Here is a 112,707-nt window from a genome sequence, read left to right on the forward strand (position 1 = left end):
GACCATATTCTACATCATAATTATTTCCTGTTTGAGGAGGATTATTATTTACAGTTAAAGGGCACCGCCATGGGGACCAGGTTCGCCCCCAGCTATGCCAATCTATTTTTGGCACAGTGGGAACATGACACCATAGGTCCCAGGCTGGGGGAGGACCTGGTCCTATGGCGGCGCTACATCGATGATGTTATTTTCATCTGGTGAAAAGATGAGAATAGCCTGCAACAATTCATGGAAGAACTAAATAGCAACATATATAATTTACGTTTTACATCAGGAACAAATACAGATAAGGTGGACTTTTTAAACATCCAAATCACTAAGAAAGAAAATAAATACATATGCAATACTTATCATAAGCCTACAGCTAAAAACGGATTTATTCTCTTTTCGAGTTGCCATTTACCCAATTGGCTCACTAATATTCCTTTCGGACAGTTTCGACGCATCAGGAGAAACTGCACGGAAGATGACAAATTTGAAGAAGAAGAATCCATAATGAAAATGCAATTTAAAGAAAAATCATACCCAGATAAACTATTGGGGGAAGCTCTCGAAAAAGTGAGAAGATTAGATAGAAAATCGATCGCTTTTTCAGATGTGGAAGCTGTATGGGTTGTATCATATGAATGAAAGTCTCAATGTTTTTCATGCAAGCAATAAAATTGTCAAAATCATAACAAAATTGAGATTAGCTAATATTAATGAGGTTAAATACATCAAGTATGTGATTTTCTTATAGAAGTGATATATCGAATAAACTTTCTATGGAATATGTGTAATATAAGAAACTGCAATCTATACTAAAAAAACGCACCATTAAGATAAAAATGCATAATGGACTTCCGGTTCCGGCGCGCGCATGAGAGGCTGAGGGAGAATAGAGCTCCGGCGCCTGAAGACGCAAACCGAGCCAGACACCCCTCAAACGGTGATTTTTTTCCACATTGATCCCCCGCGCAGAGGTTAGAGGAAGTGGATGGTGAAATTCCTGAGGAAGGAAGGCACAGCGAGCACGCCAGCGCGACTTTTGCAAATCGACGACAAACAGCCGCGAAACAAGATGGCAGCCGCAGAGAAAACCCAGCGATTTACCCGGTCAGCGGCGCAGCCACTAGCCAAGCAAGCAGAGACGGGGACTGAAGATGTGGAGGTCAGTTTAACCCCTGATCAAGACATTACCATCTCCTGCAGTAATATGGCGATAGAAGTGGCGAAATTACTTGCACCAGACATTAAATCCACGCTGGAAGCCACAGTCTCGGCAGCGCTCCTCCAGATCCAAAAGGAAGTCTCCCAGCACGCCTCCCAGATAGCAGAGCTGGAGCAGAGAATGTCTATGATGGAAGAGGAAATGGAGAAAACGCAGGTGCAGGTCCGTGAAGTGTTGTCTAATAATCGGGCACTTAAAGATAAGATGGAGGACCTGGAGAATCGGTCGAGGAGAAGTAATCTCTGGGTGGTGGGGCTGCCGGAAGATATCCTGCCATCACAACTGCCGCAGAAATTTGCGACGGAACTCCCCCAAGCTCTGGGACTACAGGGCAAATACATCGTGGAGAGGGCCCATAGACTGAGTCTGGCCCGACCCGCTGAGGCGGAAGGAGGTCATTCTAGGCCGAGACCGGCCATAGCGAAATATTTAAATTATGCCGCCAAAGAGGCGATCCTGAAGAAATACAAGGGAGCTTAACACCCACTCATGTTGAGGGGTGCAAAAGTGTTCCTCTTCAGCGATTATTCCATGGAAGTTACAAAACGGCGGAGAGCTTTTTCGCAAATCTGCTCTACCTTAGTCAAGAGAAAAATAAAGTTTGCACTGCTGTTCCCTGCCACGCTGAGGGTATTTCACCAAAATGGCTGTATTGATACATACCTTACTCCCAAGAAAGCGTGGGAAGTGATGGACATCGACATGGATGGGGAACCGAGTCAAGTAAGAAGCAGGAAGCCGTCGGGACCTGTACACAGCCGCAGGTGGGAGAAACTATCGGACTTTCCGTGCTGGCAGGGTTCGTTGAAAATCAAGGAAGCTAAGGAGGATACACAGGATTGAGAAGAAGGAGGCTTGGAAGACATGTATTTGCTAGGACTGCTGAGAAGGCGGCCATTAGATGAATCAGTATACGTTCTACGAAATGGAGGGTAACTGTGCTGGGATTCATCTGATTAATGTAAAGGGGAAAAGGGGAAGAAGAGATAGAATGTATACTTGAAATAAGGGGGAAATATAGCTTAAAGGTGAATCAAAAGGGGGGGAAAGAGGGGTAAAAAAAAGGGGAGAAAAATAAATAAATAAATAAATAAATAAAAATAAAATATATATATAAATCAACCATAAATATGGCATGTTAACTTTGAGGAAAGGGGAAATATTGGGTTCACGTTGGTGAGCCTATACCGAAAAGTTGCTTAGGGCTTTGGGTGAGGGAGATTCTTATAGAGTTTGGCGCAAAAAAAGAGAAGTCAATGCTATTAATTTGATGTCGTTGTTGAAAGTAATATATGTTCATGGTTGGGAGGGGAAGGGAGGGAGGGGGGAGTTCTAAATGGGGAACCGTCGCTTTTGTTGCTGCTCATCGCTGATTTGTACTTTAACTCATGGGTCATGGATGGAGGGTCTGTTCCTCCTCTAGATGCGTCTCCGATAATAACTCTAAATTGAATACCTTTATGAGAATAGTCACGTGGAATGTCAAAGGTCTGCGTTCCCAGACTAAGTGTAGCATGGTACTAAGACATCTCAAAAAACTAAAGGCAGATGTTGCCCTGTTGCAGGAGACGCATCTGGAGGAGCTCGACTTCTGGAGAATGCGCAAGCAGTGGGTTGGCCAGATATTGGGATCTCCATCAGTGGGTAGGAAGGCAGGCACAATGATGCTATTCCACAAAAACTTACAGTACACCGTGAACAAATGTGAAACAGATGAGGAGGGTAGAATGATGAGAGTGGAGTTAGGTCTGAAGGGGAGCAATCTGATCCTATATAACATATATTCCCCAAATATGGCCCAATCAAGTTTTTACCAAGCACTGGAGACCGTAATCCTGCAAAATAAGGGCCCCCAAATGATAGTGGGAGGTGATTTTAATAGAGTGCGTAATAGTGTAGAAGACAGAAAACAGGAGAGACGTTTTCAGCTCTTGCAGAACCTGGAAGGAACCCATACATTAACCCCGTTGCTGGAGGCGACCGGCCTAGTTGATATCTGGAGACATCATCACCCGATGGATAGGGAGTATTCTCACTACTCTCACTCCCAGCGGTCTTGGTCTAGAATAGACTACCTGTTAATGTCTCCGGACATACTAAAATATAACTTTTAATTTAACTTTTAATTCCCTTTGGTGAGGGATTGTGGAATTTTTTAACGTTAAATTGAAAGTTATATTTTAGGTAGTTGGTTGAGGTTACTGAGTCTCTTCCTAGAGGGTCGGATCATGTCTGGAGAATGCCTAGTCACCTACTGTCGGATGAGGATTTTACTGATAGATTAAAGGGATGGTGGTGGGAGTACTCCCAAGATAACGAATCTCACAGGCAAAATCCAGAGCTTTTTTGGGAAACTGCTAAGGCAGTGTTAAGTGTCTTTTACAATAGGGCAGAAATGAGATATACAGAAAAAATATGAGCAAGCGATTCAACTGGTTCGACTAGCATATACAAAATATCTGGATGACCCGTCAGACATCAATAGAACACAGTGGGTCACAGCAAAACATAACTATGACTATTTGCAAGAAGGCAAGGTCAAATAGTTTGCAGACTGTAAACAAGCCACCCTGTACAGGCATGGTAACAAAGCAGGTAAACTATTGGCAAATCTTACGCGCCCATATACTCGACGTGTACAAGTTTATCCTCTTAGAGATGAAGAGGGGGTTTTGCACACCCACCCTAGAAATATGGTAGAAATTGTGAAAAATTATTTCACAGCTATGTATTCTCAAGATTCTTATGACAAACGGTTGGCCCGGGAGCTTCTAGAAAAGGTACGAAACCCGTTATTGTCAGACGAGGCGTTAGCTAGTCTTAATGCGAAAATCACGGAGGCTGAAATAACACAGACAATCAAATCCCTACAGAACGGGAAAAATCGCCAGGCCCTGACGGGTTTCCAGCGGAATTTTACAAAACTTTGGGGCCAGAGATTGTATCAGTGCTGGCTGCATTATTCAATGGGGTGATTCAGGGGGGTAGAATACCGCCCTCCGGTAACACGGCATACATTAAACTTATTCCTAAAAAAGGAAAGGATTTAACAAACCCGGAATCATTCAGACTAATTTCCTTGATTAATCAGGATCTAAAGATAGCTTCTAAAATCTTGGCCAACAGACTGGCATTACTTATGCCAGATATAATCGGGGACATCAGGTGGGTTTCATTAAAGGCCGATCGGCTGTAACAAATATTAGGAAGGTACTGGCAGTGCAAGATAGTTTAAAGGGGAAGATGCCGAATAGCTCGCATGCCCTCCTGGCAGTTGATGCCACTAAGGCATTTGACAATGTCAGCTGGCAATGGCTTGATGATGTTCTTGACACAATAGCCTTGAAAGGTAATTTTCGGAATTATGTCACAGCGCTATATGCAGCCCCGCTAGGGAGGGTGCACGTCCCAGGTTTTCTGTCAGAAGTGATACGACTTAATAAGGGAACGAGACAGGGATGCCCATTATCGCCCTTATTATTTGATCTAGCTCTGGAGCCATTGGCTTTATATCTCATACGATCTAATATACACTCACCTAAAGAATTATTAGGAACACCTGTTCTATTTCTCATTAATGCAATTATCTAGTCAACCAATCACATGGCAGTTGCTTCAATGCATTTAGGGGTGTGGTCCTGGTCAAGACAATCTCCTGAACTCCAAACTGAATGTCAGAATGGGAAAGAAAGGTGATTTAAGCAATTTTGAGCGTGGCATGGTTGTTGGTGCCAGACGGGCCGGTCTGAGTATTTCACAATCTGCTCAGTTACTGGGATTTTCACGCACAACCATTTCTAGGGTTTAGAAAGAATGGTGTGAAAAGGGAAAAACATCCAGTATGCGGCAGTCCTGTGGGCGAAAATGCCTTGTGGATGCTAGAGGTCAGAGGAGAATGGGACGACTGATTCAAGCTGATAGAAGAGCAACGTTGACTGAAATAACCACTCGTTACAACCGAGGTATGCAGCAAAGCATTTGTGAAGCCACAACACGCACAACCTTGAGGCGGATGGGCTACAACAGCAGAAGACCCCACCGGATACCACTCATCTCCACTACAAATAGGAAAAAGAGGCTACAATTTGCACGAGCTCACCAAAATTGGACTGTTGAAGACTGGAAAAATGTTGCCTGGTCTGATGAGTCTCGATTTCTGTTGAGACATTCAAATGGTAGAGTCCAAATTTGGCGTAAACAGAATGAGAACATGTATCCATCATGCCTTGTTACCACTGTGCAGGCTGGTGGTGTAATGGTGTGGGGGATGTTTTCTGGGCACACTTTAGGCCCCTTAGTGCCAATTGGGCATCGTTTAAATGCCACGGGCTACCTGAGCATTGTTTCTGACCATGTCCATCCCTTCATGACCACCATGTACCCATCCTCTGATGGCTACTTCCAGCAGGATAATGCACCATGTCACAAAGCTTGAATCATTTCAAATTGGTTTCTTGAACATGACAATGAGTTCACTGTACTAAAATGGCCCCCACAGTCACCAGATCTCAACCCAATAGAGCATCTTTGGGATGTGGTGGAACGGGAGCTTCGTGCCCTGGATGTGCATCCCTCAAATCTCCATCAACTGCAAGATGCTATCCTATCAATATGGGCCAACATTTCTAAAGAATGCTATCAGCACCTTGTGGAATCAATGCCACGTAGAATTAAGGCAGTTCTGAAGGCAAAAGGGGGTCCAACACCGTATTAGTATGGTGTTCCTAATAATTCTTTAGGTGAGTGTATATGATGGTATTAAAGTGGGAAAAGAAGTGCTGAAACTTACATGCTTTGCTGATGACCTTTTAATTTATATGGGAGCTTCAGACCTACATTTACAGTCAATACTTGAGACATTCCAAAAATATAGTGGTGTAACGGGGTACAAAATAAATGTGTCCAAGAGTCAACTTTTGCTTTTGGGGGACCAAAACAAATTAAATATGTCCCAACTTGGAGTAGAGGTGAGGAAGGAGTATCTCACGTACCTGGGGATCAAAATAGGTAGAACCGCTTCTTCAATTTATACTTTAAATTACCCACCATTAATTAATAAGATTATCAAGGAGCTTGATAACTGGAAGGAATTACCATTGTCACTGACAGGGAGAGCGTGCCTAATAAAAATTATTAGTTTCCCCAAGATGTTATACCCGCTGCAGATGATCCCAATGCTACTGAAGCATGTAGATATAAAGAAACTGCAATCGGCTTTTGTGACATTCCTCTGGGGAAAAAAAAGGCCTCGACATAGCGTACAAAAAATTATGTTTATTAAAGTGGGAAGGGGGGTTGAAAATGCCAGATATGAGATTATATAATCTGGCAGCTCTATTTCGGCATGTGAGAGATTGGGTGTGGAATACTGACTACTTTTCGGCAGGTAAGATAGAATGAGAATTGGAGCAACCATGGGACTTAGCGGCCCTGATACATACCAGACTTAAGGATCTCCCAACAAATATTAAGCATTCCATATTACTCAGAGACACCATTATGACATGGAAAGCAATTAGGAAAATGTATAAGTTGCCGATATATGTGTCACCCCAGATGCCCCTGTGGTCCCTCCCGGCCTTCCCACAGGGAAGAGACAATGGGATGTTCAAAAGTTGGAGGGAGAAAGGCATCCGTACTCTCAGTGATATAATGGGGATGTCAGATAATATGTTGATGACTTGGGAACAAGTGGTAGGCAAATACCAACTATTTGAATCACACTCATTGCCATATCTTCAGCTTTCAGCGTATTGTAAAGCCCAGTCGAAATCATTGGGAGACTCCGACAGATTGACCTGGTTTGCAGCTCTCCTAGGGGGAAAAGATGGTTCGACCTCACTATCAGAGCTGTACAGACGTATTCATAGTACGAGTTACGTGGGCTTGGCGAAAAATGTATTTGCACATTGGGAGAGAGACATAAAAGTCGCAGACCTCTCCCTTAAAATGAGAGAGGGTTTGGAATACATCAGTCCAGAGCGAGCAATGGCGAGAGTCGCAGCTGAGAATCCTACATAAAGCCACATATGCCTTCAATCTCTCATACGGTAACGCTCCAGTACATTACCTGAGAGATTGTCCGAAATGTTCGCAACCAAAAGCAGATCTCTTGCATGGGTTGTGGGATTGTGGGCAGATCAAGCCACTGTGGGAAGAGTTGATTTCCTTCATTAAAGAGGTGTGGGACATAGAGGTGAAAGCAGAGCCCCAGCAATGTATATTCCAATACATCCCAGTGGGACAAGATGAATCCCAAGGGAGAGGTATAGCAGAACCGGGAGTGCATATAGTACTTATGGCGGTCAAAAAATGCCTGCTACGCCATTGGCTGTTAAATACATTCCCTACCAAAGATGAAGTTATAGGTTTGGTGAAGAAGATATTATATATGGAAAGACTGGAAGCAGGTAGATGTAAAGAGAAGGCGGTGGCAAAGTTCATTAAAAAGTGGAGGAGATTAGTTGAACATGCTTTAACAGGGGAGGAAATAGAGGAACTGATGACTCCCTTTATACAAACAAAATGGTACCTAGAGGCAAAGGTTAAGGGTACGCTGGGTAAACTGGAGATATAGATGTGATGGTACACAGTGGATGAGTAGTAAAACTGAAGTTTTTATTACTAGTACTCTCAGTATTATAACATGAGTGACAGGTGTTGGGGGGGGGAGTTACGAAGATTATCATCTGTTATAAAAAAAAACTGGAATGAAAAGGAGAATAATAATTGTCTATGTATGCAAATGTAATACATGAACTGCAAACATTGTTATTTAAAAGGCTGTTCTTGATGTGATAGATATATGGCATGCTTGCCAACAATGTTTATTACCTAAGATTTGCATCCGAATAAAGAAAGTTATAAAAAACAAAACAAAAAAAAAAAATGCATAATAACTGCAATAAAACCGCAAGTGGGTAAATCGAGTGCAAAATTGAGGGAATATTATTGCATGTACATGTATATAAAACTCAATAAAAATATGGAGATAAGAATCCACATAGTGGACAAACATAGGTCTGAACTCATAGGGTTTACTATTACATCATATGAATGAAAGTTTTAATGCTTTTAATGTTTTTATGCTAGCAGCACAACTGCTCGAATCAAATCGATATAAGCCGATATCAATGAGGTTAAATATATTAGATATGTTATTTTCTCATAGAAGTGATATACCAAATAAATTTTTCATGGAATATGTGCAATACAAGAAACTGCAACCTATATCAAAAAAACGCACCATTAAGATAAAAACGCACATGAACTACAACAAAACCGCAGGTGAAAAAATCGTGTGCAAAATCAAACAAATGGAAATTATAAACAGCAAAAATGATATACAGACTCCCCATTAACCCCTTAAGGACTCAGCCCTATTTCACCTTAAGGACTTTTTTGCAAATTTTTGGCAAATCTGACCAGTGTCACTTTATGTGGTGATAACTTTAAAACGCTTTTACTTATCCAGGCCATTCTGAGATTGTTTTTTTTGTCACATATTGTACTTCATAACACTGGTAAAATGGAGTAAAAAAAAAATCATTTTTATTTATAAAAAAAATACCAAATTTGCAAAAATTTGGGAAAAATTAGCAAATTTCCAAGTTTCAATTTCTCTACTTCTATAATACATAGTAATACCTCCAAAAATAGCTATTAGTTTACATTCCCCATATGTCTACTTCATGTTTGGATCATTTTGGGAATGCCATTTTATTTTTTGGGGACGATACAAGGCTTAGAAGTTTAGATGCAAATCTTGAAAATTTTCAGAAATTTTAAAAAACCCACTTTTTAGGGACCAGTTCAAGTCTGAAGTCACTTTGTGAGACTTACATAATAGAAACCACCCAAAAGTGACCCCATTCTATAAACTACACCCCTCAAGGTATTCAAAACTGATTTTACAAACACTATTAACCCATTAGATGGCAAATGGAGATGAACTTTCAGAATTTCAATTTTTTGCCAAATTATCCATTTTAATCAATTTTTTCCACTAACAAAGCAAGGGCTAACAGCCAAACAAAACTCTACATTTATTTCCCTGACTCTGTGGTTTACAGAAACACCCGATATATGGTCGTACACCACTCTACGGCCCCACGCCAGGGCGTAGAGGGAAAGGAACGCCGTGTGGTTTTTGAAAGGCAGATTTCGCTGGACTGGTTTATTTACACCATGTCCCATTTGAAGCCCCCTGATGCACCCCTAGAGTAGAAACTCCAAAAACGTGACCCCATTTTGGAAACTACGGGATAAGGTGGCAGTTTTTTTGGTACTATTTTAGGGTACATATGATTTTTGGTTGCTCTATATTACACTTTTTGTGAAGCAAAGTAACAAAAAATAGAAATTCTGAAATTTAATCTCCATTTGCCATTGACTCTTGTGGAACACTTAAAGGGTTAACAAAGTTTGTAAAATCAGTTTTGAATACCTTGAGGGGTATAGTTTCTTAAATGGGGTGACTTTTTGGAGTTTCTACTCTAGGGGTGCATCAGGGGGGCTTCAAATGGGACATGGTGTCAAAAAACAAGTCCAGCAAAAAACTGCCTTCCAAAATCCATATGGCATTCCTTTCCTTCTGCGCCCTGCTGTGTGCCCGTATAGAGGTTTACGACCACATATGGGGTGTTTCTGCAAACTAAAGAATCAGGGCAATAAATATTGATTTTTGTTTGGCTGTTAACCCTTGCTTTGGATGCTTTTGGAAAAAATGGATTAAAATTGAAAATTTGCCCAAAAATACCTGTTTTGGCACCGTTTATATTTTTCATAATTTGCAACGTTCATCTGACAGATTAGATCATGTACTATTTTTATAGAGCCGGTTGTTACGGATGCAGGGATGCCTAATATGTTTACTTTTTTAAAATTATTTAAGTTTTACACAATAATATCATTTTTGAAACAAAAGAAATCATTTTAGTGTCTCCATAGTCTGAGAGACATATTTATTTTTATTTTTTGGGCGATTGTCTTAGTTAGGGTCTCATTTTTTGCAGGATGAGATGACTGTTTTAATGGTATGATTTTGGGGTACATACGACTTTTTTGATCACTTTTATTACCTTTTTTTGGAAGTAAGGTGACAAAATTATGGCTTTTTTTACACAATTTTTATTTTTTATTTTTACGTTGTTCACGTTGTTAGATCATGTAATATTTTTATAGAGCAGGTTCTTACGGACACGGCAATACCTAATATGTGTACCTTTTTTTTTATTTATTAAGGTTTTACACAATATCATTTTTTAAACCAAAAAAACTTGTTTTAGTGTCTCCATAGTCTGAGAGCCATAGTTTTTTTTTTATTTTTTGGGCCATTGTCTCATGTAGGGGCTCATTTTTTGCGGGATGAGACAACGGTTTGAATGGTACTATTTTGGCGTACATACGACTTTTTTGATCACTTTTATTACCTTTTTTTGGAAGTAAGGTAAGCAAAATTTCAATTTCATCATAGTTTTTATTTTATATTTTTTATGGCGTTCACCGTGCAGGGAATGTAACATGATCGTTTTATAGATCGGGTCGTTACGGACGCGGTGATATATAACATGTGTAGGGAATTGGATTTTTTTTAATTTTTAATCAGGGATAAATGTGTTTTTTTTTATTTTTACTTTTTTTCACTTTTTTTACCCAGACCCACTTGGTTCTTGAAGAACCTGTGGGTCTGATGTCTGTATAATACAGTACAGTACACTATATAGTGTACTGAACTGTATTTCACTCACACTTTGAACAGATCTCTGCCTTTAGCACAGATCTGTTCAGCACCATGGACAGCAGGATGCCTGAGAAGGCGTCCTGTTGCCATGGGAACCTTCCCCATCTGCCACAACTGAGCAGACGGGGAAGGGGAGGGAGGAGGGCTCCCTCTGTCACCCCATCCTGTCCGGGGGCTGCAAAGGCACAGCAGCCCCCTGATGGGAGAGGGAGGAAGCTCCCTCCCTCTTCACCTCTTCCATAAAGCGGTCCCTACGGACCGCGGCATGGAAGAGGTTAAAACGGCAGACATCTGCACACTGCAATGTGCTGACACACTGATTCAACCGCTTGGCCATCCTGAAAATAAACGGGGGGCGGGCGGAAGATCGCGCACCCACCCCCCACACTGCCGCCCGCCTCCCGCAACGCCCGCAATCCTCCCCCAATCCTGCCCCCCGCTGTGCCCGCAGGCACAAAAGCACAGAGGGCTGCAGGGGGGTTAACTTTCAAAAATATGGGCACTTTGAAGTTTCTGATCCCTGCGGTCACGGACCGCAGGGATCAGAAACTTGCATAAGCGCTAAAAACCGCAGGTCTGAATTGACCTGCGGTTTGTAGCGATGGGCAATGTGGGGGGGGGGTCACAGGAACCCCCTAGGCATTGTCACAGGATGCCTGCTGAATTATTTCAACAGGCACCCTGTTCCAATCACTGCCGGCCGTGCGGCAGTGATCAAAACTACACAGGACGTACCGGTACTGGGTCCTTAAGGGGTTAAACACCAAGCAAAAATAACTATGGAAAATCCGTAAAAATGGCACCAAAAATAATCCATATCCGTTTTTGGAGATAACCAACCAGGGTATAAAAACCCACAATGCATATAGAAGGGTCATCACCACTGAAGAAGGGGAGAGTCGTCCCCGAAACGCGTTTGACAAAACATCGAGATATGACCCTTTTCCTAAAAGAATGGACTTTATCGTGAGGACTAACAGTGCACTGTAAGCTTGTATGCGATCATTGCTTTGACATCATCGAGCATTGGATCGAGGATCCGGACAAAAAAAATCGAAAGTCCTAGCCCTGTCTGCTAGCTACGTCATTTCCGGAAGTACTAACCATCTTCTGAATACACGTGGGACGCCGACTGAGAAACAGCCGGGATGCCGGTGCCTAGCGGGTCCCGAAAAACACTACGACACTACGGAGAAGCCAGGACAAGGAAAGGTAAGCCCACAAAAGTGGGTTATCACTACCGGTTCTAAGGTTCAGAGGACCAGTGAACCGTACTCCATAAAAGGACACAATCACATTTAAAGCAATATTAACCAACTGTCCTTCTGGTAATATCACTGACCTCACTGCAGTGGTGAGACAACAATTTCCCTGCATTTCTGTTATCAAAGGACACAATCAATGAGGTTATATCAATTCTACAAAATAATTGTGGACTTATTTGAGGATGTTAAGCTTTAACAGGAGCTAGTTACTGGTTATATGGCATTTATGGTGTATTACATTCTATGACTCAAATTTTAGTGAGCTAGCTGTCGGATACCACACATGGAGTACTGTGTACAGTTCTGGGCTCCAGTGAACAAGGCAGACATAGCAGAGATGGAGAGGGTCCAGAGGAGGGCAACTAAAGTAATAACTGGAATGGGGCAACTACAGTACCCTGAAAGATTATCAAAATTAGGGTTATTCACGTTAGAAAAAAGACGACTGAGGGGAGATCTAATTACTATGTATAAATATATCAAGGGTCAGTACAGAGATCTATCCCATCATCTATTTATCCCCAGGACTGTGACTGTGATGAGGGGACATCCTCTGCATTTGGAGGAAAGAAGGTTTGTACACAAACATAGAAAAGGATTCTTTACGGTAAGAGCAGTGAGACTATGGAACTCTCTGCCTGTGGAGGTGGTGATGGTGAGTACAATAAAGGAATTCAAGAGGGGCCTGGATGTATTTCTGGAGTGTAATAATATTACAGGATATAGCTACTAGAGAGGGGTCGTTGATCCAGGGAGATATTCTGATTGCCTGATTGGAGTCGGGAAGGATTTTTTTATTCCCCTAAAGTGGGGAAAATTGGCTTCTATCTCACAGGGTTTTTTTGCCTTCCTCTGGATCAACTTGCAGGATGACAGGCCTTATGTACTATGTTACACCCCTGTTCCCAGTTAAGAAGAAACCAGTAAAGGGACAACCAGTAACATACAGGATGGTTCATTATCTTAGGGAGGTAAATAAGGTCACGGTGATGCAGACTCCCATTGTACGAAACCCACACACTTTGTTATCACAGGTACTACCAACTGCTACACACTTCACTGTGATAGACCTGACAAATGCATTTTTCAGTGTCCCCCTACATGTTGATAGGCAATATCGGTTTGCATTCACATTTAAAGGTAATCAATATGCATGGACAGTTTTACCCCAATGAGCACAGAGTTCACCTACAATGTACACACTTGCCCTCCAGTCAGTTTTATCTGGTTGGTCAATCCTCGATGATGTTGTGTTACTTCAATATGTTGATGATCTACTCCTATGTGCAGAAAACCGGAAAAACTGTAGGGAAGCCACACTGTCATTGTTGATATTTCGTGCAGAAGGTGGTTGCAAAGCTTCCCGAGAAAAACTGCAATACTGACAGTCAAGAGTTACATTTCTGGGACAATCTCTCTCAGAGGGTGCAAGGCACATTAGGCGTGAGGCGTGTAAAAGGGCTAAAGACAAGAAGGCGAACATCTACACGGATTCCAGGTATGCTTTTGGTATTGCACATGATTATGGACCAATTTTTGCAGGCCAGAGACTTTTTGACATCGGCAGGCCAGCCCATTAACCCCTTAAGGACTCAGCCCTATTTCACCTTAAGGACTTTGACTTATCCAGGCCATTCTGAGATAGTTTTTTCGTCACATATTGTACTTCATGACACTGGTAAAATGAAGTCAAAAAAAATTATTTTTTTGCATAAAAAAATACCTAATTTACCAAAAATTTGGAAAAATTTGCAAATTTCAAAGTTTCAGTTTCTCTACTTCTGTAATACATAGTAATACCCCCAAAATTGTGATGACTTTACATTCCCCATATGTCTACTTCATGTTTGAATTGTTTTGGGAATGATATTATATTTTTTGGGGATGTTACAAGGCTTAGAAGTTTAGAAACCCAATTTTTAGGGACCACTACAGCTCTGAAGTCACTTTGCGAGGCTTACATAATAAAAACCACCCAAAAATGACCCCATTCTATAAACTACACCCCTCAGGGTATTCAAAACTGATTTTACAAACTTCGTTAACCCTTTAGGTGTTTCACAAGAGTTATTGGCAAAAGGGGATGAAATTTGAGAATTTCATTTTTTGCCTACTTTTCCATTTTAACCCATTTTTTCCACTAACAAAGCAAGGGTTAACAGCCAAACAAGACTGTATCTTTATTGCCCTGACTCTGCCGTTTACAGAAACACCCCATATGTGGCCGCAAACTACTGTACGGCCACACAGCGGGGTGCAGAGTGAAAGGTGCGCCGTTTGGTTTTTGGAAGGCAGATTTTGCTGGACTGGTTTATTTACACCATGTCCCATTTGAAGCCCCCCTGATGCACCCCTAGAGTAGAAACTCCATGAAAGTGACCCCATCTAAGAAACTACACCCCTCAAGGTATTTAAAACTGATTTTACAAACTTTGTTAACCCTTTAGGTGTTGCACAAGATTTAATGAAAAATAGAGATACAATTTCAAAATTTCACTTTTTTGGCCGATTTTCCATTTTAATATTTTTTTTGAAGTAACAAAGCAAGGGTTAACAGCCAAACAAAATGCTATATTTATTGCCCGGATTCTGTAGTTTACAGAAACACCCCATATGTGGTCGTACACTGCTGTACGGGCACACGGCAGGGCGCAGAAGGAAAGGAATGCCATATGGTTTTTGGAGGGCAGATTTTGCTGGACTGTTTTTTTTTTTACACCATTTTTGCGGGATGAGATGACGGTTTGATTGTTAAAATTTTGGCGTACATGCGACTTTTTTGATCACTTTTATTACCTTTTTTGGGAAGTAAGGTGGGCAAAATTTAAATTTCATCATAGTTTTTAATTTTTTATTTTTATGGCGTTCACCGTTCGGGTAAAGTAACATGACCGGTTTATAAATCAGGTCGTTACGGACGCGGCGATACCAAACATGTGTAGGGAATTTTCTTTTTTTCATTTTTAATCAGTGATAAATGTGTTTTTTGATTTTTACTTTTTTTTCCACTTTTTTTCACTTTTTTTTTGACCCAGACCCACTTGGTTCTTGAAGATCCAGTGGGTCTGATGTCTGCATAATACAGTACAGTACAGTACAATATATATTGTACTGTACTGTATTTTACTTACACTTTGTCTGAACAGATCTCTGCCTTTAGCACAGATCTGTTCAGCACCATGGACAGCAGGATGCCTGAGACGGCGTCCTGTTGCCATGGGAACCTTCCCCGTCTGCTCTGTACTGGTCAGAACTTGCAGACGGGGAAGGGTAAGGACGGGGCTGTCGGGGGGCTGTCTCCCTCTCCATCGGGGGGCTGCAAAGGCACAGCAGCCCCCCGATGAGAGAGGGAGGGAGCTCCCTCTTACTGTTAACTTTTTCCATACAGCGGTCCGTACGGACCGCTGTATGGAAAGGTTTAAACGGCTGACATCGCATCACCGATGTCAGCCGTTTATACCAGGGTGCCAGCAATGTGCTGGCACCCTGGTATACCACTGTACACCAACGATTATTCAATGGGAGGCGGGCGGGGGATCGCGATAAAGCAGATAAAGAAGAAAAATCTTGGACTAAGAGAGGCGCTACCCTAAATGAGCAGGGACTATGGGAAGTTCAAGGTAAGATCTGCCTACCCAGAGTCGTGTATCCGATGATGGCCCAAGAAGCCCATGGGGTGACGCACCAGGCAAAAGGTCCTATGATCAACACTGTGGCCAAAAGGTGGATCGCTCCAGGGTTCTCCACCATGGCAAGCAGCTTTGTACAAAGTTGCATGATTTGTGCTTTGAATAATCCAGGTCAAGTGGTAAAGACTCCAAGCAAGCACATTCCGAGGCCATGTTACCCGTTCCAGAGACTGCAGATAGACTATATACAACTGCCTAAGGTAGGAGTATATGAGTTTGTTCTCGTGTGTGTTGATCTCTTTTCAGGGTGGCCAGAAACTTATCCCGTGTCTAAGGCAAATGCAAAGAACACTGCAAATGCCTGATATGCAGGTATGGTGTTCCTGAAGTTATTGAGTCAGATAGATGCTCCTACTTTACAGGTGAAGTGATGAGAGAGGTTATGCAAGCTTTAGGGGTGACCCAAGCCTTCCATACAGCGTACCACCCACAAAGCAACAGCCGTGTCGAACGGTTGAATGGGACAATAAAACTGATAATTCAGAAAGCCATGCAGGAAACAGGTAGACCATGGACAGAGTGTTTGCCTCTAGCCTTGTACTCAATAAGAACCACACCAAACAAGAAGACAGGGTTGCCCCCTTTGAGGTATTGTTTGGTAGTGCCCCAAGGCTAGGATTGTTTTTCCCTCAACAGTTGCAGGCTGACAGTATGGTCAGTTACATGAAGGCCCTCATTGAAAGGTTAGATCACACTCATAAACAATTGTTTGCTTCCATTCCAGATCCCGACTCAGTAGAAGGTACACACAGTCTTGAGTCTGGAGATTGGGTGGTGATAAAGAGGCACGTGAGGAAAACCTTTGAGCCCAGATTTGATGGTCCCTTCCAAGCTCTGTTGAAAACTGCAACCTCCATAAAGGTGGAAGGAAAGCCTAAATGGATTCACACCTCACATTGCAAAAAAGTGCCAAACCCTGAGGATGAAGATCCTTGCACTGCTACTCCTGGCTCTGAGCATCCAAGCTCTACATGTGAACCTAAAAAGTGACTGGGACAATGCCCTTATTAGGCATCATTAGGTCATGTTAAAGAATATGACAGATGCGGACAATTATAAAAACTGTTGGATCTGTACTCCCAGTCCTGTGAGTTAAAAGACTATACCTTATTTAGCGATCCCAGTGCCGTGGTTAGAGCTTGCTAACATAAACTGTAGAGACTTTTTATTGATTCAAAGATCAGAGAATGAAAATCTTACGTTTAACTCTACTGCAGTGCCCCTTTCTATTGCTGGATAGGTAGAGCAGGCCAATGTTACTGCAAAAAAGGACAACACTGTCAGAGTATGGGATTTTGATGGACAGAAGTGGGCCAGAATAAAAGTCTGAAAGCTTCATCTAGGAGATTTTGATTTTCCAATATCAGTCTCTTTTACACTGGCCCAGGGATACGATCAGACTGAAGGAGTCACTATAGTGGCGATACAAAGAACTCTACATAACGTGTCATGGGAGCATAACAATAAGTTTGAAGGGTCCATAAAGGATAGTGATGATTTTAAAGACAACCCTGGGGCTGTATTGACTCCTAAAACTAATGACAGTTATTCCTGCGGGTTTGGGGGGAAAATAGGCAGTGATAATGATGGTGGCCAAAAATGGTGTTTATATAATCAAAGTGTAACCATTACTGCAGTTGCTTATATACTCCTTTATCATGTAACCTATAATTATACTCTTCCTGGTGATCTTTATTTTGCTTGTGGAGTGGCAGCATATAAGTGGATTCCACCTGGAGCTTACATAACCTGTACTCTTGTCCGACTGACTCCAGCCACATTTATACTGTCACTTGATAAGCTTAATATAAATGGTGTGCCTAAACATACATTATATAAAAGAGCTGCAGACAACAAACCCAGACCAAATAGAAAGCCTCATGTAGTAGAGATGAGTATTGCAATTAAGTTCTTTAGTACTGTGTGTATTTATCCAATGATTATGCAGATGTGGGATAAGCTAGTAGTGGCAACAGATTATCTAGATGACCAAATATGGGATGTGTTCGGCCTTGTAAATCAAACTAACGATGTACAATCTCAGTTAATCATAGTCACTAACCAGCATACTTTAGTTCTGGATTATCTCACTGCCAGGGAAGGAGGAATGTGTCAAGTGATAGAACCACCCTGCTGTTATTATATAGATCCAAATTAGGGCAGGTATTGAAAAGATGAAGGAAATGAGAGATGAGTGGTTGGATAAACATAGTGTGAATAAAGATTCTTGGTGGTCAGACACTTTCTCTTTCTTGAACCCAGCAAATTGGTTCAAAAATATTGGTGGATGACTTGTGGGCATAGTGCAGGGGATAATGCAGATTTTGTTGATTATTGCACTTATTTACATTGTGATTAAGCTAGCATTAATGTGCTTGAGTAAAGTGTGTGACAAAACCAGTAGTAGGAGGGATTATTAAAATGTATTGACTATTGAGATTATCCCTCATGCAGGTACGGATATGCACAATCTTGGAAACCAGCAGCAATGCGGAATGTCCGGCTGAAGTATGTGTACCTGTTGCCTGCAATGAGTGAATATCTCAAAATGGGGGAATTGTGAGGGATTGCACCTTCATTTTGTATCCTGGATTCAATTTTACTTTGCTTTATTGGAGGTCAGAATGGAGAATTGCTGAACCGTGTGTACTTGAGACACAGTTAATTACTTGTTAGTTCTCAGAACTATGTGTGTCTGATGTTCTGGGAGTACAACTGGTTCTAGATACTTCTCAAGGATGAACAACTCAAGGATAAACTAAGGTTTTTTGTAATTAAATGTGCTTGATTTGCAAACATCAAAAAAGAGATATTATCACACGATGCTTACGTAAGTGACGATATCTGTGTTGGCTTGAGTTCTAGAAAATGGGTATACATAGCTGTATCCTCCCAATAAATTCAAGAGATCATTCTGATACAACCTTGAGCCTGTGTCATTTATCTCTTCCGAGTACTCGTACCTTTACCTGATTAGGACCCCAGCAGGTCATAGAAGTAGGGGTTTTGCCCTAACACATCCATGGTGGTCTAGGAGAGTAAAGGGGTTCATGACATCTGTGGTGAAGAGGGGTTTAGGCATACAGATAATTATATATGCCATCAGTCTAGTTTGATAGATAGATTACAGAATTACTCGACTTTGCAGGAGTATATTTTTTGTTGTTTGTGTGTGTGGTTAAAAAATATCCACAGTGCCCCCCATTACAGTGTCATACACAGACTCCTCATAATAGTGACATGCACAGTGCCCCCATAACAGTGATATTTCATTTGTTTGTGTGTGTGGTTACAAGACATCCACGGGGTTCTCATAACAGTGAAAGCAACAACGTCCTCATAACACTGACATCAACAAAGCCTCCAAAACAGTGACATCCACAGCGTTCCCATAACAGTGACATCCACAGCATTCCCATAACAGTGACATCCACAGCGTTCCCATAACAGTGACATCCACGGCGTTCCCATAACAGTGACATCCACGGCGTTCCCATAACAGTGACATCCACGGTGTCCCATAACAGTGACATCCACAGGGCCCACATAACAGTGAAATCAACAGTGCACCCATAAAAGTGACATCCACAGTGGCACTGTAACAGTGAAGAAGAATGGCTGGTGGAAACCTGGTGTAAAACTGTGTGTATGTCAGTGAGACTCAGAATGAAGGACCTGTGAGCCACTATTGGCCAGTAGGGATCATGTGACTGTGTGTATGTCAGTAAAGCCAAAACCGAAGGACCTGTGTGCTTCTATTGGCTAATACAGGTCATGTGATGGTGCCATATTTTCTTTTGTGTTAGGAATTTTGTTGTGAATATCAAAAGAACGGTTGGTCCTAAAGTGATATGTAGTGTACGGGAACTGTAATACCCGTCACTACCAAAGTGTCACTTGGTGTGCTGTCGTCCCTCCTAATTATGGGGAAGTTGTTATATGTCAGTTTTATAAAATGTCATGTAATGCAATGCTATGTGTTTCCCTGTTACTATGACACTTGCATGTACAGGCCTGCTAGGGGTGTCATTCCAGCTTCTTAGTCACTAGAGGGAGCTAGAGAGCCCTAGTTTATATGAGGCCCAGACAGGGAAGCAAAAGTCAGTCTAGTGGGGAGCTCAGAAGTTTCTAGAGCCTAAGGAAGCTGAGGGGGACAGAGGCAAAGTGCAGAGAAGCAAGAGGTACTCAAAATAACAGAGGAGGTACTTTCTAAAGCTACAACCAAGGATATAAAGCCAGAACTAGGTTATTGGGCCTTGGAGAAGATTTGCTATATTCCAGGATCAGACAGAAATAGAGTGCAAGCTCCTGTACTGCAAGTCCTGTGTTTAACACTCTGTAATCACCTTGCTCAAGCTGTAATTGCCTGCATCAACCGTATTGCAAAATCGACTGTATGCCAAGGAACTGCGATTCCAATATTGTCTCTGCATGAAAACTACTAAAGTTGGAGTTCTGTTTTAATACCACGTGTTCCTCAATTTATTCCTGCTATCCGCAAACGGCGTGCCACCGTTTACTTGGCACTGGCGTCACGAACTATTTCTACCTTCACCTGCCTATGCAGAGAGTCAGCCGTACCAGGTTAGTGGCTATTGCACTACATCACCCAGAAACACCTATTGCACACAACTTGAGTATGCTGCACCTCTCTTTTGGCGTTCCACGAACAGGATACGCACGCTTTCTAGTGCAAGAAGCGTGAACTTTGTGCCTTATACAGTTGCCCTGTGACCAAAGTGACAATTTGCCTGTTTTATTCAAGTGGACTTTGTGGACTGAAAATCATACCCAAAGTGTACCCAAAACTTCTAAAAAGCGCTGTGCAGTGTTGCGCTACACAGAGGAAGAAAATCGCCACATTGGAGTGTGGTTTTGTAGACTTTTTGCAATCCTGCTTGCTGTCAGTGAATGGACAGCGTTTTGCTAAATATGGCCACCGGCTTCCTGGAGTAAAGTTTCCCGCGCCGCTGAGGACCTTCGTGGGCGGATCCCTGCAAAGACACAGAGAGTCCCGCCCTCTTCATCATCGCACCGCCGCGGCCCTGTTTCTTCTACGTCATCGGGTGCTCAGGACGTCCGGAACCTTCTCGAGACTTGGCCTGCGCAAGACCAGCGATACCGGTAAGCACTTGTAACCGGAGGGAAGGGAGTGTACCGGCCCCTTTAGTCGCCAGTGGCCACCTCTCAATAGACTACCATGTCAGAGCCAGGAGTGCCTGAGCAGCCGGCCCCGGGAGAGCTTGCGGCTCCTAATCATCCTACAGCCCCCAGCATGATGCCCTTTACCATGCCTTACTATTTCGGGGCCCCATGGTTCCCTCGCTACAGGGGAGAAACCCATACCCTAAGGGACTTTAAAGAAAAGTTGCTGGCACTATTCCGATTGTACCCTATAAATGCCGACCAGCAAATGGAAATCTTGCTGGCACAACTGGAGGGAGCTGCCCGTAGAGAAGTGTTATCCTGGCCTGCTACTGAGCGGAGTACTTTAGAACAGATCTTCACCCGCCTCAGGGCCACTTTTGAAACTAGGACTGCCTCAGAGATAAAGATGCACTTCTTTGGCAAGAAACAGAAGTCCGGTGAGTCCCTCCGTGACTTTGCCCTATCACTTCAGGAGGCTTTAGGGGCTGTAATGCAGATAGATCCTAAAGAGGCTGATAACCAGGACCAGACCCTGAGGGAACAATTTATCAACGGGGTGTCTAGTGAACAAATAAGGACCCAGTTAAAGATGCTGTCCGCCCAGCACCCTAACAGTGCCTTTCTGGACTTTAAAGAACTGGCTATAAAGATTCTGGGGTCCACAGTATCTCCTGAGTTGAGCGCCCTATCTGAGTCATCAGCCTGCAAGCCAAAACCGCTTGTCACTAACCGAGCTGAGGCCGGCCAAGCTGTTCAAGTGTCAGCTACTGATACTATTGCCATGCTGACAGAGCAAGTAAATCACCTCACTAAAAGTCTAGAGAAAGTGTGCAGAAAAATAGAGGAATGGGAAAAACCCATAATGCTAGAAGAAGAGTTCCGGTCACCTCCTAGGCCATTCCCACCTCCATACCAAGAGACTCACCCCAGGGATCCTGGGAGGCGTAATAGAGGTCGCAAGAGGCCCGTGTGTACATACTGCAAAAAGCTGGGACACACAGAATCCACGTGCTGGCAGTTAAACGGGCAACCCCTGAGGCTGAGGACCACCCCTCGGGAGGTAGAACACTAGGTCCAGAGGATCCAAATTGGATGCCACGGTATGTAGGATCCCATCCTAAAATCAATATAGAGATCAACGGGGTCCCCTTTGAAGCCCTATTAGATACTGGGTCTCAGGTCACTACTATTCAGCTGCCTGCATTTGAAAAGTTCTGGGACACCAACCAGTTGACCCAGCCGCCTGAATCCTGGGTGGAAATTATCGCCAGCAATGGCAAACGAGTAAAGGTTCATGGATACTGGGAACCCACCCTGCAGGTGGGAGAAGTAACCCTGCCTCAACAGGGAGTGATCGTAGTACAGGCCGGTGACAGAGGGGGACATCCTGTCATTCTAGGCACCAATGTCTTCAAAAACTGTTATTCAGAAATACTTGCTGTATTACATCAGACTTTGCCCACAGCTTCCTCTGCATCCAGGAGGGTGATTCAAAAGACTATTACTGTGTTAAGTGCCCAGCAGAGGTTTGCTAATGGGAAAGGAGAAATTTGTACTGCCAGGATTAGTGATATTAAGCCTGTGACTTTGCCTCCTAATTCTCAAACTCTCTTATGGTGTCGTGCTGTCCTGGGAGTCCAAGGCCGAGACTATCCAGCCCTGGTGGAACCAATCCAGATGGAGGATTACCCTTTTGTGAGAGCTGCCAAGTCCCTGGTGAATGTCTCCCAAGGTAAAGTACCTGTCCGACTGATTAACCTGAGTGATCATCCTGTGGCGCTTAATAAGCATTGCCGTGTTTCCCAGCTTTCTCAGGTATCCTTCCAAGACATCATTCGTCTTCCAGTGACAGAAAAGCCGCCAGCCGCAGTCAGCGGATGCTCGCCGGTGACCCAGCCACAAGTGCCCTGGTGGGAGGAGCTCCATGTCGGGGACGAGACTACCCCCCAACAACAACAAGAAGGGATTATACAGCTTGTCAAGGAGCACCACCAGGCCTTCAGTAAGCATGCCACTGATTATGGAGAGGTGAGTGCCATACAACACACCATACCCACTGGCTCTCATCCTCCTATCAAGGAGAGATACAGACCTTTACCGCCTACTTCATATCAGACTGTAAAGGAAATGATCCAAGAAATGAAGGACTCTAATGTAATCCGGGACAGCCGTAGTCCGTGGGCTGCACCCCTGGTCCTTGTAAAGAAGAAGGACGGTGGTATCCGTTTCTGTGTGGATTATAGGAAAATTAATCAAATAACCCACAAAGATGCATACACACTGCCCCGCATTGAGGAGTCACTAACTGCTCTGGGCTCCTCTGCCTATTTCTCCACATTGGACTTGACCAGTGGCTACTGGCAAGTACCCATGGCCCCTGCAGATAGGGAAAAGACTGCCTTCACTACTCCCATGGGCCTGTTCGAATTCAATTGTATGCCGTTCGGGCTATGTAATGCCCCAGGAACTTTCCAGAGACTAATGGAGCGGTGTTTGGGTCACAAAAACTTCGAAACAGTGCTGCTGTATCTAGATGACGTCATTGTGTACTCAAAAACATATGAAGACCATCTGAAACATTTGGCAGAAGTGTTTGAAATCCTTATCAAATATGGCTTGAAGGTAAAGCCATCCAAGTGTCACCTGCTCAAACCTGCAGTAAGATACCTGGGGCATGTAGTAAGCGGAGAGGGAGTGCAACCTGACCCTGATAAATTAGCAGCTGTCCGTAATTGGCCGATTCCTACTACCGTCAAAGAGGTGAGGAGTTTCCTTGGTTTTGCCGGCTACTATAGACGTTTTATCCCCCATTTTGCTCAAATAGCTGATCCTATCCAGGAACTTCTGAGGGGACAACCCAAGAAAAGTCCTAGAACTCCTGTGCCCATTGAATGGAATGAGGAAAGAGAGATAGCGTTCCAATTGCTAAAAAAGAAACTGACCGAGCCTCCAGTGTTAGGTTATCCAGATTATAGCAAGCCCTTCCATCTCTATACTGATGCTAGCAAGCGAGGCCTGGGAGCTGTGTTAGCCCAGATCCAAGAGGGAAAAGAGAGAGTGATAGCATATGCAAGCTGCTCCCTGAAAGGAGCTGAGAAAAATGACCAGAATTATAGTTCCTTCAAACTAGAGTTCCTGGCATTAGTGTGGGCGGTGACAGAAAAATTCAAAGATTATCTAGCCGCCACCCCGTTCATTGCATTCACTGACAATAACCCTCTGGCACATCTAAATACAGCTAGATTGGGGGCCTTGGAGCAGAGATCGGCCTCTCGCCTTGCCAACTATAATTTCTCTGTAAAGTATCGTGCTGGACGTACTAATGATAATGCTGATGCTTTATCCAGGCTTCCCACAGAGACAGCCCCTGATGATGTGCGAGATGCCTGGGAAGATGTAGAGATGCCGGCTTTCTATAACAAATTTGCTCAACAGGATCAGGCTCGAGCTACCAATAACAGAGCTGCAGTTCCTTCACCCTCCAGTAGGCCTGAACCTAAAGAAGAAAGGTGGGTGAAACTACAGTCTGAAAGTAGAGTGCTGGGTGAGTTGTTGGACTTCATTACTAGTGGCAGAGCCCCTGAGAGGATTCGGCGTAAAAGTGCAGATCCTGAGCTCATCAAATTGTGGAGACAGCGCCATCAACTCTTCATACAAAAGGGCCTATTGCTACGGAGAAGCCTAGACCCAGTGTCCAACGAGAGAGTGCACCAGATTCTCATACCCCGACGAGATGCAGGTATGGTGTCGGAGATGTACCACAATCAATCCGGTCACTTTGGGGTCCAAAAGACTGAAGCTACTATCCGCCAGCGGTTTTACTGGGTAGGCATGAGAGAAGACATGGAGAAGTGGTGTCGGAAGTGTGTAGCCTGTGCCTTGAAACGAAGTGAGCACCATGATCAGAGGGCACCACTGAGACCCATTGTAAGTACCCGTCCTCTTGAACTTGTCGCCATCGACCATGTAAAACTGGAGCCTAGTCGCTCAGGGTATGCTTATGCCATGACTATTATTGACCATTTCACAAAGTTTGTTGTAGCAGTGCCTGTGAGAGACCAGACAGCCAAGACTACAGCCGAAATGTTCTGGAAGCACTTCCTCCTGCCCTATGGATGTCCAGAAAAGATCCTCACCGATCAAGGACCTGCTTTTGAGTCCCATCTGTTCCATGAACTGTGCCGCTTACACAACTGTAAGAAGATCCGGACAACGGCCTACCATCCTCAAGGTAACGGATTATGTGAAAAAATGAATCAGACCTTGATAGAGATGCTGAGGGCCGTGCCTCCTGAGAGCAGAGGAGATTGGCCCAGTCTGTTGCCACAGCTCATGTTCACATACAATCATACCATACATTGTTCCACCGGGTATACCCCTTTTTACTTGATGTTTGGGCGCCAAGGGACATTGCCTGCTGATCATTCATTGGACATACACGTACCTGATTGCATTAACCCATTACCTAACACCGACTGGGTTGCTGAGCACCAAAGGCGATTGGATGCAGCCAAAGCCATTGTTCAGGAACGTATGGACTTTGCTAGAGACCGACAGCAGAGAGACTATGATCAGGCAGCCCATGCAGAACCCTTGACCATAGGGGCCGTGGTATGGTTAAAGAATAACCGCCGTACCAGCAAATTGGACAGTAAGTGGGAGCGAAGTCCTTATGTTGTCACTGCAGTCCCAAATGTTGGAACTCACACTTATGAGATCACCCGGGAAGGCAAGGGATCCCAAATTGTACACCGAAACCGGTTAAAGCTCTGCCTGACACCAGAACCTAGTGACGAGAGTTCTGGATCTGAATATCCTGTGTCAGAGTCAGCAATACAGCCCGAGGATCCTATGCAGGCTGTTAGTAATCTGAGGTATGACGCGGATCCCATGCATTGGCTTCTGACACCTTGGTTGAACTTGCTGGTGCCTGCTCCGGCACCTACTGTAGCTTCACGTCCAGAAGAGCCGGTTCAAGATGCTCCAGATCCAGTTCCCCCTCTCGTGGATATTGTTGTTCCAGTTGTTCCTGTTGTTCCAGTTGTTCCTGACCGAGGTCTCACGGATGGAGACCCTCCTGTTGCTCCTCTCCCTTCTACCTCGTTGCTAAGGGAAGAGGAGACCCCTGTGTTGAGAAGGTCTACCCGGATGACCAGGGGACGTCCGCCAGTCCGTTTAGGAGACTTTGATTATTCTGGTGGTGTCTCCTCCCAAACAGTTGCCACGGGCAATACCTTACTTGACATTTGTGCGCAAGAATGGACTCCTCCACGTGAGCCCTTGCCTGTGATACACCCACGGGAAACTCCTGGGTAGTTCCGTTATTTTGCTGTTCTATCATAGACTTATTCATTGTCATGGACTATCCTGGTTATAATGTTACGCTGTGCCAGGTCAGCGCCCCCGTTCCATTCACTATCCTGAGAGAAGAGAACGACGCCCCTTGTCACTACCCTTCACTTTTGCCAATTGGACCTGATGTAAATGTAAATGCAGATGAATTACATGTATGTATGCCTGCATGTCTCTATTTTCTATTTCAGGTAGAGATTCCAGTTGGGCGACCCATGATGGAGTACGAGGTCGTACTCAGCTTAAAGCAGTGGGGTATGTAGTGTACGGGAACTGTAATACCCGTCACTACCAAAGTGTCACTTGGTGTGCTGTCGTCCCTCCTAATTATGGGGAAGTTGTTATATGTCAGTTTTATAAAATGTCATGTAATGCAATGCTATGTGTTTCCCTGTTACTATGACACTTGCATGTACAGGCCTGCTAGGGGTGTCATTCCAGCTTCTTAGTCACTAGAGGGAGCTAGAGAGCCCTAGTTTATATAAGGCCCAGACAGGGAAGCAAAAGTCAGTCTAGTGGGGAGCTCAGAAGTTTCTAGAGCCTAAGGAAGCTGAGGGGGACAGAGGCAAAGTGCAGAGAAGCAAGAGGTACTCAAAATAACAGAGGAGGTACTTTCTAAAGCTACAACCAAGGATATAAAGCCAGAACTAGGTTATTGGGCCTTGGAGAAGATTTGCTATATTCCAGGATCAGACAGAAATAGAGTGCAAGCTCCTGTACTGCAAGTCCTGTGTTTAACACTCTGTAATCACGTTGCTCAAGCTGTAATTGCCTGCATCAACCGTATTGCAAAATCGACTGTATGCCAAGGAACTGCGATTCCAATATTGTCTCTGCATAAAAACTACTAAAGTTGGAGTTCTGTTTTAATACCACGTGTTCCTCAATTTATTCCTGCTATCCGCAAACGGCGTGCCACCGTTTACTTGGCACTGGCGTCACGAACTATTTCTACCTTCACCTGCCTATGCAGAGAGTCAGCCGTACCAGGTTAGTGGCTATTGCACTACATCACCCAGAAACACCTATTGCACACAACTTGAGTACGCTGCAGATAAAGCCTTTGAAAGCACCTGATTTACCAATATGCCAAATTTGGTGCAGATTGGTCCAGGGGCGTTGCTAGGCTAAAATATTCGGGGCCTGGTCCCCTGATGTTTTGTCCCAGGCCCCGAATATACTGCCTGCCAGGCAGATAGAACTGTATTGCCGTCCTCAGGACGGCAATACAATTGAATCTAATGCACTGCAATATCTGAAGGACCTGTGATGACATCGCAGGTCATGTGATCAGTGCAGAAGGCAGGGGTTGAGAAGGACCTGTGATGATGTCACCATCATGTGACCAGTGCAGGAGAGAACTGCAGTGAAGAGGAGAAGAAGCTGTGGTGATGTCTGTATATGAGGAGAGGTAAGTGAAGGGAGAGGCAGAGCAATGCTGGGAGTTGTGGTTATTTAACTGGGACTGTATGTTAGGGCTGATGGGAGGGATGTTATCATGGGACTAAATGTTCAGGAGTGATGTTATTTACATGGGGCTCTATGCTGATTGCGGCTGTGGGAGGGGGAGATGGTTTTTACATGGGACTATATTGGAGGTGGCTGGGGAGGGAGTGGTTATTTACATGGGACTGTATATTGTTGGTGGCTGGGGGAGGGAGTGATGTTATTTACATGGGACTGTATGTTGATGGCGGCTGTGGGAGGGAGTGATGTTTACATGGGACTGTATGTTGATAGTGGTTGTGGGAGGGAGTGATGTTATTTACATGGGACTGTATATTGCTGGCTGGGGAAGGGAGTGATGTTATTTACATGGGACTTTATGTTGGAGGAGGCTGGGGAGGGAGTGATATTATTTACATAGGACTGTATGTTGATGGTGGCTGTGGGAGGGAGTGATCTTTACATAGGACTGTATGTTGATGGTGGTTGTGGGGTGAAGTGATGTTATTTACATGGGACTGTATATTGATGGTGGCTGGGGGAGGGAGTGATGTTATTTACATGGGACTGTATGTTGGAGGAGGCTGGGGAGGGGGCGATGTTATTTACATGAGGCTGTATATTGGAGGTGGCTGTCGGAGGGAGTGATGTTATTTACATAGGACTGTATGTTGAAGGCGGCTGTGGGAGGGGGTGATGTTATTTACATAGGACTGTATATTGATGGTGGCTGTGGGAGGGAGTGATGTTATTTACATGGGACTGTATATTGATGGTGGCTGGGGAGGGAGTGATGTTATTTACATGGGACTGTATGCTGATGGCGGCTGGGGGAAGGAGTGATTTTTACATGGGACTGTATGTTGATGGTGGTTGTGGGAGGGAGTGATGTTATTTACATGGGACTGTATGTTGATGGTGGCTGGGGGAGGGGGTGATGTTTACATGGGACTGTATGCTGATGGTGGCTGGGGGATGGAGTGATGCTATTTACATGGGACTCTATGTTGATGGCGGCTGTGAGAGGGAGTGATGTTATTTACATGAGACTGTATGTTGGAGGAGACTGGGGAGGCGGTAATGTTATTTACATGGGACTGTATTTTGGAGGGGGCTGTAGACAGAGAGGGATGGTATTTAAATGGGACTGTAAATTGGAGGGGGCTGTAGACAGAGACGGATGTTATTTACTTGGGACTGTATATTGTAGGGGGCTGGAGAGATGGTGTGATGTTATTTACATGGGACTCTATGGCGGAGGGAGGGAAATAGTGTTATTTACATGGGACTGTATGGTGGAGGGGTTGAGGAATTATAATTTGTGAGGACACTAAGAGGAGGAATATAACTACAGAGGGAACTGCAGGGGAGTGCATTATAACAGGAGGGGGAAATATAAATACTGGGGGCACTGTGGGGGCTTTTAAAATCCAGGGGTCATTAGGTGTTTTTATTACTACTGGGGGCTCTAAAGGAGGGTCTTATAGATCAGCCTTATTTCTACAAAGAGCACTATGGGGGGCCTTAGTTGTACTGAGGGGTCTGTGAGGGCATTATTAATACTGGAGGGCTCTTCTACTCTTCTACTAATGGAGGCACTCTCGGGGACCATTATCACTGTTGGGGGCACTGTAGGGGGCAGTATTACTAAGGAGAGCATTCTAGAAGGGAATTGCTATTGGATGATGATAGAAAAGTGAGGAAGCTAAGATGTCTGTGTGTCACACTCTGCAGAGACGAGGCGGCTGAGAGAAGTTGTACGGACCGAGTGGAGAAGATGATGACAGAGAAGATCTACATCAGAGGAGACGTCACCTGGGAGGCCCTGGATGTGAGAGGTACTTTATGTACTACTGTATAGCATGTACAGCAAAATGCGGTGTGTGGGGGGAGGGCCAACTTCCCGGGGAGTACGGCAAACATGCCGAGAGGTGGGCTGAAAAAAAATACAGCAAGCTGCAGTTTTATTCCAGCCGCCTCTCGGCATGTTTGCTGTGCTGTGGCCAGACCTCCGGCCCTCCCCATTATAGTGAATAGGGACGAAGCGGACTTCTGGCGGCACGGTGTACTAGCAGTAGCACGCATCCAGCAGGCTATTACCCCGCCGGAACAGCCTGCAGGAGAAAGCTACCGCAAGTGTGAAAGTAGCCTTAGAGAATTAGACCATATTCATTGGGGCTTGGGCCCCGGATGCTTTGAGACCCTAGCAACGCCCCTGGATTGGTCCAGTCGTTTGTCCGTAAATAAAGAACAGACAGAGAGACAGACTAGATAGATAGATAATTAGATAGATAATGGATAAATAATAAGATAGATAGATAGATAGATAGATAGATAGATAGATAGATAGATAATGGATGAATAATAAGATAGATAGATAGATAGATAGATAGATAATTAGATAGTTAATGGATGAATAATAAGATAGATTAGATAGTTTAATGATTAGATAGATTTGTTTTTGGTGGGTCCTGTCTCCGGGGTCTGTTTAAAAGTTCTTTGAAAGTCTAAAAATAATTGAAATTAAGAATTTACATGTTCACCATTTACAGCTCAGTGACAGTAGGTAGCAAATAAAATAAAACCCCAGTCACTTTCATCCTAGTTTTATTTAACAATCTGTTCATTCCTCTAAAATTATTACAGTTTCTTCTAAAATATCATCATTGGATGTCACATGCAGAGGCAGTTTTTGATCGTGGCACTCCAGAGAAGTCTGTGCTTCTTCCATTGATCTAGATCTTTCCTGTAACTCTATATTGTCATCATGGCTCAGTATTATATATGAGGTCTGTTTCCTCCAGCAGTACAGGCCAATGCCTAACGTAAGACACAGAGAAACTACAGATACAGTAATGACGATGACACTTGTTGTATTATACTTGGCATGAGTTGAGGTATAGGCAAAGTTTATATCTTCTTCCCGGAGCACACGTCTGGTGACATGAGCCAGATTTGATATATCTGATTGTTGCAACGCTTTATCAGTTGAGCGGATTGCAATGTAGGTGATGGTGCCCCTTTCACCAGTCACATTGTGAAGTCTGAATGAGAAGGTTTCTCTGCTGCCGGCATTTTTTGGTTGAAGAGATGAAGCATTGATGAACACTGTCCTGGAAAATTCTTGATGTAAATCGGATGGCCTACTGCTCATTCGGATGTCGTACATGAATGCTGAAAGGAGACAAAAACTTGGTAGTTATTACATTCTTGGGTTAACTATACTAAAAGGTGGATTTAGACGGGACGATTCTGCAGCCGTTTGTCGGGAAGGAAGCGTTCCTTCCAGACAGTCGGCCGCTCATTGAATTAAGGAGACCACTACATTTACATTGTTGGGAACATGATTACACAGCATGATCTGCTGCCGGTAAATGATAATTGTTTTGTGTGCGCACAAACAATTCAATGACCTGACGAATAAGCATTTCTTTCATCGGGTAATCGTCAGCCCATTGACCCCTGCAGATAACTGCTAACAAGCGTTCCTATGAACGTTCATTAGTGATTATGTTTTGGATTCTCGGCCCATGTAAAGGGCCCTATTGTCCAGATGCTTAACATACATTAAGGGAGCTGGGTGCTACTTGAATGAGGGCATGACATTGCTCAAAAGGAGAAGGTCTAACAAAAAGGGACACGTCAGTGCCCAAAAATTTTCAAGAACATGGTACGTCCATCTCAACCTCCCACATTGCACCCACAGAAAGTTGGCAAATATGCTGCCATGTCAACCTCTGCTGTAGCCCAAAAAAGCATTTTGGGTCTTTGAATTTAATCAATGTTATATTAATGGACGCAGGGGCAGACTGGCCATAGACCATACAGGGAAATTTCCTGACAGGCCGATGCCCAGTGGGCAACATGAGCCCTCCTCATGGCTGCCAGCTGGATACATAATGATCTCATGCTCTCAGTAGTAATTAATGCTCTCAGTAGTAATTAATGGTACTTATGCACTTGGTAGGTGCCCTCCTGAATTCAGCTGTATCGCCTTCCTCAGGACTGTGATACAGTTGAATTCTGTAATGGGGGTGGCAGTATTTTGTGCTGCACTGTAATATTTTGTCCTGCAGGGGCAGTATTCTGTGCAGCACCATAGTATTGCTGATCCCATCTACTTGTGTTGTCCTCGCCTACTTATGTTGCTCCGCCTTCTGTCAATTTGACCCACCTACAGCATGGGACCTCTTTTAGTGTTTTTTCCAGTGCCACTTTAAGTTCCCAGTCTGCCCCTGAATGGGGGTCTGGCGGTGCCTGGTATTGCAGCTAATTCTGTTGAAGTGAGCAGTGGAGCTATAAGGATGAGCAGCTCTGTCTAGGCATCTCTTTTATAGGGATTGTGCAGCAGCTAGATACTGATGACCTATCCTCAGGATAGGCCATCAATATAAGATCTATGGGGGTCCAACATCTGGCACCCACGCCAATTAACTGTTTGAAGAGAAGGCAACATTCGTGTGACCGCTGCTTTCTCTTCAAGATTACACTGCTCATTGTCTTGCTTGTCTCGGCAGCATAAAGTAATTATAAGTGCTCATCCCATTCAAGGGAATTGTAATTTGTAATTACACTGCACTGCCTCTACAAGCAAGGCGATGCGCAGTCTAATCTTGAAGAAGAAGCAGCACTCACACAAGCCCCTCCTCCTTTTCAGACAGCTGATCGGCGGAGTTGTCAGGCCACCACAGATCTGATATTGATTACCTATCCTGAGGATAGATCATCAGTATCTACCTACTGCACAAACCCTTTAACTCAACCCAAAGCTTCAATAATTTGAAGTATTATTTCAAGATGTTTCATCTGACCTTATCCACTATTATAAGATATCCAGTAAGTGAAATAAAAGGTTTTGCACATCTGGAAAGAAATTGTCTTCCCCCTGTTTTTTTGTTTTTTGTACTTTTATAAACTTTGTTCAGCTAAAACATCCCAGTCTTTTCCTGCTAGTTGCATATATCCAAAGAGTTTGCCCTGGAATTCCAGGAGATGACTACTGCCTTCATGGGCAAAGATTATCGGAGTCATTTATCACACCCTGCACTTTAGAATTCTGTCTTCAAAAATTCACAAAACAGGACCTTTGCAACTTTTATAACTCACTTGCGCCAAACTTTTTGCATTTTTACACCACTCAGTCCAGTTTTGAAACGTAAGTGGAAAAGTGTGTGTGGTTAGCTAAGTTAGTAAGTTTCACTCAAGATTCATAATAAAGAATATTTAAGAAAGTCACAAAAAAGTCTCAAGGACGCTCCAGTAGAGGGTGGTGTAGAAAACTGGAGTAGGATTTCTAGACAAAAGTGTTAGGCTTAAAGATGAGCCGAATTGAATTACTAATGTGTGACATCTGATAAATCTGAAGCCAGGTACGCCAGGTACACTAACGCAGACTCAAGGAAAACTAACTTCAAATATTCCCCTGATGATAAAGCCCACCTATGTGTGGATCTTGAAGGAAAACCTACCAGATCCTTGGTCATAGTCATCCCCCGGAGCTGTCCACGATAACAGTATATGGTCATTTTTTAGTCTTCCTTCAAGGTCAGTTATTTTACATGGAGGAAAAACATCTTCATGAACTGTTTCCTCTGAGACATTGGTTACTTTGAGACTCCCAGGAAAGTAGATTCTGCTGAATGGCTCATTAGAACTTAGTACTTCAGTAGCGATTAGTGGTTTTGGAGGGTTCATATTGATGGTGCCTGCAATAAACAGAAATACATCAAAAGGTTTTGTCAAAAGAGGTGCAAGCGAAAAGTGGAGCAATTGCCAACAGGAACCAGTCAGATTCCAACTTTCCTTTTAGAGGCCATTTGGACAATAAAAGCTGCAACCTGATTGGTTGTCATGGGCAATTACAGTACTTTTTATTTGAACCAGTTTTGATAAATCTCTCCCATTGTTTTCAAAGCCTGTAAGAGAGAGAGATTTCTTGGAGATATATGGATACAACATCCATATTATTCTGTGCTTACCATTTTCTATGTATCCTGGAACATACATCGCTCTGTTGTTCAGTGCAGGCTCCGTTAAGGTAGCATTTGTCCAAGTGGCAAGAATTTTCAGTGCATATCTACCATTGGTAGGGAACTGAAATACATATCTGGAATATATGCCATCATCTTTGACGGAATCAGCACCTAGAGGGAATGTAAGTACAAAAGGTTCACATGAGCAGCACAATATCTTCTGCCATTTTCTTATACAAGAATAGTACCGTTACACCAGCACGGTGCATGGTGGCTCAGTGGTTAGCCCTGGTGCCTTGCAACACTGGGGTCCTGGTTTCAAATCCAACCGAAGACAACATCTGCATGGAGTTTGTATGTTCTCCCCGTGTTTGCATGGGTTTCCTCTGGGTACTCCTTTTCCTCCCACACTCCAAAGACATACTGATAGGGAACCTAGATTGTGAGCCCCATTGGGGACAGTGTGATGCAAATGTCTGTAAAGCGCTGAGGAATATGTCAGCGCTCTATAAGGGCTTGTTCACATGACCGTTGCCGTATTGCGGCCCGCACACTTGAATGGGTCCGCAAATCCGGAGGTGCGGAACGGAACTACGGAAGCACTACAGAGTGGTTCCGTTCCGTGCCTCCTCACTGCAAAAAGATAGAACTTGCTCTATCTTTTTGTGGAACAGACGGACCGCGATCTGCATGCGGCAGCCCCATGGCCGGTGCCCGTGCATTGCGAACCGCAATTTGCGGTGCACAGCACAGGCATGGAGGGGCAACGGTCGTGGGAACAAGCCCTAAGTGTGTAAAATAACTAAAAATAAACACTAATTATTAGAATAACACTATGGCTACATAGACGAGACCCCCAGAGGAAAAGAAAAAATCTTTTAGATTTCACCTCAGTACCTCTACCTATTACTGCCAAAAAGCAACCTATAGATTTGGGTGAGGAACCCAATAAGTGTAGGGGTGGTATTATACTGCCCCAATCTTTGGGAAGGTCAAGTGCCCATTGGCAATTGTTTGTACTGGCCTTGATTACACAAGCCAATAAAAGTTGATCTGCTGCTCAATTATACCAGGCGATTATCGGGAACAAGCATTCATACTCCCGATAATTGGCCCAAAATTGTGCAGTGTACTAGGGCTCTAAGTTCTCAGAGCTGTTGTACCCTCACCCTGTCTGTGTATTTTAGGCTACGGCAACATTAAGATAAGCATGATCTGTAGTAAAATTACCATTGTTCTCTACAATAAAGGAAGAGGCACACTATTATGCAACTTAAGGTGAGTTTACACCGCATGATGTTACAGCCGATTGTCAGGAAGGAGGCGTTCCTTCCCGACAGTCGGCTGCTCGTTCAGTAAAGGAGCCCGTGGCATTTACATGCAGTAATCTCCTTTACAGTATGAGGATGAGTGATCACTCATCCTCATACAGATTCATGATTTCTGAATGGACATTTAACCCTTCAGATGCTATAGTAAAAAAAAAAAAATGTGCACGCACATTACTTCTATGGAACATAAGAACATAGTGTATTTTTCATACATTCCAATGCTAACGCATTAGAGTGTATGAGAGACGCAATCTAATGATTGCTTGTTATAGTTCCCTATGAGATCTATAAAAAAGTGTAAAAAAACCCTGTTTTTAAAAATCTAAAAATTAAAATCACCCCCTTTCCCCAAAATGTAAATAAAAATATGTAAACAATAAAAATAATACACATCATTGCCGTATGCGAAAACGCCCAAGTACAGATCGTCCCACAAAAAATGAGCTCCCTCACAGCTCCATACACATAACTACTAAAAAATTATAGGGTTAGAATATGGCTTTTTAGGCTTTTTATGGCTTTCTAGAAGTTTTTAGCTTTTTTTAGCATTAAAACACAAAAAAAACTATACATATGTGGTATCACCATGATCGGACTGACCTGAAGAATAAAAGTAACAGGTCGGTTTTAACACATAGGAAATTATGTAAAAACAAACAAACATAAAATTGTGTCAGAATGTTTTTTTTTTATAATGCCACTCCATTTGGAATTTTTTTTCTTGCTTCCCACAACATTTTATTTAACCGTAAATGGTGCCATTAGAAAGTGCATCTTGTCCCCCAAAAAAAAAAAAAAACACAATCCCTCATACGTTTATGTGAACTAAACTAAAACATGGAAAATCGCCTGGTCATTAAGTGTTAAAAGATCAAGCTGACTGTACTATAATTCATTTCCTTCTGCAGTTATCCCTTACTGTGACCTTATCATGACATGCCACCTCTGCCCTACTTTTATAATATAAATATTCCCTAATGTGGCCTCCTGAGACACCAGCGCTGCCTACAATGTCTACATTCCTCCTATAGCCATGCCAATCTCAGCGATAAATATGTTAGAGGTTAAAGCGTCAGTAAATGGGATGCTTTACCTGCACCATTGTCATTGAGTGTCACAATGATAGATTCTCCGGATTCTGACTCGATGATGGCGGTCACATGAGCTCCCAGTACCGTTGTATGCCCTTGCTTAAGTTCCGCAAAGACAGTCACCAGCTGCGGAAAAGTGATCCTTTCCTCAGTCCATTCACCAGTGACAGTCACAGGAGGAATGGTGTATGATGATGGTCTGGAGGTAACTAAAATGCCAAGAACCTGGCTGATTTTTAATGAGTTAGTTATCATATATGTCCAAGAGCCAACCTGTATAACGAAAAAATGTAGTAAAAAAAGGCCACGATTGTAGAGAAGAGATAAAAAAAAAACATCAGTTGAGCTTGTGTAACCTGTCTTTCTTTATCGAATGCCATTTTACCTGTGATGTTCCAGGAACTTTTAGATAAGATGCTCGAGATATTAGATCATGGTCAAGGTTTTCATTTGTATAATTGTAACCTGATGGATCCTGGATAGTAACATTAGGAGGATCAGAAGCCTGCCAGGTAATAATGAACACTGTATTATTTCCCACAGTCTTGTCCATAATGACAGATCCAGATAACTGACCTTCTGGTGGAATACGTCTTTGGACACTTGTTAACTATAACCAGAGAAATACAGCTGTTAATATAATGATAAAAGATGGTATTGGTAACGGGTATGAGATTTCTATGGAATCTTACCTTTATACATAGATCTGGAGAGTCTTGGTTCACAGGAAATATTTCAGTAAATGCTCCAATCAGATGGTCTGAATCGTTACTGTCTGAGGTGAAGAACATTTTTCCTCCTTACATTTAACAAATACAGAACAGAAATAAGTGTTTGGCAGAATCCATTCTTCAGACCATAGTACACTTTAGACCATTGTCTCATCCTGTCTTACTTACTTACCTGCTCCTCGTCACCAAGGTTCTGGCTCCTTTGGTTCCCCAATGCAGCTCTATGGTCCTGCTTGTTAAATGGAATCTGTCAGCTACAGAACACCCTCAAAACTAAAGTAAGGGGTGTATAGTGTAAGTAATGCCAAGTCCGATTATGTCATTTTTATCTTTATACTCACTTGCATTCCGGTGTTTTACTCTGACAAACCAGAAGTAAAATGCATTGAGAGGACTCTCCATTATGTGCATGAGCATGGGAGTCCTCTCAATACATTTTACTGCTGGTTTGTCAGGGCAAAGCATTGGAATTCAAGTGAGTATGAAAGTAAAAATTAGATAATCTGACTCATCACCCCTTACACTACACACCACTTACTCTGGTTTTGGGGGTGTTTCGAAGCTGAGAGATTCCCTTTAACATCCGGTTTGATGGAAGTCAGTTGACTGGCTGCAGTGGTTATCTGTCACCCATTTGTCACGCATCACCACTGCAGCCTGTCATTGGCTGCAGCAGCACACTTGAACATTGTCAAACAGGATAACAGTGAGACCAGAGCACTACCACAGGAGACTGAAGGAGCCAAAACCCTGAGGCAGAGATCAAGGATATTCTCCACTCCTTGATGGAAATCCTGTTGCGTGCTGTTTCTTCATATATCAAGGATGTTCCTGGACAGAAACTCACGGAAAGAACACCATAGCTAGATCCGCATGTTGTGCAATAAACACTGCTTTTATTTTCTACTTACAGAATAAAAAATTAAAATAGGCCTTCATTAAGTCCTAGGTGCATCTAGAGCCCTTGAAAAAGCCATGAGGCGAAACCGGTCGGACAGGCATCTTGCTATGTTTTAATGAAGGCCTATTTTAATACTTTCTGTCCAGGAACATCCTTGATATATGAAGAAACAGCCTACAATTCAGTAGGGATGGAAGAGGCGTCAGACCCTCCCTCTGGAAGCTTAATCCGTTTTGGATAACTCTGTTAGATGAGGAAGAACCTCTTTCACAACAGATACTAGACTTTTTTAGCTCCAATGTTGGCTCTGCGGCTATGGGGACTGTATGGGACACCCTGAAAGCATATACACGGTGCATATATATACAGCGAATTAGAAGACGTCAGAGGAAAACTAGAGCACTTACTGAGGCAATCCAGCGACAGGTGAGAGATAGTGAGACTACTTATGTAGGAGCGCCTTCTCCAAACACTGAGTCAATCTGGAAGGAAGCGCAGCGCAAGCTCAGTGATCATCTGTTGCAGATAGCTGATAATAAACGATTCTTTGTCAAACAAAGATATTTTGAGTCTGGGGAGACTGTGGGTAGTCTTTTAGCTAGGATAGCCTGCTCCCAAGACGGCCCAACTAGAATAGCATCCATAAAGACTAGAGAAGGACATCTTACTACTGAAGATATGGAAATTCTTGGAACATTTCATATTTTTTATAAGGAACTATATTCCTCAAAACTGTCCTCCACCCCTGATAAAAATCAAAGCTTACCTAGACAGGTTATCACTGCCCAAGTTATCGTCTGAAAATGTCTGCTATTTAGATACACCCTTAGTTTTGGAAGAGCTTAAGATAGCCGTCGCCTCCTTTCCCAATGATAAGGCCCCAGGTTCGGATGGACTGCAGGCAGAGTTTTATAAAAAATAATAAAATATCAAGACCAACTTCTTCCCCAACTCTTAGAAACATTTAACGAAGCTTTGACCTTGGGTATATTGCCGGCATCCATGAGGGAAGCAATAGTGGTGGTTGTTCCAAAGCCCAATAAAGATCTGTTCATCCCTGATTCATACAGGCCCATCTCTCTTCTGTCAACTGACATGAAAATATTGGCTAAAGTATTGGCCAACAGGCTCAACAAGGTAATTCTGTCCCTCATACATGAGGATCAATCGGGTTTTATGCCTGACAGAAGTACATCTGTCAACCTTCGTAGATTATTTTTAAATCTGCAGAGGCCGATGGATACTGAAGGCTGTAGAGCGATACTTTCCCTAGACGCTGCCAAAGCCTTTGACAGCATAGAGTGGGATTACTTGTGGTCGGTTATGGCGGCTATGGGCTTTGGAGCAACTTTCACCTCCTGGGTTAAATTGCTCTATCGGTCCCCTGTAGCGAAAATAAGGGCAAACGGTATGCTCTCTGCACAGACTTCAAATACTTAGGAGTGGTAATAACGCCGAATCCAATAGATTATGTCAAAAGGAATGTAGAACTCCTGGTCTCTAAATTTGTTGAGAAAACTAACACTTGGTGTAAATTGCCGTTATCGGTAATTGGTAGATGTAATCTGATTAAAATGGTATTTATGCCCTAATTACTCTATATACTGCACAACTCCCCAATGTGAATCCCACAACGTATAATCTACAGGGTACGAAGTATATTCCATTCCCTGATCTGGAAGAAAAAAACAGCCCAGAGTGTGTCTAGAAACGCTGCAGAGGGGCAAAGAGGAGGGGGGTCTGGCAGCCCCGAACCCCTGGCTGTACTTTATTTCTGCACAGCTACAACATTTTAGAGGTTGGGGCCAAAAAAATAGAGGGGGGCCCTCAGCCCAGATTGCATCTGTGATCACAAAACAGAAACTCCCTATTGCGGTGGCGGCGCTAGATGGAGCACTACAGCGCATAGGGAGGTGCCCGACTATCTCGCTGATTGCAAGAATATGGTCTAAATTCAAAGAGATGCTGGGTCTGGTGGGGTTTACGAGCAACACGCCGCTATGGCGAAATCCGCAGCTCCCGGAGATGTTTAGGTTGGAGGGCTTCTCTCCTTGGGAAGATAAAGGTATTCTAACCCTTGACCAGATCCTACTGGAAGGAAGCATGAAATCCTTCACTCAACTGCAGGAGGAGTTTGGTATTCCCAGAAACATGTTCTTCCAATATTTGCAGTTACGACATGCTTTCCAGACGCAATTTAAGGATACCATACAAATGTCCGCCCCTCCTCCTATAGTACAACTGTACAGGGAGGGACCTCTAGGGGACTAATATCTATACTGTATAAAACTCTACTTGACAAATGCACCTCTCCAGGCCCCCTAACAGTTACAAATAAAGGGGAACAAGACTTAGGTGTGATCTCTCAAGAACAATGGGATGATGTTCTCGCCTTAACCCCTGCTCTCACACTTAGCGAATCATAAAGACTGTCTAAACTTTACCTGATTCATAGGGTATACAGAACCCCTAAATTTCTATTTCAAATTGGATTCTGCTCCGATTCATCCTGTCCACGCTGTAGAGAAACTGAAGCATCAACGCTACATATGATTTGGGAGTGCTCAAAACTGGGAGAATTCTGGACAGGGATAAGACAGACTACAACCACAATAACTCAAATTCAGGTTCCCAATGACCCTAGATTCTGTGTGTTGGGCATCTTGGATTCAACAGGTATAACTGACAAAAAGTCCCTGTGTGTCCAGAGGATGCTTTTTCAGGCAAGAGTCCTGATTGCACTTCCACACCTTTGCCTAAATGTAATTCTTCTGACCTCTGGCCTTACGGGGTCAGTATGGTACTTCTTGCCAAACAGGCCATGGCTCAGCTTCTGCTTTGTCAAGTTTAACTCTCGCTGGTCATCAGATGTGGCACACTTTCGTGCCTTCGCCTAAATCTAATTTTTCTGGGCTATGACCGGGTGGTGTCCTGGGACTCCATATTGACAGGCATTCTGACCTAGTTGAAGCATCATTTTTGGATGCCTGGTTCCAAGCCACATTTTTTTTTTTTTTATCCCACAACACCATGAGTGTTTTAACACCATCTGCCCCCGATCAGGGACTATTTTTGGAAGCTCTGTATATGAAAAAGGAAAAACACATCTGCCGGCGTGGTGAGTCAGACATTTTTGCAATTAAAAAATCAATGTTATTCATTTGCATATGGTTGTTGTGATGGGAAACATATGGGTTTCTCCAAACCCCCTTTCAGATAAATGGGACAGTTGCACCAATTTCTACAACAAATTTGCCATGTGTGAATAGGAGGTTTATTTCCTGAATGTTGTATTGAAATATACAATCCTACATTAGCTCCTTCAGCAATAGAATATTGAGAGGACTGTCTTTTTGCTTATTCACCTCTTAGCAGTGGAGCCAGTATTGTCAGGTAGCAATCTTAAGTCTCATTCACACGTCAGTGATTTCCATCAGTGATTGTGAGCCAAAACCAGGACTGGAGCCTCCACAGACATAAGGTCTAAGGGAAATATCCGCTCCTGTTCTGTATTTAGAGCCGCACCTGGTATTGGCTCAAAATCACTGACCGAACACTGACTGTGTGAAAGAGGCTTTAGGTCTCACGCACACAACGGATGGTAATTGGCATTCATGTGCTATCCGCATTTTTTTTTAGCACACCAACCCATTCATTTCTATGTCACCATGCACACATCCATATTATTTGTGGATTCATATAAATAGAAGCATCCATGGCACTCACAGGTAATCTCTTAATCCCTTTTAAGACATCGGAATGCTTCTATTTATATGGACATTTTCTCGATTTACTTTACCACTGAGTCTCTGTAGCCCATCACTACACTGGTGTCCGAACAAATGACAGGTAGTGCCACTCTAAACAGTTTTTTTTTTGTTTATTTGTGGATCTGTGTAACCATTTTGCAAATTATTGGACATAATCTATTCTTGTCCTTTCTATTGATTGGAGTAAGGTCCCTTTCACACGAGAGAGTTTTCCGCGTGGGTACAATGAGTGATGTGAACGCATAGACCCCGCACTGAATCCTGACCCATTCATTTCAATGAGTCTGTGTACATGAGGGTTTTTTTTTTTTTTCACACATCAGTTCTGCGAAAAACGCAGCATGTTCTATATTCTGCGTTTTTCACGCAGCCCTGGCCCCATAGAAGTGAATGGGGCTTCAGTGAAAAATGCATTGCATCCGGAAGCAAGTGCGGATGCAATGCGTTTTTCACTGATGGTTGCTACGAGATGTTGTTTGTAAACCTTCAGTTTTTTATCACGCGCATGAAAAACGCATCAGAACGCATTGCACCCGCGCAGAAAAAACTGAACTGAAAGCAATCGCAGTCAAAACTGACTGAACTTGCTTGCAAAATGGTGTGAGTTTCACTGAACGCACCCTGAACGCATCGTGTGAAAGAGGCCTAAGAAAAATGTGCAGTGCACACGGAAGGTGTCTGTATTTTGCGGATCTGTCCTTTGCAGATTGAAATATGGACACGGCCATGTGCATGAAGCCTAATGAGCAGCGTGAATAATCTCCGATATATCTACAAACTCACCTGTGCTTTCTGCTAAGGATTCGAGTTCAGGGTCAGCATCCACCCCTACTGCGATGGTGTGGATAACTGAGCCACTCCCTGAAACTTTTGATAAGCACGTATGCAAATTTGTGTCCCTTCCGCCAACTGCCAAAATGATTTCAGCCCCTTCTGTAGCTCCTTCAAGGCTTTTGATTACCTGTAAAAAATAACAGAATATTGGTTAAATTCCCACTTCCTTATATATCTGTTGAATATTTGTGCTATTTTATGTCATACTTCCAAGCATAGTTTGCTAGCTTCAGCTTTTATAATCAAAAAAACTAAATCCTTATGTGAATGCTTGTCTATTTTACACCTGAAATGTCTACTTTTCTCTCCCGAAACAATCGTGATAGAGACATTGGGCAGCACAGTCACTCGGTGCTTTGCAGTGTTGGGGTCTTTGAATCACGGAGTTTTTAAATCCTTTGCATGCAAGTTTTCTCCAGGTGCTCCGAGGACCAGATTAAAGTCGTCAGAGTTTCCTGGGCAAAAAAAATTGGTGCGGGCCTATATCTCACTTCTGAAGTCCTGACCCTTTATAATAGCCACATATACTGTGTAAGAGGTGGCTGTTCATGTGCAGCAAGCCCAGGAGAGGGGAGAGGAGGAGTGATATTAGCAATAATTTAGGTTGTAGTTACCCACTCTGATGCTCCCCTGGGCCATGCAGTTTTGATAAGGGCGCACCTTTATTCCTTTCGGTGGCACTCCCTGGCTTTGGGGATTCTCCTAGCTCAGAGATGCTCAACCTGCGGCCCTCCAGCTGTTGTAAAACTACAACTTCCACGATGCCCTTCTGTAGGATGATAGCTGTAGGCTGTCAGGGAATTATGGGAGTTGTAGTTTTGCAACAGCTGGAGAGCCGCAGATTGAGCATGCCTGTCCTAGCTGATAGTGATTTGGGGTGCTCTTGGTGGTCCTAAGTGCAAGGCAGGGTTTCCTGTAGTGTGAGTCAATGATGAAGCCAGGTTGGATGCAACAAGTCTGCTGTAGCTTACTTAACTGCAGCAGTTAGTGGTTAGTTCACGCAGTCTGCACAGGCAATATCCCAAGGCTACATATGGGAGATAGAAGGCTGAGTCTCTTTCTTATAGTCTGCACAAAATTCTCAACTCAACCAAGGGGTGCAACTGATCTTTCTCACTCTCGCTATATGGGTGCCTTACTCACTGTAGCACAATCGCTGAACAGGAAAACAGGCCATTAATTTACATGATGGGAAGCCTGAGGTTTATTACTCCCACCAGTATGCAGAGAAGTCTGTAGCCAAAACGTGGGTGCGTTACCTTCCTCTGACAAATGCTCTGCAATCCTCCATGTATGGCCAATAAACTTTCTGCTGCATTCAGTAACTCTTTCTCTCAATATGCTGTAGCTTTGACTGCTTATCATGCACAGGGCAACAGATCTCCCTGTTTAACTCGGCTCCTCACTGCTCTTAAATGTTTTCTCATTGACAGTACTAGTCTGAAAACTATTTCCTCCTAGAGAGTATTTGAATTAAGTTGAATACTTTTATGTTAATAGATTAAAACATATTATTGAAGTGATGCCTTTATTGGCTATTGGCTGTATTAGCATACTAGTCTCCATCTCTGAAATCAATTCAAAATAATCATCAAAACCATCTTTTTTTAATTTTTTTTTTATTATATACAAAATTGAAAGGCATAAATGTATCTCCACTTTTGGATTTGTGAAGTGGCTTGTTCCTGCTTTATAAGAATGCACTGTGTAACTCACTTTAATCTTGTGATTGTATTATATACACTTATTGAGCACATTCAAATTTACCATATAAAAGGCCAAAAGGGGCTGGTGTTTGTTCTAATGTGTTGGTTAAACATTGAGTAAAGCTGACCATACACATTGGGTATATATCTGTAGGATTGGCCAAACATCTAATGTGTATGGAGGGTCCCTGACTGTTTCCCAATAGCAGATGACGTGTGAGAGAATTGGGATGTCAACAAGCCCAATCATTGTGGTCTCGGGGAGCTGCCGCTAAAGGTACCTGACCGTCAGTGGTGTACATAGAGACGTAAGGGCCTCATAGCAAGGATCAAACCAGCCCCCCCCCCCCCACATAGGACAGAAGGGTTTCTGCCTAAACCCTTTTCAATGACCCTTGGGCCATTTATTCTACTGCCTCATTTGCTAAAAGTTGTTCCTTTAAAAGGTAGAGTCCTGATCAAGTTTTTACCTCCAGTAGAAGAGGAGATAATTCCAAGTAAGACTGGGCCCCCTCTTGCCCTGGGCCCCATAGAAGTTGCATGGTCTGCCGCTATGGTAGTTACACATGTATGTACGGGGGGTTGTGAAGAATAGATGTCGGATGAATGAGTGTTCTTAAAGGGGAGGCTCACATAGCATGTGTATGGTCGTGGTTAGACACTCCCTGGTCAATAGCTGTTTGGGTTCAGATTTACACTAGAAATGATTAAATGCTTGGAGAGTGCAAAATAATAATAAAAAAATGCAAAAAAATTCTATAAATTGGCTGGCTCACAGTAATTTGCATATAACTTTACTAATTCATGTATATAATACAACACACTATAAAACAATACATAAATATAAATTTAAAAAAACAGAATTCATACACCCTATTATATAATCACGGTCCATTTAAATGCGGAGCTCTCGCATATATAATGTTCATATAAAAAATTCATATGTATAAAAAAATTTAAAAACATGGTTTCCTTGTCTTATAGTTCTTCACCTTGGCATGCAGTTAATAGTGTATCTCTTAATTGGTAACAAACTTATTAAACATCCTAACAGTCTGCTCCAATATTCCCTTGTAGTTGAGTGGCTTATTGTATTGGTTGCCAGTTAAAGTAATGCGCATATATTATATTAGTAAAGCGCTTTCTTTAATCCGTAGTTGTTTTCAGCAATGCTTCATCCATTTGTTACTCACGGATCCTAATACAATGAGCGCTCGTCTCCCGCAGACAGACCTCGTTACATGCCAGCTTGAATATGCAGCGTCTCCTCTCGCGCTTCCCCGCGCATGCGTACTGGGATCGTCAAGACGCAAAGAGCCGGCTGGGGCTCTGCTGTACCGCAACACTGGTAAATATCAATGCACACCTTTGTGCAGTCATTGTATTAGGATCCGTGGGTAACAAATACATGAAGCATTGGTGAAAAATACGGATTAAAGAAAGCGCTTTACTAATACAGTATAATATATGCGCATTACATACGAGTTAACTGGCAAGCAATACAATAAGCCACTCAACTACAAGGGAATATTGGAGCAGACTGTTAGGCCTCTTGCACACGAAAGTATTTTCTTTCCCATGTCCGTTCCGTTTCTTTGGTGGACCGTATGCGGAACCATTCACTTCAATAGGTCCGCAAAAAAAATACGAAGTTACTCCGTGTGCATTCCGTTTCCGTATGTCCGTAATTCCGTTCCGCAAAAAAATAGAACATGTCCTATTATTGTCTGCATTACGGACAAGGATAGTACTGTTCTATTAGTGGCCAGCTGTTCCGTTCTGCAAAATATGGAGTGCACACGGATGTCATCCGTATTTTTTGCGGATCCATTTTTTGCAGACCACAAAATACATACGGTCGTGTGCAACAGGCCTTAGGATGTTTTATAAGTTCGTTACCAATTAAGAGAACCTTGCAATTTAGTTGACACTGAAGAGAGATACAATTGCCACACTATTAACTGCACGTCAAAGTGAAGAACTATAAGACAATGAAACCATGTTTTGAATTTTTTTTATACATATGAATTTTTTATATAAACATTATATATGCGAGAGCTCCGCATTTAAAGGGACCCAGATCATATAATAGGGTGTATGAATTAATTTTTTTTTTATTTATATTTATGTAATGTTTTCTAGTGTGTTGTATTATATACAGTACAGACCAAAAGTTTGGACACACCTTCTCATTCAAAGAGTTTTCTTTATTTTTATGACTATGAAGGCATCAAAACTATGAATTAACACATGTGGAATTATATACATAACAAACAAGTGTGAAACAACTGAAAATATGTCATATTCTAGGTTCTTCAAAGTAGCCACTTTTGCTTTGATTACTGCTTTGCACACTCTTGGCATTCTCTTGATGAGCTTCAAGAGGTAGTCCCCTGAAATGGTCTTCCAACAGTCTTGAAGGAGTTCCCAGAGATGCTTAGCACTTGTTGGCCCTTTTGCCTTCACTCTGCGGTCCAGCTCACCCCAAACCATCTCAATTGGGTTCAGGTCCGGTGACTGTGGAGGCCAGGTCATCACCCCATCACTCTCCTTCATGGTCAAATAGCCCTTACTTTCAAAGTTTTCCCAATTTTTCGGCTGACTGACTGACCTTCATTTCTTAAAGTAATGATGGCCACTCGTTTTTCTTTACTTAGCGTTTTTCTTTACTTAGCTGCTTTTTTCTTGCCATAATACAAATTCTAACAGTCTATTCAGTAGGACTATCAGCTGTGCATCCACCTGACTTCTCCTCAACGCAACTGATGCTCCCAACCCCATTTATAAGGCAAGAAATCCCACTTATTAAACCTGACAGGGCATACCTGTGAAGTGAAAACCATTTCAGGGACTACCTCTTGAAGCTCATCAAGAGAATGCCAAGAGTGTGCAAAGCAGTAATCAAAGAAAAAGGTGGCTACTTTGAAGATCCTAGAATATGACATATTTTTAGTTGTTTCACACTTGTTTGTTATGTATATAATTCCACATGTGTTAATTCATAGTTTTGATGCCTTCAGTGTGAATCTACAATTTTCATAGTCATGAAAATAAAGAAAACTCTTTGAATGAGAAGGTGTGTCCAAACTTTTGGACTGTACTGTACATGAATTAGTAAAGTTATATGTAAATTACTGTGAGCCAGCCATTTGTTTGAATTTTTTGTGTCTACCTAGAGTGGTGGTCAGTGGGATGGGCTCCAGTTCAACTGGTGAGCATCCACTATTCTATCGTTAATAATTTTGAATAAAACAATGCAGTCTGATCTGCTAAAATGCTAATTTATTTTTTGACATTTACCTGCAAACCAGCTGAGATGCCTTCACAGATAGACATATTCCCACTATAGGTATCTGGAAGACTTGAAGTAAGATTCCATCGCACATCATCACCGACAGTAAGGTACAAAGGGCTTCTTACTTCGGATGTTTCGTTAAATGTGACTATGCCAACATAAGAGCCAGGCTCAACCAGTTGCTGGATGAAGATAGCTGCTGCTTGTCGTAGTCGATGGAACCGCTGACCCTACTTATGGTACAGTGAAGGATTTTAGGAGAATTAGTAACAAACACAAATAAAGCAATTCCTTACATACCGCATATAAATTAGAAAGAGCAGTTGGAGGATCACTTTCTATGATGACAGCATAAGGTTTTTCAGGGTATACAAGTGAGTTCTTTAACATTAGGGCCCCTTTTACATGGGCCGAGGATTCAGACAATTATCAGGGATGACTATTCGTATGTCCTGATAATTGTCCTTTGTAAAGGTGCCACCAATCATCTGATAAACAAGCAAATCCTTGCTTGTTGAGTGATCACATCTTTCGTGTGCTTCTTAAAATGATCATTTGTGAGCAGAACATTGCCCTGTGCAAACAGTGGTGTGCTGCCCACATAAAATGAATATGTATTCATCACAGTAGGGATCATTCATCCCCATACAGAAGGGATGATTGATGCGTATAAATAAAACCTTACTGTGCCTCAACAAACAGGCAGTGATAGGTAACGAGCAGTTCCCTGTGCATCGGGCATTGTAAAAAGAACATTAAAGTAGTCACATTTTGGAATTCCCACCACAAGATGTAGTAAAGTCAACATTTAAAAAGTAACTTAACATTGGGCAGTTATCTCATATAATATAGAGATGAAAACTATTTCATTGATCTAAGGAAATTATCCAACTGCCATATTGGCCAAGGGTGATATTTCTCTCCACCATGAAGCGTCACTGGCTTTATTTGGCCAAGTGTTCTTCATGTGTGTTTCTCCGCACCAGACAGCTAGATGTGGAAAAAATTAAGGGCATGTGTATTTTTTCAACCTAAATAATGATGATCTCTTCATACATGTAGACATTATCTTATATATCTCTGCTTTTATATTGATATGTGTGAAAGATATCTCAACTCTGTACTTAGGTTTTGACTTTTCTTTTAAGAGACATGGACCTCCAACATTTCTCTCATTATAAAGGTAGTCCCACAGATAAAATATTGTACATTTTTCAAACCAGCACCTAGATTTGAATACTTTTTTGCATATAATTATTTACTGAAATCTGTATAGCGCCACCTGCTTTTTGCTTTTTTTCTAATTTCTCTGTCCTGCTCACTGAGTCATAAGTACATTGCTCAGTTCCATCCATGTGCACTCCAGGGCAGGCTGGCTATTCACATTGAGTTGAGCTTCCCCTGGACAACCGTCCCTGCTACCGGGGAAATCCCTATAGGAAGGACATATCATCTACCAGGGTGATTACTGGATCATCACCAGCCTGGGCAAGATAAGTACTTAGGGGTCTATACTGATGGTGCTACCTAGATTATATATGCTGCATATATCTGGCATCCCATGTGTCGTCTGTTATGTGTATATCATCCACCTATTATTACGTTATCTATGTGCATACCATACACACAATCTGATAAACTTATCTGGGGTCTCCATATTGCTCTAGTTTTTTGTTTGTATATACCATACATGCACGTGTCTCGTTCCATCTAGTCCTTGAGATATTTATCTTAGTGGGGAGGGGGGTGATATCTAACATTGTCTTAATTTGCCAACTATAGTAAGACCCCCTAATGAACCGCAGGATAAGACATCCAGGGGAGAAACGCGTTGGGCCAATAGCTAATATCCTGAGACATCAGAACTAGGGATGAGCAAATAGACTTCGGATGGTACATCCGAAGTCGATTCGCTAAAAACGAACGTTGTAATACTGTATGGAGTTCCTGCTCCTTACAGTATTAGAATGTATTGGCTCCAATGAGCCAGAGTTATTACTTCGCGAAATCCCACGAGACGTTGTGTAATAACTTTGGGAATTAATTATTACTGTAAAAAAACCTTGGCACCGAACCAGAGTTCAGTACTAAGGTTTTTTACAGTAATAATAAATTCCTGAAGTTATTACACAAAGTCTCGCGAGACTTCGCGAAGTAATACCTTCGGCTCATCAGAGCCAAAACATTCTAATACTGTACGGAGCGGGAACTCCATACATTATTACCATTTTTAATTTCTGTGAGTTCTTTCAGCACTGGGTTTAGAGCTTTTGATAATGCTTGAGAGATGAATGACAGAGATAGGTTGGTCTAATAGGGTATCTGTTTGGTCATCTTCATCACTGTCTCTTTCATGGTGTTCTAGCTCTGAGGAAGACAGGGTGCCTTTTGAGGTGGCGGACTGCATTGTCGGCTGTGGTTGAGCTTTCTTCATGACGTATTTATCAAGATCTGATTGTGCTAGAGTCGGATTCTTGTAGGGCTTCTGTGATTCCTGAATGTGGCCCCTGTATCTGCCCACTTTCACCATATATGCGGGGGGTGTAAACTCCTTTTTTTTCAGCTTCTGATTACCCCTTCCGATGTCGGGGATTACAACATAGTCATGTGTAGTTAGTCTCCCGGTGTTAAAAGGGGTAACAGTTCTCAAGTCACTTTTCAGTGGTTATAATCTACTCCATAGTAACAACTGTGAAGATCATGAAAAATTGGGCCTGAGGCCCTTTATTGGGTTGACAGCTAAGGAGACCTCTGTTTATGAGAGTAGGGGTCTGTTTGAGAAAGATTGGGGATGAGCCCCATATCAAATTATGAAACTGGAGGAACCTCTTTGTGCTTATGAGGAGGTCCTAGAAAAATTGGGTCTGTGACCCTTACAGGTGTTAAGACAAACGGTACTGGATGCAGTTCAGGCCTCTGCGACTTGCTAGCAAGTGGGTCAGGGGCCCTTTAAGGTGCATTCACGAGACAGACCTCTTATTGCAGGTATAGAGGTCCTGAAAAATTTAGGCACAGCCTATGTGTGGTCTGAAGCAGAGCTTCTGAAGCAGTTTGGAGGGTAGGGGAAAAGGCTGGCAGCTAAGTGTCCATTCACACGTCCGCAAAATGGGTCCGCATCCGTTCGGCAATTTTGTGGAACAGGTGCGGACCTATTCATTTTCAATGGGACCGGAATGTGCTGTCTGCATCTGCATTTGCGGATCTGCACTTCTGGATCCGCACTTCTGGATCCGCACTTCCGTGTGGAGAGCGGAGTGTGGTGTAAGGCACAACCTGCAAGCTCCGGGTACTTCTAATCACGCTGCAGCTTTCAGGTTATGTTCCAGGATACTGTCTCTCTCCATCAGAAATGGAGACCAGGGTAAGTAGCTGAGGTAAAATCTCTCTGCCTGTTCGGGGTCCGCACGGCAATGGCGGGTGCCCTGTTGTTAGTGAGAGACTGGTATCTTCTTTACCTTTTAGGTGCTTCTTCAGCTGCTTACAGAGCGGTACAGGTGTCTTTGGTTGGGTACCTCTTGCAACGGTGTTAACGGGTCCCGTTCCAGGCTTTCAGCAACTTTACTCCGCGGTCTTCGGTCGGCTGTAGGTCCGAACGGTATCTGCGGTCCCGTGCCTCCCAAAACTTCCTGGATTTGGCTCCAATTGTGACCGAAGATGTTCTTTGTTGTTCTCTGAATGTTCCAAGTCCCTCTTGGCTTGAAAAGGTAATGGATGGCGTTAGATTTAATAATCTTTAGGAAAGCTGTGCTGAGAACCGACCTTTCCCTTCAGCTTCCGGTCACGCCCCCCTCCATACATTATTACAACAAAGTTTTTAGCAAATTGACTTCAGATGTACCATCCGAAGTTGATTCGCTCATCCCTAATCAGAACAATTAAAATCCTACATTCCTGTTTCATGTGTACATAGGTATATTAGTATACATAAATACAAGTACTTTTTTGCAATCCCACTTCTTTACCTGAATACCCCAGTGTGCACAGGATTTTCTAGGGACAGTAGGATCACCCTTGTCAGGGCGGTAGTTCCGCTCTTAGATTGGATGGAATAAGGACTTTGTGGGTTTTTTCTGGGGTTTTCCTTGGTTATATTTTTGGGATCTTTTTAATTGTAGTAATAAAGGTTAGATTTGAGGGGAAGTTGTTTTTTTTTTCTGTGATATTTTTTGAGTACTTCTCCCAGATCTTTGGACCCACTGAGGGTAGACTTCTCAAGTCTGTGACACCAGCTACAGTAGAAAGGACCCTTTAACCCTCTAAGCTGCCAGCTTAAAATAAATCTAGCAGGGCAGTTGTAGCAATAAATGGGAAGATCTCTGGATCCATGTGAGGTACAGGGCTGGTTCTAAGGCCTCATGTACACGACCGTTGTGTGTTTTGCGGTCCTGAAATTGCGGATCCACAAAACACGGATGGCATCCGAGTGCGTTCCGCAATTTGCGGAATGGCACGGACAGCCATTGATATAACTGCCTATTCTTGTCCGCAAAACGGACAAGAATAGGACAGGTTATGTTTTTTTGGCGGACCACGGAACGGAGCAACGGATGCGGACAGCACACGGAGTGCTGTCCGCATCTTTTGCGGCCCCATTGAAGTGAAAGGCTCCGCATCCAAGCCGCAAAAACTGCAGCTCTGATGCGGACCAAAACAACGGTCGTGTGATGAGGCCTAAGTGTGTTAGAAAGAAAATGTCATGTACTATATAAGATTGGGTTTTAATTTTTCCAATAATCATGGGATAACCCCTTTAAGTTAGTATACTAATATTGGTTTCTAATTTCTTCCTGCATTAACAGAACAATGTGGTATTTACCGTGGCCATATTGCCAGACACATCCAGAACCAGGCAAATCACTCTTGCTCTGGACTTTAGCATTAAAAAAGATGGAGGTGGTGGAACTTCAGCTTCTGACATTGGTCCAGTGGTTATAAAGTCATCTGAACTTTTAATAACATCCCATGTGCTACGATAGCTGCATATTTTGTTCTGTAGATTCGGCGCTTCCTTGTCGTGGTTGCTTTCCGAACAGAATTCCAAAATCTACAAAGAAATGTAATGGTGAAATTTTTAAACCAATACAATGAAATGCAAATCATTATTAAAGAGTGTACACAGTCTAAGGGACTAACTGTCCTAGCAGCAGGGACCTTCAGGTTCCTGTAGACCTATACAATATATGCATTAATGAAAGAAGGGAGGGATATACAAAAATTATTTGGCATAACTGGTATGACATCCTTATTATCAATAACTGGATCAGAAGATTTAGGTTATAAAGGAATAGTTACAGTTATAAAAGATCTAGTTATTGTCCTACCATAACCCCCCCCCCACACACACCTCTCCCCCAGAGTAGGGGGATGGGATGGCAAGCACGATGTAAGCTTATAGAAATAGTGACTGGTGATTGGGCTGCAGCTTCCCGGTATCTGTAACATTGCGGACAGCAATAGCAACTTCCTGTTAGTGTTTCAGGAAGCAGTCTCAGCTTTCCATTAAACATATAATGGAGTCACACCTTAAGAAGGACGGATACCAAACTCACTACTTTAGGCATTTTATGTGTTGCATAGCATGCCTGGAATGCACAATAAAGCAAACACGTCAATTTCCTCTACCCATAATATGTTACTGCAGTATTTTATATACCTACACAGTATGTACTAAGGTCTACACAGGTTTAGCCTTCATGATTTTGTATTTGATACAGCACATATTTCTCAAGGCATGAGTAGGTAACAATCCCAGATGTTAAGGAGGGAGCCACGTGGGATGATTACTTGCCTTTTGAATGTATTATGTTCATTTTGACATGAATTTTTCCAAATTATTTCTTCCGCTGTATACAATAGATTATGCCTGAAGTGAATGGGGGTTTTGAATGGCCACCTTCCTGGTCTGGTTTGAAGAAGAACTCCCGCAAAAAAAAAAAAAATCTTTGACCTGAAAGGTATATGATGTAATCTCCTTGACTCAACCGTCGGATAAGCCCGCCCCTATGCCGCTCCTCCGCATATTGATGGACATTTTTCCCTGTAGCCGTGACCGCGCTCTTCTCGCGCATGCGTTGTGCGTGTCCTGCCACAGCATGATCCCGGCTACGGCTCCCTCCCTCCCTGGCATCTTCTTGTTCAGCGCTCGCGCCCATCGCTTCTCCCCTGCGGCGTGAGCGCGATCACTGCCTGCTTGCACTGCAGCGCAGGCGCAGTGAACATGCAGATGCCAGAGAGGGAGGGAGCCGTAGCCGGGATCGCGCTGCGGCAGGACGCGCACGGCGCATGCGCGAGAGGAACGCGGTCTGGGCTACAGGGAAAAATGTCCATCAATATGCAGAGGAGCGGCATAGGGGCGGGCTTATCCGACGGTTGAGTCAAGGAGGCCGCTGCCCCCGTGACTTCAGCACGACTTCAAAAAGGTGCCAAACACAGTTTTATAAGTCGATTTTATGAGACAGCACAACGCAGAAAGAAGATATGAATACATCTTTGGGCACACTATGAGAGATACTTTAAGGTACTGTGATTAGTGTAAATTGTCTTTTCCAGGGGACAGGTTCCCTTTAGGAACAGTGAAATGCCATGCCTCAGCAGACAATAAGTCGACTTGTGATTTGTGAAAAGCATGAAACGTCATTGTCAAGCTGTAATTGATGCTCTAGGCCACAAGACAAGTTTTTGAGACATGGACATTTTTTATGGGGTATGCCCACCACTGGTTTTGGCTTTTGTTTCAATAAATAGTTGGAGATGAGGAAATCACCATTGCATGCTTCTACTTAACTGCCATACTGTCATGTCCAAACAATCAAATTCCACTCTGATACATTGCCTGTATTTTTAGGTTCCAGATGTGACGAGGGCAAAGTTCACAAAGTCAATTTCAGCGAAGTGCTAACCACTTCCAAAGATCCTTTCTCCTAACATGAAGCCATTCGCATTTCTGGACATAGGTAACACATCAACCTCCACATTTGAGCTCCCCTCTTCCAACAAGCACTCCTGTGGGATATCGAGAGATCGCACAAATAGTGAAGCACTGATTACTCACGTCAGATAAAACGGTTTATTGTACTCAAGCATATTCTTGTTAAAAGCATATCAAAACAGTGGAGCAATTTTCGTACTCTTGCCCGACCCGGGTTTTGCTCTCGCGCTTCATCAGGGGCGAATAACCCGCCCATTATGGGCATGTATTTAAATCCACAATTGCATCCCACCCATCTACCTCATCATCCAATACATCATTTAAAAAAAAAAAATATAAATAAAATACAGAATAAAACATCAATAAAATAAAACATTGTGAACATTATATCCATATTGCATATCATCCTAGCAGCATTTCATTATTTATTGAATCCACAGCATAATCACCCGACACCTAAACCTCTATAAGCTCCTCTATTCCGCTTATTTCATTCATAAAACATTCCTACCACGTCATCATACACGCGATTTCACTCACGTGAGGAGTTCTAGCCAATCACTATTCACACCAAATTATCTAAAGTTCCTTTCACACAGCTCTACCGTAAGTAACTTCTTCTACAGGTTTTCTAATAGATGCTATCTTGGAGGATCTCATTGAAAACAAGCAAATAACGCCTTATCAGCATGGCTTTATGAGGGATCGGTCATGTCAAACTAATTTAATCAGTTTCTATGAGGAGGTAAGTTCTAGACTTGACAGCGGCGAATCAATGGGTGTCGTATATCTGGACTTCTCTAAAGCATTTGACACTGTACCACATAAAAGGTTAGTATATAAAATGGGAATTCTTGGACTGGGAGAAAATGTCTGTATGTGGGTAAGTAACTGGCTCAGTGATAGAAAATAGAGGGTGGTTATTAATGGTACACACTCAGATTGGGTTACTTTCATTAGTGGAGTACCTCAGAGGTCAGTATTGGGCCCTATTCTCTTCAATATATTTATTAATGATCTTGTAGAAGGCTTGCACAGTAAAATATAATTTTTTGCAGATGACACTAAACTGTGTAAAGTAATTAACATGGAAGAGGACGGTATACTGCTACAGATGTATCTGGATAGATTGGAGGCTTGGGCAGAGAAGTGGCAGATGAGGTTTAACACTGACAAATGTAAGGTGATGCACATAGGAAGGAATAATGCAAGTCACCCGTATATACTAAATGGTAAAACACTTGGTAACACTGACATGGAAAAGGACCTAGGAATTTTAATAAACAGCAAACTAAGCAGTAAAAACCAGTGTCAGGCAGCTTCTGCCAAGGCCAATAAGATAATGGGTTGCATCAAAAGGGGCATAGATGCCCGTGATGAGAACATAGTCCTACCACTTTATAAATCGCTAGTCAGACCACACATGGAGTACTGCGTACAGTTCTGGGCTCCTGTGAACAAGGCAGACATAGCAGAGCTGGAGAGGGTTCAGAGGAGGGCAACTAAAGTAATAACTGGAATGGGGCAACTACAGCACCCTGAAAGATTATCAAAATTATGGTTATTCACTTTAGAAAAAGACAACTGAGGGGAGATCTAATTACTATGTATAAATATTTCAGGGGTTAGTACAGAGATCTATCCCATCATCTATTTATCCCCAGGACTGTGACTGTGACGAGGGGACATCCTCTGCGTCTGGAGGAAAGAAGGTTTGTACACAAACATAGAAAAGGATTCTTTACGGTAAGAGCAGTGAGACTATGGAACTCGCTGCCTGAGGAGGTGGTGATGGTGAGTACAATAAAGGAATTCAAGAGGGGCCTGGATGTATTTCTGGAGAGTAATAATATTAGAGGCTATAGCTACTAGAGAGGGGTCGTTGATCCAGGGAGTTATTCTGATTGGAGGCGGGAAGGAATTTTTCCCCCCTTAAGTGGGGAAAATTGGCTTGTACCTCACAGGGGTTTTTCACCTTCCTCTGGATCAACTTGCAGGATAACAGGCCGAACTGGATGGACAGATGTATTTTTTCGGCCTTATATACTATGTTACTATGTTACATTAAGAGCGCTCCGCCAGTGATTTTTCACCAATTCAATACCAGTGAAACATAATCATTTTGGATCCTTTTGATGGCATTTTTAAAAATGAAGCGAGACACTATGTGTCTTAAGCCCTTTCTTTAAGTTTTTGATATGTTTTTGGATCCTAGTTTTCAATTTTCTGGTTGTCCTGTCTACATATTGAAGGCCGACACGGGCACTCCAATACGTAGATGACCCCTGTATTTTCGCAATTGATGTTTCCTTTAATTTTAAAAAACCTGATCTTTTTTTATTGGAACGGACTGTCTGTATTGCTCTCTGCTTCTTTTCTTTACTCCTGTTCTTGCATGGGAGACAGAACCCACACCAAGTAAATTTGCTCCCCTTTTTTTCTGTGGTATTTCTAGGTAAGGCACTGTATACCAAATGATTCGGAGCGCTCGTAAAAATAACATCCGGATACTTAAGAATTTATTTTCCTAAAATAGGATCGTTACTCAAGACCCTCCAATTCTTCCTCATGGCGTTTTTAAGCAAACCTACACTCGTGTTGTACTGTGTCAAAAAGGTGAATCTAAAATCTTTATCTTTCCTGGTGACTCTTTCAACTCCTAATTTTAAAAGCTTTTCTCTATATCCTTACTGCACTTTTCCAATTCATCCTCTTCATAACCCTTCTCTAAAAAACGCTCCTCGATAACCTGGCTTTAGTCTCTGTAGTCCTTAATTTCTACTCTACTTTTAAATTGTCCCTTGGGGGTGTTTTTTAACCAAGGTCCATGGTGACAACTAGTAACATCAATATATGCATTTACAGCCGTGGATTTGAAAAAGGTTTTAGTTTTAAAACAATTATTTTCAATAAAAATCATTAAATCAAGGAAATCTACTGAAATGGCACTGATGTTGCTACTAAAATTGAGATTCCAAGTTTACATTTAACCCAGTAATAAAATTTTCCAGACCCTGTCTCTCCCCTTTCCATATAAGCAAGCAATCGTCGATATACCGCCGCCACAATGTTAGCTCTCCTTTCTGCGTTTTCTTGTTTAAAGCTGGACTAATATTTTCTCTTTTCCAAAGGGCCATAAACAAATTTGCGAAACTTGGGGTAAATTTCGCCCCTATTGCCGTCCCAGTGCATTGTAGATAATAAGTGTTATCAAACATAAAATAATTATGGCAAAGACAAATCGATGCAATCCAAAATACATTTCTTTTGATCTATATTCATAAGGAGGTCTCTATTTAATGCTTCTTCAACCCCTGATGTGTTACCTATGTCCAGAAATGCAAATGGCTTCGTGTTAGGAGAAAGGATCTTTGGAAGCGGTTAGCAGCCCGGTCCTTTACAAAAATGCTGAGCCCTACTTTCACGATGTAATATAATATACCTAATTTTTTTTGAGTAGTGAACATAACTATTGTATAATTCAACTTCAATTTAACCAAGCTCAACAGTTCAGCAATAAACCTGAACTCATACTTCAAGGCAGTAGCATGGTCCACTCACAAACTGTGTCCGTTTTGTGGACTGCAAACCGTAGTTCTGCGAAACATATACACTGACTATGTGCACCCCTCATTGCAGTGTGGATCCATTGACTTTAAGGGGTCTGCAATCCACAAGATGCGGTCAATGTCTGTGGTTTGTGGATCTGTGGTTTGCAGTCCGCAAAATGGACATAGTCGTGTAAATGGGGCCTTAAAAGTAGAGTAAAGTCATCCAGTATATGAGTGGACCATTCTGGTGCCTTAAAGTATGAGTTCAGGTTTATGGATGTACTGTTCAGTTTTGTCTTAAGCACACTTTTTCTCGGGCACATATGAACATGGGACCAACACAGATGTCTTCAGCTGCCAAGTGCACATGTAACAGTCAGCCAGTTTCATAGGTATAATGCTGTGGCCAATGTTTTTGCCACCCACCATGGAATCTTGTGACATTTTTATTATAGCTATACAAGGGTTATTGCATGTGTTGATTACATTGTACACTGCTCAAAAAAATAAAGGGAACACTTAAACAACACAATGTAACTCCAAGTCAATCACACTTCTGTGAAATCAAACTGTCCACTTAGGAAGCAACACTGAGTGACAATCAATTTCACATGCTGTTGTGCAAATGGGATAGACAACAGGTGGAAATTATAGGCAATTAGCAAGACACCCCCAATAAAGGAGTGGTTCTGCAGGTGGTGACCACAGACCACTTCTCAGTTCCTATGCTTCCTGGCTGATGTTTTGGTCACTTTTGAATGCTGGCGGTGCTTTCACTCTAGTGGTAGCATGAGACGGAGTCTACAACCCACACAAGTGGCTCAGGTAGTGCAGCTTATCCAGGATGGCACATCAATGCGAGCTGTGGCAAGAAGGTTTGCTGTGTCTGTCAGCGTAGGTTCCAGAGCATGGAGGCGCTACCAGGAGACAGGCCAGTACATCAGGTGACGTGGAGGAGGCCGTAGGAGGGCAACAACCCAGCAGCAGGACCCCTACCTCCGTCTTTGTGCAAGGAGGAACAGGAGGAGCACTGCCAGAGCCCTGCAAAATGACCTCCAGCAGGCCACAAATGTGCATGTGTCTGCTCAAACGGTCAGAAACAGACTCCATGAGGGTGATATGAGGGCCCGACGTCCACAGGTGGGGGTTGTGCTTACAGCCCAACACCGTGCAGGACGTTTGGCATTTGCCAGAGAACACCAAGATTGGCAAATTCGCCACTGGCGCCCTGTGCTCTTCACAGATGAAAGCAGGTTCAAACTGAGCCCATGTGACAGACGTGACAGAGTCTGGAGACGCTGTGGAGAACGTTCTGCTGCCTGCAACATCCTCCAGCATGACCGGTTTGGCATTGGGTCAGTAATGGTGTGGGGTGGCATTTCTTTGGAGGGCCGCACAGCCCTCCATGTGCTCGCCAGAGGTAGCCTGACTGCCATTAGGTACCAAGATGAGATCCTCAGACCCCTTGTGAGACCATATGCTGGTGCGGTTGGCCCTGGGTTCCTCCTAATGCAAGACAATGCTAGACCTCATGTGGCTGGAGTGTGTCAGCAGTTCCTGCAAGACGAAGGCATTGATGCTATGGACTGGCCCGCCCGTTCGCCAGACCTGAATCCAATTGAGCACATCTGGGACATCATGTCTCGCTCTATCCACCAACGTCACGTTGCACCACATACTGTCCAGGAGTTGGCAGATGCTTTAGTCCAGGTCTGGGAGGAGATCCCTCAGGAGACCGTCCACCACCTCATCAGGAGCATGCACAGGCATTGTAGGGAGGTCATACAGGCATGTGGAGGCCACACACACTACTGAGCCCTCATTTTGACTTGTTTTAAGGACATTACATCAAAGTTGGATCAGCCTGTAGTGTGTTTTTCCACTTTAATTTTGAGTGTGACTCCAAATCCAGACCTCCATGGGTTGAAAAATTTGATTTCCATTTTTTAATTTTTGTGTGATTTTGTTGTCAGCACATTCAACTATGTAAAGAACAAAGTATTTCAGAAGAATATTTAATTAACTCAGATCTAGGATGTGTTATTTTTGTGTTCCCTTTATTTTTTTGAGCAGTGTATAATCCCACGTCTACCTTCCTGTTTCTGATAAAAATGAAAAGAATAGATGTTATAAAGATTTATTTTTAGAATAGATGTTATAAAGAGTTTTTTTTTTTTATTAAAACGTTGTATATTGTGGTGACTTACTGAAGATAAAGACTGCATGTACATTATTGAGGCTTTCACTTTTTGAGTACTGTTAACCAAGAACATACAACCTTCTTCCAAATTCCCAGTCTGAGGGTCAATGATGCATTCTCCATCAGAGCAGGAGCGTTTCTTGCAAACATACATGCCCACGATTTCAGAGGAACATCTAGAACAGAATAGAACACAATCTGAGAATGTCAAAGTCATTCTCATGTGACTTACACAAACAATACATCTATAAGGGCTCATATACATGACCACAGTTTTCTCCAGCGCAACCTCCATTTTTTCACAGCGTGCTGCCAGGAGCGCCCCCAGTTTTTTTTATAATGCCCACAGTAGTGTATCCCTGTATTTATAATGCCCACAGTAATTTATCCCTGTATTTATAATATTCTCCTGTAATGCCCCAGTATTTTTTTTTTAAATGTTCCTTAAGCAAAATAGATACACAAAAGTGTACAATACATGCAAAAGCTGAGGTATCTAATGCCTGCACCCTGCTCCCCGTGTCAGTGTATGGGGCCCCATTTGTTCACAGTGCATTTTATATGGACAAAATTCATTTTGTAGAATTCTGTCACAAAATGACCTTCTGTGCAAAAAAGTGACATTCTTTGCAGAAAAGTAAAATTCTGTACGACAAATTGACAATCTGTGCAACATAATGACATTGTCACTAAATAAAATTTTGTGCGACAAAATAAAATTCTGTGTAACAAAATGACTAGAGATGATCGAATCGAAGTTGACGAAGTGGAATTTGATCCTAATTTCTGGAAAAATTTGATTTGCACTGAAGTCGAATTTCCTTGTGCTTCGTGGTAACAAATTGCATTTTTTCCTAAAACTGCTGATGCACATGGCGCAAAGAACTCTGGGAACGAGGGAACACCCACAATGCCATGCATGCAGCCAATCGGCAGCCAGCCCCCTGTGATGTCACAGCCCTATAAATAGCCTCAGCCATCTTGGATTTAGCCATTTTCCAGTGTACTTAGTGCAGAGAGAACCGTCAGCAGGTGCTGGGGACAGTGATAGGAAAGACTTTATTGAGCTGAAAAAACGATTTGCAAGTTCAGGGAAAGATCATTAGAAGTGTAGGGAAAGGATAGGGAGGCATCATCTACACTATAAAAGGAGAAGAGGGTGCAATAGGAGAGTGTACAGCCTGGGTAATAGGAGCGATTCTATTACACCTTGCTGCACTAACTGGGGATCCAAATTGCAGTTATGCTGCTGCTTTTAGGTTTGCACTATATGATAGCTCAGCAATTCCAGAAAACCTTGCTTGTTATTGGGGTACAAGTGTTGTGTGATACAGCCATTTACGGGGTGTATTAATAGAAAAGATACGTACGTCTTAGCCGTTCTGCGGTGAACCAACATTGTTATATAGCCATTGTTGGGGTGTATTAATAGGAAAAATAAGTTAACACACATGCTTTATGAGACGTGTTATCTAAACTAAATGCGTTAAGCAAACACCTTCAATTGCTTTTCAATGGCTTTTGTTTCAAGATAACACAAGGAGTTAAGAAATTTGAGTTAAAGTCTGTGTGTTAACCCTGCTACATCTGTATGTGTTATTAGCCGTTCTGCAGTGAATTTGCATTGTCATACAGCCATTGTTGCGGTGTACTAATAGGAAAAATAAGTATATATTATTAGCCGTTCTGCTGTGAATTTACATTGTCATACTGTCGCGGACACTCCCGTGACAGGTGCTAGGAGATCAGAGAGAGTGGCAACACGTGGGTTAATCTGACTGGTTCCTTGTGGATCATTTGTGTCTGTGTTGTTTTGATAATGACCATACCTCTTGCAGGTGTTGCTGGTTTGGTCATTTAACTCCCCCTATTTATTACTGCTTACCCCTTCTGGGGGTGCGGTTTATAGCTTCAGTTTCTGAACTCTGGGCTAGCTGTTTTTTGGATCTCGGTTGAGCTCCTGGCACTGCTTTTGCTCCACGTGAAGTTAAGTGTCGTCTTCCCGATTTGTATTTTGTTTGTTGTATTTCCTTGTCTTTTGTATCTAGGCCTGAGGGAGACTCCTGTTCATCCTTCTGGTGGAGGAATAGGTCGTCTCAAGTCCTGTCACTATACCAGGGCCCTACAGGGTGTGTTAGGGCTCTAGGTTCCTGTGTATGAACTTTCCTAACATCGAGGTCAGTTCATACTGATAGGTAGTCAGGACTTCAATTAGGGTTGTTCTAGGAGGTGACCTTCTCTTTGACTCTAGTTTCCAGGCCTAGTTCCTGTCTCCTTTCCTCCTGTTCTCAGTGTGGAGTTTCCCACCAACACCGCATCTGTGACATTATAAACTGCTGAATAACCGTCATTTCGTTTGTCTGTATCAGTTCAGCCATGGATGCTATCACTGCACTGGCTGGACAGCTGCAGAGGCTGTATTTGGAGGTAGCTGACCTCCGCACGACTGTCTCACAGATTCAGAGACCACAGGCGGCTGATCCTAGTAGTGGTTACTAGGCCTGTCCTGAACCTAAGGTTGCCCTCCCGGATAGATTCTCGGGGGGGGAGTGATAATTTAATTTGGTTCAGGGAAGCGTGCAAATTGTATTTTAAGCTACGTCCACACTCATCTGGGGATGAGAGTCAGAGAGTGGGTGTGATTATTTTGTTGTTTAAAGGGGACGCCAAGTCTTGGGCTTTTTCTCTGTCGACCGGATCACAGTCCTATCGGTGGATTCATTTTTCAGCGCTTTAGGTCTCATCTATGATGAGCCGGATCGGACCTCCCTGGCTGAGACCAAATTACACGACCTGCGTCAGGAAGAGCGTTCTGCGGAGATCTATTACTCTGAGTTTAGGAGGTGGGCTACGGATACTGAGTGGAACGATCCGGCTCTCCGTAGTCAGTTCTGTCAGGGATTATCTGAGAGGCTGAAGGACGCTTTGACCTTTCATGAGAATCCTTTGGAAGCCGCTGTTTCTTGCTGTACGTATTGATTGACGCCTGAGAAAAAGATCGAAGGGCCCACTCTCTCAGAACATTCTATTACATAACGTATCGTCTTCCTCTGACACTTTGGGTGAAGCTACTCCTGGGTTTGGGCCGGGAGATGAACCCATGCAGTTAGGGAGAGCTACCCCTGGATCCACTAGTAATAGGAAGGGAGTGTGTTTTTTCTGCTGTAAAAGGGGATATTTTATCAAGACATGCAATGGCAAAAGGAGAGAAAAAAGAAATGTAATTCTCATTTGACTCTTGGAGGAATGAGAGGAGCGTCATAAAATGTGCATTTGTTTGTTACTGATAGTACCCGATTTCTCTTGACTGCCAAGGTGGCACTAGAGTCCAAGACTGTGGGGATTGAGGTCTTTATCGACAGTGGGGTAGGGGTGAACCTAATTGATGCTCAGTTTGTCCGTTGTCACCAAGTGTATTAGAAAAAAACATTCCCGTATTCGCTATTGATTCTGCATCTCTTGCTCAGAAGTGTTTGTCTCAAGTGGTGCATGATATCAGATTAAGAGTGAGTGATTCATCAAGAATTTATCTTGTGTTTTGTGTTGGAAGGTCTCCCGGCTCCGGTGGTTCTGGGTTTACCGTGGTAAAGCAAGCACAATCCAACTATCGATTTGCAGGCTAGGCATATTCTGGATTGGGGTGATTATTGTATTGACAATTCTCTTAATACATCTTTTTCTGTTGTAACTACCAAGAATTTACCCTCTTTTATATCTGAGTTTGCCGACGTGTTTTCTGAGAGTGGATGCAAGGAGTTACCTCCACATGGGGAATATGATTGTCCTATCAATCTTATTCCCGGAGTTAAGTTGCCTAAGTCTAGGTTGTATAACCTTTCTGAACCTGAAAGACAGGCCATGAGAGAGTATATAACCGAGAGTTTGGCCAAAGGACACATAAGCCCTTCCAAGTCTCCAGTGGCAGCAGGGTTCTTTTTTCTTAAAAAGAAAGACGGAGGTCTTCGGCCATGTCTGGATTTCCACGAACTAAATCGGATTACTGTTTAACCAGATTATTGGTGCCAAGGTGTTTTCCAAGTTGGACTTAAGGGAGGTATATAATCTGGTTAGGATCAAGGAAGGGGATGAATGGAAGATGGCTTTTAATACTCCTGAGGGGCACTTTGAGAACTTGGTCATGCCTTTCGGATTGACCTATGCTCCTGCGGTCTTCCAACACTTTGTGAATGACATTTTTCATCACCTGGTGGGGAGGTTTGTAGTCTTGTATTTAGATGACATTCTAATTTATTCTCCAGACGTGGAAACACATCAGGATCATGTGAGACAGGTGTTACAGATCCTAAGGGACAATAAATTGTATGCAAAATTAGAGAAATGTGTTTTTGCTGTACACGAGGTGCAGTTTTTGGGTTACCTGCTGTCATCTTCGGGTTTTCAAATGGATCCAGGGAAAGTTCGTACTGTATTGGACTGGGATCGACCCTAAAATCTGAAGGCTCTTATGAGGTTTTAGGGTTTACCAACTATTATCGAAAATTTATTTCAAATTATTCAACAATAGTGAAACCCTTAACTGACATGACTGAGAGAGGGACGGATGTCTCAGTGTGTTCTGATTCGGCGTTGCAAGCCTTTTCTGCGATTAACCTCTTCAGGACACATGACGTACCGGTACGTTATGTTGTCCTGGTACTTAAGGACACATGACGTACCGGTACGTCATGTATGGTTCTGATCACCGCCACCCAGCGGGCGGTGATCGTAACCCGGTGCCTGCTCAAATCATTGAGCAGGCACCTTGGCTAGATGCGCCGGGGGGTCCTGTGACCCTCCCATGTCGGCGATCGCAGCAAACCGCAGGTCAATTCAGACCTGCGGTTTGCTGCGGTTACGGAAATGTCTGATCCCCGCGGTCTGTGACCTCGGGGATCAGAAACTTCAAATAAGCTTAATTTTAATGTTTGACCCCCCCTGCTGCCCTCTTCATTATGTACCGGCGGGCGCAGTGAGGGGGGGGTGCAGGGAGTGCGGCAGGGAGGGCGGGCGGCGGTGCGGTGCGGGCGGAGCTTGGGGGGGCGGGCAGGTATGCGATCATCCGCCCGCCCCCTCTCTCAGGATGGCCGAGCGGTTTGCAGAGTGTCAGGATATTGCTGACACTCTGCCCGAAACGCATGACATCTGTGCTGGCACAGATGCCATGCGTTTAACCCCTTCCATGCCGCGGTCCGTAAGGACCACTGTATGGAAAAGGTTAAGAGGGAGCTCCCTCCCTCTCCCATCGGGGGCTGCTGTGCCTTTTCAGCCCCCGATGGGAGAGGGAGGGGGCCCCCCTCCCTCCCCATCACCCACTGCTCTGCTGTGGCAGCGAGTGATGGGTACCATGGCAACCAGACGCCTTCACAGTCGTCCCGCTGTCCATGGTACTGATCAGAGGCTGTCCATGGTGCTGATTAGACTTCTGCTAAAGGCAGAAGTCTAATCAGACTTTGTAAAGTGAAAATACAGTACAGTACACTATATAGTGTACTGTACTGTATTATACAGACATCAGACCCACTGGATCTTCAAGAACCAAGTGGGTCTGGGTAAAAAAAAAGTGAAAAAAAAGTAAAAATCAAAAAACACATTTATCACTGATTAAAAATGAAAAAAATAAAATTCCCTACACGTTTGATATCACCACGTCCGTAACGACCTGATCTATAAAACGGTCATGTTACTTTACCCGAACGGTGAACGCCATAAAAAAACTTAAAAAAAACTATGATGAAATTGAAATTTTGCCCACTTTACTTCCCAAAAAAGGTAATAAAAGTGATCAAAAAAGTCGTATGTATGCCAAAATAGTACCAATCAAACCGTCACCTCATCCCGCAAAAAATGAGACCCTACCTAAGATAATCGCCCAAAAACTGAAAAAACTATGGCTCTCAGAATATGGAGACACTAAAACTTTATTTTTTTGTTTTTGTTTCAAAAATGAAATCATTGTGTAAAACTTACATAAATAAAAAAATGTATACATATTAGGTATCGCCGCATCCGTAATAACCTGATCTATAAAAATATCACATGACCTAACCCCTCAGGTGAATACCGTTGAAAAAAAAACTAAACGGTGTAAAAAAAGCTATTTTTTGTAACCTTACATCACAAAAAGTGTAATAGCAAGCGATCAAAAAGTCACACGCACCCCAAAATAGTGCCAATAAAACAGTCATCTCATCCCGCAAAAATCATACCCTACCCAAGATATTTGCCCAAAAACTGAAAAAACTATGGCTCTCAGACTATGGAGACACTAAAACATGATTTTTTTTGTTTCAAAAATGAAATCATTGTGTAAAACTTACATAAATAAAAAAAATAGTATACATATTAGGTATCGCCGCATCCGTGACAACCTGGTCTATAAAAATATCACATGATCTAACCTGTCAGATGAATGTTGTAAATAACAAAAAATAAAAACGGTGCCAAAACAGCTATTTCTTGTTACCTTGCCTCACAAAAAGTGTAATATAGAGCAACCAAAAATCATATGTACCCTAAACTAGTACCAACAATACTGCCACCCTATCCCGTAGTTTCTAAAATGGGGTCACTTTTTTGGAGTTTATACTCTAGGGGTGCATCAGGGGGGCTTCAAATGGGACATGGTGTCAAAAAAAATGGTCCAGCAAAATCTGCCTTCCAAAACCGTATGGCATTCCTTTCCTTCTGCACCCTGCTGTGTACCCGTACAGCGGTTTACGACCACATATGGGGTGTTTCTGTAAACTATAGAATCAGAGACATAAATATTGAGTTTTGTTTGGCTGTTAACCCTTGCTTTGTAACTGGAAAAAAATTATTAAAATGGAAAATCTGCCAAAGAAGTGAAATTTTGAAATTGTATCTCTATTTTCCATTAAATCTTGTGGAACACCTAAAGGGTTAACAAAGTTTGTAAAATCAGTTTTGAATACCTTGAGAAATTTCTTAGATGGGGTCACTTTTATGGAGTTTCTACTCTAGGGGTGCATCAGGGGGGCTTCAAATGGGACATGGTGTAAAAAAAAACAGTCCAGCAAAATCTGCCTTCCAAAAACCATACGGCGCACCTTTCCCTCTATGCCCTACTGTGTGCCCGTACAGTAGTTTATGGCCACATATGAGGTGTTTCTGCAAACTACAGAATCGGGGCAATAAATATAGCATTTTGTTTGGCTGTTAACCCTTGCTTTGTTACTGGAAAAATCTAAATTCTGAAATTTTATCACCATTTGCCATTAACTCTTGTGGAACACCTAAAGGGCTAACGACGTTTGTAAAGTCAGTTTTGAATACCGTGAGGGGTGTAGTTTCTAGAATGGGTGGTTTCTATTTTTGGGTGGTTTCTATTATGTAAGCCTCACAAAGTGACTTTAGACCTGAACTGGTCCCTAAAAAGTGGGTTTTTGAAAATTTCTGAAAAATTTCAAGATTTGCTTTTAAACTTCTAAGCCTTGTAACATCCCCCTAAAAATAAAATATCATTCCCAAATTGATCCAAACATGAAGTAGACATATGGTGAATGTAAAGTAATAACTATTTTTGTAGGTATTACTATGTATTATAGAAGTAGAGAAATTGAAACTTGGAAATTTGCAATTTTTTACACATTTTTGGTAAATTTGGTATTTTTTATAAATAAAAATGATTTTTTTTTACTTCATTTTACCAGTGTCATGAAGTACAATATGTGACGAAAAAACTATCTCAGAATGGCCTGGATAAGTCAAAGCGTTTTAAAGTTATCACCACTTAAAGGGACACTGGTCAGATTTGCAAAAAATGGCCTGGTCCGTAAGGTGAAATAAGGCTGTGTCCCTAAGAGGTTAAGGAATGCTCCTCTTCTGCCCCTATATTGGTGCAGCCGGGTGTATCAAAACCTTTCATTGTGGAAGTGGATGCGTCTAAGGTGGGGGTAGGAGCAATTTTGTCGCAAGGCCCATCACCTGGCAAATGGCGACCATGTGCATTTTTCTCAAAAAAACTCTCTCACGCTGAGAGAAATTATGATATGGTTAACATAGAGTTATTGGCCATTAAATTGGCTTTTGAGGAATGGCATCATTGGTTGCAAGGGGCGATTCATCCAATCATGGTATTCACTGATCACTAAAATCTGGATTACCTGGAGTCGGCCAAACGACTGAACCCAAGACAAGCCAGATGGTCATTGTCGCCTATCGTCCGGGGGTTAAAAACGTCAAGGCAGATGCCTTGTCACGTAGTTTTCCTGGAGGTGGTGATTTTGAAAATCCGAGTCCCATACTGTCTAAAGGGGTGGTTATATCCGCTCTTTACCCTAAACTTGAAGTGAAGGTGTCAGAGGCTCAGGTAGACACACTGGATTCGTGTCTCTCTGGGAAACTATTTGTGCCACCGGAATTGCATCACAAGGTGTTTGAGGAACATCATTGTACTGTTCTTACGGGACACCCTGCAAGCAGAGCCACTGCCGACCTCACATCTCGTAGATTCTAGTGGCTGGGGTGGCGTAAGTGTGTTAAGGACTATGTGTCAGCCTGTACCACCTGTGCACGTGTTAAGGTGACACATACTCGGCATTCCGGATCTTTACTTCCGTTACCTATTCCGTCCAGACCATGGACTCACGTATTGTGGGGACTCGCTCTGGTAGACAGGATTAGCGGCCACAGTATAGAAGCAACAACAAGTTCTTTGGATCACACAGTTCAGTGTATTATTCACACTTTAGGCAAGTGACAAACAAACAGTCATATTCAAACAAAAAGTCACCTTGCGGTGTTGGTGGTAGTTCACACCATGCAGCAATTCTGCCTCAAAGAGTCCTTGCTGATAGCAGCACCAACCTGTTTTTATGCCAAACAGGGAGCAAGCCTTCATCCAGACACACGGTTCCCAGATCCCAACACAGAGACCTGGCTTCTGAGCCCAGCTGCCTATTTAAGGACAGCCAGGTGCTTTTTTCCCAGCACATGTTGGGGAAAAAAAAAACTGTTTTCCCAGACCAAACCTCTCACTGTGTCACATACCCCCTCCTTTGTTCAACCCTGAGGGGGTGAACACACGCCAGACAGGTCACCTGGGAAAGGGCATTCGCTTTTCCCTGTAACCGGCCTGCCCTGTGTTCCACCGAAAAGTCAAGTTTTGTAGGGAGAGAAACCATCGGGTGACCCGGGCATTTCTGTCCTTGGCCTGGCTCATCCACTTGAGAGGGGAGTGGTCAGTCACCAGGCAGAATTTTCTCCCCAATAAATAATAGCGGAGAGATTCTAGTGCTCACTTGATAGCCAGGCACTCTCTCTCCACTATACTATACTGAGTCTAGGCTGGGGTGAGCTTATGGCTGAGGAAGACAATGGGATGCTCCTCCCCGTTGACTTCCTGACACAGTACAGCACCGAGGCCTACTTTGAAGGCATCAGTCTGTTCTACGAACTCTTTATTGAAGTCGGCGTCACCAAAACCGGTGACTCGCACAGGGCCGACTTCAAAGAGGAAAAAGCCTCTTCCGCCCACTCATCCCAGCGAACCATGACTGACTTGTGTCCCTTCAAGAGTCCTGTCAAGGGCGCGGCTAGAGTAGCAAAGTGGGAAATAAACCTCATGTAATAGCCCACCATTCCCAGGAATGACTTTATTTGCCTAGTGGTGACAGGCCAGGGCCAATTCCGTATCGCCTCTATTTTGTTCACTTGGGGTTTGATGACTCCGTGCCCAATGACATACCCCAGGTACTTAGTCTCGTCTAACCCTATCGCACATTATTTTGGGTTAGAGGTTAGACCAGCTTTCCTAAGGGAGTCCACTACAGCCTGCACTTTGGGTAGGTGACTTTCCCAGTCGATACTGTGGATGAAAATATCGTCCAGGTAAGCCAAAGCGTACGGACGATGTGGACAAAGCACAATGTCCATAAGTCGCTGAAGAGTGGCGAGGGCGCCATGCAGACCAAAGGGAAGACCTTATATTGATACAGCCCCTCAGGCGTGATGAAGGCAGTTTTCTCTTTGGCAGCCTCCGTTAAGGGCACCAGCCAGTACCCTTTTGTGAGGTCCAAAACAGAAAAATACCGGGCTTGTCCTAACCTCTCGATGAGCTCATCCACCCGGGGCATGGGATATGCATCGAATTTGGAAACCTTGTTAAGTTTTCGAAAGTTATTACAAAACTGCAACGTCCGTCCAGCTTGGGTATCAATACTATAGGACTGGCCCACTCACTTTTTGACTCCTCAATAATGTCTAGCTGCAATATTAGCTGAACCTCCTCCGATATGGCTTGTCGCCAAGCCTCGGGCACCCGGTATGGTTTTAATCAGACTTTTGCCTGAGGCTCAGTGACAATGTCATGCTAGATTATGGAAGTGCGTCCAGGGAGGTCTGAGAACACATCCATGTTCTGACTAACGAACTCCCTGGCCTCCTGAGTTTGTTCAGAGGAGAGACTGTCAGCAATTTTTACTGTGGCAGCAGCCTCTCTTGCACCAGACAGAGGGGCCGGTACCTCTTCTCATAGAAAACCCAGCCGCGGGCTCTCTTCTGTAAAGGTTTCCCTATCTTTCCATGGTTTGCGTAAATTCACATGGTAAACCTGCTCTGGCTTTCGCCGCCCTGGCTGTTGTACCTTGTAGTTTACATCTCCAATTTTCTCGAGTACCTCGTAGGGCCCATGCCACCTAGCCAGGAACTTACTGTCCATGGTCGGCACCAGAACCAAAACCTGATCACCCGGGTTACAGATCCGGACCTGAGCCTGCCGATTATAGACCCGACTCTGGGCTCGCTAAGCTGCCTCCATATGCTCCCTAACAAGAGGCAACACTGTCTCTATCTGATCTTGCATCTGGGTAATGTACTCAATGACACTTTTATGTGGATTGGGTTGTTGTTCCCATACCTCCTTGGCCACATCCAAGAGATCGCGAGGGTGTCTGCCATATAGCAGGTCAAAGGGCAAGAACCCAGTAGAGGCCTGGGGTACCTCTCGCACTGCGAACCTGAGATAGGGCAGAAGGAGGTCCCAGTCCTTCCCATCTTTAGACACTACCTTTTTCAACATATTTTTTTATGTTTGGTTAAACCAGACAGTCCATTTGCGGATGGTAAACGGACGTCCGCAGTTGTTTTATGTGCAGCAACTTACAGAGTTCCCTCATCACCTTGGACATAAAAGTGGTCCCTTGGTCGGTCAGAACTTCTTTAGGTAGTCCTACTTGGGAAAACATCTCCATTAACTCCTTAGTTATGAGTTTAGCCGAGGTATGTCACAGTGGCACTGCCTCCGGGTACCCAGTGGCGTAGTCTAGAATGACTAAGATGTGTTGATGCCCTCTGGCGGACTTTGGTACTGGACCTATGAGGTCCATAGCTATTCGGTCAAACGGAACTTCGATAATCGGGAGAGGTACTAGGGGACTACGGAAAGTTTTCATCAAGCCGCTAATGTTGGCACCACAGCCCTGCATCAACAAATGCAGCATCGCTATAGAGTGGCCTGGGAGAACTGTGGCTCCGATGTAGTGGTGCAGCCTCTGCAGCAACCGCTGCATCACTAGTGGCCCGCACCCCTTTTCCTGCAGTCAAGGCTTGACCACCTCAGCCGAAGGGAGCTATCTGTTCTTTCCATCATCTACTGGTCCTGATGCTCCCGCTCCTACTCCTCTGTCAGTCATTACGTCAGCAATTGATCACCGAAGCGATTGCCAAGGGACAAGAGTAAGCATGCACTTCCTGAACGTGCTCCTGGCCAAGTTGCTGGTGCTGTAATCCCTCCCTTTCCAAGTGGTGGACTGTGCACCTTTCAGAGAACTGATGGCTTGTGCCGAGCTGAGGTGGAGAGTCCCAAGCCGTCATTTCTTTGCAAAAAAGGCACTACCAGCCCTGCACACGTATGTTGAACAGAAGATGGGCCAGTCCTTGAGCCTTTCGGTGTCCGCTAAAGTTCACAGCAGTGCCGACATGTGGAGCTGTAACTTTGGTCAAGGACAATATATGTCCTTCACTGCCCACTGGGTAAATGTGGTTCCTGCCCAGCCACACCAGCAACTTGGCCAGATGACGGCACTGCCGCCTCCACGATCTCAAGCTGTGGATCCTGCGCCAATGTCCTGCGCTGCTGCCTCCTTATCCTCCACCTTATCTTCAGCCTCCACTGCAGGCACAATTTGGAGTGCTCCTGCAGCATACCACATGTGCAGGGCACAGCAGTGTCACGCTGTTCTGCACCTAGTTTGCCTGGGCACAGGGGAGAAACTGCTCTGCATCCTCCATCAAGAAATGTAATCCTGACTTTCTCCTCGCCAACTCAAAATCAGAACCTTGGTCACCGACAATAGGAAGAACATGATGTCAGCGCTGCGTCAAGGAGGGCTGAGCCATGCACCCTGCATGGCGCACGTGTTTAATCTGGTTCTAAAGCGGTTCATGAAGTCTTCCAACATCTGCAAGACATCCTGAAAATGGCCAGGAAACTGTGCATGCACTTCAGCCACTCCTACACGGTGTTCCCCATCGGCTGATATGCGACATTTCCACCCATTGGCACTCCACCCTCCATATGTTGGACCGACTATATGTACTCACCTGTGTAACTTCGATGTTAGCCAGTGGCAGCTCATGCGTGACACCTGCCGTTTGCTCGGTCCCTTTGAGAAGGCCACTTTATTTGTCAGTCGCCAGGAATAAGGGATAAACAATGTCATTCCACTGCCTTATGTCCTGGAACAGATGCTGCTAAATCTGGCTGGCCAGGGCACAGGAGACGTGGGGCCTACAACTCACGGCCACATGAGCCCTGTCGGGGCTGAACTGGAGGAGGAGGACATTTGTGCACAAGCAATGTGTAGAGAAATGGGTGGTTTTTCTGCACAGGTGAAAAGAGAGGAGGAGTAGGAGCAGCACCCGGAGGAGCTACAGGGCAGATGACCCAGACATGCTGTGGCAGTATGCAGTGGAGATGGAGGCAGGGAGTCCCTTTGAGTCACTTTTGCAAATGGCCCGATGCATGCTCAGTTGCATGCGTAGTGACAGCCGAATTGTCACCATTTGGCAGAGGGATGACTACTGGCTCTCCACCATGTTAGACTCTTGCTACCGGTCCAAAATGGGGGCCTTTTTTTCCTCCTGCTGAGAGGGAGGACAAACTGAACTACTATCGAGACATCCTATGTAGTCAGTTGGCCGCTGCCTATGTGCTCCATCACCCATCCTCATGTAGGTCTGACCGGGGTGGCCCTCTGCACTCACATTCCACTGCCATGGCTGCTGGGGGGCAGGAGCAGTACCAGCTCCATCAGCAGCAACTTAAGTCTAGAGTCTCTGATGAGCAGTGTTATTCACCTGTCTAGTGAAGAAACTACTCACCAGCAGCTAGACATGGAGCAGAACCTGAACCAAGTTGTGGCATACTTGGAGTGCACCCTGCCACCCCACATCAAGGATCCCCTGGACTACTGGGCAGCCAAACTCGATTTGTGGCCGCAACTGGCCGAGTTTGCCCTGGACAAGCTTTCCTGCCTGACCAGCAGTGTGGCATTAGAGTGGATGTTTAGTGCGGCAGGGGCCATAGTGGACCCCAAGGAGAACTCACCTGTCCACCCAAATTGTGGAGAAACTGACCTTTGTGAAGATGAGTCAGGCCTGGATCAGCCAGGATTTCCATACACCAGTGCCTGATGCATCAGACTAGATCATCCATGGTGCCACACCCAAACTTTGTCAAAAGAGACCTGTTTCTTCTGGCTACATGCTCCAGCTACTATTCTGATGCTGCCACCAGCCTGATGCCACACACCCGCTGCCAGGTTCTCCTACTGCCACCCACCATCTTTAGCTGTTACTGATATTGCCCCCACCTCCCTACTCTGTCACTGGGCCACTCTGTGGTCTCCTCATACTGCTGTCACCTCACCACTCTATGGTCTCCTCATGCTGCTGCCACCTCACCACTCTGTGGTCTTCTCATGCTTTTGCCACCTCACCCCTCTGTTACTGGGCCTCTGTGTTGACGACTCATGCTATTCCCACCCTCACCACTCTGTGACTTTGTTGACAACTCATGCGATTCCTCATGCAATTCCCAACCTCACCGCTGTGACTGAGCCACTGTGTTGACTCCTCATGCTGGGAGGAGTTCTAGGTGTGACGCTAACACTGACCTGTAAGGCTGAGTTCACACTTGAGTTATTTGGTCAGTTTTGGCCCGTAACTGACCAAATAAGTGGCCTATCATCTGCGGTTCATACTGACTCACAGTATTGTTCCACTACCACAGCAGACTCTCTATGCGTGTTTCTGCAAGACACAGTGTTCTACACCACTATACATGCTCTGCAGCCAGGAAATAGCTGTTTTTTAATGAGATTCGCCACAAATAAATTCGGATTGAATCAAATCTTTTTGGAAAATTCGGTGAACTGACTAAATCAAATTTTTTTGAAATTCGCTCATCTCTAAAAATGACATTTTGTGAGACAAACTGAAGTGTGTGTGACACAATTCAATTCTATGTAGCAAAATGACATTCTGTGTGACAAAATGACATTGTGCCAAAAAATTTACATTTTATGCTACAAAATGACATTCTGTGGAACAAAATTCTTTCACAAAATGAAATTTTGTGCTACAAAATAAAATTCTGTGACAAATATCTGTCAAACTAACCAAAGTGTCACAAAATAACATTCTTTGTAAAAATGTTTGTCAAAATGACACAAATGAATTCTGTCACAAATGAACATTTTGTGCAAGAAAAGGAGTGTTGTGTCACAAAATACCATTCTGTGTCACAAAATACCATTCAGTGTCAAAAAATACAATTCTGTAGGACAAAATGAAGGAAATATATTTTGTGTCACAAAATAGTCTATGTGACAAAATCAATTCTGTGTGACAAAAAGATTTCAGTAAAGACAAAATTAATTCTGTGATTACTGATTTATTATATATCATATGTCACAGAACACATTTTGTGTCACAAAATGCATTGCGCGCAAACGGCACCCTGTAATGAGCGTGCCACGTAATAAGTGTACCATGTAGTGTGAACAGAGGAATACATGAGAGTGTTGATGTCCACCTGTGACAGAAGTGCTGCAATAAACCTGCATCTTACAGCCTGGATCTTGGTGCAGACTGTTGTGATGAGGTGATTGTGCCACCTGCACCCCGGTGCAGACAATCATAATGACTTCTGAGATCCTGCGCAGGTGCGACCACCTGTGCTTACTGTCTCATAGGCTTCAGTCCTGGTGGCCTGTGGCTTATAAGTGTAAAAGGTAGGGATCAGAGACATAGGCTCCCATCTGCCACCCCCTAATGGCAGATGAGGCCCTGTCCAGTTCTCTTATAGGTCGCAGCCCCCTGTGGCCTGACAGAGTGAATGGCGGGGTAGGGAGGCAGGCCGATGCCAGGCACCTCCTTGCAAATTGCCACCCGAGGCACATGCCCCCATGAAAGCTACTCCACTGCTCCGTCCACTGTGTATTTTCCAGCTCTGGCATACTGCTGCTCAGCTACTATTCTTCTGAATGGAAGCTGAGCTGCAGTACACTGACACGGCCACTACATAGTGAACAGATCCATTGTATAGTTTTCTGCATCGGCAGCTGACCGAAACAGCTGTTCTGTGGGCAGGGGCGGATTGGCCATAGAACTTACAGGGAAATTTCCCAGTGGGCCGATGCCCAGGGGGTCGCCTGGGCCCTTCTCACGGCCGGCCAGTGGAAGTTTTTGGGGATGTATTTTGTGCTGCTGGCAGTATTTTGTGATGGACTGTGGTATGTGGCTCTGTTGAGGTGGTATAATGTGCCACAATATGGTATTGCTGGTCCTGCCTTGCATCAATTTGGACCCAACTAGAAAACAGGGACACTTTTAGTATTTTTTCAGGGCCACTTTAAGTTCCCAGTCTGCCCCTGTCGGCGGGGTGCCAAGTATCAGACCTCTATCAATCTGATATTGATGACCTACCCAGAGGATGTCACAAATATCTGAGTCCCAAAAAACCCATTTAAGTGATGTGAAAAGCTATTATTTTTCCATGTAAGGAAGGGGGAAAATGTCAGAGAAACCCTTTATTAATCTCTTCAAGACCAAGCAAGTTTTCACTATAAGGACCAAGCCACATTTTTCAAATCTGACATATTACACTTTATGTGGTAATAACTCTAGAACGCTTTTACTTATATAAGCGATTCTGAGATTGTTTTCTAGTGACACATTGTACTTCATGTTAGTGGCAAATTTAAGTCAATATGTTTCACCTTTATTTATAAAAAAAATCAAAAATTTTACGAAAATTTTGAAAAATTCACCATTTTTGAAATTTGAATGTCTCTGCATTTAAAGCAGATTGTGATAAATTTCCCAGATGTCTACTTCATGTTGGCATCATTTTGTAAACGTCATTTATTTATTTTTTTAAGGACCAGTTCAGTTATGAAGTGACATTGTGGGGCTTACATAGTAGAAACCAGTGATGGCCAGTTCGCATGCGAACATATGCGGGCTGCCATCTTTTTTCACAAGTCTGGCGAGGCACAGGTAAGCCCTTACCTGTGCCTGTGCGCGAGCCGGTCTGAAAACAAGTGCTGTCAGCGGGAGCAGGCAGTTCCGAGAACAGCCACCGGGGGCTCGCCGGACTTGTGAAAAAAGATGGCAGCCCGCATATGTTCGTGGGCGAACAATGCGAACTGGCAATCACTGGTAGAAACCACCCATAAATTACCCCATTTTAGAAACTACACCCTTCAAGTTATTTAAAACTGATTTTACAAAATTTGTTTTTACATCAGACTTGGGACTCTAAAACGAAAACAAAAAATCTTTATTGATTACGTATAAATTATTTAAAAAATGGAAGGGAATGTACTAAACAGTTCTTCAAATACTAGTCAGTAGTGCAGGACTGAAACACAGATATGGAGGATCACTCCATTAATCTGATTCATTACCCCCAAAACTGAGGGCTATTGTGGCCTGCACCATTTCTCATTCGCCACAGCATTGACTGCTTAATAAAGAGCCCAAAGACAAATGCTGTGAACTAATGCCAAAGACACTGACTGAATACAGGAGATACTAAATCATTTCGTTTTGTATCAAATTAAACGGCTAAACACACCACTCACACTGCAAGTACACGCAGCTTAGTATCCTTTGTATTCAGTCAGGGATTATAAAAAATGTAATGCCACTAACTGATTATATAAAGACAACTAGACTATGCTAACTGTTCATTTTCTTGGCTCGACGCGTTTCCTACAAACATCCTCAGGAGCCATGTACTAAGAAGCATAGTATCGCACATAAATCTTAGAGCAACATCGCGCTGCCCTCCAGTATATAAAGGCAGCGCTCTGACTGGCACTAGTGCAGCCGTGAAGCGGCCGCCCCAACCGCGAATATTTAAACCTATAATCCCTCCCATAATGATCAGGTACCACGCCCACACAGCGTCACATGATCGGAGCATATCGCTCCTACTTAGTTAGATACACTGGCTCAAACAGTGGGGAATCTAGAATCGGGGACAAACCCCTCATTTTAACTAGGGATCATATAGGCGATTTTGTAATTGGCATGGAGGCTCATACAATAAGAACAAGATGATGAGGATACGTACAGTTTGTACTGATAGATGGTAATAAGCTGTGAGACATAAGATAATGTCCTATGGATGTCAATATAAATATGATATTATAATCAACATATAATCTGATCATGACTCATGTTGTTATGTGAAAACAGCAGATGTGACATATACAATATCAGATGGTGTGCCAATCCTTCAATATCCTCACCCATAAAAAATGGAGATAAATAGAACATAGTTATTGCACCACTATATAATATGTAAACATCCAGGACAACAAATTCCATGTAATCACAGCCCCCAGGGGGCTAGTCAATATGTTGTGTGACCCCATCTTTCATTGAAGGATCCCCCTAAATGTAAATATGTTGATGGCAATCACCCTATTTACAATAATGTAAAAAAAAAAAGTATAATCTCTGACTGAGTACAAAGGATACTTAGGCTGAGGCCAGCTGCGTGTACTTGCAGCGTGAGTGGTGTGTTTAGCCGTTTAATTTGATACAAAACTAAATGTTTTAGTATCTCCTGGAAACATTGTATTCAGTCAGGGTGTTTGGAATTAGTTCACATCATTTGTCTTTGGTCTCTTTATTAGGCCTTATGCACACGATCGTATGTATTTTGCGGTCCGCAAAAAATGGACCTGCAAAAAATACGAATGACATCCGTGTGCATTCCGTATTTCGCGGAACAGAACAGCTGGCCCTTGATAGAACAGTACTATCCTTGTCCGACAATAATAGGACATGTTCTATTTTTTTGCGATACGGACATACGGAAACGGAATGCACACGGAGTAACTTCCATTTTTTTTGCGGACCCATTGAAGCGAATGGTTCCACATATGGTCCGCAAAAAAAAAAAACATGGAAAGAAAATAAGTTTGTGTGCATGAGCCCTTAAGCAAAGTCAATGCTGTGGCGAAAGAGAAATGGTGCAGGCCACAATAGCCCTCAGTTGTGGGGGTCATGGATCAGATTAATGGAGTGATCCTAATCTGGCTCCATATCTATGTTTCAGTCCTGCACTATTGACTAGTATTTGAAGAACATTCCCTTCCATTTTTTTAAATAATTTATACGTGATCAATAAAGATTTTTTGTTTTCGTTTTAGCGTCCCAAGTTTGATGTAAAAATACAATAATTATAGGTGACGTAAACCAGTTTGGGCACAACTAGCCTTTAGTGAGCCTTAACCCTTTAGGTGTTCCACAAGAATGAAAGGAAAATAGAGGTGAAAATTCTAAATTTCACTTTTTTGCAGATTTTCCATTTTAATCTATTTTTCCCTGTAACACAGCAAGGTTTAACAGCCAAAGAAAACTCAATATTTATTACCCTGATTCTGCAGTTTACAGAAACACCCCATATGTGGTCAAACTGCTGAATCGGTACACCGCAGGCTGCAAAGGGAAAGGAGCGCCATATAGGTTTTGGAGGGCAAATTTCACTGGGATCATTTTAAGTTGCCATGTCACATTTGAAGACCCCCTTATACACCCCTAGAGGAGAAACTCCCAAAAAGTGACCTCATTTTGTAAACTACGGGATGAGGTGACAGTTTTATTGGTACTATTTTGGGGTACATATGATTTTTGATTGCTCGATATTACGCTTTTGTGAGGCAAGGTAAACAAAAAATGGCTGTTGCGGCACAGTTTTTATTTTTTGTTTTTTACGTAGCTCTCCTGACAAGATAGATCACGTGTTACTTTTATAGAGCAGGTTGATATGGACGCGACAATACCAAATATGTGTATTTTTTTTGTTGTTTCAGTTTTACATAAAAAAGCATTTTTGAAAACAAAAATAATGTTTCTGTGTCTTAATTTTCTATAAAGATACATTTCTTTTATTTGTATGCCGATCGTTTTGTGCAGGGACTCTTTTTGCAGGAAGAGCTGCCATTTTTTATGTATTTCAGTTTTACACAATAAAACATTTTTGGAAAATCATGTTTTAGAATCTCAATTTTCTGAAGGCCATTTATTTTTTATTTTTTGGGCGATTGTCTTATGTAGGGGCTTATTTTTTGCAGGAAGAGATTACAGTTTGGTACTATTTTGGGTTGCATATGACTTTTTGATCGCTTGGTATTACACTTTTTGTGAAGAAATGTGACAAAAAATTGCATTTTTTGCACAGTTTTTATTTTATTTTTTTATAGTGTTCACCTTAGGGGGTAAGTCATATAATATTTTTATAGAGCAAGTCATTAAGACGTGGAGATACCGAATATGTCTACTTTTTTAAATTTATTTCAGTTTTACACTATAAAAGCATTTTTAAAGAAAAAAAATATTGTTTTAGTGTCTCCATTTTATGAAAGACTTTTTTTTAATTGTTTGGGCAATTGTCCTATGTAGGGGCTCATTTCTTGCAGTAAGAGATGACTGTTTCATTGGTACAATATTGGGGTACATATGTATTTTTGATCGCTTGGAATTACACTTTTGGGGATTTATGGTGACAAAAAAATTCATTTTTGGTACAGTTTTTTTTAAAAAAAAATTTATGGTGTTCACCTGAGGGGTTAGGCCATGTGATATTTTTATAGAGCTGCTTGTTATGGACATGGCAATATCTAATATGTATACTTTTCAAAAAAATTATTTCAGTTTTACACTATAAAAGAATTTTTGAAGAGAAAAAAAAATCATGTTTTAGTGTCTCCATTTTCTGAAAGCCATATTTTTTTAGTTTTTGAACGATTGTCTTAGGTAGGGTCTCATTTTTTGTGGGAAGATATGACAGTTTGATTGGTACCATTTTGGGTTGTGTATGACTTTTTGATCGCTTGGTAATGTGATGAAGATGACCCAAAAAATTGCATTTTTTTTACGGTGTTCACCTGAGGGGATAGATCTTGTGATAGTTTTATGGAGCAGATTATTACGGAAGCGGTGATAACTAATAGGTCTACTTTTTTTTACATTTATTTCAGTTTTACACAATAAATAATGCTTTAGTGTCTCCATTTTTTGAAAGTTAAATCTGTATTCAGCGCACTCTGTATAGAGGCTGACTGTAGGGTTCCACCCCAGTAGATATGACAAAATCAACAGCAGCCTTGATAATCGATGCTATGGTACATTTATTGGAGATATATTTTTATACATGCGACAGTATAACGTTTCGGCAAAAAATGCCTTCGTCAGATACTACAGAAAAAAAGGACAATTCAAAATCAAAATTAGACACAAAGAACATAAAAGGTAAAAAAGCATAACCAGTGATCATATAAGAGGATTACATCAGGATCGTTATGGCATGTGCATCACATGAAGCAGAAATATTTAAGACTCAGGTCACTGATTACAGTGTACAAAATCCATAATCTAAGTGCATTGATTACAGTATACAAAATTCATAATTCAAGTCCTGCATGGAGTGCAGAGCAGAGGAATCCATATAGGTAGGGTGAGACGGTCACAAAATCTGTTTGGAAGAATCAATGTGCTAGCTATTCATCCAGTGTTAAGGAATATAGAGGCCCACATAATATGCACAAGCTATTCAGATGTTACTACTACTTACCAATGCCGCAGTCAGAGGAGCGGTTTACAGACACGGCGATACTAAATATGTGGTTTTTTTTTAAACACTATTTTATGGTGAGGGGGCCTTTTTTTTTTTTTTTACTTGAAACTTACATTTTTTTGATTATAAAAAAAAAATATTTTTTCACTTTTTTTACTTTTTCTATTTGTCCCACTGTGGGACTTCACCTTTTCAGGGTTTGATCCCTGTTTCAATTCGGTACCATACATTCTGCATTGCACTGAATTGAACTGTCAGCATCTTACACAGTAAGACGCTGACAGTTGCCTAGGAGACCCAGCCCGGAGGCTGGATCTCTTGGGCTTCCGTAGCTGGCAGGCTCTGATGCCTGTGTAAGGCATCAGGGCTGCCATGGCAAACATTGGCTCCCTGTCAGCGCAGCGTGGGGGGCCGATAAAGTCAGAGGGAGCCCCCTCCCTCTGTAAACCGCGCACATGTCGCAGTCAACGCTGACCGCAGCATGTGAAAGGGTTAATCCGCTGGCATCACCGCATACAGCGATGCCAGCAGATGCAGCAGGGGCCCAGCTATCAGTAACAGTCGGGCCCGTGCTGCGGATCGGGCGGGTGCAGCTCTTGCACCCGCCTGATCACATTACGTACATGCACGTGAAGATGCGGCAAGAAGCCGTATTCCATCACGTACATGTACGTGACAATGCGTGAAGGGGTTAATGTATGTATTTTACCAGTCACGCACTGTAAAAAGCCTCAGGTAAGGCAAAGGTAAGGTGTGAGAACAATAAATCCCTGAATACTTCAGGCTTCGTTTTGTCCTTAAGAGCTGAAGAAAGTGATTTGTGTAGTGTAAAAAGGCGTTGGTCACGTCATTTACAGTCATGTGATTACACCAATATGCTTCACAACTCTTTACTACCAGTGAGTGTAAAATTCCACCAATAAATCTCAACAATTTACAAAAGGATGTACAAAGAGAAGCACGTCAGTTACTAGCATCCTTATTTTCATGTATGCTGTATATATATAGATCAGCCATAAAATCAAGTGAAATGGCATTGATTCTATTGTGAAAACAGCATCTGTCAAGGGCTGGGATATATTGGGCAGGAAGTGAACAGTCAGTTCTTGAAACTGATGCGTTGGAAGCAGGTAAAATCGGCAAGATTAAGGTTCCGGGTGTTTTTAAAGGGCAGATTTGTACCTATGACACTGGCTGACCTGTTACATGTGCACTTGGCAACTGAAGGCATCTGTGTTGGTCTCATATTCATATGTGCCCACATGGCTGAGAAAAATTAAAGGGGTTGTCTTACAAAAAAAAAATTCTACAATTTTCAAACCAACATCTGGATCTAAATACTTTTCTAATTGCATGTAATTTCAAAAAAATTGTATAGACGGTGAGTAGAGATGAGCGAATTTTTCAAAAATTCGATTCGGCCGGTTCACCAATTTTTTTTAAGAAATTCAGTTCGACCCGAACTTATCCGTGGCGAATCGCGTTAAAAACGGCTATTTCCTGGCTGTAGAGAGCCTTTATAGGGGTGTAGAACACTGTGCCTTGCAGTAACACGCATACGGGGTCTGCTGTGGTAGTGCTGTGAGTCAGTATGACATGTAGATGACAGCGGTCACTCTTAGAATCACTGCACACTTCACTTATTTGGGCAGTCACAGGGCCAAAACTGACTAAATAACTCAAGTATGACCTCAGCCTTACAGGTCGATGTTAGCGCCAAGAAGAAGCGCACTCCTTTTACACCGTCGTCAGCTGATTCCACATAGATGTCTACAGAACCTGTTCTATTAAACACTTATACAAGTAGAACCCCCCGACAGAGTGGAGAGGATGTCAGCAGTAAGTTTGTGTTTACGTCACTGATTAATTTGCCCTTCCTCTGATCCGTCAGAACAATAACCCCAAAAAAATGTATCCTGTCTGTTGAGCATCCGCCTTCACTCGGTCAGCATTTGGTCAGTAATCCATCAGTATTCAATTGTCCCTGCAGTGGAGGCTGAGGACACGGTGGAGGATGAGAAGGTAGAGGCGAACATTGTCGCAGGACCAACGGCGTGAGAACGTGGAGGCGGAAGTGGCTTCACCTGGCCAAGTTGCTGGTGTTGCTGGTGTGGCTGGGCAGGAACAACATTTACCCAGTGGGACGTAAAGGACATATATTGTCCTTGACCGTAGTTACAGCTACCGACCAATTTTCCCAAAAAAGGCTGTTTCACCAAAAAGAAATCTCCAACGAATGGCTAATCGACGTAATTCGGTCCGTACAGCAAAAAGAGGTCTACAATCACCCATCAATTTTCCCCAAAAAAGGCTGTTTCACTAAAAAAATTCCCCAACGAATGGCTAATCGACGTAATTCAGACCGTACAGCAAAAAGAGGTCTACAATCCCCCATCAATGTTCCTGTATTCTTTTTCCTATTAATACACCCCAAAAAATAAATATAGCAATCACAATTCACCACAGAACGGCTAATAGGGCGTACGTATCTATCCTATTAATACACCCTGTAAATGGCTGTAGTACAATGGAACTTTACCACTCAATGGCAAATATATTTGTTTTTTGCCACTAATACATGCCAAAAAGGGCTTTAGAACATATAACTGCACCGCTGAACAGCAAATATATTTTTATTTTGCCACTAATACACAAGAAAAAGGGCTTTAAAACATGTAACTGCACCGCTGAATGGCAAATATATTTTTCTTTTGCCACTAATGCACGCCACAAAAGGCTTTAGAACATATAACTGCACCGCTGAATGGCAAATAGGCCCTTATTTTTTTCCACTTATAGATGCCACAAAAGGCTTTAGAACATAGAACTGCACCGCTGAACGGCAAATATATTTTTCTTTTGCCACTAATACACGCCACAAAAGGCTTTAGAACATATAACTGCACCGCTGAATGGGAAATATATTTTACTTTTGCCACTAATACACGACAAAAAGGGCTGTCATTTTAGCACTTCACCACACAACGGCTAATAAACCCTTTTTTCCCCCTAATACAAGCTAAAAAATGCTTTAGAACATATAACTGCACCACACAAGGGCAAATAAGACGTATAAATATTTCCTTGTAATAAGCCCTGTTATTGGCTGCATCAAACAGCACTTGCACCCTAATAACAAGAACAGTTTGCTGGAATTACAGAGCTGTATAATGGCAATTTGGATCCCCAGTCAGTGCAGCAAGGTGTAATAGGATTGTTCCTTTTACTCAGGCTGTAACCTCCCCTACTGAACCCTGTTCTACATAAATGCTGTGGAATGATTCCTCCCTATTCTTTCCTTACACCTTGAATAATTTTTCCCTGCACTTGTAAATCGTTTTCTCAGCACAATGAAGTCTTTCCTATCATTGTCCCTAGCACCTGCTGACGTCTCTCCCTGCACTAAGTACACTGGTAAATGGCAGATTCCAAGATGGCTGACGCTATTTATAGGGCTGTGGCATTACAGGTCTGGCTGGCTGCTGATTGGCTGCATGCATGGCATTATGGGTGATCCCGCCTTCCCAGAGTTCCTTGCTCTATGTCCTCATGCTTGCAGCAGCCACTTTAGGAAAAAATGCGATTCGTTACATAAATCGCAAGGAAATTCGGCTTTGTTGCGAATTGCATTTTTCCTGATATCCGGATCGAATTCCACTTCATCAGCTTCGATTCGCTCATCTCTACTGGTGAGTTATTCAATTAAAGGTATCTGCTGTTTGTTCTTTTTCTTATTTCTTTGTCTGGAGAAGGCTGCACATGCTCAGTTGCATCCTTCAACTGCCTCCTGAGTTGTGATAGGGAGAGCATGGACACACCAGTCACTCATGGTCTGAGTATCAGCACAGATCATCCCTGTTGCAGTTCCGCACAGCTCCAGTTCCTGTTGTATCTGGCTTAAACTTTGTTCCGACTTCTGAAAACCAGCCTATCCCTGGACTCTGGTCTGTGCACTTTTCTGGTGATGACACTTGGCCGATGCTGTGTCCCACTAACATTTGGGGACTATTTTGGGGATTGCAACCTGGAGATCATCTCGCAGCAAAGTCGATACCTCCATGCTGGGGTTGAGAGTGAAAACAAAGGGGATCCCATAGACTCCATACCCAAGTCTAGCCTTCACCTTAACCATTTGCATCCTAAGTGTTTGTTCACACAGCGGAAATTTTATGCGGATTTTGGCACATACTCTGCTCCAAAGTCCATACGTAATCCACGCCCCATTTTCTCTAATGGGAGTCCGTACTGCCATTCACATGACCGTGGATTTTTTCAAACAGATTTTGAATCTATATCAAAAAGTAACATATCATTGAATGGGGTTAATCCAGGTGCGGACCCGAGCCAATTGCAAATTTGTGACAATAATCCGAGGGTCAGCTTTAGAGTTTTGCCATAGATTCCATACAGGATATTTCATCGGGTTCTCTCCAACTTCCTCTGAAACTCTCTACCTCCCTCCACCAATTAATCCCACGTAACAGCCTCATACTTAGCAAGCTGCAATACACACAGCTACACAGACTGGACAGGGTTCCATGCTGAACAACAAAAGAAGATGGTCTGGTCTGAAAAATGATGTTCTCTTCTACTCCATGTGGACACCTGCATAAGCATGTGCTTGAAATGTGCTGGAAAAACAAGTACAATTCATATATCTTGTAGTCACGTCTTGTAGCAAGCGGCAGGCCACTCTATCATGAAGAGGATGAAGTCTTGAAATAGAAACAACTTTACCAACAACTTTCACCATCACCTACTGTAAGTGGTCATTTTATATTAAATTATACTGTTAGAAACTTTATTTCAAGTGCAGCCTTGTGGTGGGTCAAGTGTCACATGCAGCCCAATGTTATTTACTTACAATATGTTATGTTAGTGAATATTTAAACCAAGCTGTATACCACTCAACAGTGCTTTTTTACTGGCAATTGCATCATTTATACTACCAGCATCGCTATTCATACATTTGACTTACTGGAAATGCTGCTCCAGGCAGTCAGAACGTCTGATGAATGTATATGGACCAAAAATGCTTACATGTAATTTGCTGTAAGAGGTTTTGAAACTAAATGAAGAAAATTCAGTTATTCTTTCAAGCGTGTGGAGTTTTGATACACAGTGGAGCTTAAAAGTTTGTGAAGCCCTCAGTATTTTCTATGTTTCTGCATACAGTTGATCTAGAACTGCATCAGATTTTCACACAAGCCCTACAGGTAGATAAGATTAACCAATCAAACAAATGAGTAAAAAATATTAGACTTGGTCATTGATTTATTGAGGAAAATTATCCAATATTACATGTCTATGAGTGACAAAAGTATGTGAAGCTTTGCTTTTAGTATCTGGCATGACCTCCTTGTGCAGCAATAACTGCAATAAACATTTTCAGTAATTGTTGGTTAGTTCTGCACAACGGCTTGGAGGAAATATAGACCATTCCTCCATACAAAATAGTTTCAACTGTGTTAGGTTGGTACCGTAGGTTTCCTCCCACGGATGTCGTCATCTTGCTGCACGACCAACATTCTCTTTAGAGTCAGCTCATGGACAGAGGTCCTGATATTTTCCTTTAGAATGTGCGGATATAATTCTGAATTCATTGTTCCATCAATGATGGTAAGCTGTCCAGGCACATATACAGCAAAACAGGCCCAAACCATGATACTACTACCATTGTCGTGTTTCATAGACGGGATTAGGAGTTTATGCTACATTTTATTGTTATTCTTTTTCCAAATGAAAAACTTCTCATTAAACCAAAAAGTTATATTTTGGTGTCATCTGTCCACAAAACTTTATTGCACTAGCCTTCTGGCTTGTCCAGGTGATCTTTAGCAAACTGCAGTGAGCAGTAATGTTCTTCTTGGAGTCCTGTGGTTTTCTTCTTGCAGTCCTGCTATGAATACCACAGTTGTTCAGTGTTCTCCCGATGGTGGACTCATGAACGTTAACATTAGCTAATGTGAGAAAGGCAATTATTTGCTTATGGATTGCTCTTGGTGTGATCTTTGTTGGTCGACCATTCTTGGGGACTGTAATTGTCTTGAATTTCTTCCATTTGAACACAATCTGTCTGACTGTGGTTTGGTGGAGTCCAAACTCTTTAGTGAAGGTTATGTAGCCTTTTTCACCCTGATGAGCATCAACAACTCTTCTTCTGAGGTCCTCAGAAATCTCCTTTGTTTGTGCCATGATACACTTGCGCAAACGTGTTGTTGAGAGCAGACTTTGATAGATCCCTGTTGTTTAAACAGGTCGCCTAATCACACCAGATTGTTATACCATTGATTGAAAACACTTTTAAATTACCTGCCCATATTAAAGGTTCACATACTTTTGCAACTCACAGACATATAATATTGGATAATTTTCCTCAATAAATAAATGACCAAGTCAAATATTTTTGATTAATTTGTTTGATTTGGTTATTTTTTTATCTACTTTTAGTATTTGTGTGAAAATCTGATAGTTTTAGGTGAAATTTATGTAGAAACATAGAACATTTGGAAGGTTTTTAAACTTCCAAGCACCATTATACACAATACACTAATCAATAATGACTCATAATGAACAAAATCATTAAAAATGCCATAAAGGCTCTTAAAAGCCTCATAAACTTACCGTGTTGCTTTCATCTTATTGTCAACGGAAACATAGAAGGGCTCCTCATAATTATATTCATCAAATACCCCCCACTGAAAATGAGCCCATTCATGGAGAAATACCTTTCCTGAAGAAAGTGAAAATGGAAAGCATATAAGTGTAAAGTCCAGAAAAATAAAGTACAATATAAGGTGTGCATTGTATATAAAAGAGCTTACAACTATTTATAAAAAGGACTCGCAATTCCAGACACGAAACACCAAGTGGTATTCTTAGGAGTAAATAAATAAAAATAAAAAAATCTTACCTCTTGGTCCATAAACTGGAAGGAGGCTATCATCCACTAAAAAATCTGGAGTAAAGTGTATGTATTGGCCTTTGTTTCCACAGCCTTTATAATGTACAGTGTATGGATCATTTCCATAATTTATGTTAGGGCTGCTGATAATAACACTTGCCTGAAAAATAACGAATAAATAAAAATATACAGTAATTCCAGCTATAGCCCAAAAATACCCCTTTGCAGATATATTATACTGCTGTAATTTTCCAAATTTCACTTCACCCCATATAATACAGCCATACAGAGTGTAAATAACTCCTCTAGACAGCTCCTAAATAGGTTGGGGATCTCAACCACTACATCAATTCCAACTCAGCTGAGTCGTGCCACAGTGACTATGAGCTCCGCAGTTGAATTTTATTGTGCAGCTTTTTGTCACCAAAAGGCTTCCCTTTACACATAGCCTACCCCACCAATGTATAAACAGCAGGACACATCATTCACTGTATATTTAATGCATACTTGCCAACTTTTGAACTACAGCCTCCGAGGGAACCTCTGAAAAGCAATGGTGCAGTGTGCTGGTCCCGTCCCACTTAAGAGGGTCATTTATTCCTTTACCAGGGTCTTCCTAATTAGGTCCTCACACTGCCTCAACCGCAGAAGCTCCCCAAGACCTATCACGCAGTCCTGGCCACATAGAGTACATGATTCCTACTCCACACCGCTCCCTTTAATCTACTCCCCCTCCCACTCTAGGATTGTGCTGAAATCCTGTTGGAACTGGCACATAGGCCCTCACTTGCGACATCCTAGATCAGGCATGCTCAACCTGCGGCCCTCCAGCTGTTGCAAAACTACAACTCCCAGCATGCCCGAACAGCCTACAGCTATCAGCCTACAGCAGGGCATTGTGGGAGTTGTAGTTTTACAACAGCTGGAGGGCCGCAGGTTGAGCATGCCTGTCCTAGATCAATAACTGGCAACCATTTTACCTTGAGGACCTCCCGAAAAAAATTTCGCTTTCTAAATCAATATGCCATTAGCCGACTATGATAGCACTATTAATGGGATATTACGAAGCCACTTTTAGAAGTGAAACTCTGTACATTGTGAGAGAGGGCCCATGTGTAGACCTGAGTGCTGCTGCGATATTAACAGGGAACTGCACTCATTTCATTGGGCACTGTAAGGAGGGGATACTTTTTTTTTTAAACATGTAGACATAGCAGAGCTGGAGAGGGTTCAGGGAAGGGCAACTAAATATTTGGAATGGGTGGACTACAGTACCCAGAAAGATGATCAAAATTAGGGTTATTCACTTTAGAAAAAAGGGGCGACTAAGGGGCGATCTAATAACTATGTATAAATATATCAGGGGTCAGTACAGAGATCTCTCCCATCATCTGCGTCTGCAGGAAAGAAGGTTCCTCCACAAACATAGAAGAGGATTCTTTACAGTAAGAGCAGTGAGACTATGGAACTCTCTGCCTGAGGAGGTGGTGAGGTTGAGTTCACTAAAAGAGTTCAAGAGGGGCCTGGATGTACAGTACAGACCAAAAGTTTGGACACACCTTCTCATTCAAAGAGTTTTCTTTATTTTCATGACTATGAAAATTGTAGATTCACACTGAAGGCATCAAAACTATGAATTAACACATGTGGAATTATATACATAACAAACAAGTGTGAAACAACTGAAAATATGTCATATTCTAGGTTCTTCAAAGTAGCCACCTTTTGCTTTGATTACTGCTTTGCACACTCTTGTTATTCTCTTGATGAACTTCAAGAGGTAGTCCCCTGAAATGGTTTTCACTTCACAGGTGTGCCCTGTCAGGTTTAATAAGTGGGATTCCTTGCCTTATAAATGGGGTTGGGACCATCAGTGGCGTTGAGGAGAAATCAGGTGGATACACAGCTGATAGTCCTACTGAATAGACTGTTAGAATTTGTATTATGGCAAGAAAAAAGCAGCTAAGTAAAGAAAAACGAGTGGCCATCATTACTTTAAAAAATGAAGGTCAGTCAGTCAGCCGAAAAATTGGGAAAACTTTGAAAGTAAGGGCTATTTGACCATGAAGTAGAGTGATGGGGTGCTCCGCCAGATGACCTGGCCTCCACAGTCACCGTACCTGAACCCAATCGAGATGGTTTGGGGTGAGCTGGACCGCAGAGTGAAGGCAAAAGGGCCAACAAGTGCTAAGCATCTCTGGGAACTCCTTCAAGACTGTTGGAAGACCATTTCAGGGGACTACCTCTTGAAGCTCATCAAGAGAATGTCAAGAGTGTGCAAAGCAGTAATCAAAACAAAAGGTGGCTACTTTGAAGAACCTAGAATATGACATATTTTCAGTTGTCTGTACTGTATTTCTGAAGTGTAATAATATTACAGGCTATAGCTACTAGAGAGGGGTCGTTGATTCAGGGAGTTATTCTGATTGTCTGATTGGAGTCGGGAAGGAATTTCTTTCCCCTAAAGTGAGGAAAATTGGTTTCTACCTCTCAGTTTTTTTTGCCTTCCTCTGGATCAACTTGCAGGATGACAGGCCGAACTGGATGGATAGATGTCCTTTTTTTAGCCTTATAAACTATGTTACTATGTAATCGTAAAGTCCTCTTATTCTTTATGAATAAGAGAGCTAAAGTAAAAAAAAAAAAAAAGTCCAGAAAACCTCTTTATATCTTATCTCCTAACCTTCCTGGATCCATCGGGAAAGTCCGATTTTGACTGTATCTGCATCCTAAGGATGCCACCAAACACCTAGAGAGGTCACAAATACAGTTACAGTAAAATCGGGACTCGCCACAGTCCTCCCCGGACCACAGATAAATACAGCTCCTTGCTCCCCAACAGGAAGGTACAATGCAGTGACATCATGCCTGTAGATAGGGATGATATGCTCCATTTAAGAGGAGAACGGGGCTAGGTGAGTATTACTTTTTTATTTTATGTAAGCTACAGGGGCTGCACTATTGTAGGGGGGGGGGGGCACTACAGAAGCATTCTATTGTGAAGTGGACACTAAGGCTACTTTTACACTAGCGTTTTTACTGGATCCGGCAGGGTTCAGCAAAAACGCTTCCGTTACTAATAATACAACCATCTGCATCCGTTATGAACGGATCCGGTTGTATTATCTTTAACATAGCCAAGACGGATCCGTCATGAACTCCATTGAAAGTCAATGGAGGACGAGTCCGTTTTCTATTGTGTCAGATTGTGTCAGAGAAAATGGAAGTCTTGCTCCGCATCCCAGGACGGAAAGCAAACGACAACATGTTGTGGTTTGCTCTTCGGTATGGGAACGCAACTAAACTGAACAGAAAGCATTTTGGAGCATTCCGTTCAGTTCAGTTTTGTTTCCAATGACAATGAATAGGAACAAAACTGAAGAGGTTTTTTTCTGGTACTTAGCCCTTATGACGGATCTCAATACCGGAAAACTAAAACGCTAGTGTGAAAGTAGCCTTAGGGGGAATAACTGCTGTGCTGAGGCACTAAAGGGACTGGGGGGGGGGGATTGGGTGTGTACATATAGGTATTGGCTGGACTTATATGTGTGACCTAGTGTAAAAACATTTGCCGTGGCACACTATGCCGCTGATATTGTCCCTCCTTGCACTTTTCAAAAATTGGGAGGTATACTTTGACTAGGTATGGTATTTGTGTATGTTACAGTTTATGTTGAATTAGTTATGTGCACAGTATGGCAGTATTGTCTATGTACACTGTATAGAGCAACAAAAATACAAAACAGAAAAAGAGAAACATAACGGCAAAATACCTTTTGATGTTCTTCATATCTTGGCCTCTGAAAATTGAATGTTTGCCATGTACTTGGTATAAGAATCTTCACCTCTCTGTAAAAGAACCTCCTCTTAGAGGCATTAAACAGGTAAAACGATGCTTCAGAAACCATATCCTGACAACAGAAACAAATCATGATGAAATTTGCACCCACAACTTCGTCCAAAGGTTTAACTTCACTGCATCCTTTCCAAATTCTGACCTGCAGCCTCTGAGGGAACCTCTGAAAAGGCCCAATCCTTTTTCTTACATGCTCCACCCCTTTCCTTACCGTTCCACACCCTTTCTTGTGGGACCACGCATGCTGTATGCATGTTTACTGGCCGTGGCTGCATCTAATGACACAGCATCCCAACGCTGTAAATTTAAAATGTAAATTATGAGGTCTGGTTTTCTGGGAGAAAGCTGTTCTATGCTGTTCCCACGAGATTTGCCAGTTCTTCCAGGAGTTGGCAAGTATGATTTAAAGGTCAAAACCCCCAATTTTTCTGTGCAAGAGCTTCAAATGCTCTGCTTCCCTTTACACAATAATAGATTTAAACTGTGGCTGCTTGTAAGTGCTGTACGTTGACAATTACAGAAGACTTAAACAGCTCCAACTGAACTGTATTCACTAAGCGCCTAAGCTCCCTCTAGTGGTGGCTACAGTGTGCAAGAAAAAAGCAGGATCAGCAAAGAGCCCGGGAGCCGTAGGCCCACTGATCACAAACAACAACAAATCTGCTGTGTGTAACTATATCGTTCTGAAGATATATTATACAATTCATCTGCACAGCACTTTAACATTTTTTAGATTTTTTTTTTTTAATGAGGTGTAATTACTGTTACTTTCTCCATAAGAGAAAAAAAAGTGAGATGAATATGCCAGTTGGTAGTTGGTGTTTTTTAGAATTTAGCAACCACTGTTATACCCAGAAGTATGTCAATATTCTACATGACTATAGCGAACAGCATAATTATAATTCTTATGCGCACACACCTTGCAAAATAGCAAGCCATAATTTGGTTTTATGGTTCAAAGTTTTGGAGTTTAACAATAAAATATACATATAGCACATGTCTCCACTCCCAGGATTTTATTTGCATAATTAGTATGCTACATTTATTTGCACAATATCTGCACTGGGGTGTAACTATGTCTGGTTTTTCAATATGAAGTTTTATGATATGAATTTCTATAGGTATTTTTAACTTTTTGTTTATGATGAATTAAATTATATTATTAATATCTTTAAGCTTGTAATTAGGGATGAGCGAATTTCATATTTTGGAAAATAGTAGATTTAGGCCTCATGCTCTCGGACGTGTTCCACGGCCGAGAGCATGAGGCCTTAAAGATGGCTTAACTGCTCAATTGAATGGCGGAGGTGCTAAACTGCTGGTTTGACTCACCCAGTCAAAGGAAGTGCAGTATTTGGTAAGAAAGGTAGCAGATTACATAAAATAGCTTTATTTTAAATACTTGTATATTTGGTTGACAGTAGGCGTGGAATAATGGGTGAGGACTCCGGACACTGGATGTGTGTACCGGATGGGGTAAAGAAATAGTAGGTGTGTGATATAGTAGCTGGTACCAGACTTTGGTGAAAAAATAGGTTAATAGCAGGGGCGTACCTACCATATAGGCAGACCACGCAGCTGCTATGGGGCCCATGAGAAAGAGGGGCACGAAGTGGAGGAGAGGCCCCGCCCCCTAATTGCTCCTGTTTATCTTTCTAAAGCTAAAGGACCTTTGATGATGTCATCAGAGGTCCTGTAAGGGAACTGCACAGTGTAAAGTGTAGTTCCCAGGTTAGAACAGTGCATCTGCCAGGACCTGTAATGACATCATCTTCAACATCACAGGTCCTGCAGAATCTAGCAAAGGAACTGCACCAAAAATGGTGTAGTTCCTAGGTTTCAAAGGTATATCTGCCAGGACCTGTGATGACATCATCACAGGTCCTTCAACCCCTAACAACAAGTATTAGAAGTTCACAATCAGCTCTGCATTGACCCATACAGACTGGAATGGAGTGGTAAGAGGAGGTCCTCCACTTTTCATCATTTCCCCCCCCCCCTTCATGCCCTGTTTTTTACTCATTGCTCACTCATGTATAATACTTCAGACAGTTACAGTGACCACTACCTCATGTACCTCACACACACAGTGACCATAATGTATAACTGACCACATATTTCTGTAAACACTGCATCTGCAGCATTATACCTTTTATGTCTCACATCAATACACTGCTCTGTGTGTGTGTGTGTATATATATATATATATATATATATATACATACACATATACATACACACACACTGCATATATTACACAGTATTATACATGCAATATGTACAGATATATAGTATATACCGCAGTGCACTGATATGTGAGGTATGAGGTATAATAGATGCTGTGTGTACAGATATCAGTACACTTCTGTATATACTATATATGTGAGGTACGAGGTATAATAGATGCAGTGTGTACAGATATATAGTATATACAGCAGTGTACTGATATGTGAGGTACGAGGTGTCAATACACTGCTGTATTTACTATATACCTATACACACTGCATCTATTATACCTCGTACCTCACATATTACACTACTGTATATACTGTATACACTGCATATATTATACCCCGTACCTCACATATCAGTACACTGCTGTATATACTATATACCTGTACACACTGCATATATTATACCCTGTACCTCACATATCAGAACACTAGGGAATATACTATATACCTGTACACACTGCATCTATTATACCTCTTTTGTGTGCCAGGGCTGTTTTGTAATCCCAATCCGGCCCTGATGGCATAAATTATAAAACGCAGCAGCAAGAATAGTTCATGGAACAAAGGGGGGGCTATAAAAGGGGAATGGGGGCCCAATTTAGATTCCTGCTATGGGGCCCAGTGATTTTTATGTACGCCCCTGGTTAATAGGTTAAAATAGGAGATAAAAAGGTAGTAAAAAATGATAAATGTCTGTCTTAGCTGTACAACTGTTTGTGCTTCTAAGCGATCTCTATTGTATAGCGCTTTTCAATAGGATGCAGTGGAGTAGTCTCCCTTCCCGGCGACTGGTAATAGGGGAGTATTCCTTTTTGAAAATGTCTCGCTGCAAAGTAGTGTCTATTTGTGTATACAGTCGCGTATAATATTGTAAAAGGTCTTTGCAAGCAAAGAAAATGCTGTGGGGGAATTGGTGTTCTGAACCTTGAATGCGCGTCCCGTACTGTCTTGGGTTCAGAATTCACTTACCCACCACACAGGGATGTCCTCCGTCGGTGTTACGGGCAGGTGCTTCTCGTAGCTCGGTTCTCTGGCTCACGGCGTCCCTCGTGTATCCAAGCGCGTCTCGCGCATCTGTTGTGTGACGGAATGTATGCACGTGACCACGAGATGGTCACGTGATCGGGATCCGCCGGGCTGTTTGAGTGAGGCAATTAGATCGATGGAGTGCTCCTGAATAAGAAGTTCTTAGTTGTAGGATATTTCTTGTTTGTTAGCAGTGATCCTCCACACTCTTAGACGCGTTATGCAGGAGAGGATTCCAGCATAATGGAAACTGGACGGATCCGTTATACAGGCCATGGACTTCTATTATGATGGAATGCCTCTAAAGGCATTCCGTTATGCATTCTGTCATGGTCCGTGGTAACAGAATCCATAACGCAATTCAGATTATACCACAACCCGAACCCGAATTTCAAAATCTGAAATTCGCTCATCCCTACTTGCAATGATGCATCTTTTTTTACCACAGTCTATTATGCTCGTAATGATGTTACTACCTGTGTCTGGTCTATTTAAATTGCTGTTTGTGTATGTCACAAGGTGTTTGAAAAAAGCTCCAGGTGGGAGCGGAAATATTGCGTTTTTATGGATAAAGAGGAATAAACCTATTATTTTTGTTACATCCCTGGAGTGCTGTAATCCCTTCTGCATGTTCTAGTACAGGGATGGGCAAACTGCGGCTCTCCAGCTGTTGTAAAACTACAAATCATATAATGCCCAGTCTGCCTACAGCTATCAGCCTACAGCAGGGCATGATGGGATTTGTAGTTTTACAACAGCTGGAGAGCCGCAGTTCGCCCATCCCTGTTCTAGTACATGTCATATAAAAGGAGAATGTACAAAATCACAGTGAATGTTGCAAGTCAATTAAGTCAAAGGGAATCTTCCAGCAGTTTAGATGACCTAGAAACAAGTTTTAACATGCCTACGTGTATCTTCTGCATGACCAGGAAAAATAATTTTTAAACACGCTCCAGTCTATCCAAAAGAAGGAACGGTACCCAATAGGAATTACAATGCAGTTAGGTCTATTGCGAATCCAATGTCACCAAAAAGCAGTAAACAAGTAACATTTCGGGCTCGCATGTCCTTTGTCACGCTGAAATTCAGAGGTGGAACAGGACTAGCCTGTTCCTTCCTTTGGATAGACTTGTACTATCAGGGATCCATGGAAGTGGACACCAGAGACGTGCACCACCTACCACACATACGGCTATACGGTGTGAACCTTCTAGATGTTAATCTGTCATGCTCCGCAATGCCAAGTATCCTACAACCCAACGCCTCCCTTTTGCTCCTGGAGATAGCTTTGCTGTCTCTTGGATGGACCCTAGAGCTGTCACTTAAGAGCAGAGGGGAGGAGGGGTTGGTGCACATTCACTGCAGAGACCCTAGGGCACTTCAGAGTAAGAGAAGGCCCCCCCAGACACTTGGCATCACAGCATGTGAAAGATCAAAACTTCCTTTTTCAGTTATGCTTCTACAAAGAACATTCATATATTGGTTTCCAGGTCACTTATCTAGTGCTGTCAGCAGTTCTGTGTGGTCAAAGCTGCTGACAGATTAACTTTAATATATTTATGAAGGAAGAGAACATGAGAATATGTCTTCCAGAATAAGAGATGTTTTCTATTCAGGCGATAATGCCAGACCCAGACTGACCCACCAAAGTATCAGAGGATCCTCTGGTGGACCGACGCTTTGACTCTACAAAGAACTCCTAATAAAACAGGGCCCCTAAGGTCTAGGACTAGACAATTTCATTTGGAGATGGTCTTGCAATAAAATGAAAGCTGGACTGTGCAGGTACACTGGGGCCTAGTAGGAAAATCGGGCCTGCCACCATTTTATCAGGAAAACACCAGTTCCTAATGTCTACTTCATTGCATGTAAAGTACTGTTCATTGTTGTAGCGGGGTACAGGAGGATAGGGAGCTAGAGAAGGGAAACTTGGTAGCATTAAATTTTGCTTAGAGGCAATAAAGTCTTCCATGTGCATAATGTGATTAAGTCATGGCAGACTTAACCGAAGACTTCCAAAGTCTTGGAATAAACTAATCTTGCTGCCATCATAAAATCTCAGTAAAGCTTGTTAATCGGGCATGTAGAGCTCTGGATCAGTGACAGAGAAGCTGCTTTGGATATAAGCTGAACATAATGTGTTAAACAAGTTAAAGGGGTTGTCCAGAGCCTTGAATTTTTTTTTTTTTTAACAAAAAACTTAACATGCTATAAAATTACAAACTGAGAAATCCCAATACCCTGCCGCTCATTTGTCACTGTTTCCCAGTTCCCCACTTGTCTCTGTATCCTTGCCTCCAGAGATTACATTTTGACACAGACATGTGACCACTGCAGCCAATCACAAGGCTCCTCTGGTGATAATAGTGGTGGACACTGCAGCCAGTGACTGGCTAGAGAGGTCACATCAATGCCAAAACCTCATTGCTGGAGGCAAGGATGCAAAGATTGTTAAGGACAAAGCGATGTCCCGGGAGTCGTAAGGGATTGATAAGGTGAGTAGTACTCAGTTAGGTGTTTTATAGCATTGGAATATAAAATCCATTTAAAGACGTCACCCCATGGTGCAAACACACCTGGGCATTTCCACCAACTATGAGTCACTGTGCCATTGGCAGAATCACAGCCCACAGCATGTGGAGGTAATTGTAGGACAGAAACACTACAATAGGACTATACCTTCGTGAAACAACTTTTTTTCCTGGTAACATGTAAGAAATCCTATGTTTCAAATGAGACATTTTGTCCAGTTCTTGAGCAGCATAAGATTTTCTCAGTTCCCTTTCCCATGCTAAGCGGTGTTTAATAATTGTCATTGGTCATCAGCAATCATCGTAACATAGTACATAAGGCCAAAACAATACATTTGCACATCCAGTTCGGACTTTTATCCTGCAAGTTGATCCAGAGGAAGGCAAAAAAAAAAAAAAAACTGTGAGGCAGAAGCCAATTTTCCCCACTTAAGGGGAAAAATATTCCTTCCTGACTCCAATCACGCAATGAGAATAACTCCCTGGATCAACGACCCTTCTCTAGTAGCTATAGCCTGTAATATTATTACACTCCAGAAATACATCCAGGCCCCTCTTGAATTCCTTTATTGTACTCACCATCACCACCTCCTCAGGCAGAGAGTTCCATAGTCTCACTGCTCTTACCGTAAAGAATCCTCTTCTATCTTTGTGTTCAAACCTTCTTTCCTCCAGACGCATAGGATGTCCGCTCGTCACAGTCACAGTCCTGAGGATAAATAGATGATGGGAGAGATCTCTGTACTGACCCCTGATATATTTATACATAGTTATTAGATCTCCCCTCAGTTGTCTTTTTTCTAAAGTGAATAACCCTAATTTTGACAATCTTTCAGGGTACTGTAGTCACCCCATTCCAGTTATTACTTTAGTTGCCCTCCCCTGAACCCTCTCCAGCTCTGCTATGTCTGCCTTGTTCACGGGAGCCCAGAACTGTACACAGTACTCCATGTGTGGTCTGACTAGTGATTTGTAAAGTGGTAGGACTATGTTCTCATCATGGGCATCTATGTCCCTTTTGATGCAACCCATTATCTTATTGGCATTGGTAGCAGCTGCCTGACACTGGATTCTACAGCTTAGGGCTCTTTCACACTTGCGTTATTGTCTTCCGGCATAGAGTTCCGTCGTCGGGACTCTATGCCGGAAGAATACTGATCAGGATTATCCTAATGCATTCTGAATGGAGAGTAATCCGTTCAGGATGCATCAGGATGTCTTCAGTTCCGGTACGGAACGTTTTTTGGCCGGAGAAAATACCGCAGCATGCTGCGCTTTTTGCTCCGGCCAAAAATCCTGAAGACTTGCCGCAAGGCCGGATCCGGGATCAATGCCCATTGAAAGGCATTGATCCGGATCCGGCCTTAAGCTAAACGTCGTTTCGGCGCATTGCCGGACCCGACGTTTAGCTTTTTCTGAATAGTTACCATGGCTACCGGGACGCTAAAGTCCTGACAGCCATGGTAAGTGTAGCGGGGAGCAGGGGAGCAGCATACTTACCGTCCGTGCGGCTCCCCGGGCGCTCCAGAGTGACGTCAGGGCGCCCCAAGCGCATGGATCACGTGATCACATGGATCACATGATCACATGGATCACGTCATCCATGCGCATGGGGCGCTCTGACGTCATTCTGGAGTGCCCGGGGAGCCGCACGGACTGTAAGTATACCGCTCCCCCGCTCCCCGCTCCTACTATGGCAACCAGGACTTTAATAGCGTCCTGGGTGCCATAGTAACACTGAAAGCATTTGGAAGACGGTTCCGTCTTCAAATGCTTTCAGTACACTTGCGTTGTTACGGATCCGGCAGGCACCTCCGGCAACGGAAGTGCATGCCGGATCCCAACAACGCAAGTGTGAAAGAGGCCTTAGTTTGCTGTTCACTAAAATTCCTAGGTCCTTTTCCATGTCAGTGTTACCCAGTGTTTTACCATTTAGTATGTACAGGTGACTTGCATTATTCCTTCCCATGTGCATAACCTTACATTTGTCAGTGTTAAACCTCATCTGCCACTTATCTGCCCAAGCCTCCAATCTATCCAGATCCCTCTGTAGCAGTATACTGTTCTCTTCCGTGTTAATTACTTTACACAGTTTAGTGTAATCTTCAAAAACTCATATTTTACTGTGCAAGCCTTCTACAAGATCATTATTAAATATATTGAAGAGAATAGAGCTTAATACTGACCCCTGATGTACTCCACTAGTGACAGTGACCCAATCTGAGTGTGTACCATTAATAACCACCCTCTGTTTTCTATCATTGAGCCAGTTACTTATCCATATACAGACATTTTCTCCCAGTCCAAGCATTCTCATTTTGTATACTAACCTTTCATGCAGTACAGTGTCAAATGCTTTGGAGAAGTCCAGATATACGACATCCATTGTTTTGCCGCTGTCAAGTCTACAACTTACCTCCTCATAGAAACTGATTAAATTAGTTTGACATGACCAATCCCTCATGAAGTCATGCTGATATGGCGTTATTTGCTTATTTTCATTAAGGTACTCCAAGATAGCATCTCTTAGAAAACATTCAAACAGTTTACCCACGACAAATGTTAAACTTACCGGCCTATAGTTTCTGGGCTCTGTTTGTGGACCCTTTTTGAATATTGGCACCACATTTGCTATGAGCCAATCCTGTGGAACACTCCCTGTCAGTATAGAGTCCTTAAAATATCAGAAATAAGGGTCTGGTTATGACACTACTTAATTCTCTTAGGATACAGGGGTGTATGCCATCTGGTCCTGGTGATTTGTCTATTTTAATCTTTTTAAGCCACCGCTGTACTTCTTCCTGGGTTAGACAGGGCACTTTTAATGGGAAATTTACTTTTACATTCTGCATTTCATCTGACTGTTTAATTTTCCCCAGTGAATACAGTGGAGAAAAAAATATTTAATAGCTTTGCTTTCTCCTCATCGCTCTCTGCAACTCCCCCCTCATTACTCTGTAGAGGGCCGACACCTTCAGATTTATACTTTTTACCATTTATATAATTGAAGAACATTTTAGGGTTAGTTTTGCTCTCTTTGGCATTTCATCGCTCAGTCTCTAGTTTGGCTGCTTTTATTAGTTTTTTACATATTCTATTTTTTTCCTTTCTTTACAGTTCTATTTATCCACAGTTTTTTTCTTGCTCCTTAACCTTTAATTCCCATAAGGTATGCGCTCACAATTAAATTTTAGGATGCTTTTAAAAAATATCCCATTTTGTGGCTGTATTTTTATTTTTGAGGACTTTGTCCAAGTTAGTTAGGCCTATGCCTATGGTCTCTCTTAGTTGGCTAAATTTAGCTTTTTTGAAGTTTTGCATTTTTGTTCCTTCCTGAAGAAACACTCTTTTGAATGACATTTGGAAGGTTATTACTTAATGGTCACTATTTCCCAGGTGTCCTCCAACCTACACATCTGTTGTTCTGTCAGGTCTATTGTCTAAGTCTAGTATGGCAGTCCCTCTAGTTGGGTCCTGAACCAGTTGGGAAAGGTAATTGTCTTTGGTTATTGCCAAGAACCTGTTTCCTTTATGAGATTTACTGGTTTCAGTTTCCCAGCCTATATCTGGGTAGTTGAAGTCCCCCATAATAACAACCTCATTATGATCTGCCGCCTATCTCGTTTAGTAGCAGATTTTCTGTGGACTGTGACGTCACACCAAAGTGCCGGAGCGGCGCACGTACACTGGAGAAGTAAGAAGATTCCACCATCAGCAGAGGATTAAAGCCTGCCCGCAGACACCGGACGAGAGAAAAAGAGAACACGCGAATTGAGGTGAGATAACCTCCCCTCCTACTAAGCACGGACTATTGAAAAAGAGATATATGGTTCACTGGCTATTTAGTGTCTTGACCAGCGCAGGGCTCCTATTAACCCTTTTCTTCCTTGATTAAGATAATTTTTGTTAGCCCAGACAGGGAGCTCACATGGAGCACCAGCAGCGGCCCCCTAAGTATTATCAGGGTCATATAGACATAAGCATTAGCCTTTAGCAGCGGCAGCGCAGGGGTGACTGAATTGTTTGTAGAATCAAACTCCTATTGGTATTTTATTATTGTTTTTGCCTCCATGTATTTCTACCCACAGTGACTCCACATGTTCATGTCCCTCACTTATATCTTCTTGGACTTTTGGCTTTAGACAGGACTTAACATAAAGGCAGACCACTCCCCCTCTCCGTTTTTTGCGATCCTTTCTAAAACAGACTGTAACCCTGTACGTTAACTGTCCAGTTATAGCTATCATCCAGCCATGTCTCAGTTATTCCTACTGTGTCATAGTCCTCCTCACACATCACTCATTCCAATTCACCAGCGCCCCAGAATACCGCTACCCACTACTCAGATAACATGACCACTGATGAAGGTCCACCGTGACCGAAACGTCTGGTCAGAAATATTTTGTTGACGCTTATATATGACATGGGCAAATGGATGATGCAGAGAGTATTAAATAAATCTCACTTGAATTGCAAAAAAATCTCAACCTGAGTGCCTCAATATTTTTACTTTGATATACGGCAACAAGCCCTTGATTGGCACCGGTGACACCCTTGAACAGAGTGCGGTTCCTCACTTTACTACAGTTTTATTAGTCAGACTTATGGCATTAGTGTACATACAATTAAGAGGTTTATGTATATTTTTTTTACCCTACCCCTTTCCTTCTGAACTGTTCTAGTCCCTCCTTCCATTCCTCCCCCAGTCCCATTACCTTGCACCCGGTCTCTATCTGCACTATCTTTCCATCCTATAACGTAATTACGCTCCCCCCAGTCCCTAGTTTAAACAGTTCTCCAACCTTCTAGCCATCTTTTCCCCCAACACAGCTGCCCCTTCCCCAATCCAAAGCTATTTCTTGCTATAATAGATCCCTATGGACACAAAGGTTTTTTAAAGGGGTGATGACCCTAGTAATATCAAAGAACGTAGTGATAGATTCCTAAAATCTTTGTTTTTGCCCATAGGCATACCAGACCACTTATCAGACCACCACCTCAATCTTGGCCAGTGGTTTAGCCTTCTTGTCACAGACCACATATCTAATGTAGGATGCCAGGTCTCTGGTGAGACCAAGAATACAAATTAGCCTTAGGAAGCTGGGAACTGGGGAATATATAAAAGTGGCAAAAAAAGAAAAAACAATGACACGTGGCAGCGTATTTAGAATGCCGATAATGGTGGGGTTTTTGTTAATAGAGACTTTTTAAGTCAACTCATAGTGTACAGTTTGAAGGCAGAGATGTGTAGAACATCAAAGATGTACACCGGGATTGGGGCTCTGTAGTACATAGGTGGTCAGGGTGGCCTGCAACCAATACATTTCTTTGGTCGTTACAGGAAAGACTAAGTCACACAATGATCGGAGGCCTTCTATGTACAGTACAGACCAAAAGTTTGGACACACCTTCTCATTCAAAGAGTTTTCTTTATTTTCATGACTATGAAAATTGTAGATTCACACTGAAGGCATCAAAACTATGAATTAACACATGTGGAATTATATACATAAACAAGTGTGAAACAACTGAAAATATGTCATATTCTAGGTTCTTCAAAGTAGCCACCTTTTGCTTTGATTACTGCTTTGCACACTCTTGGCATTCTCTTGATGAGCTTCAAGAGGTAGTCCCCAGAAATGGTTTTCACTTCACAGGTGTGCCCTGTCAGGTTTAATAAGTGGGATTTCTTGCCTTATAAATGGGGTTGGGACCATCAGTGGCGTTGAGGAGAAGTCAGGTGGATACACAGCTGATAGTCCTACTGAATAGACTGTTAGAATTTGTATTATGGCAGGAAAAAAGCAGCTAAGTAAAGAAAAACGAGTGGCCATCATTACTTTAACCACCTCCGGACCGCCTAACGCAGGATCGCGTTCCGGAGGTGGCAGCGCTGCGCACAGTCACGCATATACGCGTCATCTCGCGAGACGCGAGATTTCCTGTGAACGCGCGCACACAGGCGCGCGCGCTCACAGGAACGGAAGGTAAGAGAGTTGATCTCCAGCCTGCCAGCGGCGATCGTTCGCTGGCAGGCTGGAGATGTGTTTTTTTTAACCCCTAACAGGTATATTAGACGCTGTTTTGATAACAGCGTCTAATATACCTGCTACCTGGTCCTCTGGTGGTCCCCTTTGTTTGGATCGACCACCAGAGGACACAGGTAGCTCAGTAAAGTAGCACCAAGCACCACTACACTACACTACACCCCCCCCCCCCCGTCACTTATTAACCCCTTATTAGCCCCTGATCACCCCTAATCACCCCTGATCACCCCATATAGACTCCCTGATCACCCCCCTGTCATTGATTACCCCCCTGTCATTGATCAACCCCCTGTAAAGCTCCATTCAGACGTCCGCATGATTTTTACGGATCCACTGATAGATGGATCGGATCCGCAAAACGCATCCGGACGTCTGAATGAAGCCTTACAGGGGCGTGATCAATGACTGTGGTGATCACCCCATATAGACTCCCTGATCACCCCCCTGTCATTGATTACCCCCCTGTCATTGATTACCCCCCTGTAAAGCTCCATTCAGATGTCCGCATGATTTTTACGGATGCACTGATACATGGATCGGATCCGCAAAACGCATCCGGTCGTCTGAATGAAGCCTTACAGGGGCATGATCAATGACTGTGGTGATCACCCCCCTGTCATTGATTACCCCCCTGTAAAGCTCCATTCAGATGTCCGCATGATTTTTACGGATGCACTGATAGATGGATCGGATCCGCAAAACGCATCCGGACGTCTGAATGAAGCCTTACAGGGGCATGATCAATGACTGTGGTGATCACCCCATATAGACTCCCTGATCACCCCCCTGTCATTGATTACCCCCCTGTCATTGATTACCCCCCTGTAAAGCTCCATTCAGATGTCCGCATGATTTTTACGGATGCACTGATAGATGGATCGGATCCGCAAAACGCATCCGGACGTCTGAATGAAGCCTTACAGGGGCATGATCAATGACTGTGGTGATCACCCCATATAGACTCCCTGATCACCCCCCTGTAAAGCTCCATTCAGATGTCCGCATGATTTTTACGGATGCACTGATACATGGATCGGATCCGCAAAACGCATCCGGTCGTCTGAATGAAGCCTTACAGGGGCATGATCAATGACTGTGGTGATCACCCCATATAGACTCCCTGATCACCCCCCTGTCATTGATCACCCCCCTGTCATTGATTACCCCCCTGTAAAGCTCCATTCAGATGTCCGCATGATTTTTACGGATGCACTGATAGATGGATCGGATCCGCAAAACGCATCCGGACGTCTGAATGAAGCCTTACAGGGGCATGATCAATGACTGTGGTGATCACCCCATATAGACTCCCTGATCACCCCCCTGTCATTGATCACCCCCCTGTCATTGATCACCCCCCTGTCATTGATCACCCCCCTGTCATTTATCACCCCTCTGTAAGGCTCCATTCAGATATTTTTTTGGCCCAAGTTAGCGGAATTTTTCTTTTTTTTTCTTACAAAGTCTCATATTCCACTAACTTGTGTCAAAAAATAAAATCTCACATGAACTCACCATACCCCTCACGGAATCCAAATGCGTAAAATTTTTTAGACATTTATATTCCAGACTTCTTCTCACGCTTTAGGGCCCCTAGAATGCCAGGGCAGTATAAATACCCCACATGTGACCCCATTTCGGAAAGAAGACACCCCCAGGTATTCCGTGAGGGGCATATTGAGTCCATGAAAGATTGAAATTTTTGTCCCAAGTTAGCGGAACGGGAGACTTTGTGAGAAAAAAATTAAAAATATCAATTTCCGCTAACTTGTGCCAAAAAAAAAAAATTTCTATGAACTCGCCATGCCCCTCATTGAATACCTTGGGGTGTCTTCTTTCCAAAATGGGGTCACATGTGGGGTATTTATACTGCCCTGGCATTCTAGGGGCCCCAAAGCGTGAGAAGAAGTCTGGTATCCAAATGTCTAAAAATGCCCTCCTAAAAGGAATTTGGGCACCTTTGCGCATCTAGGCTGCAAAAAAGTGTCACACATCTGGTATCGCCGTACTCAGGAGAAGTTGGGGAATGTGTTTTGGGGTGTCATTTTACATATACCCATGCTGGGTGAGAGAAATATCTTGGTCAAATGCCAACTTTGTATAAAAAAATGGGAAAAGTTGTCTTTTGCCAAGATATTTCTCTCACCCAGCATGGGCATATGTAAAATGACACCCCAAAACACATTCCCCAACTTCTCCTGAATACGGCGATACCACATGTGTGACACTTTTTTGCAGCCTAGGTGGGCAATGGGGCCCATATTCCAAAGAGCACCTTTAGGATTTCACAGGTCATTTACCTACTTACCACACATTAGGGCCCCTGGAAAATGCCAGGGCAGTATAACTACCCCACAAGTGACCCCATTTTGGAAAGAAGACACCCCAAGGTATTCCGTGAGGGGCATGGCGAGTTCCTAGAATTTTTTATTTTTTGTCACAAGTTAGTGGAAAATGCTTATTTTTATTTTTATTTTTTTTTCCATACAAAGTCTCATATTCCACTAACTTGTGACAAAAAATAAAAACTTCCATGAACTCACTTTGCCCATCAGCGAATACCTTGGGGTCTCTTCTTTCCAAAATGGGGTCACTTGTGGGGTAGTTATACTGCCCTGGCATTCTAGGGGCCCAAATGTGTGGTAAGGAGTTTGAAATCAAATTCTGTAAAAAATGACCTGTGAAATCCGAAAGGTGCTCTTTTGAATATGGGCCCCTTTGCCCACCTCGGCTGCAAAAAAGTGTCACACATCTGGTATCTCCGTAATCGGGAGAAGTTGGGGAATGTGTTTTGGGGTGTCATTTTACATATACCCATGCTGGGTGAGAGAAATATCTTGGCAAAAGACAACTTTTCCCATTTTTTTATACAAAGTTGGCATTTGACCAAGATATTTATCTCACCCAGCATGGGTATATGTAAAAAGACACCCCAAAACACATTCCTCAACTTCTCCTGAATACAGAGATACCAGATGTGTGACACTTTTTTGCAGCCTAGGTGGGCAAAGGGGCCCACATTCCAAAGAGCACCTTTCGGATTTCACAGGTCATTTACCTACTTACCACACATTTGGGCCCCTAGAATGCCAGGGCAGTATAACTACCCCACAAGTGACCCCATTTTGGAAAGAAGAGACCCCAAGTTATTCGCTGATGGGCATAGTGAGTTCATGGAAGTTTTTATTTTTTGTCACAAGTTTGTGGAATATGAGACTTTGTATGAAAAAAAAAATAAAAAAAAAAAAATCATCATTTTCCACTAACTTGTGACAAAAAATAAAAAATTCTAGGAACTCGCCATGCCCCTCACGGAATACCTTGGGGTGTCTTCTTTCCAAAATGGGGTCACTTGTGGGGTAGTTATACTGCCCTGGTATTCTAGGGGCCCAAATGTGTGGTAAGGAGTTTGAAATCAAATTCAGGAAAAAATGAGGAGTGAAATCCGAAAGGTGCTCTTTGGAATATGGGCCCCTTTGCCCACCTAGGCTGCAAAAAAGTGTCACACATCTGGTATCCCCGTACTCAGGAGAAGTTGAGGAATGTGTTTTGGGGTGTCTTTTTACATATACCCATGCTGGGTGAGATAAATATCTTGGTCAAATGACAACTTTGTATAAAAAAATGGGAAAAGTTGTCTTTTGCCAAGATATTTCTCTCACCCAGCATGGGTATATATAAAATGACACCCCAAAACACATTCCCCACCTTCTCCTGAGTACGGAGATACCAGATGTGTGACACTTTTTTGCAGCCTAGGTGGGCAAAGGGGCCCATATTCCAAAGAGCACCTTTCGGATTTCACAGGTCATTTTTTACAGAATTTGATTTCAAACTCCTTACCACACATTTGGGCCCCTAGAATGCCAGGGCAGTATAACTACCCCACAAGTGACCCCATTTTGGAAAGAAGAGACCCCAAGGTATTCGCTGATGGGCATAGTGAGTTCATAGAACTTTTTATTTTTTGTCACAAGTTAGTGGAATATGAGACTTTGTAAGGAAAAAAAAAAAAAAAAAAAAATCATCATTTTCCGCTAACTTGTGACAAAAAATAAAAAGTTCTATGAACTCACTATGCCCATCAGCGAATACCTTAGGGTGTGTACTTTCAGAAATGGGGTCATTTGTGGGGTGTTTGTACTGTCTGGGCATTGTAGAACCTCAGGAAACATGACAGGTGCTCAGAAAGTCAGAGCTGCTTCAAAAAGCGGAAATTCACATTTTTGTACCATAGTTTGTAAACGCTATAACTTTTACCCAAACCATTTTTTTTTTACCCAAACATTTTTTTTTTATCAAAGACATGTAGAACTATAAATTTAGAGCAAAATTTCTATATGGATGTCGTTTTTTTTTTGCAAAATTTTACAACTGAAAGTGAAAAATGTCATTTTTTTGCAAAAAAATCGTTAAATTTCGATTAATAACAAAAAAAGTAAAAATGTCAGCAGCAATGAAATACCACCAAATGAAAGCTCTATTAGTGAGAAGAAAAGGAGGTAAAATTCATTTGGGTGGTAAGTTGCATGACCGAGCAATAAACGGTGAAAGTAGTGTAGGTCAGAAGTGTAAAAAGTGGCCTGGTCTTTCAGGGTGTTTAAGCACTGGGGGCTGAGGTGGTTAAGAAATGAAGGTCAGTCAGCCGAAAAATTGGGAAAACTTTGACAGTAAGGGCTATTTGACCATGAAGGAGAGTGATGGGGTGCTGCGCCAGATGACCTGGCCTCCACAGTCACCGGACCTGAACCCAATCTAGATGGTTTGGGGTGAGCTGGACCGCAGAGTGAAGGCAAAAGGGCCAACAAGTGCTAAGCATCTCTGGGAACTCCTTCAAGACTGTTGGAAGACCATTTCAGGGGACTACCTCTTGAAGCTCATCAAGAGAATGCCAAGAGTGTGCAAAGCAGTAATCAAAGCAAAAGGTGGCTACTTTGAAGAACCTAGAACATGACATATTTTCAGTTGTTTCACACTTGTTTGTTATGTATATTATTCCACATGTGTTAATTCATAGTTTTGATGCCTTCATAGTCATGAAAATAAAGAAAACTCTTTGAATGAGAAGGTGTGTCCAAACTTTTGGTCTGTACTGTAGATGGAGAAATATTATAGGGACTTTGTAAGGTAATATCTGAAAGAGGAGTTTTGGAAGGGTGCCCATACATTCCTTCACAACCAATTATGTAAAATGTAAAAGTGTTGTTAAAGGGTTAATGGCTTTAGATCGCCATTTAAATGGGAACACTAACGTAGGTGTGCCACTTCCTCCATGGCCTACTAACTTACATTATTTCTGACTGCGGTGTATTATTTGTTTTGAAGTCCTGGAGAGCCATGTGCAAAGACTTAGGGATTCCCTTAGACCTCTCTTCTGGATCCATCTTCAAGGTAGTGACTAGAATAAATGGATCAATCATGTTGCAGCAGAATCTGTATCAGTGCTTATCAAGATAAATGGCCGAATCTGCTACCTTGGGCTGAGATCAACCATGACAACCACCTATGAGTTCTATGGAAAATCACCCTTCTAGGACTATAGACAAAGCCTAAATATTCCACTGCATATCTCAGCTGAGTCTGTGAATGCTATTGAGATGTCAGTCAAAATATATTGAACATGCAACATGATGCTTTTTTCTGGAGGTCCTTACACCCATTTCCATGTGATTAGGGTACAAACCTTTCCTGGCTTCTGTTAGTTTATTATTGTGCATTTGTTGTACAGATATTGTTTCCTGACAACATCTTTCCGGATTAGTTCTTCATGGATTCTAACTGCAGCCCTCCAACGCTCTAGTATCTGACCTGTCTAGTACCTTGGATACCTCACCTATCACTGTTGTGTTCCTTCAGTGCTCACTTTTGGTTTCCCCATTCCTTTTCTAATCGCTAGGCCTGACACCCCCTGCTTGCCTTCCTGCTTAGTTCCTCTCTGCAGTGTGCCATTTTTATCTATCAAAGACTATATCGAAAATTGCAAAACCAGAACAGTACCAGAGGCAGAGTCATAGCTAGGATTCCTTTCACTAAAGGGAAATACTCAGTTTTCCAGCCTGGTCCTGAATCAAACTACCCTAGCCAAGGCAGAGAGGCTTAAAGGTGCACCTTTGGATATAAAGTACCAGGGGCACTTACCCAGCCAGCTTAGCATACCCCAGCTACATCACTAACAACTCCATGTACTCCTGGCTCTACAGGCGGAAGAAGAGGTTGATGAGCCTATGGTGGTGTTGAAGACGTAAAGCGTACCTGAGCGGTCAAAAAAAAGTTTGCACAATGGCTGTGCTTCTTTGTACAATTAGAACTGTGAAGAAGTAGGTCCATGTGGGCTTCTCTAATGTACACTGCTCCAAAAAATAAAGGGAACACTTAAACAACACAATGTAACTCCAAGTCAATCACACTTCTGTGAAATCAAACTGTCAACTTAGGAAGCAACACTGAGTGACAATCAATTTCACATGCTGTTGTGCAAATGGGATAGACAACAGGTGGAAAGTATAGGCAATTAGCAAGACACCCCCAATAAAGGAGTGGTTCTGCAGGTGGTGAACACAGACCACTTCTCAGTTCCTATGCTTCCTGGCTGATGTTTTGGTCACTTTTGAATGCTGGCGGTGCTTTCACTCTAGTGGTAGCATGAGACGGAGTCTACAACCCACACAAGTGGCTCAGGTAGTGCAGCTTATCCAGGATGGCACATCAATGCGAGCTGTGGCAAGAAGGTTTGCTGTGTCTGTCAGCGTAGTGTCCAGAGCATGGAGGCGCTACCAGGAGACAGGCCAGTACATCAGGAGACATGGATGAGGCCGAAGGAGGGCAACAACCCAGCAGCAGGACCGCTACCGACGCCTTTGTGCAAGGAGGAACAGGAGGAGCACTGCCAGAGCCCTGCAAAATGACCTCCAGCAGGCCACAAGTGCATGTGTCTGCTCAAACGGTCAGAAACAGACTCCATGAGGGTGATATGAGGGCCCGACGTCCACAGGTGGGGGTTGTGCTTACAGCCCAACACTGTGCAGGACGTTTGGCATTTGCCAGAGAACACCAAGATTGGCAAATTCGCCACTGGCGCCCTGTGCTCTTCACAGATGAAAGCAGGTTCACACTGAGCACATGTGACAGACGTGACAGAGTCTTGAGACGCCGTGGAGAATGTTCTGCTGCCTGCAACATCCTCCAGCATGACCGGTTTGGTCAGTAATGGTGTGGGGTGGCATTTCTTTGGAGGGCCGCACAGCCCTCCATGTGCTCGCCAGAGGTAGCCTGACTGCCATTAGGTACCGAGATGAGATCCTCAGACCCCTTGTGAGACCATATGCTGGTGCGGTTGGCCCTGGGTTCCTCCTAATGCAAGACAATGCTAGACCTCATGTGGCTGGAGTGTGTCAGCAGTTCCTGCAAGACGAAGGCATTGATGCTATGGACTGGCCCGCCCGTTCCCCAGACCTGAATCCAATTGAGCACATCTGGGACATCATGTCTCGCTCTATCCACCAACGTCACGTTGCACCACAGACTGTCCAGGAGTTGGCAGATGCTTTAGTCCAGGTCTGGGAGGAGATCCCTCAGGAGACCGTCCGCCACCTCATCAGGGATTGATCTTGCCTGACAATAGGCAATGGACTGCAAATTAGGTGAAAGTGAGACCCCTAGTGGTCAGGTCTTTACAGATTTTTTATTTTTTTAGGTGGATGCAGGCAGTTTTTTTTTTTTTAAATGATTTAGAAATTTGCTAGTTACAAAAATGTAGAATATTATTCATGGCACACCCCTTTAATCTAAATGTTACCATTACCAATACAGCTTGGAGATACAGAGATTTTAGAACAGAGAGTAAGCTGAGCTGGGTACTTGTCACTGTGTTGTGGTCCCTACTTTCTAAGATCTCCCCCATACAACACTCATCACCAGTGGAAACACGGATAAAAGGTGGAGCTTCATTTGTTAGAAGCAAAATTATAATACTGGATCATAGGTAAATCAATGATCAAGTTCTAACCCTGGAGATCCTCGGTTCTAGAACCTCTTTACAGCACATAGCCATGTAGAAAGTTGATAGATTTAATGCAGTGACTGCATGAAATCCCAAAATGTTCCCCTCCTTACCTTAATGGCGGTGAGGATTTGTGGATTTTCTGGCACTTGTGGTTGTACAGCGATAATCACATTCTCATAACCATGGTTCCTCAGCTGCACGCCCCATACTGTCTGTATCTTCCAGTAAATGAAAAGCAAACTCAGGAGATGGATGGCAGCCGGCATGATCCTAGAAAATCTTCAAGCTCTGCTGCTTTGTTTAATTTGGGCTTGGCATTATGCAAGTCAGGGTGTGTCAGTGTAAGAGACCGGTTTGGGGCTTGTTTTATGTTTTTCGGGAGGTACGTTCCATTTGTTCTCCTAAAATTGCTATCATCATGTGCATTTTGACTCCTTTGAGATGCACAACAAACATACAGGTAGCAGATTTTTCATAAACCGATTAAAAAAAAAAAAAAAAAAAAAAAAAAGTAAGAAGTTAACTAAATATATAAAAAACATAGGCTTATCTTTCCACAGTAAAAAAATAGAGGTGGAAATGTTCATTGATTGCATTCATTGTGCAATCCATTTAAATTAGCAGAGGAGACAGATGATTCATTACTACAGTTGGGATGGAGTAATAACTTACGGTAGAAGATCCTAAGTAATGCTAGATCTCAGGGGCGTAGCTAAAGGCTCATGGGCCCTGGTGCAAGAGTTCAGCTTGGGCCCCGCTTCCCTCAGTACTTTGTGGCTAGGGAAAGGGAAGCACATAGCCTTTGTATCGCCTGAGACAAAAATGGA

General features: G+C 42.9%; 1 protein-coding gene across 2 annotated transcripts; it reads right to left on the minus strand.

The window, feature by feature from the left end:
• Nucleotides 1-30,451: 30,451 nt before the first annotated feature.
• Nucleotides 30,452-112,171, minus strand: LOC120978917 (calcium-activated chloride channel regulator 3A-1-like). Of its 2 annotated transcripts, XM_040407348.1 has the most exons (15): nt 111,991-112,171; nt 91,958-92,095; nt 88,194-88,344; nt 87,905-88,013; nt 86,259-86,348; nt 60,173-60,341; nt 52,303-52,530; nt 47,492-47,716; nt 42,435-42,612; nt 36,942-37,048; nt 36,635-36,859; nt 36,252-36,522; nt 33,834-33,998; nt 33,324-33,560; nt 30,452-31,029 (listed from the first exon to the last, which is right to left on the minus strand). In XM_040407348.1, the coding sequence occupies exons 1-15, from the start codon at nt 112,144-112,146 to the stop codon at nt 30,479-30,481; spliced, it is 3,000 nt and encodes a 999-aa protein (XP_040263282.1). In that variant the 5' UTR covers nt 112,147-112,171; the 3' UTR covers nt 30,452-30,478. The 2 variants fall into 2 exon arrangements, with proteins under 2 accessions (XP_040263282.1, XP_040263283.1); XM_040407349.1 differs by lacking the exon at nt 86,259-86,348.
• Nucleotides 112,172-112,707: the final 536 nt, after the last annotated feature.

The sequence above is a fragment of the Bufo bufo genome, chromosome 9 (genome assembly GCF_905171765.1).
Source record: "Bufo bufo chromosome 9, aBufBuf1.1, whole genome shotgun sequence".
Classification (NCBI taxonomy): Eukaryota; Metazoa; Chordata; class Amphibia; order Anura; family Bufonidae; genus Bufo; species Bufo bufo.

Excerpts from the sequence above, each read along its gene's own strand:
- LOC120978917 (XM_040407348.1), bottom strand. The coding sequence starts at position 112,146 with ATGCCGGCTGCCATCCATCTCCTGAGTTTGCTTTTCATTTACTGGAAG. Across the intron at positions 37,049-42,434 it reads ATCCTTAGCAGAAAGCACAG|GAGGAAAAATGTTCTTCACC; the intron begins GTGAGTTTGTAG and ends GTTAAATGTAAG. Across the intron at positions 33,561-33,833 it reads TCCAGGATACATAGAAAATG|GCACCATCAATATGAACCCT; the intron begins GTAAGCACAGAA and ends TGTTTATTGCAG.